At 40.5% G+C, this 104166-nt stretch overlaps 3 protein-coding genes and 1 long non-coding RNA gene across 12 annotated transcripts; 2 read left to right on the top strand and 2 right to left on the bottom strand.

Moving 5' to 3' along the window:
- Positions 1 to 10290: 10290 nt before the first annotated feature.
- On the bottom strand, positions 10291 to 30064 carry parvaa (parvin, alpha a). The gene is made up of 13 exons (XM_046395256.1): positions 29457 to 30064; positions 24005 to 24094; positions 23333 to 23403; positions 22474 to 22576; positions 22239 to 22379; positions 18928 to 19043; positions 18667 to 18725; positions 16441 to 16460; positions 16273 to 16334; positions 15371 to 15439; positions 14820 to 14921; positions 12640 to 12712; positions 10291 to 11295 (listed from the first exon to the last, which is right to left on the bottom strand). Exons 1-13 carry the CDS (start codon positions 29590 to 29592, stop codon positions 11219 to 11221), a joined length of 1119 nt encoding a protein of 372 aa, XP_046251212.1. The 5' UTR covers positions 29593 to 30064; the 3' UTR covers positions 10291 to 11218.
- Positions 30065 to 30210: 146 nt separating this feature from the next.
- On the bottom strand, positions 30211 to 84407 carry mical2b (microtubule associated monooxygenase, calponin and LIM domain containing 2b). Of its 7 annotated transcripts, none has more exons than XM_046395250.1 (37): positions 84163 to 84407; positions 65945 to 66337; positions 63122 to 63329; positions 61560 to 61676; positions 60873 to 60974; positions 60210 to 60365; positions 59911 to 60011; positions 58460 to 58717; positions 58235 to 58350; positions 57568 to 57694; positions 57102 to 57192; positions 54605 to 54752; positions 53250 to 53449; positions 51555 to 51649; positions 51142 to 51210; positions 50906 to 51034; positions 49810 to 49998; positions 49381 to 49647; positions 49143 to 49277; positions 47649 to 48083; positions 46672 to 46773; positions 46438 to 46530; positions 44684 to 44870; positions 44339 to 44412; positions 43838 to 43913; positions 38753 to 38914; positions 37413 to 37463; positions 36225 to 36346; positions 35363 to 35572; positions 34976 to 35151; positions 34406 to 34788; positions 33614 to 33687; positions 33415 to 33504; positions 32704 to 32803; positions 32012 to 32120; positions 31819 to 31892; positions 30211 to 31705 (listed from the first exon to the last, which is right to left on the bottom strand). In XM_046395250.1, the coding sequence occupies exons 2-37, from the start codon at positions 66206 to 66208 to the stop codon at positions 31506 to 31508; spliced, it is 5490 nt and encodes a 1829-aa protein (XP_046251206.1). In that variant the 5' UTR covers positions 66209 to 66337; positions 84163 to 84407; the 3' UTR covers positions 30211 to 31505. The 7 variants fall into 7 exon arrangements, with proteins under 7 accessions (XP_046251206.1, XP_046251205.1, XP_046251207.1 ...); XM_046395249.1 differs by having other exon boundaries at positions 84197 to 84407; XM_046395251.1 differs by lacking the exon at positions 84163 to 84407 and adding an exon at positions 77848 to 78501.
- On the top strand, positions 31809 to 33051 carry LOC124062472. The gene is made up of 3 exons (XR_006843930.1): positions 31809 to 31926; positions 32059 to 32178; positions 32759 to 33051. It is a non-coding gene; the product is annotated as an uncharacterized LOC124062472 (long non-coding RNA).
- A 7036-nt stretch (positions 84408 to 91443) lies between the features above and the next one.
- dkk3b (dickkopf WNT signaling pathway inhibitor 3b) lies at positions 91444 to 100954 on the top strand. 3 transcript variants are annotated; one of them, XM_046394962.1, is made up of 8 exons: positions 91444 to 91597; positions 92112 to 92424; positions 93058 to 93180; positions 93447 to 93527; positions 97695 to 97787; positions 98248 to 98392; positions 100435 to 100585; positions 100709 to 100954. In XM_046394962.1, the coding sequence occupies exons 2-8, from the start codon at positions 92230 to 92232 to the stop codon at positions 100731 to 100733; spliced, it is 813 nt and encodes a 270-aa protein (XP_046250918.1). In that variant the 5' UTR covers positions 91444 to 91597; positions 92112 to 92229; the 3' UTR covers positions 100734 to 100954. The 3 variants fall into 3 exon arrangements, with proteins under 3 accessions (XP_046250918.1, XP_046250917.1, XP_046250920.1); XM_046394961.1 differs by lacking the exon at positions 91444 to 91597 and having other exon boundaries at positions 91751 to 92424; XM_046394964.1 differs by lacking the exon at positions 91444 to 91597 and having other exon boundaries at positions 91775 to 92424; positions 93058 to 93177.
- Positions 100955 to 104166: the final 3212 nt, after the last annotated feature.

The following is a 104166-nucleotide window of genomic DNA, read 5'->3' as shown; positions in this document are numbered from 1 at the left end:
CCCCCCCCCCCACACACACACACACACAGCTGACTCACATGTGGACTGTACAGTTTCTGTTGTGTCTTTGTGGAGGCGTGTGTCTCAATCCCCAACTCAGAGCCAAGTAAACAGAGCAGGCTAGTAAAGCATTCAGCTTGATGACCTTAAGGTCAACAGTCTGACCTAAAATCTGACCTCACCTGGTTTCCTGATGTTTTATTAATGCTCTCTATGCATAGGATCTAGTATCATCCTTGTGGAGGGCAAAATGTGGAATCTAAGCGATCTAAGGGTCAAAATTACAATTGGACATTTATTATTTAGAAACCTATCAAGTCAGCATTAGTTTGCTGACTTTTGTGCACAGATGCTGTTTGTTTGTGTTTCATGAATGATCAAAGTCGCTGTTCGGATCTCGTCAGAATAGAACAGCCATAAAATCCAAATAGACCTGACTGTCACTCCCTAGAAACTCTCTGAGGTGCTAAAAATAATTCTGTGGAGAGACAAATGTGTTCAACAAGCTCTACTTTGGGCCACACTGCCTTAACTTTAAACCTTCTAATCTGTGCATCCATTTTAATCTGTGTATAATTTAATATTTTGGTCTGTTCTGTGCTTGAAATGACAGAGAGGAAAATAAAGATTGAGTAGAGTATGTCAGCATTGACAGATGTAAAATGTGCCCTCTTGTGGTCTGTGGGCAGGAATGTAAACAATAAGGGTGTGGAGTCTCCACATGGGCTTGACCAGATTCATACAACCTTAGTTTAGAATGACATTTATAGGGCACGCAATCTCAACAATATCCATTAAACTTGTCACAGTACTCTTGAGAAAGATACCAACCCCCCTGGCTGACTCACTGCGAACAATTCATCGGAGGCCTACATGTATAGAACCTTACCGGACACGCATGTTACATGCCCTGAAACACATGTTTGAAACAACATGTTATATAACAGAAAATGTACACATTGGTCTCATGTTTTAACAAGCCCTTCAGTCTTTTCCATATAATCTTTTCCATACAGGAGCATGTTCTGATCAGTGCTGCTCCTTGTTTTTCCTCACTATGTATATTTGTGTGCATTACGTATAGTCTTCAGTTGGTTCACACTATGTGCAGTTATTAGAGGTGTGTTTAAATTCGAGCGTAGCACCTGGTCCCTGAGGGAACGCTGTCTCGTTTCACTGTTCATTCTTACTGTAAACAGCTGAAATGACAATTTAGAAAAAGCCTCTTGAACCTCTTAAACCTCTAGTCACTGTGGAAATCTGGCTAGATAAGACCAAGTATTACTGGATCACTTCCAGCATAACACAAGTCTGGATTTAATGTCCTCACATCAACATAAAGTCTACAGCAGCAAAAGATTAAATGTACCACAGAGAGTTTTTAAAAGGTTATGAAACCTCCTCATTCGATGCCAAGGAGACCATCAGCAAGAACACTGGCTCTACAGAGTCATGGTCAGTGCCTGCCAGCAGGATGAATTCCCCGTGACATCAGATGAACTGATTTACGATACATAGTCTGGAGCCTCTGTTTACAATTTGCCAGATGAAGTTTAAGTTTTGAGGTCAGCAGCATGTTAGACAGTTAAAAGGAAGCAGGAAGAGATTTTTATTAAAAGAATCTTATATTTGACATTACATTTTTGGCTATGGCGGATACTGGGGCAGGATCAGCACAGAGAAGAAGAAAAGAACTGACCAGAGAACAAAGAAAAAGCTACAAGAGATAGCGATTGATTGTAAATGCAAACATAAGTCAACCTTGGACAGTCATTTAACAGGCAAAGATTTGAGATTTGACCACAAATTAACCTTTGAGGCACTCGTGGTTTGCGACACGTTATCCCATAACTTTTGTGGTTTCACAGTATTCCACTCAGGGACAGTTGGCAAACGAATGTAGCAATGTGCTAACAGAAGCTCCTTTTCAACAGGGAAATTGTGTCCTCAAATGATGTTATGTCCTCTGCAAAACCTCTTTATCTTGAATCTTATAGTCAGAGGTCACTGGCGTGGTTAGAAAGCTACTAAACAGCTGAAAGGATATTGGTAGACTTGTCATGATTGACACATTTCTTTCCAAGAGTAATGGGTTCAAGACCTGCTCATTTTAAGCTTTATTTTAGCTGTGTTCACTGTACACTCAGATCAAAAGCCACATTCTCATTCTTTGCATTAAATCAAGCTGCCTAAAAGTGGCCTTCCGTGAGGACTGCCCTTGTCTTCTCTGCTGTTTGTGGTTTTTATGTGAGCGTATCAAGGAGAGGACGAGAGCGAACACTTAAGTATGTTGTTCATACAAAGTACAGAAACTGATTAAAAATCAAATTTGAAATGAAATGAAGTAACTGAACTTTGGCCTTGATCCATTGGTAATGCTGCAGCACACACATGAATGGATGTGAAATTGAAAGAGAATGAGTAATTAAAGTAAAACTCGGGGACATAAATTAATCAAACTTTCAGCTGATGGAATTCATTCTATTGCAAGATGAACCTCAGTAAAAAGAAACCTGAAGCACAGCATTCAGTTGTGCCAAAGCGATGTGTTCTGGTACTCCACTGAAACCTTGGGCTTTGTTGCTCATATCCATCCTTCCACATATTCTGGAGAGTTTATTTGTGTGGGTTTCAATTAAACCTTCAGAAATTAGTTAGTATACACATGGGCATATGTCTTGCTGGAGCAAGACCTCCTATACAAAGAACAGGATGACGACCTCAAGGTTTGGATGTGCATGTCTACATAGGCCGTTTCTGTTGAAAACACTAGACTGTCGAAGAGGGCAAAGCACTCGGAAACTCTCCACTGAATGAGAACTGTTTTCACACATTCAGGCCATTTTTCCTTGGAAGCCATGTTTTCCTGTCCCTCTGTGTTCAAACAAACAAAGGTATTATGCACATAAGAATCCCTTTCTCATGCTGCAGATATCATATTTTCTACATTCGAACTAAGACATTTTTTCCCCCCTAAAACATTATTACATTTACGTTTTTGGAGTGATAAATGTAGACAAAATATTGGTAAAAAGTGTGACAATATCAGGCAGTAAGAAAGGCGCGAAACATGTTTTATTATAGTGATACGTCATCTTATCTCAACAAGGAAAATCAGTCTGATCAGGCCAGTAGTGGTGACATAATGAAGACCACTGAAATGATAAGGTGACCCCTCTTCAGTTTGCACACCAGGCACACATCAGATACACAGAGACCCATAAGCCTGCCGCTCAGGCTTATTCTCTTATGCAGCAGACAGGAAACACGGTGAAAGTCATCTTTCTTTTTTTGACTTAATCTAACTCTAACTCACTCTTTCAAACTGGGATAGATCCACATTGGACTAATTCTGACTTTCACAAAAAATATATTCACATATGTTGTATTTTGATAGCAACAGTTATTTAAATGGCTGTGTGTAATGTGACATGGTCACTCAGAGTGACATACTCACAGAGAGTTACCACTCTGCAGTAACCGCAGAGTGTTTCACTGTCTTTCACTTCACTGTTTTGGTTCATTCTCACCACTCTCATCAGCCTTGCTTCCAGCTGTAGCACACAGCTGTTTTCAGTTAATGGCAAACAGGCAAAGCTTCTGGCTAGTAACACAGTAGAGATTTTAGTGGCAAAATGGGTCAGATTATTCCCTCAGGAGTCGCTGAGGGATATTACTGGATATTCATAAGGTGGCCAGAAACACAACTCCAAGTGAATCATAATGGTCGTCCATGTCTGCTGGATGTGTAGATGGCAACTGCTTGCCATTCAGTTAGCCCATAATATGTCAGTGCTGTGTTTAGAGGTTGTTTTGCTGCCTCTGAGTGGCCAAAAAAATCACATCATACTACTGTAATGTTTTTTTTCTGCTTTGCAACAATTAAGACCTATTGAGTAAGAACAAGTCAAATACACTGAACCAGAACACAGACAAAACACTTCTGTTTTTGCTCCATTTTTTCACAAGTTGAGATCTTTTCTATCAACTCAAAGAATTTATTTCTCTCAGTTAGTGAGCACATCTCCTCAGCAGCACATCACCAAGTTAATCCATCCACCTGACAGGTGTGGCATATCAAGATGCTAATTAAACAATGTGATTATTGCACAGGTGTGTCTTTGACTGGTCGTTTTAAAATGTGCCGTTTTATCGCACAACACAATGGCTGCAGGAATGTTCACCAGAGCTGTTACCTGTGAACATTAAATGTTGTTCCAGAGAATGTGTGTCAGTACATCCAACCACAGACCACATGTAACCATGCAAGCACAGGACCTCCACATCTGGCTTCATCACCTGTGCCACCTGGACAACTGAAACAACAGCGGGTTTGAACAACGAAAGATTTCTGTCAGAAATTACCACCAGAAACTATCTCAGGGGAGCTTATCTGCATGCTCATTGTCCTCACAAGGGTCTTCACCAAACTGCAGATCGTCATCATAACCACTACGAATGGGAAAATACTTAACTTTGATGGCGTCTGGTACTTTGGAGAAATGTCCTCTTCATGAATAAATCCCGGTTTACACTGTGCTGGGCAGATGGCAGACAGCATGTAGGCTGTCATGTGGGTGAGTGGTTTCCTAATGTCAGTGTTGTGAACAAAGTGGTGGTAGTGGGGTTATGGTACTGGCAGGCATGAGCTACAGACAAACACTGGTGCATTTTATGCATGGCAACTTGAATGCAAAAAGATGCCATACTGGGATCCTGAGTCTCACTGTCGCACCGTTCATCCGTAGGCCATCACCTCATGTTGCAGCATGGTAATAGTTCTTGAAAGCTGAAAACAACCCAGTTCTTGCACCATGGCCTGCACCTTCCAGACATGTCACCCATTGAGCATGTTTGGGATGCTCTGGAGTTCAGTTTCAGTTCCTGCCAATATCAAGCAACTTCATACAGCCATAGGACCACAGTCAATAACCCGTTTAATTCCACGTGAAGTAGATGTGTTGTACTGCATGAAGCAAAATACGGTCCTCTCACATGAAAATGCATATCTGTAGCATTGTGACATGAAGTCCAAGACAAAATTTGAGAGAAATAACCCTTCTGTGTGCATAGAAAAAGCCTTAGATCTTTTCTTACAACTTGGGAGCAAAGACATGTGTTGCATACATACTTTTGTTCAGTATAACATATTACTTAATGTATAAGTAAACAGATTTTGGGCTTGAGGTTGTCAAAGGTTCCAGAAAAACTCCACCAAACAAGGTGGTGAACGCATTTTTTTTTCTCGTAAAACATTTGTGAATATTATATATATATATATATATATATATATATATTAAATCCTGCATTGTTAACATTTCTATTTGCTGCCTTACAATCTTTCTCTTCACTGTCTTTCTCATGCTTGTTTCTTGAACGCCACAGGGTAGCTTAAATGACAATAACCCATTATAAGGAGAATCATTTTAAACTTCAGAATTATATGCAATTTAAACAGTATATTCTGCAGATACAGGCTGTTAACAAGATTATAATGCTCATCGCTGTGGTAACATTGCATTCACATCAACCTATTCATTTTGTCTCTGCAGGGTTTACTTTTAATCGCAGCTTCTTTGTGAGGGCCATGGCAATTCAGGCTTGTGGGAGTCTTCCTGGCACCCTGCTACACTTTTTTTACTTGAACACAATATGTTCACAATGCAACTTTGGTTGTGTATATAAAAAAGCAGCAGATGGAGTGTGCCAGTGGAACCCAGGGAATCAGGTACACCGAGCCTCATCTCCTTTTGTGTTTTTAAATGCTCCCTTTTTTATAGAAAGGGGGAGCAGATCAGCCTCCTTTAGAATTCTTGACATTTATTTGACATGTGGATGGAAAGTGCCGTGCGGACATGAAAGATAGCAGTTACAGGACTGAGGTTTAGGGGCTCAATTTCCATGATCGGCATTGATCACACTGCTCAGAGGAAGAGAGAATGAATGAACAAGTCAAAAGAGGTCATGAGCACCTTCCCTCTTCTGCTGCCTCTCAGAGTGGGGAGTGGTGGTCTGAATCACTTTTACCCTTTGTGTCATTATGTAGATCACAAGTGATAAGGGATTATGCTTCAAACAGGGAACAGACTGCAATGCAGGAGTGACCTACAGAACTTACACAAGATGTCTAGAATATTATAAATGGCCCATGTATTTACACACACTTAAGTTTTTGTATGTGGGCTGTTGAAAGGTTTGGTTACTGTATGAGTGTAGCTTAAAGAGATTTTAATTTGGTGCAATGTTGGTGCTGACAGATGAATTTTTTCTTAACATCTCATCCATATGAGCACACTGATACAATTTTACTTAAATTATTCAGTGTATACATCTCTGGCACCAAGGACTTCAATTCTTTGTGGATTTATAGTAACTTCAACATTTTAGATGAATTAGTTAAGAAGACTGATAATGAAGTAGAATAACATGTACAGCATTTTATATTCCTGATGAAGTGGAACAGCAGCCAGGGACTGAACAGCAGCTCAGTGTGTTTACTTGTATCCCAGTTATTATCTGGTGTTTGGTTATCCCAGTTATACATTATGTTTACACATGTAAGATTACATCATATCATAGTATCTGGAACCTGGGTAAGCTCTTATCAGAGATTTGAGAAACATAAATATGCCAGCTGGAGCGGACAGAAACCTGGGTACTGTGGTATGTAAACACTATCTAGATGTTTACCTACTCTGGCAATGCTGCTTTAAGAATGCCAGTGTGGGTACCTTGGTTGATCCACCACTTTCAAATATTGGTGGATTCCCATGGAACTTTGTAAAGGTACCCATAAGATAAAGCCCAATGATGTTGGCAATCTCCTAATATTTCCTCTAGTGCCACCATGAGGTCGACCTTTGTGGTTTTCAGTGAAATGTTTCAACGACTTTTGGATGTACTGCCATTAAATTTCTTGCAGTTGACTTTAAAATAAAGAGCTTCCTGAAAGTGCACAGGAATAAACTGAATCCACCCTCCCACCACGTGTGAATTTAGCTCCACCTTAGCCAGCTGCATTTACACATTAATGCATCACTAATTATAATATATAACAATACATAATACATGATAATACATAAATACAATACAGTGAAGCATGCATTTTTATGAAATTAGTCAATTTGCCTAATTTGGCCATTTTTTGATCTAAGTATGCTATTTTTTTATGCTAATTCTTATTTTTACTAATGTAAGATTTTGACTGTTGGACTTGTACTTCCATCCATCCATCCATCCATTTTCTATACCACTCATCCATCAGGGTCGTGGGTGGGAGGCTGGAGCCTCCCAGCTAACTATGGGTGAGAGGCAGGGTTCACCCTGGACTGGTCGCCTGTCAATCACAGGGCTGACACACAAAGACAGACAACCACACACTCACCCCTGGGACTATGGGAGGAAGCCAGAGTATCCAGAGAAAACCCACGCAGGCACAGGGAGAACATGCAAACTCCGCACAGAAGAGCCCAGACCGAGATTGGAACCTGGAACCCTCTTGCTGTGCTGTGAAGCGACAGTGCTAACCACTGCACCACCGTGCTGCCTGGACTTTTATTTGTGACAGAATATTTTTTTACACCGTGGTAATGCTAGGATCTGAATACTTCTTCCACCACTGCTTTTTCACAAGTACTTTGTGTGTCATGGCCCTTTTGATAATATCATTTAGTGTGACCCACTTATGTGAGATCATTCATATAGTTTTTTTATACAGTAACAAGCTTTTGTAGGGGCCCTAACCATCGCAGTGAGCTCTCAATGTGAGAGTCCTTCACACTAGTGGTGAGGGCACGCACATGAACACATTGTGTGACATACTGTATGAGTCTCAACTGATAATATCTCACTCTTTTCTTCTCAGAACGGCAAAGTGATGTAATACAGTTTCTGTAGAGACATATATTCCAAAGACTGGAGATGAGCTTTGAAGAAATAATGGGAAAGGGAGACATGTCAGAGTGTAAACACATAACATCAATACACTTATGACTGATGAAGCAATCTCACTCTACTTTGTAACATTACCTAAATGGAGTGCCAGCAAAACATTATTGGGCTATATGACTGAGCCTTTTATCTAATGCCACATAATATAATAATGTGATACTTTATTGATCCTCACAAGGAAAACAATCTTTTCTCTTGCCCTGATTCATAAAGAAGTCAGAGGTCAGTGCCAGCTGCAGAAGACCTGCTGGAGCTTTGTGATGAAGTGCCTCATGGGAGAATCAACCATCCAAATGCCGGACTTATTATCAGACTTTCACACATCTGTAACTGTTGCAGATACAGCGTTGTATTCCAGAAGCTTTGCGGTCCTGAGCCAGGCTCATACCGGGTTATTTTGCTGTGACTAAATTAATCCTTAAGTAGATAAAAATCGTTGTGTTACTGTATTTGGGGAGCTGGGCTAATCCAATGGCCTACATTAGCAATTACATACTTGCTTAATAGGTAACCCATCATGTAAAGTGTTGTATAAGATATGTATTTAAAACTTTTTATCTTGGCTAAATATAGATAAATCTAGTTGTTGTGTTTCTTTCATTCTTTCCTTAACAAAGGAGTAGGACACAAAGTGGATAAGGTAATACCTATAGCAGCTGTATGAAAAGCCACTTTCACACAGTGACTAGCAAACATGAAGCAACATTAGCATATTACAGTTGTGTTTCTGTTTAATATTCATTCTATTTGGAGCTCTTTTTTTGTCTCTACCAGCACTAGAGAAATATCTTAGGACCTAAATGCTCAAATATTCAGCTTGTCACTGTCTGCTGTTTGGTGTGATTTTGCACCTCCTGCTGCTAGTAATGCGAGCACTCCCTTTAAGTCATTTGAACCAGAGTTCATAAAAATAAATTAATTAGTATGGCTTTAAACAATTACATTTTGGGAATACATGCTTATTGCCACAAAATGGATTAAACAGGTGAGATAGTTTGTCGTGTCAATGAGTGAGCGTTACAGGTGTGGGCAGGTAGACTTTGCAATGTTTGCACCGCACCAGGCCAACTGATTCCTCTTGTTTCAGTCTATACACTGAGCTAAGCTAAGCTAAGCAGCTGCTGTACTACACATTTACTGTATTACTTGGTGAGGAAGTCTGCAGGTGTATTTATCAATTGTGTGAATTGTTGCTAAAGCTACACTAAGTGCAGACAGCTTCAAAGCTAAGCTTGGTGTGTTCAACTACTTCAGCTACAAAAAAAAAAACTGCACGACAGACTGAAATTACATCGACTAACTCTTGTAACCAATCGAAATTTATAAAGCAACAGTCCCATCCGTAACGTGGCTCTCCCATTTCTCCATTACATTACTGTTACTGTGGTGTCCTCAATCAGAGGAATGCGGCCCTGTGTCCACGTGACCCAGTCACAGAACAACATTACGATAATGCAATAACAATAATGTAACAAGGTAATAACTAGAGCAGCTGAATTGTTCCCCGGGCGAGAGAGGAACAGGAGAGGAAATGATCACAACATGGTTTCACATCCGTCAGGATCCGTTGCAACTGACATGAGAGCATCTGAGAGGGCAATCATCATCGGATACTTATGTCAGACGTGACACTTCACCTCAGGCATTAACACACACGCACACACACATACATACTGTGTGCGCTTATAGATCTTCTCTCTCTTCACATACTAAAAGGTGCAGGTTTTAACATTTCTTGGAGGTAACATTTAATCTTCCATAAATTAAACTACGTACATCAGATGAGCCCAGAAACTGTCAGTTGAAGGTTTAATGCAAGTCCAAAATGATTGCAATTTCAGATTCAGATTTAATATGATGGAGACCACACACACAGGATTTTTGAGTTTCCAAAATACAAACACAGACTGGCAACAAAATGAACCGAAAAGCAACATGGAATCAAAATTATCCGAATCCAAGTGCATTCGCAATGTGTGTGGGTATCAGCAGAGAATAGTGCCATACTGCTATATAATTAACATCATATTGACACACATGCTTTCAGCATATACACACCCACCCTCCCCACCCCTTTCTTTTCAACAGCTATTGTGGAATGTGTGCGGAAAAATAAACCTTTTCATCCATTCAGTAACTGTGCTATCTGCTTCAGTCTGTGTTGGGGTCGACTCCAATTCAGAAGCTTTTACACAGCTATCTCTTTTAAAAGAAAATGCTTGTGGAGGTTCACTTGTCTTTCTGTGTGTGTAAAATTGGAACAAATCTGACCCCAATATTTGTTTTGTTGGAAAAACATTCCTCTTTGCTTCCTTTGAGGGACAAAAAAATGGAGCCACATTCATGGACTGAACAATTTATTGAATGTAATGCATTAAAACATAAATAGGTGCATTATAGCAAACGTGTTGGCAGTTTGAACCACAGAGAGTCACTGCATTTCCTGTCTGAAGAAGTGAAACTGCTGTGAAAGTAGAACATGACATATATGTAATATATTTAAACAATATTTCATTTGTCTAGCAGAAAGCAGTGAAAAGTCCTGTGTATTAAAAATACGATATATATAATGTATTAAACTACAAAATGCAGAGTGATTATATAATTTTGATGTACCTTTATTAAAAATGTTACGATATAAAACACAACAAAGCGAATGGCTGCTGCGTAAAGCCTTTATGTGTTCTACAGGGTGAATACAGCAGAGCTTTGGTCAAATATTTCCAATGTTCCTCCACACATGCAAAGGAAATTTGTGGCATTAAGACAATTTGAAAGCATTTGATTCCCAGTAGGAAGTATTGGTCGCTGACCGTGTTCACATGTTTAAATAAAGGCACTAACAGACAAGAGCAGAGACAAAATAATGACAAAAGTGTATCAAAATGTACAATAAATATGGTTGAACGTTTTCTTTTCTGATCTCTAAGATAAAAATGTTGTTCATCTAAAATCTCCCCTTCATGCCATTGATTCAGAGTTACAAAAATCATCACAGAATCACCTCTGTGACTCAACTAACTATTAATAATTCTGTTGGACTGTTGAACAAAAAAACAAAACATTTTGTGGAACACAAGCCAAATGTCTCAAATGTCTGAATTAAAAAGAAATCCAGATTTGTTACATTATCCAACACAGACAAAATGTGATGCATGCATTAAGATAAACACAGATTTCTACAACAAACAGAGGGAAAAAACATATTGTTAAGCTTTTCAACATGTGGTCCATGGTATAAAGTGTTCCCTCTTGCTACATATGGTGCTCAGTCTACGTTCCGGTACCTGGTGAAGAGGTTGTACAGGACGCGCAGTGTCGATTTAAGGTCACAGTTCACTATATCTGGAAAAAAAAAAGACAAGAGTTACCGGTAAATATAGACATACAGTACACGCAGCAACTCCTTAGAGAGAGGGTGGGGTTGAACAGGCTGAGATGCAGCTCTGTTTCTCTACACATCTCAATGTTCAGCCACAGTCTGAGTCAGAGTCAGAGCTATCTGGGGTCACTGTGTTCTGGTTTATAACCCCTGCTATTTGCTGCAGTGACATTACTCTGCCCATGGAAATGAATGCAGCCTCTCCAGTCGATAAAGTAAATCATTAAAAACTCATACATCAATACAACGTACAACGGAGGATTCACCAGGTGAGCTCCACATAGTTCGTATGATAATTTGTTCAGGTTGGTTGCAGGTAGATTTATGTGAAGCGTACAGTCAGATTTAGATCGCTATAAGCCAGTCATAGGACCAACACGGCCAGTAATACTTTCCTCAAACTTGCAGCCATTATTACTAATTTATATACTTTGCTGTTATTTTGATTATGAGTGGAATGAGACAGCTGGACAGGATGGGACACGTGAGCACCTGTTCCCGCCTTGCTCGACTGTATTTGCGCTTGTGAACACTATTCTGTTCTGGGTTTTATGTGCACGAGTTGAGACTTAATTATACTCCATAAAGGCGCTCAGTTTCTTGTCAGTCTTTTTCCTCCTTCTCAGTGCGGCTGACACAACGTCTCCTTCCTCTCATAAAAGAAAAACCAAACAAAAACAGGCATTTGAATACTGATTTGGACATCGATTACCATGGCAACGACTGAAGCTTTGAACCATTCAGGTCATCCCCTTGTCAACACACATGTGAAAAATGGGTCTCAGCTCATTTAGAGAGGTTGCAAAATGTGTTTCATTTTCTCTGCATAATTTTACAACCCGCCTTCATATTTATCAGACGTGGACTCATGTGGTTTCCATTGTTAAATAAATTTCTGATATCTATTTCTTTAAGTTCCATAAATTGATTTTTTTTATGGCCATGTGTGGGAGGTGGAACAAGCTGTAAACACACCAATAACATATTATCATGTTAGAAAGTTGCTTTCAGTGTTTAGGACAACAAACATTGTGGACGTCAGGTTTTATCAGGTGTTGCACAGTCATTTTGTGAGTAACCTGATGACAGACCAGAATAAAACTTGACCGTTGTTGCGTTTGTGTGTCTGTACTCTGCTGAAGATTGTTAGAGAGGAAAAAGAAGCATCACTCTGTACAACCACTGTGAGTGGATAGAGTAATACGTCTTCTCTGGCTAATCGCGTCTGTTATTTCAGTGTAACGGCTGCATATCTAATCAACATTCAGGTAAATATCATGACATCCCTATTTGAATGTGCATCTTACCCTCTGGTCGGGGCTTTGGTCTCTCCAGACCTCCGTCCTGCATCAGTTCAAAGGAAAACGAAACATTGTGGACCTGCAGAGAGAGCAACAAGGCTGTTAGGACACAAGTAAACACTACAGAAAACATGTTCGCTCCGCTATGTACATGCATATATCACAGACACACTTCACACATACAGGCAGAAGTTGGCAAGTCCAAATCATGCAGCTCCACACGCAGCTCCTCACTGATAAGGGAACATTGACAGTGGTTGCTAAATCCCACAAAACACTCTGGGTTGAGTCAATCGCGCTACCACAGCTTCCTGTGTCGGCCAACACAACACAGCTCTATTCTGTAAGACCATAAGCCTTCAGCAGCTGCACAAACACTGCGCTGCCTCGTTTATCAACAGATACATGTCAACAGTGTCACTCAAAAGCCTCCAGCTTGAAGAAAGTGATACTGCCATTGATTTCTCATTACAAATGCAAGTAATGAAAGTACTTATAAGTACAAGTAAAACTTGTACATTGTTGTTTTTTGCGCAGCTGCAATGGGGATAAACACACACGCTAGAGAAGGTGATTGTAAGGTTTTTCCTGGAAACTGACTATTACAATAGACATGATGAATGATGTAAAAATGCAGGGCTGACGTTTATTCTAAACACGGACCTCAAATCTTTCTAAGGTGCTGCGTTTAAAGAATTATTTTGATTTGCAATCTGATTGCATTTAGACAAGCAAACATGCAACTCTGTGGAGGGAACCTGCAAAGACATCTAAGCCAACCTGACTTGTGAACAACATGAAAATAAACCTGCAAGAGATGAGGAAAACCAATCAGAGAGAAGAGACAGAAAGACTTTAGATGTTTTCTATTCTTTGTCCATTGAATCTGCGCGTGTGTGCTTGCCTGCTGTGATGTACTAAAAGCTTTGCCCAACAAGGGCTTATTGTGTGAAAAGCGAGACCTCAGCCATCTAATATAGTCAAACAGAAAGGAAGAGAAAGAGCCTTAAGTAGAGATCTACTGAGCAGAAGCAGGAGTGCTTTCTTGATGCCTCGTGCTACTTTTCACAGCCCACCCTTGGTGTATCATCGATAGGCCTCTAGGCGCACTCGCGCGCACACACATACACATACACACACAGCAATAGAGCTGAGCCCCTAAGCCACTCCAGTGTTTCCCTGTGCAAAAGGAGATTACAGATGCTGTGGGGCCGGTGCCTGTTCCTCCAGGCCAGGAGTGTGTGTGTATGTATGTATGTATGTGTGTGTGTGTGTGTGTGGTGTGTGTGTGTTGTGTACATTGTAGCACCGATGCCCATTCTGCTTCACAGCTTGGCAGGGGCTGCTGGCCAAGACCCAAACAAAAGGCTACTGTGGTGTCTCCACAGATTGCCTGTTCAGAATACCGTAGAACTATAGAGGCCAATGAAGAGGAAAGATGGCACCGCACTGGATGGGCTCTGGGGAAAACGGATGGCATTTATCAAGCTACTGAGAGGAGAGCCATGGCTCCGAGTGCATGAGGCTCCTCAGAAATGAAGTATTGATTTAAGAGTGGGTCTCAAACCATAAGTCAGGACCAAAGATGGGTCACGGCCCAGTTTCTCATGCATCTCAAGGAGAAAAGGTTGGATGCATCAGTATGGTGGACTTTACTAGATGTCTACATGACTGCGTGACCAAAACACAGCCAAATACCCAGTCACTTTATTTATTTGTGAGGAATACCAATAGATGTAACTCAATCAGCTATGATGAGAAAGACTGACAATCCAAATATTAACATGCTGATACTTGTTTATTATGAATCCAGTCAGTTGAATTTTGCCCCAAAATAAAACAGTAGACAGCTAGCTGAGAAAGCTGTAAACTGAAAATAATTTTTAAAAATATTTCGGTGAGAAAATGTTGGGAACATAGTGACCATATTAACGGGCACAATAGTACTCAGTTATTTGGACATTTTGATTGATTTTTGAGTTTTCACCATGAAACAAGGTTGTTGCTGGAATCCACTGTATTAAATCCAAGACTAGATCTGTTCTTCTCAGTGATGGTGAAAAATACAAACCTATTCAAACCTTTCAAGCCAATAGGCAGAGATTATGTAAAATTACAGGGTTTTGATGGTGTTTTCTGCAATAGTTCAGATCACTGATGGATACAGAAAAATGAAACCACTTTACCTTTTGGTCAAAATTCTCTGGTGTGAGGAAGAAGTTGTAGAGTGGCACAAAATATCCCTCCAACAGCCCCATCAGCAATACCAGATAAACACCATCTGCAAACTGAGACAGAAGCACAGTCAGGCAACACTTTGCAGCAAGAGGAGTAGTATTCAGATACTGCATATCTGAATACTGCTGACTTAAGAACAATGTTTTAACTAGTTGAACTGATTACAAAAAGTGGCATAATCTCACATTATTTAACAGTTTCCAGCAGACTAAAATCTCAATGGCAGATAAAAAAAAATGTTAAGAAGGGCATGTTCATTAACAATTACCTATTAATATGAAATGTTAGGGCTCCAGACAAAAGTGAACTAAAACAAAAATGTTCTCAGTGAAAATGCCAAAAGGCACATTCACCACATCTGGTGGAGGAATCTTTAAGTATCTGCAAGATTAGACACCACAAGAGGTAATCTGCGGTAGCAAATCATATGTTAAAGGAAATACATCTCACACTTTTAAACATCTGAAAATTTCTTCCAGCATGTCAGTGTATGAAGTACCTGTGTGTCCAGTTCAGACACCTCTAGGTTGAGCTTGTTCAGGTGTTTGTTCACAAATGTGATCAACGTCTGAGAAAGCACAAATGAAAATGTCCATCATTAAAGCAGCCAACATCTTAAACACATGGAATTTACAATTAAGGATCTGCATACACAAATCTATACACACCTTGCAGACATTCACACAGGTATATTCAAAAACAAACATGTAAACAAAACACAGGGCAGTTACGTGATACAAAGCATGTAGCAGCCATGCTCTAAGCCATCACCACTCAGCTACTCTTGTTTTAGCTCAGTTGCAATAGCTCAGTTTGACACCGAGACTCCACAACAACAAAAGACCATTAAATGGGAAAGAGGATAGATTACCAGTAAAAAAAAAAAAAAAAGCTAGTAAGAGAACGCTGAGTTAAGACCTTTTTTAATTCATGCTCAAGTCAGTGTCTTGTAACTATGTATCAACATACTTGATTAGATGTCTGGCTATTCTTCTCACACTAAAAGTGCTTCCCTCCTAGACGACAATTAAATCAAGTTCAAGACTTGTTCTGGAGTACAGATGAAAGAGCTTCTTGAACACAGGATGGCTAACAAAATCACAGTACTCCAAATCTTATCACATTATTTGCACTTCAAGCTCCAATGGTGAACTGATCTACAGACACACCGCAACATTCTTCTCAGGTATGTATTTTCTTGTCAAGGACCTGCCTCCTTAATCAGGGTCAGTGGTGTTCAACAGATAACTGCAGAGTAAAACCTGGACCATGGGCTAGAGTACTGTTTGGGGACGTACAGCGGCTAGAGCTGCATGTATTTAAATAACACTGCTATTTCTCCATCAGACCTCCATGATGTTAGCTGACAAGTTTGAGACTGCCACTGTTGAGCCTCTGTACCTTTTTGACAACATTCAGCTTATCTGGAGCATGGTCAAACAGAGTGTCGAAAGCGTCACGCTCTGTCAAGAGAGATCAAAAACAAAGTGTCAGTCAAAAAGAGAAAGTGTTACGTGAACATTACTGAAGAAAATATTGTTTAATATGCTCCTCTTCATGAGAACATACCATGTCTGCCAGAGAAAGCCCTGAGAGACAGAGAGAGAGAGAGAGAGAGAGAGAGAGAGAGAGAGAGAGAGAGAGAGAGAGAGAGAGAGAGAGACAGACAGAGAGAGAGAGAGAGAGAGAGTAAGATAGAGAGAGAGAGACAGACAGAGAAAGAGAGAGAGAGAGAGAGATTGGAATAAAGGGAGGAAAAAAAGGAAAGACAACATGTTAGACACAGATATTGGAGACAGTTTTTGCTTATTGACAATTTCACACTTGAACATTCCCAGAAAATGAGGCAAGTACATCCCGTTCAATCACAGAGGAATGTAGAGAATGGAGGGATTGTGTCACAGAAATGACAATACAATGCTGTAGCTGGGTTATCATAATTTGACAAACAATAAACACAGCAACACCTCGGGTATTCAAATAACCTGGGTATCATCGCTGGGACGTTTACAGTGACCACATACTATAGCACAATACAATCACCTCAACAGCACAACAACACTGTTGGGTATTGGTACAATGAATAAAGACATGGCTTTCTGTACATGCAGTTTTTCTATGGGAATGGATGGCCTCTCTTGTCTATTATTACAATGTTGCTGTTGGAAAGGGTCAGGTGGTTTTGGAGGGTAGGGAGCACCGCAGTGCGAGTGTCCCCCGAGGAGGAGATATCACAGTGGGCAGGCCAGCAAGAAATGGCACACAGACGCACACACACACACACACATATATACAGAAGCACTCACACACATGTTCATGGTGTAATCTGTGATGGCAAAGGCAGGCAGGTCTGGGCAATGGTCCTGTCGGTGTGGTAATAACCGTATTTCCACTGTGACCATGTGAGTGAGTCTGAGTGTGTGTGTGTGTGTGTTATTAACAGTGTATCCGTCTACCATGACAAAATGCGTGTGCTTGTGTGTGTGTTGGCCTGCTGTTATCTCCCTCGTTGCTGCTGTCAGGCTGCAGGACAGCCTCACAGGGAAAGAAAAGTGTGTGTGTGTCTCTGTGTGTGTGTGTGTGTTTGTGACAATCGTCTAATTCTTCAGCTAAGGGTGCCATCACATATCTTGTTGAAATACAATAGTTGTCCATTCACCATCGCACCACATTTAGAAAACAGTCAGCTGCAGAGCCACGTTTGCAAAGAAGAAATTCCAGGTTTTGGTTTCAAGTCCCACCAGAGCTGAGAATTCTAATGACATGCTGTGTTTAAGGCCCCTCAATACTTGTGATAAATGTGATTGTGGTATTAAATATCAAAAACTGTCAAGACCCAAAGGAGGCACTGAAGGCTTGCTCAAATTCTTTCTCGTTTTAGGTTGAATTGCATGTTGGTATTACTTCAGTGACTTGCAAAATTGACAACATCAATTTGCCAAGATTCACTGAATTCTGGTTATTTGTTTAGTTTTGGTCTCTCTGAGGATGTGGATGGTAGCTCGCGATGATGTTGGGTCCACTGTGAGGGCTCCATTGGGGAGAACATGCAAGTTCAGCTAGCAAGCATCCAGTCCACTGAACACTATAACTTTGTGGGCAGCCTGAAATTAGACACAGCTTAGTATCTACCGTTAAGATCTTGCTACTGAAGTCATATTTGTGGTAAAGCAAAATATAAACTCTTTGACTGTCGTCTGGTTTTGATCATCAGAGTTCTTCCTTTCACTTAATTCGTGTCTGCACTGCATTCCTATCTCCCTGTTCTCATGGATTCATGGTGGACAGTTAAAAAAAAAAAAAAAGAAAAAAAGATGGAAGTGGAACCAGATGGATCGTCTTTTTTATTCCACACATTCTTCTTCCTCGTCAAACCCTGGTGCCTTCCTTGCCCACAGTGCAGCTTGACCACTGACGGTTTGGTCACAAATTGTGGATGTGTTATGCTAGCAACGGCCAATGTGGCCTCGAGCCTCAAACTTGTTGTCTTCAGCTCTAAGTATAAATTAGATTCTCGAAGTGACTACAACACATTTGAACTTTGTTTACCTCTATGTTTACATGCTTAACACAGAGTGCTTGAGCCTCAACTGCTCAACTGTCAATGTGCCACTTCCTGTCTGACTTCTCTACCTGATAGGTTAATCTACAGCATCACAACTGGGGGGGGAAAGTCCAGTAGGTTAGAAAAAGACTCAAAATTTCATTAAAATAGCATTAAATCCTAAGAGACTTTAATGCAATATAGAATTTATTTCTGTCAATAAAACAACCGCGAAATCAGGATGTACTTACTCTGTGTTGCCAGTGATTTCCTCCTGAATTTGTCTAGACTGAAGGATGCCTTCTCTTTTCTGAAAGACATGAATGGAGGACAGCATGTAAAAATACCACTGAATGTGACTGCGAAAAATGAACTGGCAGTGGAAAACGAAGTGGGAAAAGCCAAAGATAAGAGTGGTGGAAACTGACACTTTCAACAAAGATGGCAACTTGTCAGAACTGAAGAAAACACATGATGTACATCATTCAAATCAGACACAATGTTACACCCACCTGCACGACCACCACTTGAATAGAAACATGGTCAGGCAATCTGATTGGTGCTCTGAAGTGTTGAGACAGCGCCACCAGCAGGTGCAGGATGGCAACTATACTCTTAGCATGAACCGCTAACAAGAAGGGGAAAAGAAGAACAAAAAACCAGCATTATTACCCTTTTCATCTAGCTTTAAAGCCACTAACAAGCTGCACATATATATTTACTTATTTTCTTGAAAAAAAATGCTTGTTTGTTCTGTGTCTGCATGTGTTGAACATACAGTATTTGCATTCAGTATAACTAATTTAGCCAAAAATGTAACCTCCTGATCTTAAATGTCTCAGTTTCTTACATTTTCAGAATCTTTTCTAATTGTCTGTGTGAATACCCTGCTGTAGGTACTGGGCTGCCGAATAACAATCCAAATGTTTTCTGTTATTTTTCATCCTTCCAGGAATTTGGAATTAAAAGTTTTATGAGGCAAGGTCACATACCTTTAATGGTGAATACAAGAACAAGATGCTAACTGTTGCCTTGAAGTGATAAAAATAGAAAAATACAAGCTTTTGTGCAAGAAAAAAGAGAAAAATTTTGTGTCTGCAGCACAAAGTCAAGCATGTAGATGGTGTTCAGTGCGCAACATGTCTTTAGTCATGCAAACAAATTGGATTTACCGTTGGATACACAAAACAATCATGATCAATTAATTGTCTAAGAAAAGCCTTCGATTGTACCCCATTTCAATGGCAAATCACAGAGAGCAAGCTAAAAGCCATCATTAAACCTATTAGTTCCTCAGTGCATAAGAGGATCCACATAAGTTATTGCAAGGCTTCAGAATGGCAGGATGAAAGTAGGGGCAAACAAAAGTGAACTGATTAACAGAGAGCTCCTCAAATAAAAGGTCCGCGAAATCAATTACATTCCACCTTATTCACTGTGCTCTTTAGCATTTATGAGGATATCTTGTAGGAATAGTTTTCAAGGTCAAACTTCTATCAGAGGTGCTGTTAAAAATGTCACATGATTCAGTATGAACTAAATTAATTTAATATAGCCTTTCTCTAGTGCACTACTTTCATTAAATCTATTCTGTTCCTTTTGTTGAAGCTTTGTCTTTATCGTGTCACATATTTTTCCGCCTCACTCGTACAGTAATCCGCTCTTCAGCCACGTTTTCTCCTCCCTATCCCTCTTGTATCTAATACATATATTACAGCTAATGGCATAAGTAAATAGCAGTGTGCTGGGAGCCTGATAGTAATTATCATTACTCCCTGTGTCAGATAAAAGAGTGCCATCAAAGGAGACGTGGAGAGCTCTATTGACATGCATGGCTACATTCACTGTGGATGCAATCTGAAAGCTTACAGCTCAATAAAGAGCATATCAATCCATTGACAAGACAAGTATGTTCAGACATAATCCTTTAAGTTGAGGTCTGAAACAATGTGGCATGTAACTAGCACACTTCATGCATGAGGAAAACACTGCAAGTCATGGCAGCAGTTTGATTCTTTATTTTTGACATATCCAGGATAGATGTCACTAAAACCTATTATTAAATGAGTGTTATTCTGTCTGAAACATATTATTATCTCAACTGAAACTCAAAAAAAGAGGGGCACTGTTTCAACATAAATAAAACAGAAAGGTGATCATTTGTTTACTGGCATATACGCAACTGAAAGCGATCCAGAGCTCATCAGCTTCATTGATTTTTGTAAAGATATGCTTATTCTGAATTTGATGCCGGATACAAGCTTCAAATAAGTGGAGACGAGAACAACAGAAGACTAAGAAAGGTGTGTGCTGCTCAAGAAACACCTGTTTACATTCTTGCTTTATTTACATTTTACACAGCGTCCCAGTATAGCAAATGAACAATTTAATTGAAAAAAAAACAGAAGTGGTGATTTGTGGAACTGTAGAATGCCAAATCTAGGCAGCTTTGGTCAGTATTATTTCCTTATGCCTATCAATGATCTGTGCAGTAAAATTACTCTTTCTATAAATGGAGTCTGGTGTTCGTGAGGAGAGAGACTCTGGTGAAACAAAAGGGATCTTATGCTCTAACAAAAAAGGTCTGTCTTTGTTTCCTTTCCGTTATAGTGTCAGACACTTAAAATAACAATGTGAGCCTCTCAGAAACAGTAGCACTTTAAATGGACGTATTTTGACGGTTGTCCATGAGGACTATGTTGTATTGCAGCCAGTTCCATAACTTGTTTGTTTTTAAAAAACTGTGTCTGTACATGGACGTACAATTTGCAGCTGAAAAGTGAACTTGTTGTTGCTCTCTGGTGGACAAACTATGAAAAGATTTTCTGTATTTAAATTACCTCAAGTAATATATGTGGAATTTCTCCACTACAGTTTTCTTTCACATTTACAGAATGCTGTTCAGACAGGTGAGTACAACAAACTCACTGAGTATTCTAACCCTTCTACAGCAGAAAAACATAGCATTTTGTGTGTGTGTGTAAGTGTATGCGCGCTATGCGGTATACAAAAAACCGTGCAGCTCTTTTTTGTCTTCTGTGTTTGCGGGTTGCAGCTGCTGTCGGGCACATTTGTGTGAACATCTCTGTGCTGGCTGCCTTAGTGATGGTTTATTCTGTCGATTTACATTACAGGGTGAACCTGCTGTGGTTGATTCTGGTGAGGCCACACAGAGGAAGGCAGTTGTGTATTTATAATCAGTTGTATACGCAGCTTGCAAATGACCATCTATAGAAAAGAAATCTATTGCTGGTTTGGACACAAAGGCTTAGTGGTGTGGCTGTTATCCAGGTACAATGTGATGCTGTTCCACTAAGTGTACATGTTGAAATTTTAATGCATTTCATTTTGTAGCCTAAAGGTGTTCTATGAAATGTTATCATCACCATATGGCCTATACCACCACCCACCTCCAAAAATGGAACACATGAGCTACTTGTGTGCTATTTTGCTACCTATCTGCTATTTTGTGGTTGCAGTTAAGTCTAATCTTAGCAAGTGCTCAACAGCATACTGCAATTCACAGCAGTCTTTCAAAGCACTGTGGTCCAAACATGATCCACCTTTCAATTTTGTCGAGTTTAACCAATGGGTAGGTCAGTTGTGTAGCAGCGTATTGTTTCACTGACTACACATAATACCTACTTGAATAAGTACACAACCCAGTGTACTCTGTGCACTGCAGGTATACTTTCCTGCAGGTGTTGACAGTGACTGGTGAGAGTACACTGAAACAATGCCAAGACTCAAGCCAAATGCTCTCTATGGCTCACTGCAGCAGAAAACGAACAGACAAAAGGAAAATGTTAGAAACTGTCCTTACAGTCAACATTCCAGCGAATGTTCCTGGTGGAAAGTTTGAGTGAGTCATTGATGCGTTCCAGAACAGTCTGCAGCTTCTGCTTCTGGGCGATCTCCGACTGGGTCACCTCAGCCACGTTCAGTTTCTCACCTTCCAGCTTTTCTGAAGCACAAGACACAGTCAGAGATACAGAGATGAATACTTCTGAACATCTACGATTTATCAGTCGGTTAGGTTGTGTGGTTCAGCCTCTCACCAAATAGTTTCTGCAAGACCTGTCCGTCATACAGATCTTCAGCCAAATCCTTCACGATGATCCTCTCCCCCACCAGAACATCATTTATCCAGTCGATCAACACCTACATGAGCACAACAAAATTACTCTTCATTAGAACTTGCTAAAATGTGAAATAAGAGAGTTATCTTTGAATTCAAATAGGTTGTAACAGGGTTGTAACATAGGTTGTATCCATTTGATGTCCAGAGTAAATCTAAACTTAAGCTCTAGATTTACTTTATATGATGTGTAGTGTGTACCTGGTAGTTTCGGGGACATCTTTTGTTGTTTCTGGAAAATACACCAAAGCTTGGTCCGGCTGCACGTCTACAGTACGAAGTGCTACTTTCATGTCATTTCACAGCTTTTCGGTGGAGTCTGAGTCTGAGTTTTAGCTGGGTCACTCAATGACTTTTTTTAAAGTCAGACCAGCGTGATTAGGCGATATGCAGCGGAAAACTGTCCTGCCGAGACGTAAATCGTTGCCCCAATCTGAAGCCTTTGGTAGCCTGACAAAAGTTCTCCTTAAGACTTTTCCTGTTTGACTCCAGTGATTGCTTGCTAGTCCTCATGTGCATTCGCTCCTGCATCTGATGCCTGCTTCACGACACCATGATGCCGCCAGATGTTTTAAAGCAGGTATGGTGTTAGACGTGTGATGAGGTGTGTTTGAATACTCACACAACCTAAATTTGAAGAGTGACCCATACCTTTGCTCTTCTGAGACTACTGATTAGCTTTTTATTTGTAATTATTTATGTCTTTTATTACAAGTATTCAAGGAATGCAGCACGTTTAACTCTATGCTGCTGTATAACAAAGATCATTCAAACCCTACCTTCATGAGCTCCTGCAGTTTGCGGTCATTCTTGGAGTTGGGGTCCACCATGGTGCGCACTTCATTCTCCTCTAATGTATCATAGGAAGGAAGAAAATAAGCAACGCGACACTCACAAAAAAAATAATACTAAATTAAATTCAGTTTAAAAATACAGAACTTATCAGCCACAAAGTACACCATGCTGTAGTGTACTGTCCTGTAATGCTATACGCCAACACTGCAGTTAGAGTTGGTGACCAACCCACAGCGAGCACACGTATCTTGTATACATGTATGTATGCAAATTAGCATACAGTCAATGGCCAGTGCATTTTGCTGGATAAGGACAGAACTGCAAAATGACACCAATTACGTGATTATGTGACTCCATGTAATGTGATTAAAACTTTAAAAGTTTACCTCGTCTGTGAACATTTCTGTCTGAGTTACGTCAGATAGAGTTACATCTGCAATGATGGCTGCTTAACATTGAAGACAACAACTCCCATGATCCCGTACTACTTCACTACATCATCAAACTACGTCTTTTTACATTACATAATGCCCTTTTGTCTTTTAATATGCTGAATGTCTCACTTTACACAATGTATGTATGACCTACACAATGGGAATGATTAAGTTAAATGTGTCTTAATGTGTGTAACAGGAACTGTGAGTATAGTGTTTTACCCAGCATGGTGTCCTCAGGGTCCAGCTCATAGTGTGAAGGGCTGAGAGGCAGGTTGATGGCATTTATCCCCTCTTCCTGAAGCTCAGACACTGTTAGAAAGAGACTCAAATGTTAGGTCAGATTATTAGATAGACAATGAGACAACAATTTCTAAAAGGATAAGACCAACATTATTCTAGATTTTTTTTAACGTCAAAAAATTCCCATAATAAGATCAAAACCAAAAATGCATTCGCTTGTCTCGCCATATTTTTCTGGCTTCCTCGCTCCTGTCTGTGGCACTTTTCTACTGAAGTCTTAAAAAATCAATCACTAATGCACATTTCAGTTTTATATTTCAGTTTTCTAAATACTGGCTGACTTACTAAACCAGCTGGCCACTGTAGCTGTGAATGAATAGTGTATTTTCTTCTCAACTGTAGATTAATACACAAATGCCGCTCTAGTGAGATTTAACCGCAGCAGGACAGCGTATCTGGGATCAAGTCAAAATAAAATAAAACTGTGCCTGCGGACCGCAATTAGGGTTGCAACTGCAAATTATTTTCATCACCAATACATGTGCCAGTTATATTTCTAATGAATCAAGCAATCATCATTTATAAAAGCCTTCATAAACTGTACGCCTTCAATTGTTTGTATGACTCAACCAACAATCCAAATTCCAGCGATGTTCAATGTACAGTTACTGAGCGGAGGTGAAGTTGCTCACGTTCCACTATCCAACATAGGTCAGAGAAAACACTGACAGTAGTTAACTACAAGAGACAACTAGTTTTTTTTTAACCCGTTTGAACTGTGCCATGAAATATACAGGTCCTACATGAGCTGAAACCAGTAACTGCTGTTTTTTGCTTGATGAAAGACATAAAAGATTAAAATAGTCCGAAATAAAGGCAAACCCACCAATAAATCAACCAAAGTTGACAGATTTATTTATGCCAACCACATGCTAAACATGAAGCCAAATCAAACGGGAAGCCGCAACCTGAAGAGCAGATAAGCTGAAACAAAGACAGAGAAACTCCTGGAGTAATAATCACTTGCAGTGTTCAGCAGTAGTTTGGACGGCTCCCTAAATGTTCCCTTAATTCCACAAACATCCATTAGCAGACCCTCCGTCGAGAGCCATTTTATGTCAGACAAACACAAACCGGCTTGCTTCCTGCTTCTCAGCAGGCTTTACAGAAGCCCAGCATGCCATTCTTCTCAGTGTGTCAGATACCTGAGGAGGCTTGATCACCACTGATCTGTATGTGTGTGTGTGTGTGTGCACTGAAAGCATGGAGTGAACATCCTGTGCATTTCTCTGCCTTCACTGGAACAATATCCTTCTAATCAACACCATCCACAAGTGCTCGAAAGTGTGCAGTATGTCTGCATGAACACACACACACACACACACACACACAAATATATCACATCACACAGGGGTGTGAGAATATTCTTACAGAGAGACATGTGCCCCAGTCTTTTTGTTCTGTAAATTACCACCCGCTCACCCGGCAGCACCACCACCAATACTTCAGTCTACCAGATATAATGTTAGTTCCACTCAGACTTCACTTCATTTCTTTCTGACACTAAACTGTGCATCCTCAGTTCTTGGACTGCCTGATGCATAAAACTGAACAAACTCATTATCCATTCTTGCTGTTTGTGTGTTGCAGAATATTACCACGGGGTCATTTTCACAAAATCACAAAAAGTATAGAGAAAATCAAAAAATCAAATAAGATCAATAAGAACACTGGATACTGCCAGCAGTAAGTGTCCTTACTTTCCACTTCATTTACTGTGGAAATCAAAAACACATGTAGGCAGAAAAGTCCACGTAACAGTGACCTTTCAGTATGTTAAAATGCCATATGCAAGTGAAATTACAGCCTGTGCTATGGTGTTCTGAGGCAAACCGCCATGAACTCTTAAATCCCATTATAATGTCATGAGAGGACCCTGCACAAAAAGTAAAAAAATAGAGATGCAATATGGAAAAGACTTAATGAACTCACAACAGCTCACTAAAACATTCCATTTAAGTATGAATGATTGCTGTTCTTACACCAGCCTATCAGGATAGACTTTTTCAGAGTGTTTTACATGGACAGCTTGGTTTGAGACCATAAAATGCAAGGATCAAATTTAAAGTGAGCTGCAGGAGAGTTTACAAATAAGAAGTTAGATTCGTAAGCAATAGAAACACACATAACCACCGTGGCTAACGTTAGCTAAGTGTTAGCAAACTTTAGACAGATATTGCTATGTAAGTGATATTTCAGATTCTAATCAGCTGACTCTTCTTTGCTGGTGCTACAGTTACAGGACATGGTAGCATGTTACAGATAAACATTTCACAGTGTAAAACTACTTAAATGTTCAACTGTCACTAGCTATTAGCTGCCACAAGTGGAGTGTGTAATATACAGTCTATGGTCATACCAGACCAGGGATTGTTGTTTATTGGATTTAAATGCAGTACATTTACGTGACAGAGTCCTGAAATTGTTTTTTGGCTGAGGGATTGAAATCTCATTTGAAGTCTTTTAATACCTGCACCTGCTGATACTTTGTCCAATACCTAAATGAAATAATGTTAACTGGACTGACTTCTAAATCTGACACACTTTTTTCACAAGCTGTTCCATCCAAATACTGGAGGTCCTGATTCAAAATTATGAAGCTAATTAGCCTCAATTATCAATATGATATTAAGAAACATTTAACTGGAAGAACACAACTCCAGCCATGAAGATGAACCACTATGTTGTAGCTGATAAGATTTAAGGAAACGCATGGTTGGACAGGCACTCAAATTCTGACTGACTTTTTAGCAGAAATCAATCTGTTAAAATATTCCCTAATCAGCCCCATTTACCGTCAGCTTGGGAGATCTCTATTTGGAAGAGTACACTTATTCTTAAAAGTTAAGTAATCTCACACGTCAAAGAAACAAACAAACAAACAAATAAGAGAAAAAAATACAAAGTGAATACAGATAAAGGAGGTTTCCCTAGTTTTAGAGACTAATTCTGATGAGATTTATTACAAGACAAGATGAAAAGATATTAAAGTAAATAAGGATTAATTTCAAATTCAAGCTGTATTGGGCAACCAAGGAAATATTTTTTTTCCAAAAAAGAAAAACATAACGAACGAAACACCGAGGGCTCCATGGCAACTGATACTCTGAACTGAGCAAATAAACTGACAGATTCAGAAATCAACAGATCCATGAAGACTACACTGCAGTTCCCTATGCATCAAAGTAAAATAGGAATCAGAACTAAGATTGGCATATTGTATTGTATTGTATTGATCTAACACATCTACAAAATCTGGGAAATGGATGAAATTTGGTTAGAAAATTTTAATTTGTTCTTTTTCAAACTCATTAAAAACAAACAAGTTAATTCTCAGAATTCTCATTTTGGCGAGATGTTTAAAAGTCATTTCAGGTGGTGGGTGGATGTTGTTTCATTGAAGGATAAACAAGGAAGAGAAGAAAATGATGAACAACAGATCGTTGTTTCAGTAGTATATTTGCAGAAAGGAGAGCTCAAAAACCTTTAGTGTCACAGGCTGGCAGTTTACAGACTCACGAGGGTACAGCTGCTATACAAAAAGGCCATAGTAATCAGCACTTGTGTTATTTAAGGATGAGCTGGACTGTAGAAGCCTTGGCTATCACTGGAGGAAGTACAATAAGTAGATTATTATGCAATATGAAGGTGAGGTGACCACTGTGCCACGCCACTTGTTTTACTTACCAGCTGCCTGCTATGTGTTAGAGACAGTTAGCTCACCTCTTTTAACACATTGTATGTGCTCAGAGCAGATTTGATTTGTTGACAGTAAAAGCAGCTAGGCGTCCTCAGTGTCCTCACTACACATCACTCCTCCCCATCTGGGCCAGCGTCATAAAACGAGGATACGTTTCCTTCCACTCGGGTCAGTAAGGATACCAATAAAAAGCCACGTCAACGGATATATCACTCAGGCGGACGCCTTCTGCATGATGGCTACATGTAAGAAAAGAATTCAAGCTGATGTCCTACCTGGAGGGCAGAGTGCTCCACAGCCCATGTCTGTCTGTCTGTCTTCGTCCCCCCAGTCTCAAGCATCCTCTCCTGGCTAGCAGCACATCCTCTACAGGCTCTTCTCTCACGTCTCCAATGCAACACCTGACCGTGACATAAATTCTACATTGCTCTATTGGTGCAATATATTACCTCTCTTCTTCTGTGTTGTGTTTTCTGTCAATCCACACTGCACACAGTTGGTGTTCGTCTGTGTGCAATGCGCTCAAACCCTCTGACCTTCTCTTTTCATACCATCTCCTCCACATCCTACAGCTCACTTTCTCATCCTTGACCACCCCCTCCATTTTTTTTGATCCTTTTCATCCTATCGTTACTCTGGTTCAACCCGGTAGCCCCTCTCTCCCCGGCACACGCAGTGACCGCCATAAACGTCACAAGGACTTAAATTTAATCAATGATCAACACGGCCCACGGTTTCCATCAAATCATGGAACATGCTGCACTCAGTCTATATATGTGTGTGTGGGTGTGGTGAACACCCGCCAGCATGAATATAATGTGATTGCATGCATGTCTTTTAGACAAAGGCAACATAAAAATGGGGCTCAGCTGTGCAACAGTATCCTAAATCACAAAAAGTAATCATCCAACTGAGAGGGACCTTTCTCATACCATGATAAAACCTGGCATTTATCATTGAATGTCAACCTCCCTGAAGCCTACTGTGTTTCCAAAGTGACCTTGCGTGGCTATAAGCCCAGCTGGGTATTTTTGTTTTAGTTTTAAAGCGCCTTCTTGGTAGTTAAAGTCCAGCATAGCAAGGGTTATAACTGTAATGAAGGAAGTGCCCATGCGCAAACAGTGAAGCCACAGGCGTGTTGTCCTGTACGTGACCTCTAGGTATCAACCTTGCAACTTCACCCATGAGGAGCAACATTATGTTCCCTCAGAGTGTGTAAGTGTGTGTGTGTGTGTGTGTGTGTGTGTGTGTGAAAGGGGAGGCTGCTGGCGGAGCCTGCTGCCCTGATGTGTGACGGGCCTGTGTTTACTCGTGCCTCATTCCTCACTCATTACAGTAATAGCCGATTCAATACCTTACATGGATACAGACACAGCCCGCGGCCATGAAAACACACACAAGCCGCCACACGCTCGTGCCTCATAAGTATGTTCAAAGCTGAATTAAAAGGATAAATCAGCGTTAAACGTGTTAGCTGCCTGATGTTTGAGTGTGTGTGGTGGTGAGTTTGTGAATATTATTCCCGCACTGCGAGACTGTCTACTGTTGTCGGTTATGATGTAAATATCGTTATAACTCAATAAGTTCATTTTCACTTATTAAAACAATATAATACAACGAGCCGACCGCAGCTCTACTAGTTTCTGGCTCATTGTTTTGCTAGCTGTTTACCTTCTTTAGCCTTTTTCCTTCTTGCCAAAGTTCCACCAAGTTTTCCCAGGAAAGAGTCGTCTTTCTTTCTGGAGGACGGGGATTTGGGCGTCGGAGATTTCGGAGAGGACGGGGACTTCTGAGGCGAAGAAGCCATCGTTGTAACAAGAAGTTAATCCAGGACAGTTACTACAAAACTGTCCGAGGTTGACGTGGAAACGAAAAGTGGTTAGGTAGTCAAGTTTAAAAAAAAAAAAAAAAAAAAATCACCGTCCACTCCCTAAAGCGGAAACGGAATTCCAGACATTTTCTCCCGAAGTTGGCTGGAGAGAGTGGCCCCTCCTCTGCGGAGGAGGGCTGGGAACGCAGGCAGGAGGCTGATGACCGCGGGAAGCGGCAGCTCCACGGTGGCCTGGCTCAGCTCACTGGCCGAAACGTTCCAGGAGCCGACGGTTCCCACGAAGCAGCACTACAAGATATAAAACGACACCACAAGAGGCCGTGCTTCGCAAGCTTTCTGGATAGCTAAACGCTGTCGACACGCCATGATGAAAGGAAGCACAGAAATATGTGTTACAGAGGCTAGCAGACTCCGAAGAGCAATAAATCGTGTCACACGAATAAAAATGGTGCTCCCGTTCATGACATGCAAACCCAGTTTCTATGAATTATGTGAGTGACGGACAGGCAACTGTAACAAGACCTGAAAGACTTAATGAGGTGTTTCAGCATGTAAGTCAAAATTTTAAATTCATTTTTATTAGAGATTTTTCCCCCCCCCCATTTAAATAAACCTGAAGCAGCATAAAACCAAAAGGTACTGAAACATAGTTTACAGTTTTCTTTTCGTGAAAACATAACTTATTCTGGATTTAATGTTTTGTTAATTCACAACATAAACAAACTTAACATTTAAAGCCCAGGGACCAAATGAGAATTGTGGTTTCTTTGCTCTGGGATTAAAAATCATTGTAAACACATGGTTCATCTTCCCATGAAGGAGGTAAGCTTGTCGTTTTGACTCAGCCCACGCACACACCAGTTCACACACAATAGTCACAGCTCCACTGACAGTTCTTTGTCACAGCGTAAATCCACTCTGAATAAGGAAGAAGGCCACCCTATTTGCATCAAACCTTCCAGGCATGTCACATCTCTGGCCCCCATCGGTGATGTCCCAGCAGGTGGTTTTCCTAATGAAAGCCAAGGCCTGTGACATCACTGACTGCGGCGTCCAGATGTGCAACAAACGCAGTTTTCAGCCCACACAGATTCACTTTTCTCCCCTGTGTACGTCGGTGTGTGCGTTAAATACAATTACATTTATTTGACAGTGTTCAGCACAACGTGAAAATTAACAATATTAAAATGTACACAAGCGAGGTTACATTCACACACAGCTACAAAGTGACGGACAGTGAATTACGTAAAGCACATCTCTGGATTTCTGATGCCAATTTCAAACAAATCATGCTGTGCAAAACACTAAAACTTCAGGGAAAGTGGTGAGTCGTTCCATGTGCTATCCAGTGAGGCTATACAGTGTTACCATAACTAAACTGTCACAACACTTCCACTTTTAAGGCAAGCAACTACGTAAAGCAGCTGTTGATAAGGCAGTTTGGTTTATGAGAAGTGCTACAAGGCAGTCAGTCACATTATTAGAAGTGGTTAAACATTTTGTACATCCATTTTCAGGTCAGTGTCGGCCTGAGCCGTGACAGATTACATTTGTGAGCACAGAGGTCAAATAACCTTAATGGCAGAGATGTTAATGTCCGTGACGGAAGTCATTAGCTGAGGCTCCATTTCCATTCTTCTTCAGTCTCTGAGTTCAGCACAAAGTGAGACGAGATGAAGCTTTGCTGTCGTTTTAAGGGTTAATAAACACCTCACAACATTATCTAGATTTGCAGCTTGATGAGAAAAAGGCAGACTCAAAGTATTACAGTAACATTTCACCCTGTTTCTTTAAAATACCGTTAGGTAAAGCCTTTGAGTATTTTTTCTGCCCTTTGCAATCCATCCACACCGCCGAGGCGCTCAACGTTCAACCTTCAACCTTCACTCCTAGCTGTCATCTGTCTGGGCCCAGTGAAACTCATAGCCCTTGGACAGCACAAGGCTCTCAAGGTCCCTGTCCTCAGCCCTCTCCTTCAGCCTCTGCTCCTCCAGTATAGAGACCAGCATGTCCCGTTTCTCCACCGTCCTCATGATCTCTGACAGGATCTCCTGCTCCTCCTGCAGCTCTGAGGCACTCTTCTTTGTATCTGGGATGAGGTGAAAGAGAATAAAAGGAGACAAGAAGAAGTTTATCTACTATTATATCTAATGAGATATAATATATTATTATCATTATCAGATTATGTGCTCGTGCCTTTACCTTCTATTGTCATTCTGTGTCGCAGGTCTTGCTGCAGTCGGCTCTGTGTGTCCTCTAGTTCGAGCTCCTGAGCGCTAAGAGAGAGGAGAAAATTGGGTGACTTCACAGGTGAGAAATGGAACTGCAGTAATATTAATTTATGTTTTCCCAAATAAGTCTTGAATTCCCAGTGTGATAGGAAGCTGTCACTTACAAGATCATGAGTTCGGACTCATAGCGCGCTAATCTGTTCTTCTCCAGAACCAGTTTAAACCAGGACTGATACAGCTGGGCCTCATCACTGTCATCTGTCTGAGAAGATTCTGGAAGGGGCACAGTAAGGAAGGAAGGAAGCGAGGTAGGAAGGAGAGAGGGGGATAGGTAAGGATGAACGTAGTGCGGGGTTAAAGGGGAGAAAGGCAGGATGGAGAGAGAGAAAAATATTTCAGAATTTTATGTAAAGCAATTACAAGAATAAAAAAATCATAGTGGAGTCAAACCTCAACCACAGACACATGCAAACACCCACAGTCCGTGTGATTTACTTTAACCTGACCACATCTCACTATGAAACCTAACACAAACAAAGCTCTGCTGTGTAAAAAGATGAAGCAACAATGAAGTTTCACCATCTATTGTGAGCACAGCCATTAACTGTATGTACAGGCTTTTAACCAGGTCAGAATTACAAGGCAATGCTTTCATATAAAGTACCTACGAGGTATGGGAACAGCAAAAATAAGAAGAATGAGGCTTTCACAGTGGAATTCCTTTGAGCTGTACCGTAGCCTTACATTGAATCAAGGAGCTCGGTTAGCTGTGTAATGTCTTGTTCAGGTGAAAGGACCTTTGAAAGACACCGATGTGTGTGTGTGTGTGTGTGTGTGTGTGAATATTGTTCAGTACCTCTTTTAGTTTCTCCTCTTATGGTCTTTTCTATGGCCACTCCTCTCTCCTCCAGATCTCTCTGTTTCTCCTCAACCTCCTCCAGCTGCCTCTGGATGGCCTGCGTGATGCGGTAATGGGACATCACAGGACACACATGATCAAACGTGATGATATTTTGTCCAGGTTTTGAGATGTCTTTCTTTTCAGATTTCTGCTTCCACCTCTATGCCATGTACGTGAAAGGAATTTAGTGTGTGGTGGCTATAAAATAAATTCCACTGCAATATCTCTTTCCAGAGAGCGCACTGTCAAGAGATTTTATTTTATTTTTTTTTACTAAAAAGTACTTAGAATTAATTCATTGTTATTCAGAGGAACTAAGACATCAGTTCTGTAAAGAGCTGATTTTTATTCCCCAGTCATTTGCATGAAAGCATATTAGTCTATTTCTAAAAATATTTAACTTTTCCTTTAATGTGGAGATCTAGTGATGTTTCCCTTTTGAAGTCCAAAGGTGAAATAAAAACAAAAAACAATCACACAGAATCGAGTAGGAAGCTGAAGAATAATGACACGACTCAGTGAAATCTGAAGAAATGGAACTTCAGTGCAGTCAGACTGAGCATACACTGATTTGTTCTGTGCTCATCACAACACAGTGGAAGAGGAAGCCCTTCAGCCAGACAGGGGTTTTCTCATTTTCTGTAAGGTCAAAGGGAATAACAGTACCTGAGCTCGGTGAAGCCTTTTCAGCTGTTCTCTTTTGGCCTGCTGGGCCACCATCTTCTCCTGCCTCCTCCTCTGTCTCTCTGGACAAAGCTGGGACAGGAAGTACGGAACATTTCAGAAAGTGTGCACACATGCAAATGTACTATATGTAACACTCCCCTGCGTTTGCTGGCTTCCAGTGGATAGTAATGGTACCAACCTTCTGATTGGATGTCAGGTTTTCATTTTCATCGTCACCAGAGGAAGACTCTTCCAGATTCTGTTGACCAGAGGCTGGATTTAAAATAAAAAAAAAAAAAGGAAAGAAATGAAAAAAAATAGTCAAGTAACTTCTTAACATTTTAAGTTTGTGTGAAAGAAAAACTTGAAAACTCATAATATTTCACAGTATGACAATGTCCATGACCGTAGAAGGCGTGAAAGAAGCCACTAATCTGGTTTCCTTATTGCTTTTATGCAACAGTTTCTAAATAAATGTCATATAAGAGAAGGACCTTGAACAAAAAGCATTTCTATGTTTGACCTCTTCCTTTGACTCAAAGAAGTTGTAAAATACGTCCGACAGCAAGTAAGAAATTTCTTTTGCAGGAAGGAAACATCAGTCGTTGGCTAAACTCGTAGCCACTTATAGTTAGCTGCTTTCAGCAAGAAAGGCTCTAGTGAACCAGTTCTACTCTTCAGCACATTGCACTGCCTCCAAGTGGCTGCAGAATAAAGTGATATAAGTATAACAATGAGCTTTTGCTCTCTAACACCTCAAAGGCCAAGGCAAACAACATTCCAGTGGTTCATATAAAGCGTGGGCCTTCGAATGCAGCATCATTTCCAGCAGCAGGCAGCTGTTTCCAGCAAAGAGGCTTATTCATGTTATGTTAAGTCACGTTTGCCGACTTTGTTTTTAGACATTTTAATGCAGATATGCTACATGTCTTTAATAAGTTCGTTACACTGTCCTTAAGTGGCCAAAAAGGTTGGGTATCAGTGCACTGACCTTTGTTTTTGAGGTTGGTGAGAATGGTCCTGATTTCCTTTTGCAGCTCCTGGTCTTGTCCCTCACTCTCTGACTCCTCCCTCTTCCTCAGCCTCAGGGATGAGAACAAGTTGACCCTCCTGCGGGGCAACGAGGCCATATCGTCCGAGAAAACCCCTCCAGAGTCTCTACGGCCCTTTAGGGACACCTGCTGTAACAGAGATGGCAGGTCTCGCCCGCCCCCCCACGGATCGGCCCCCAAAGACGCCCACCGAGTGTCGTGCTTGCTGGCCTTCGTCTCATCTTTGGATGGCTCTGGACCCACAGCGGTGAAGAGGGAGCTAAAGCTGAACGTTCCCTCTGACATGGGCCTCTGTTTGCGGGGGCCGTCACGCTTCGTCCTCCTGGTGAAGACAAACCGTGATATAAAACAGAATATGGATGCATTTAATTTGAGTCCAATCGAGAAATTTATAGCAAAGGAGGCAGTTTAGACTGACAAGATGGGTGGATTCTTACACAAAAATCTTGCCCATTGCAAGTTTAAAGTGGTGCTTAAAATAAAGTACAAACAAAGTAATTTATACAAACATTGTAACTGCAGTGTTGGAGCTGCTGGAGGGATTGGTCACACTAAATGTCCTCCTGAAGGCGTTGGCTATAACCTGGAAGGCTGAGGGGGACGAGGATGAGCTTTGGCTCTGGGATGGTTCCCCGTCCTGGCACAAGTCTGTCTCAGGCTTATCTGCTTCTCTCTCTGCCTGTACCTGATAAAACATCAGAGGACAGGAAAAATGCGGTCAGCATAATGTGGAATTAACTCTTCTTATCTTGCTAACATCACTGTCTTTGGACGACTGCATCATACTGTAGAAGGCAAGAGAAGTGAGAGATAAAGAGCAGAAAAACATTTCATGCGCAGGCTTATTCTTCTCCAGAACAACTGATGTTACTGCCTCAGTAAATGAGTAACTCCACCTGGTCTTTATGTTGACGTGTGTTTTTAGTGTTAGTCAGAGTTTCCTCTGTTGTGACCGGCACGTCCCAGTTCAGAAGCTTCTCTTTCTCCAACAGAGATAACATCAGGCGTTTCTTTGGGGTTGACGAGTTGCAGACTGTCATGGGGTCGTCAGTATTCTCTGAGGGATTCTGGAAATCTGCTGATGTCTTGGTGCTGCCTTCAAAGTTCTGAGAAAACAGGAATCTTGTCAGTGGACAGAACATTTATGCAATATTAATGCATTACACAGAAGACATCAACAAGACCAGGGATAGACCAATTACTGGTCTGGGCGAAATTCAGCATTTTATCCAGTTATTGGTAATAGTGTTTACAATAAAATGAACAGATTTTAAAATATGCTACTTCGGCTCTGAAGCAGATGCCTCTCTCTGCGTGTAGTCGCCACCGTGTGGTCTCACTCAGTATCCTGCTCACCATATTATCTGACTGGATACATGTGACAGATAACAGTCTATCCACAATGAACAATCTGAATCCGCAAAGTAACCAGTAACTAAAGTTATTATATAAATCTAGTGGAGTAAAAAGTACAATGTTTGCCTTCCAAATGTAGTGGACTGGAAGTATAAAATAGCAGCAAATTCAAAAGGTCAAGTAACAGGCCTCAAAATTGCACAGTACTTAAGTGCGGTACATTGCTTGAGTAAAATGTGCAAGTACATTCCATCACTGGTTATTCTACATTTTGACACCAAGATTATCATATTTACTACAAACATTTATCTGTTTATCTGTTCCTGAAAAAACACATTGGCAGGATCCTACTGATCATTACATTTCAACAATAACACTGAGAGTAAATGATATATAACACACAGTTTGTTTTTCTGCTGAAGTGAGCTCCTCAAAGTCAGAGTCCGCTTCAGGGACAGTCTCCGGTCCCTCTCTGTCCGATGGCCAGCTCTTCTGGAAGTGCTTGATGAAGATCAGAGGGAAGGCTGCATGAAGGAAGGCAGAAAGCACACACTTAGCTCTTTGTTTCAGCTCTCATCCCTATGGAAGTCACATGTACTAACGCTAAGTGGCGTTCAACACATGCACCTCCCAAATGTAAGAAATGTAATTTAACGTCATTCAATGTCTCAAACAGTAATGTGATTATCAAAACTTCCCCCAAACCGGGCGGTTTTGGGTGGGTGTTTCTATAAACTTTCATACAAAACATTTTTCACAGAAGGCATTTTGACATGTCACACTGGGAAAGGCACAGGTGTCGATCCATTTAGCTGCTTCAGTTTCGGGGTCCTCATAATGTTCATGCAGGCTCACTGTCACACTGTCACGCTGAATGTAACAGCCATCATTACGGCTGTGCTTTTCCCGCTGTGACGAGTGGAAATGTCTGCTGTGAAAAGTTTATTACGTGGTTACACCAGTGTAGGTTACGTGTGTATGAATACATTATTAAAGAAACACATATAAAATGAAGTGATGCAGTTTATGCGGTTTTCAAATGTGAAATGAGAAGAGCTACTGAGGTACATGCACACTGTGTGCACAAAAGCCCTGTTACTGGAGTCAACAGTTCTGATGAACCTGCAGCATTTGAATAAAATACGCCCACGACTAGAGAACAAAGCTGAGTTTGATTAAATTTAAAAGACAACATTTGGCAGTGACTACTGTGAGCAAGTACACTGTTTTATCAGTGAATCACAGGAACGCAACACCCCTGCAGAAACAAGTGACCTCAGAAAAAAAGCCCCCCCCACACGATTTCCATGTGTTTAAAAGAGAGCAATACTGACCTCTAGTGTTGTATATGCTGCATTACAACAGAGGTGATAGCTGACCTCAGACATGTTTACTGTACACTTCCTGTTCTTGTCTTTCCGGCACCTCCCCACTAACAGTTACCTGATTAATAACACCACACGGCTGTGTTTACACATCTCTCACACACCTGATTAGTACCACGACCCTCAGCTGAGCACTGTGACATTTATATGAACTATAGCTGAGGCCATGTGACAGACAGACAAAATACAAATCTGAAGTACTCACTCGCTCTGATCTTCCGTTTCCATCGATTATTCTGTTTGGTGTTACAGCGATCTACAGAGAGCACAGAGACCAAAAGTGAGACAGGCAGACTGAATTTTGGGGGATTTGACCTGTTACATGATGAAGAGCATGGAGAATCCTGAAACTGTTAGAATGGGGATGTAGGAAACAGCCCAGGCTCCCGTTCTCCCCACCTGCACATAGAGCATGTCACCTGCTGAGTAATATGTGAAGTTTAATAGCAATTAGGGTGACTATACACCAATCAACAACAATAAAGTTCTTATCGTATCTTATCAGCCACAGTGTGAATGCCACAAGTGAATAAGATTAATCATATGTTTACAATTCAGTGGTCTGCGGGGGAAACATTGGGTTCTGGCAACCATGTACACTCCAACCACCAAAACATTGCAGACGTTTACCATGTCCAGCAGCTTAGTTTATGCATTAGTTTTGCAGTTGTGTGCTCATAACCCAAAGTATTGGACAAATCAAAACTTTGACCTCATGATTCAAAATCAGAGGATCAACAGAGTGATTACCATCTATTCAGAGGGGTACATGAATGTCTGCACCAATCGTCATGGCAACCCATCCAGTAGTTGTTATGACTGACCGTTTCATTGATTTGATTGATGCACACAGTACTGAAATTCATCAGGATAATCACAATTAAGTCACATGACTCATTTACACCACGGCTCTGAAGCCAAGGCAAAAAAGGGCGTGTCATACTAGTTTTACACTAACACACCTAACATCTGGGGGTCGCTAAAGACATCATGATTAATCCTCAGGCCACCATAAATGTCTGCAAGGAAATCCATTTCAGTGAAAAATCTCCCAGCTTTCTTGTATATGTATGTAACTAGACATTTTTTTTAAAATAAAAGAGCGCACGAAACTGCCCAAAGTACCAGAGAATATGGTGTCTGGATGAACGACAAAATCAAGCATACTGAAAACTACTCAGATTTTCAGTTGTCTTCTTTGTAAGCTCTGTAGCCAAACAAAAGTTGCTGCTTCAACTACACACATCACGTGGATGTGCTGCTGACCGCAGAAGACTCTGCTGCTGAAATGAAATAACAAACATTCAGAAAAGTGTGGGAGAAAGCCTAGAGTATGTCAGCCGCACCCTGATTACCGGGAGGAGAGACTCCAACACAAACACACACACACATTTCGGCAGCAGGGTCACTAAGTTTAAGTTCAGCCAGTTTCAGATTCTCTCTCAGGGAATATCATGTTTTCAAATAATAACAGGCGCTGAAAACCCATTTCTGCAGCACATATCAGTGTTTGTCTTTATAAGGTACTGTGGGAGCCGCACTGACCTTTGGAACCGTCCTGGCTTTGGCCCTTGGCCCCTGTCGTATCTTGTTTAGTGGGTTTGATTATACAGGAAGCATCCAGAGCTTCAACAGCCATTTCTGTGTCTTCAGGAACTCCTTTCTGACTGTTATGGAGCTGCTCTGGATGCAAGCTGGATGCTGCAACTGCAAAGAAAAACACTATGTGGGCATGAAGTTTAAACTAGAATTAATACTAAGCTAAGTTACAGTCAAGAGCCCATCTCATGCATTATGTCTCACTGGGAGTCGACTTGTGTTTACTATAGTATCTCAAACAATCAGAGTAGCATGTCAAAGAATGGTTGACTGGTACCAAACATACAACTTCCTGTTAGGCAGCAAACGTATCCTAATATACTTTCCATTCAGTTAAAAAAAAAAAAAAAGTTTCTGACACATGCTCTTTAAAAGTGCACTCCACATTTTTTTTTAACTCCACAGTAAAATATTCTATTTCAACACAAGCAGTACTCACAGAGTAATGGAGTCAACATTGTACAGAATCTTTCCAAAGGTGATTCCACTTGGTCACAGCAAAGAAATGAAAATATCTTGTTAAAAACAGTGCACAGTGCGCCTATGAGCCACTAGATGACCTCAAGCTTTACTACTGTGGATCTGTCACTCGCACCCGTTGATGTTCTCACTTTGGTGAAGAAATGAGAGAATATAACTTTACCAAATGGTGCACAGAAACCAAACTCAGAGGAAAGGATAGAGCAGACCCACTGACAGATCCCATGAAGAAGCTGACAGGAGTGATTCACTTCAGTTCTGTTCAGGTTGACTGCAGTGCTGTACAGGCAAATTTCACTTAGCTCGACTGATCTGATCACAGCTAAGCTTCTGCATTTGGCCTTATGCTTTTGTTCACTTTTAAGGTAAATAAAAATGATCTTTTTTCTTTTCGGCAGTGAAGCCATCTGATTAAAGGCAGGCTGCTTGGGCCCATGGCTGTGGACCTCCTTTCCATCAGATGTTACAAAGCACATGTTATTTGTTAACAAAAGCTGTGATTGTGATCATGATTTGTGTGGGTGACGTTATGACACCTTAGCAGAGAGGTGGACAAACGATTTGCTTTGTCAGAGGCCTTTTTATAAAGCTGTTAATGTTGTGGTTAAAAGATAATTGAATTGATCGTGAATTCTTTAGATTGTGGGATTACCCTGAATGCCGACTGATCAATCATGTCTAAGCTTACTTTGAATTATTTCATTAACTGGCAACAAACCACGAAGCAAATTATTTATGTAATCAAAATGATTTATTTTTGAAGATATTTACAGGTTATAAATATCATAAATTAAGCAATTTACAGTAATTATCAATGTGGAAAACAAATAAAGCTTGAAGGCTGCTTTAAGAGTCATTATTATCAAAACTGTAAAACATACAGAATACAGCCAACATAATGTATCTGGCAGTGTGCAAAAAGCTGCTATGGGGCTGCCGTTCTCCTGAGCAAAGTCTAGGAGGTACATGAGAGAGATCTGGAGCGGGGCTCTGAGGGGGAGAGGCCTCCGTCTGAAACAGAGGGAACCACAGACAGACCACAGACACGTGGACACATTCGTTACTGTCAAAACGGATTTGACAAGAAGGGAGGCTGCTGCTGCTGATGATGACGACGCATCAGAAAGAAAAGGCAATTCAGGGGCATTCAAACGGACAGCACAACGGGAGTGTTAGCCAGGTTAGTTCGGATTATATGGCACCAAATTAATGGAATGACTGAGAAACAAGCAAACTCAACTGAAAAGGTGCTATGTGTGCATCAGCTAACCATTACCATAAGCTTCCAACCAGGCCTGATTCATAAATGTGCTCACTATGATCTGTCATGGTACTGAGGCATAAGCATAAGCCTAACAACATTATATAAGTTCCTTAATGTCACCAAATCCCATGAAAAGACCAAAAACAATCACTCCTAACAAGTATGGTTAGCAGCCAGAGCATTTTATAGCCTGTTTCTGTGCCACTGAGCTCCATTGTTGTCCAACAACACTATATTCTACACATGTGTAAGCGCTGCATCACAACCAGGACCATCCAATGATGAAAACAATGCAAACATGTTAACATTCTCACAATAATAATGTCAACATTCTGATGTTTTGGAGGTGTAAGAACTACGAGTTCACCCTCATGGTTTAGCATTGTCAGCATGCTAACATTTGCTATCGAGGACTGAAAACAGTGAGCACAGCTGAAGGCTGATGGGAATGTCATCACTTTTGTAGGTATTTGTCATAAACTGAAGTACTGGACATAGAAAGGCAAAGTCCTTCCCCTTCTGGTATCCCCCATGGGATCTTATTTCATAAAAACATGCTCAGTATTAAAATGAGAAACAAATAATTTTTTAACCTCCTTTTGAATTGTGCCATGAATTTCACTTATGATACCTGCCAATTTTAAAGACAATTTAAAGTCAAGACCATTTAAGATCACCCTCTGAGGATCTTAAATGTTTGTATAAATTTGTCATTAATCCACGTGAAAGTTGCTGAGATATTTCAGTGTAATTGGCCAACTGCCTGACACTGACATCACTAGAGCTGCACTGCTGGCTTAGCCATACGCATGTTAGAGGAGCCGAAAAGTTCTCCAACACCCTGCTGACATTGGTCTTTTCATGGAATTTGTTCACAATAACAAAATGACAGAATAAGGCTAGCTACATCTTTTAAAGAGCGAATGGTCTTATTTTTCAGAGACATAAGAATGAAAAGAAGGGCATTAGATAGAGGTGAACAGTTACGGTTCATATGATGGATTGTTTTTTTGGAATATTTAATAACACCTTTAACACCTTTGCCAACTTCTGCAATGCAATACAGGGTAATCATGCAGGTTTGTGATTGGTTAATTTGGGTTAGCTGGAAAGGGGCGGGGCTACAGAGGCAGCCAATGCAAAAGCAACACGACAAGATTTTTATGACCAAAGCTGGCCAATCGTCACCTTCCCCGCTGGCAGGAATCAGCCAATCAGAGGATGCAGCATTGGAAACTTGAAACAGACTGAACAAAATGAAGTGAACGAAAGAGGGAAAAATGAATTTGAATGACATGTCAAGGAAAATGGAAGATGGAAAGAAAGACTACTGAGGATTACGAGTTAACATGCTGTTGGAGGTAAAGTGATTACAATAAGACATTACACTGAAATGTGAGAACTGTCCAAAAACAGGTCAGTGACCAAACAGTTAAGACTTTAAGACTTGATCCCTACGTCTGCACAATATAGGCAATTAAAGCAAACAATCAGAGATAAATTCATTTTAGGAATCATTTACAACAAAATGCAACAAAAAGAATTGTGAAAAATTACAAAAGAAAAGAATACCAAGACTTTGAATAAAACAAACAAACAAACAAAAAAAACAAAAATAAAAAGTTTCATTGAGTCAAGAATATATAGTCTATTGTGGAGAGCATTATTAAGCTAATATGTCCATAACTGAAGAAAAAGAGAAAAGTGGCCTGAAACAAAGTAAGGCTCACTATATTTGGCGTGTACTGAATTTCTTCATATTATGTAGAGAACTGAACTTCGAACCGATTTCACAATCCAATGCAACCTGAAAATTTAAGAAAAAACTCAAACAAGCTATTGATTTGAGTTCTAAAGTTCTAAACCCTTAGTTTTGTCATTCAATTTTTCGTCACGTGTTTTTCACTTAGATTTTCACATTTTTTAAATATTCAAAAGAAATTAACTGATTTTTTTTTTTGAGACCACAAATAATAACCCATAAATATGTAAAGTGAAATCAGTCAATTACCTTTAACAAAATATATTGTATATCAAGGCGAAATACTAGCCATGAGAAAAAAAAAGTAATTCAAATGACAGAAGTATTTCCTGGATTTATATTAAAAAAAGAATAATACTGTTTTGGCATTTCCATTGCACATCCCTGTGGTACACGGTTAAGGAGCAGCAGGCAATATGCAGAGTCAGTTTAATGTCAAAAAACATATGGCTTTCTCTGACATGATTCTAATTCACTGGAAGGAAACAACACTGCCAAGACGGATTTCAAGGTTAGAGTCAGAGGGCATGTTCCAGGTTACTCTCCTGACATTAAATGTCTTTGGTAGATCAATGGATCAGACAGTCAAATGACTGGAAAACAGAGCTTTTATATTTCCTTCTTATGGCAGCTGTGTGATATAAATGTAACCATTAACATCTTCAGGTGTTGCCTGCAGTCTGAGCAGCCTGGAACAAGCCCATGTGAGTCAGGGATGCATTCAGCAGGGCACAACTCCCTGCCTTCAGACATGTACCAGGGGATCTGACCTAACTACCAACAGGCCCAGGCTTTCAAAAGGGCTGCAGCATTTTATTCATTCAGCACCCCTCAAGTCAGCTCAGCGTCTACCATTCAATACTTAAAGACGCAATACAATCAGAGTACCTGGATGACAATTTGGTTAAGATGCCCTTTTGTCGTGCTGTCTACTCTTAGCGCAGGCAAAATTCACACCAAGCACTGAATACAAGCAGCAGAGGCTAATCAAATGAAACATGTTTATAGTGACCGTTTAAGTCACTTTATAAAACACTTTTGACTTCAAAGACACCAAACTAAAATGTCCATGGACATTTGGAATGTAGGAAGTACAGATATTATTTGGTCTTAGATTTATTTGGTCTCCAATTTATTAGATTTATGAACCCTGAATCATGAAATATGTGCAACACAAGAGCACAAATTCAAATCCATCTGGGCTCCTGTCAGGTCAACCGGCCAAAGCGGGCCCCTTGTAACTCAGCTTCCTATGTGAACTGGTGGCCGATGAGCTGCTGCTGGGCCAGCTGGGGCTCCAGGTAGATCTGTCCCAGCACCTCGTGCATCACGCAGAGCAGAGGACAGCCCAGACTCAGCAGCTCATACAGGAACACATAGTCTTGTGAGTGGCTCCTGATGTGGGACCCCACAGCTGTGAAAGATTCACACACACTTCCAAACAGCCGTCGAGGCAACACACACACAGCCCGGCTAGCACGCCTCGGCCAGTTCAGGCCTCGCCTAAGCAAGGAAACCAGGGTACCTGGGGGCTGGGTCTGGACGCTGTCCGTTGTCGAGTAGCTCCCACTGTCCACCGACGAGGGTGTAACGCGGTCATCCTACACAAATAGAGACACACCAAAGAAGCAAGAGAATGAATTTAGTCCTGGACTAAAAGAAAGTACAACTAGTGATCTAACTTTCTGTTTGCACACCAACAGGAAAAAACCTTGTTTTCCCCACAAAGATTAGAAGAAAACGTGGAACCTTTCACATCTCAAACACTACACACCACACGCCGAAGACTGCACAGTTTCCCTATAATAATATAGACAAATATTATGTTTGAAGATTCTGCTTTCAAGATAATAGCATCAATCTGCTGTTAACAATGGCATATCAACAAATAAACATCAATAAGTGAGTAAAAGAGTGACGGTGTGTTCTTTGGTTGCAATATCATCAGCAGTCTGCAAACACACTTTAAATTTCTTTTGAAATTTGACTTGGGAAATTTGTTTCTTGTGAATGCAATCTTGCTTACCAATTTTCTTCTGAATCTCCCCACATGAGTGCTGGACTGGCGCTGTGCGTAATGCATCTTGCAGTAGAACTTCCCTGTAAAGGAAAAAAAAGAAAAAAAAAATCACAAATCCACTAAGCTTAGAGAATTTAAAAAAATCCTAAAAATGACATATGGACACTGAACAACACTTTCAAAATTGGAATGATTAACCTAAACCTCTGAAAAACTAAAGTGAGATGTTAATCCTAATAATATTTTTCTGACAAAGTGATAAAAGTACATCTGCAGGACAAAAACCCCTCACCTAGATGAGCTAAACACACTGTGGGTTGAAAGCATCCACAGTTAGTTAATCAAACATACCTTCCTGCGAGTCGAAGGTGTACCCTCCCAAACGGAGGGTGCAGTTACAGACGTCACAGCGGAAACACTCGCGGTGAAAGAAGTAGCCCTCAGCGCTCAGTCTCTCCATCACATACACCCGCTTGGTGCAGAAGTGACAAATGTCGCTGCCGCCGAGACTGGGAGGGAAGTCCCTACGTACAGCACACTGAGAGGACGAAGACACAGATGTCACAAGCTGCATTCAAGTTAAACGTTTTTGTTCTTTTTTCTTTTGGAGTTACTTCTGAAACATGCCTGCAATAACGCACATTATACATATTAGTGAGGTGGTCCATCAGTGAGATGATAAACAATCAGAGGCAGCTGCACCCTTCATAGAAAACATTGGACAAATAAAATCAATGAAGAAATTCTAATTTACATGGTTTGCAGTTTGCTCTTTAAAAAGTGGTGGTGCTAGTTGAATTCTGACAAAAACAATAGCCTTCCAGATTCTTTCATGGCAAACAGAAATAAGTCCAGCACATATCTTCCTGTGCAACCACAGCTTGTCATCTTTACACTTACACAAAAAAATGAGATACAGTGTTGTGAACAGCTAAGCTAACCGTCTCCTTGTCCCGGTCTTTGTGCTAAGCCAGGATCGACTGCTGGGTGTCATATTTACTGTACAGACATCATAGTGGTATCAATCTAATCACCTAACTGTTGGTGTATTTCCCAAAAATATCAAACTAGTCATTTAAGACACAAGTGTCAAGTTAGCTCCCAATGTCTGAATGCAGAATTAACAAGCACCAAAGCTGAAGTGAAAATCACCTTATTCATCAAGTCAATGGTGGCAGGTACTATGAGGTGAAGTGCAAGTGAACATTTCAATTATCCTAGAATCAGCAGGTCAGTAGGGTGGTGTTAGAGGATGTGAATGAAATTCCAAATATGTACTGCAGAGTTTGCCACAAGCTTGACAAGAAAGGTGGCTAAGATGATGAAATATGACATGACATTAACAAAAAACATAACAATTTGTATGAGGGCAAGTGAAAACTGCTTTCAGGAAAAAAAACAAAAACAAAACAAAACATAAACATGAAGCCTGACATATATTACTAACTATTATAAACAATTACCCATACCAGTTATCGGAAAAATGCTGAAGCTGCTGCCAGTTTACTTTTACTGAAATGAAATCCGCTTATCAGGTTCTCAGTGTCTCACTAGATCACAGTGCCAACCGAATCTCTTACTTGAATTCAATTGCTGTGATTTAAATCCACAACGTTACCATCAGCACTGTGGTGTGAGCATGAGCATCATCATCATCATCATCATCATCATCATCATCATCGTAGTCTTGGCTAGCTGCACTGTAGGCAAGCTTCTTCAAACCAACAGGGAGTAACAGACCAAACAGCAGTTAAACACGACTTATATTCAGCACTAATTGCATGCAGGTGTATACAAGTGTTATAGGCAAGTACAGCCAGTCCATCTAGTACTGCAATGCAAACATACTAGCTGCTCTGGTAGTTTGCCCTCATGAAGACAAAGCAGAATCCATTTACCCCTTCAGCCTGAGGAGCCCTCCGTGGCCAGGGAACTAGAGCCTGAAAAGGCAGATGACCTGCTGTCAAAGCTGGGAGCAGCATGGGAAACAGGAACATTCTTCTTCTTTACTTGTTTGTTTTGTGCCGATTGTTAAATCCCGCTTTTCAAAACTGACCATAAACTCTGGCTTAGATTTGCTTCTGCAGCACCCACATGCATCTTACCGGTGTGGCATTGGGCCTGTGGTCTGTCTCATAGAGGATGGCCAGTATCTGAGCTTTAGCATCAATGGCAGATGATACCTTTCCAACTGTTCGCTAACGTTAACGCCAGAGGGTTGGAGAGAAAGAAAAGAAGGAATTGGAAACCATAGAGAGGAGTTAGAGAGATGACAGGTGAAAAAGCATGGCTTAATGTGGCTTTATGGACGTGCACGCAGGTGAGGTCTCGGCTAGTACCTCTTTAATGTAACCGGGAGCTCCAATCGGACAGCTCTCAGAGCGAACAATCGTCTTTTGAGTGAATCTTCCAGGGCTCTGAAGAGCGCAGCTCCCATTGCACTAAATGAACACCAGAATGAACATCACTTCTCTACAGTGAGACACATTACATTAAGGTCTTAGAGTAGTTTCCTGTAGCACTATGAATGTACTGTGCTTAATCTGGAAATCAGAAATGTGTGAATATAATACAAACAGAACATGTGACGTTGCTCCATGGATAATTAATGTTGTGATGATATTACTAGGTCAAATGGATCACATACTTCATATTCATATATTGTTCATAGCTTTGGGAGGCAGCAGTTCCAGTGTCTTTTGGCAGAGGAACAATAGAACAAGGCTCATGGTTGGGTCTACTCAAGTATTCTTGACCTGGTCTCACAATGACAGAATGTAGATAGATGTCTTAATTCATCCACTGCACATAGCTGTCTAATACTTAACTGCTTACTAATTTGTCATGAATTGTAGGTAAACCTATTTTCAAACTTCAGTACTGAGGTGCTTATACAGTCATTTTGATGTATTAAAGTTGACTAACTTTGTCTCAGCTTGGAAAAAAAATGGTTTTTTTTTAATTAGTCTTCACTTTGATTTCTCTGTTAGATTACAATTATAATTTCTTTGTAAGTAATTTAAGAATTTTGTCACAGACAAGAAGGGCCAAGTTATTTCAACTAGAACACTTAACTCTGATGTATGATTTGTGTTATAGAGCTGGTGTATACTGTATTAATATGGAGTGTCTTGTAAATGGGCATTTGAATGGAAGACAAAAATGCAACTAAACATATGAAAATTAATAGAAATTCTCTTTAAACATTAATCTGGGAAAGTCAGAGAACAATACTTTAAGTGGATAACTGCAGGTTACTGGACTAGCAGGCTGTCTTCAGACAGGATATTGATGGGATGCATGAGGAAAGTGTTACCTTCATGCTTCCATTTTCGGCTAATTTCTTATCATCAGATGTCTCCTGAGCAGATGTGTGGACGCTGTCCTGCTCATTCTTATGTGTCCTCTCATAATTTTCCGTGTTCAGTAAAGAAACTGTGCTGCCGTGTCCATTTCCACAGTTAACATCAGAGAGGGGAGAAGAAGTTGAAGAAAGGACAGTAGTGCTGTTGAATGCGGAAGAAACAGCATGAAGAGAAGAGATTTGATCTGTTTTTTCAGAGAAAGAGGAGGGAGTAGAGGAGTCCCTGTCTCTCTTGGCCTTGTGTCCATCAGTGTTCAGGGGGACACAGGAGAAACCAGCCTGGGCAGTGGGGTCAGGGACAGGGTGGACTACAGGGTAGACGGTGGAGCTCTTAGATAGTGAAGGAGGAGATGTAGATAAGGAAGGTGAAGAGGTAGGTAGTTCCACCTACAGGAACAGAGGTGACAAACAGAAATTAAAGCGGAAAGATAACACCTGATCGAAAACAACCTGATCAAATCAACAGGTGAGTAAGCTTCAGCTTCTCGTCATGCCCACAGGAATCTTACATGAACACATGTAGTCCAGCTTGGGTGACAGATGCAGAACAAAAAATTGACACAAAAATGTGATGAACGTTGTGGGCTTAACTGTTTATGTTGCTGGGCCACTGTCAATCAAACACAATCAAATCACATGCACACAGTCTTCATGAAGCAGACTAACAAGGTTAATAAAGCAATAAAGTTTAACTCTCACTAAACAAAACCTTAAGATGTTTTGAAGTTTAACTCTCACTAAACAAAACCTTAAGATGTTTTGAAGTTTAACTCTCACTAAACAAAACCTTAAGATGTTTTGGTCCAGCATTTCACTGTGACGTATTCAGTTATGAATATCTACTGTAGTTTTCAGAGACACACACCACCAACATCATCCAAAGTGTCCATTTATGGATGAGTAATTTGACAATCCACACTGTTGGTGAACACACTTCAGCCTCAACAACAACAAAATCACATGCAAATCACAGCAATCATCATAGCAACATGCAAAAATTCTATAATATTGAAGCAACTGCCAGAACGATTTGAATTTTAACAGTAGTTTGAGACCTAATTTTGAATTATTGCAGACATAATGTTAAGATTAAAAATATCAAATACCACTGAATTTGTAGTGCTGTATTTTTAAAACTTTATTTCTGGTACACATATTTTTAAGGTTCACAAATTTGTGTAAAGAAGTGTACCAATATTCAAAAAGCCTATAGAGAAATTGCTCACAAATTCAAGTCAAATTCAAATGCTTAAATTCCTGATGTAAAATTCGGATGTGAACATCCAGCCAACAGTTCTTTTTAATTAGACAGACGATTCACATCTGTTCAGTTTTGGAAGAAAACCACCGACGGTCTCAGACCCATACGTGCACCATGTCATTATGAACACGCAGTAGTCTCAACCATGACATTAGTCAAGCATTCCGGCTGGTGCAGTACACAACCTGAGGTTCAGGAAGACAAGAAGGAGGAGCAGGAGGAGCAGAAGGAGGTGGTTTGCTGGACCCAGGAAACATGGAGGAAAGGAGGACAGCTCTCTCCTTTATGCTCCTCCGTGAAAACTCTCTAGTGGACAGTTTCTGCACGGACAGCAGGTGGTGGGAAAAATAGTAATGTCAACAAGGACTATTTTTTGTGAAAGTTGCAATGAAAAATATTGGCCAGAAATGACGTGAAATTCACCTGCTGCATCGATTTTTCTGAACACTGACAGGAATGATCCAAAGCAGACACAGAGGAAGCAGGGACATGACAGCTTGTCAGGTCAGGACAGGTGTGTTCTGGGTAGTAACGCTCAGTAACATGATAGCTTGGTGAGAAGACAGGACTCTTAGAGCGTGAGGGTGAGGGAGAGCGACTCTGAGGGGGAGGAGATTTGGGGGAATAGAGGAAAGTGGCTTGCTGGGCCACGGAACTGCGATTCTCCAGTAAGCGAAGGTAAATGGAAGGCTGGAAACAGGAAGAGGAGACGAGGAGCAAGAGGAAACAAGAGAGCATGGATTTATAGTAGTCATACAAATGTTACACATACGTGTGACACTTCTGTAATGATTAAATGGAACCCGTCCAGGCACATTCACAAGAGAGAAACATAAGAAGAGGGAGGCATACCTGCCACTTGGGGTGAGATGGAGGAAGATGAGGAGGAGGAGAGACATCCTTGGGCTTTGCAAAACGGGGGTTTTCTCTCTCCTCCTCCTCATCCTCCTCTTCCTCATCCTCCTCCTCTGAGGGAGGAAGTGGGGTGGTGGATGGAGACAGAGGGGGAGAGAAGGATGGACCTGGTGGTTCCTCGTCAGACTGATGCAGGGAGGAAAGGACAGGAAAAAAGGAGCAGAAAGGAGATCAGAGAGGAAAGGAAAGGAAATGAAAGGGAAGGAAAAAGTCTTGAGCTAGAATATTTAAGACCTGTTTCAAGTACATAAAAAAGCTACGAAGTTTGGACGTGGATGTGGATCGTCCTCTAATGCATCAGTACCACAGGGGGCATCGAAGGGACGCCATGTCAACGCGTCACTTTATATTAGCTGGGTGTGCTCTGATAGATTGCGAACGAATATTTTTAACCTTATCAGCAACTTATAGTCAGAAATCCCAGTTCTGAAATGTCTTAATTACTGTCAAAAATAAACTTAAAAATTTAGAAAAAGTCAAAAAAGTAAAAAAAAAACAAAAAAATCACTCAAAATGCACCAGTGACATTTAGACACAAAAACCTCAAACTGCTGAAGATGAGCAGCCAAGTCTGAAAAGAATGGATCAGACCTCAGTCTTATCGGCTTACATTCGGTCAGTCATGTAATGATCTCAGATGTTTTTAATACAAGAGGGAGAACGCTTCTTGGTGGCTCATATGGTGTAAGTACATAAATACTTAGATCCTCTTGGAAATTTCAACTAGTGGAATTCAAACTCCTTTAATGGTTGTTTTAAGTGTCAACACCAGGTATTCAGCAATGATTCATTTCACAAACTGTGTTGCTTTTACGTTTCACATCACTACAACTCTCTGGGCATGTGATCTGAAGCCAGTTAAAGAGCTGCGATGAGAGCAGATTCTTCCCATATTATCTTATAGAGGAGTAAAATCATCAATCATGTAAAAAAGAAAAAGAATCCAAGTTGATTCTCTTGTGGTTCTCAAAGTTAAATGGGTGCCACGGTCCCTTATGACGCGGGGGCCGTCTTCGAACTGTCCGTCTCTCACCTTGCTGTGCATCTTTGCCGTGGACGAGTTCTCCTCAAACTTGGCCAGCAGCTGAGTGGCCATGAAGCGGACCTTGTTCTCCCGCAGTTCGCCATCCTCACCAGCAGGGGTTGCACTGTGACAAGACAACTGACACCATGCCAGGGACACAGAGTAGAAGTAACAGGGACTGGGTGATTAACTTTAACATTAAATGTTAGGAATGTTTTACATTTCAGATCTCCTGCTGAACTTACCTCTGTGAGGTAGTGGTTGCCTTTTCGCCGTCTCTTGTTAACAGAATCCTCTTCCAGCTTCTTGTCATCCTATGACAGTAAACACCACAAAGATTCATTCACACAAATGTTAAATCATGTACATTTCAGTGAAGACTGTAATTGAAAGCTGATGCTGTATACTAATCATGTGATATACTGTTCATATGGGGAGAAATCTTGAATCTACTAACTGCTGTGTTCATGATTAGATAATGAGTGTACTACAAACGATGCCTTGACTTCCATGTTAGCTTTTGCTTATGTAATTAAGATTTCAGTGACTGTGAACAATGTGCTGGTGATGAGAGACAAGTCATTGAGGAGTGTGGGTCGAGATCAACTCTTCAATCCTACGAAAATCCAAAGAAAGTGTCAAAATTATTTCAGTTTACCCTGGGTATCCTCTTCCTGGGCTGAGGCAGGTTCACCAGTTTGAGGTTTGCTTTGGCTGGATATTCTTGGCTGTTCTCATCTGGTTCTCTTAAACCTGGAAAATAAAACACAGCCGTTCATTCATTCACACTAAAACTTGTTCAGTAGGGCCCATTTGAAAAGAAAGCCCATGCAGACAGGACATGCATCAAGGACAGCAGCAGGTAGAAGACACACTGTCACAATATCGTGATAGTTGAATTATGGACATTATGAGGATGTAGAAATGAAGGAAGCTGCCTGCATATTTACCAAACTTCACACACACACACACACACACACACACACACACACACACACACACACACACACACACACACACACGATACTTGTACTTAACGATCAATGATGAACCGCATTTGGCAATATAGGAGGAAGGGAGGGCAAAATGGATGTGCACAATTTTTTGTGTCGTGTGGAGAAGAAAAAAATACAAAATCTAATAAACAGCATAATAAAAAAAATAAAGGTGAGAAATACTGATTAGTATGTGACATCCCTAAGAGCACAGAACATGAGTAACATTGGAATAAGAAAAGTAATGAAGCCTGAAATTCTCACTGCTTACCATCAAGATATCCCTGACAAGTGACACAGACGACCTGTTTATCAGCCTCGCCCTGCACACTTTTCACCCAGATATTACAAATGCAAGCTGCATTTCCCTCCACGGCTCCTAAAATGTCCGCGAGTAACTTCCCACCCAATGGACTGTGAAAATGGTTCACTCAATGATTTTCCCAGCCTTTCAGAGGTTTGGATTGCTCTGTGGCGACAGCAGCGTGGGTGACACAAAGGTCCGCCGGACCTTAACATTAAAGCATGAGAAGTGAAACGTGGCTCGAGCTCACAGAGGCGGTCGGGCCGGAGCTGAGGGCCTCTGAAGTTACACACAGTGATTGGTTTCCTCAGACATAGCACACATACCAGTCATGTCTCTGGCAGGGACTAACCTGACCACTGTTGTGTAATGTGCAACTCTAGCTCACGCAGTGGATAAAATAGTACCAGACCCCCAGTTAATTCAAGTACAACAGAGCCAACACTTTAACAGAATGTACTGTACTGTACTGTAATGTACTGTAACTTTCATGGGAAAACAGCAGTAGGCAGCCAGTCTGACTGTCAGTTTCCATAAACTGTATTACAGTGAAATACATGGAGATTTTGTTTCCTTAAGAGAAAGGGCAAAAGCACTACAGTGTCCTCCTTGTTAAGGCAGAAAACACAGGTTGTTTTAGCAGCTTTGTTTGCTTGGTTGGATATATTGTCAGGGTGAAACTCTGACCTCTGTAGGACTAAATCAATTTTTTGATGCTGGCATTCGTAAATGAATCATTTTCTATAGTTTATAATGATGTTGTGTTAAATTTTTGCTTCCAGTCCTGCACATTTAAGTTTCGATATCTGAACAATGTTCATGTTTTCAAGTACTAAAAAATAATTACCTTGATCCCACAACGAAACCACACGATCATTCTTTGCTCCTCCCTATTAGCATTCACTGTTACTTCAACCAGTAATCATTACTGTCCATTTAGCTTTGGACTTAACACTGGAACATAATTCCTTATATAAACCTTACTGGTCACATTAGGAAACACGACATAGAGCACAAGGGCAAGGAGCATCACAGCAGCAAAGGAGCAGCTAACCGTTGTCGTTTCCTGGAGAGTTCCTGAAGGCTTCGTAGAATTTGGAGAGGTAGAGAACCATCAGCAGCTTGTCTGGTTCAGCCTCCACAGCCATCTCCTCTCCCCTGATCACTGGCTGGATGCCAAACTCTCGCTCAGAAATATCAAACGCCAGCTGGTTGTTACCGGCCACGTCCTCCTCGTTGAGAGAGTCATAGTCACTGAGGAAGAACAAAAGTGAGGGGAGGTTGGTGTATGAGTTCAAATTTTTCTTGAAACATCCTCAGTTTTGGTCATCCATTGCATGTTGTAATATTTTTCCAGAAAGAGTAAGCATTTCACGTGCTCTTGGGGCTATACTACATTCTAACAAACTGTTTTACCCTACAAAAGACTGAAAATTAATTGATTAATTGAAACCTTCATTTAAACTCAAAGAGCCATTGAGGTTGCCTTCATTTAGAGTGGGGCTGAGTTAATGGCTGTGTCAGACGTTTTGGAAATTCATTAGTTGACAAGATATTTACTCTGGACTAAAGTGCTGGGCTAGTGACTGACTGACTACCAATAGTTAGAGCTACACACCACTAGCCCAGCTACAGACTGCTTCATGTAGACATTGGGACCACGGAAAAAACACTCCGACCAGGGTAACATTCACGCCAACATCATCTCTGTGCGAGTACAGGTCATACAGTTTGTGTGGAATCACAGCTACCTGCTCCGACGAGGATTAAGATGACGTGTGCGAGTCTACAATGTGAGCCCTCATCAAAGAAATGATGTCATTCCAGCCGAAACACTCTGACACTTTTATTTGCTTTCTCAATTGTGTGTGAGCAGACTGGCTCAAGTAGGTCAGAGCGGACTTTCTCACAGCCTCTTTTCAAATGAAACTAATCAGGATTTAAGTTTTCTACAACCAACTGGATAGAGATTCAACAAAATCACATGCAGCTTAAAAAACGGAGCATTAAACGAGAAAATCAAGCAGACTTATTCTTTTTCATTTGCCAAATAATGTGACAGAGCACAAGAGTCAAGTGAAAATAAAAAGAGGTCTTTCAACTTGAAAACTGATTTCCATCCCTGTTACTCATCATCATCACCAGCAGGATTCAGTCGTTCATTCATGTTTACTGCACAATGCAAATATCTATTACAGTCAAGATTTTAATGGTAAGAGCTAATTCAGGGCTTTTACTAATTCTACAAGACAAGGCTTTTTCCTGTTGATCACAACCATCCTGCTCAGTTCAAACAGGGCCAGTCTGGACAGGTGACTTTTCACAAGCAAACAGAAAACCACAGAGATCAGAATAACCATAAACATTTCCACTTGAATAGGCTGCGTATGCCTTTGTGTGTGTTCTTACATGAGCTCAGGCCTCTGGCGGTGTATGAGAGCGCAGAGGGCCAGGCCATTCTTCCAGGAGGATGTGAGGTTGATGACATCGACGCCTCTGTAGCCCTGAGTCTGCTTCTGACACCAGGTCAGCAGCCGCCCAGGACGCACCTCAGACTCTGCAGGAGAGAAATAAGAACAGACTCCATGAACCAATAAACCTCCATTTGTCGATGACTTGTGGGTTTGTCCCTTGTGTGTCAAGTCGTCTTTTCATTTTAATCCTATTTAATTTAAAGTTTCTTGACCACACACATTATTTGCTTTTATTCTCTTTACTTTCTCTTACTTTGTTAACTGTTATGCACCAAAATACCAAGGCAAAACCCTATTGAGTAATAAAACCTGATTCTGGTTCACTTGAGCCTTGTGACTTGAAAGACTTGAATCCCCTCCCAAGCCTAAAGCAGAGGAACCTTGGCAGCAAATACAGAGACAGAGAAGACATTCAGGCCACTGCACAAACTGGCCTACTTAAAAGATCTGCAGCTCTTTGTTGTCCTTTAAAATGCATAACTGTAACTTCAAGACAGGATTTAGCGCAAAAAGAGCAGAGAACAAGGGGGGACGAGTTACTGCATTAATACATTTTCGACAGAGGTGCATTTTGCTACACAGAAAGTAAGGTGGGGATTATGATCATTTTAGAGGTTGTAGTTTGCAATTTTGCATCGCGAGGTATTATATTCATATTTAGACTACCCTCATAGAAATAAATGGGGTTAGCAACACCTCTCTCTTACCATAAAGTTGAATCAGCACCTCCCTACAGAGATTTTTAACAAAAACTGAACCTTCATGATGGTAACATTTAGCAGAGGACTTAAAGCTTAGACATTCCTATGTCAACAATGGGTCAAATTTCCATGTGCAGCGTGAGAAGAAGTCACTCATAGTGACAAACCCGTAGAAAATTAGTACCTCTTGGAGCTATATACTATTTTCAGTGTCTTTTAGCTCCATCTTTTGGTTTAACGCTACATTCTGTTTCATTGTTCTCCTGAATCTCATTTCAAAGCTTTAATACGCTCTCTGTATGTGACCTGCCCAGCGCCCAACAGGACACAACAATGTCTACAACCAGCTGGAGTAGTTACAATGACAGCTGAAGATAATTCTTAGGATATATTTCTCAAGTCAAAACAAAGCAAGTGATTGGACTTTCATTCATCAGGTGGTTTGTTCTAATATCATAACATAAGTAAACATACTGTGTCAAGGTCATGTTTACCGTCTATTCTGGTAGACCTGAGTAACTGGAAAAAACTATTTCAACCAAACAATGACTCATTTCCTCTCAGTGAGAAGCCTTCATCATCGGGGAGACAACTGTATCGGACCCATACTCTGTATCGGCCTGAGCAGAGCAGGTCAGCACACGTCTGTGAGCAGCATCGTGTTTGACCCTCATGTGGGAGTAATGTTATCCAGCTGCATTGTCTGTGACGAGGTGTGTCAGCAGGTGACTCAGATAAAGCTAAAGTTTCCCCTCAGCAGGGGCTGGGAAGCATTCATGACGATGTCAACCTTCTCTTTCCAGTAAATCATGTTCAGGACTTCACCCTGATTTGTGAAACTGCTGAGTGAGTGCTGGGACAATTTCATGAACAGAAGCTGAGCGTCTTATTTGAACTTATAAAGATATACAGGTAAGCTTTCATGCTGTGGAGGCATCTAATCTCAGCGGTGACTCACAGGATGATCAGATTACTAGCACATCATGACAGAGAGCTTTGAAAGTAACGTACAGTCCCATCTGAGTAGGTGGCAGTAATCCTCACTGTCACTGTATTGTCCAAAGATATTTGATGTGTCTCTCGTCTTTTTTTATTTTAGCAGCATGAGCACTCTGGTAGTCAACCCAAAGATACATCACAGTATCCCCAAATAACCAGTTTGTGCATGATTTAAGACATGCATGTCATTATGCTGTGTGTGTGCGCGAGACTCTTAGGCTACATTCAGGGACAGACTTTAGGCTCAAGACCAGTTAATTGAGGACAACTGCTGCTATTGGGGACAAAAGCTGGGTTCTCAGAATAATTCAACGATAATTCTGATCCTTTATTATGACATACTTTCTTAAATGATTTAAGATGAAAACCTACTGTTGAAACAAAACTTAACATAACATCATGAGGTGAGAGAAATACAATGTGAAAAGTAAATCGACCTTAAAGGTGTGCAGAGTTTAGCTGCAGATTCCAAACAAGTGGGGAACCTCTGGTGCCCTTCAGGTAACATAAAAACACTAAAAGCTGTTCTTTTAGATTGTTGCAGTCAGTACGTAAAACTGGAAAACTGATTAAATATGTCTAAGTATCACAGAAACTCTGACAGCAGATGAGAACTGCATTACTGCTTTTCCGCACACATTATGTTATCTCTGCCTCTGTGTGTGTGTGTGTGTGTGTGTGTGTGTGTGTGTGTGTGTGTTAGGGGAAACAGACAGTCATTGTGCAGCTCACCGTTTCTGGACAAGTTCACTGATTTTCGTGTGGGTTCTCCTCTTTCCAGGTGACACGAGCCCTGTTGCCCATCAATGAACAGGTGACGAACCTAACAGGAGAAGATTTATTAGTATTTAATTTAGACAGTAAAATCTTTTGAAACTGAATAAGCTAGCTTTTAACACAAACACAAGACACTAAGTCAGTCCAAAAGTAATCAGTAATATTCAGGAGACACTTGAAACAGATCTCCCAAGAGCCCCAGCAGAGAAATGAAGCTTGACAAATAATGACTAGAATTCAAAATGCACAATGGTGGTTAAATCGTTTTTCATCCCTGAAATGAGACTGAAATATCTCAATCCAACATCTTAGTCACTGAGCAGAAGACCAGTCATTGAGTATTTTCCCGAGAAATCATTTTAATTAAAAATTTAAAACTGCTATACAAGTAAAGTTTATTCCTTTTCTACGTTGGACTGACCTGGAGGGGGCGTACACAGCTGGTGTTGAGGTTGGGGTAGCGGGTGGCAGGGTCAATGGCGTACTGCTCAAAGTTTTTACTGATGTTCTCTGTGGTGGTCTGAGGCAGCAGCCGGTAGATACTCTCCCTGAAGAACAACAGATTCAAGTTACTGTGGCTCTAAGAATCAAGGACTGCACTGCAAACACTTGACCTGTGCCAAGACGGCTTTAGAAACTCTAAATACACACGTGCAACATTAAATCTACATCACTTAATGTGCATTTAATCATCACGACTGGTTTATCTGAAGTCACGACTACTTCTACGTTGTTTTGTTTTGCCTGGTGATGACAAAAATATTCATATTCATGTGACATGAAACGCCTGCAGAGAAATCACAGTCTCCCTCAAAAGCAGTGCAGTTCATTAGAGGAGAGATCATAAACAGGACACCAACCCATAAGCAAAGTATAAAAGCTGAAGAATTCCATCCCAGGCTGAAATTTTCATTTCCTTAGGATTCTTAAAACTGTACCAGTGAGATCAAAGTGTTGTACAGACAAACAGACGACCCTTCACTAACTGCATTGATGCTTGTATGAAATCCAGGGAAAATAAATGAAAGAGCACAGACAAGTCAGCCTTGCTTATCTAGGGTTAAAGGAAGTGGAACACAAAGCCACACCTCTCAGCCAGGATCTCCAGAGGGCTCCTGCCCTGTGCCCAGCCCCTCACCATCCAAGCAGTGTCAAAGGCTGCCAGAAAACCCCGAGCACAACCTGTGCCCATCGGCCAGAAGGGCTGCAAACACAAAACATGACGTCAGCGTAATAAGCCGACGAGCTGAGCCTCGGTCAGGGCGCAGACCAGAGCGTCAAACAACTCTCAAATAACACCTGCTGTCACTTACTTCAAGTAGACTATCTCCCACTAGTGCGACCAGTAGCTGATGACCGTGCTTCTCCCTGATCAAGGCGGCGTTCTCTGAGGCATACATGCAGGTGAAGTCAAACATGGCTACATCCGGCTGCCCGTAGTGGTTGATGGCGTAGTCCAGGGACGGCAGCTGGTAGTTGGTGCCAAAGTCGGCTGCCTCGCGGGCGTAGGAAAGCAACGCTTCCTGGTTGACATTGTCAGAGCTCAGCAGTCGCTCTGTTTCTATGAAGTCCTGTATTGAGACGACAGGAGGAACGTTTACAGCAGAGATCACTGATGTAATTAAATTTAAGTCTAAAGCAGCACTTCAAATCAATATTTTTATATAAACAACGGCTCAAAAGCTTTAGTGTAACATTAGATGGGTCACTTGTAGTGACAAACTGCAGAGGATTTTCGCCTTTTGATTTCAACAAACTTAAAATGAATTCCCTCAGTGCTAAGGCATTTTGACATTCAGCCTAACAACGATATTCAATGGCACAGTTGTGGCTACCTGTAGGCCTGAGTGTGAACAGTTTTATGACAGTTTTATGCAATCAGTCTCATCTGTCTCAACATGTTGCCCCCCCACCATTTAGCCGTATGCCTTTGAGTCACGCAAGAAGCAATTATGCCGTGATGTTTTGACTCGCTACCCAAGTTATCCCAGGTTTTTATCAAAATAACATTTCCTGAGAAAAAGCATGACGAGTCAGATAAAGCAGCACAACTGGGACTGATTCAGAGACAAGATTCACATAACAACACATAACAACAAAACCAACTCAGCTTGTTCAATCAGTGAGGTATTATGAGTGATGAGGCTGTCACACAGTTGACGCAGTGAGATGTCACTCTGTAATGACGGTCAGTGTAATCTCTGATTTAGACCACTGAGGGCACAGTCTCCACACCTGTGTGAGTGTGTGTGCATTTTCAGAGTGTCCTGGCAGACACTAGGTGGGAGGGTTAACAGCAGTTCTCCTACTATTATCCAGCAATATCCTCATCTATACCGTCTAATCTCCATAGATGACCCTAGCTGAGAGGAAAGCCTCATAATGTCTCATGTCTGTGTGTGTGGGTGTTTGTGAGTATGTGTGCTGGAGAAACAGAAGAAAGGTGAGAGAGGGCAAGAGGCATCTAATTAAAGCCCTATTTCATTATCATCCCCTATGGAGGCCCATCACTCACTGCTGAAATATTCCAACCAGTGTGTGTGTGTGTGTGTGTGAGAGAGAGGGACAGATTCTGGCCTATGAATCTGTGTGTTAATTTTGTCATCTTGTTCAGATTTTGGTTTAGCTGCATGACCTTTTCAGTTAGTAGGCTGCTGCTCTCCGGACTGACTGCATTAAAAGGCAAACTCTGTCAATGTAACACATTAAAGTTTGGTCTCAAGTGACTCACATGCTAACTGCGTGCGTGTATGAAGAAACTCACCCTTATGATGACCCCCTTGTCCAGCAGACTCTGCTTCTTCGCTGTCATGACAAAGTAGTGCGTGTTGTCTTTATAGTAAACTATGTTCTCCAAGTCAATCCCTGAAAAAGTGAGCAAACTTAATTAACAAAGGGTACTTAAAGGGATGCAAGACGGAGCAATTAGAGTAACAGAAGCAAACAAACAGCACCGCATGGCATACAACTCAAACAGAGAAGGTTTTTTTTTTTGTTTGTTTGTTTTTTGAATTAAAAGAGACTCTATAGTACTGGTTGCAGGCGCCACATATTGAGATTAACCTGTCTCCTCCTTGAGTTCCAGAAAGAACTTCTGGTTAAAGATGAAGGCCACGCCACTGATCTCCTCCACTTTGGCCTCCGCTGTGGTGTTCCTGTTGACAAAGTTAGCTGTGATGGCAATGGCCAACTTCCCTCGAAATTCTTTGCGACCAAAACCTGCCAAGAGAGGGGGAAGAAAAGCAAACATGGCAATGAAACCTATGGTGAAAACTAGTTTTCCTTCCACCCTCCTGCCATCATGGAGATGTACATGCTTCTGGAGTCGATCATTTGTGGAGGAGAATGTTAACATTTCTGTAGTTTGTTATTTATGCATCAGGGAACATAAGCACACACTCACAGATGCACACGAAACATGTAAATGCTAACAACACTCCCAAACACTTCATGTGCCAGCACACACACACACACACACTGCTGACCCTCCACACATGATTAAGCTTCCAGTGAAAATTATGTCAACAGGAAATGCTTTACCCAGTGACTGAAAGCAGCTTTACAATACCTCACCTCTTTTCCAGTGAAAACAACAAACTGTGCTTTGACTGCAGTGTATATTTATCCCACAAATGTGGGTCAGGATCAGACCTTTTCCAACCACCGTAGTTTACCCCACAGCTCCTCTCCCATTTGCCAACTCTTTTACTTTTCCTTCCTTCTTACCATCTAACGTGTTTTTTCGTCCGTCAGCTCCAATCACCACATCGAAATCAAACTCTGCGACAGGATGGCTTGAGGGCCGGACCTCGGCTCTCCACCCAGGACCTGAGGAAGATTACAGCAAACCAGCTGATTACTTCTGCATCATAGCATACATGTAATGTAAAGAGAGAGCGAGTGAATATCTAAAGGAAAAGCAGGACTGGAGCTGGGGGTGGAGGTCTTTTAGAACTGAAGGACAGTAAAAATACCTGCTAGGAACTTTGTAGTGATTCTTGTGACCCCTGACCCCTCACATTTAAGATCTCATTTGACCATTTATTATGGGGCTAATTCTCCACGGTAGCTGCAGTACGCTCAGTCCTCTAAGTCAACAAGTGGTTGTGTTAGAGTGGCAAAGTCCCCACATGCCATATTTAGAACACCTGGTATATTTTGGGACCCTTAGAAAAGCAAACTCAAAGTAGAACTAAAATGTAACCATCAGCAGACTATCAATAGACTTGTGTTATTTTCCACACAGGCTGCTTTAAATATTGCTGCTGCAAAAGTCTCCTCTCTAGGAAACTTTCTGATGACTTCAACATAATGTTTTTGGGAGGCAGAAAGCTTCCCATATATAGCTTAGATATGTACAGCACTCGTGACCCTTTGCTACACAGATAACAGCACACACACACACACACTCACTGCCGTCAGTCTGCTCCGCTGGTGGCTCCAAGAGTTTGGTGAACTCCACATTGACATGAATCTCCACTCCCAGAATCAAACACACCTTCAGCAGCATCAGCTGGAGCTGGCGGATGCCTGGAGTGACCACACACAAACACGCACATGCAGATGTTGTATATACAAAAAGATTGCAACACAGATATTAAAGCAATTATACATATTAAGCCATGACTGCCCTGACATGAGTTTACTAGGCTAATGTCAATGTTCTGCATTCTGAATGGGCAGCTGATGTTGGTCCAAAAGCCATTTGTGTATATTGTTATGTGACTTCCCTGCTGGTGAACAGGTACATAACTGAGACACCAGTTAAATCGGCTCCAACTTAGTTCTCCTATGTGGCGATATACTTATATATATATAATTGATGAAGTTGTCACAATGTAACACAACATGAAAATGGCTGTAAAACTTCTTCCATGATTCTAATTTTGTTAAGAGTGTACTTCAGCATAAGTCAATATCTAGTACACCGTTATCTGTATCTGTTCAACCAACTAAGCACTAAGCATCCATAGCCAGAATGGGAAGTGCATAAACCAGAAGTGCATGTAGCTAATCATAAATTGTTAATTTAAGCCTGAAATTGATATGGGTTAATAAGAAGTTGCTATATTTATCATTTAATAGAAAAGTATTCACAGAACAGTCTCACAATTGAGCTATTGAGCTAATTATTTACTTTTACCTTCACCACCAGTACAGATATAGACATGTTTTATTTGGATGATACAGCACATAACCTGTACCGGATACTCAGTCCACCTGAGTATCAGGACACGACCGCATTCATAGAAGGGAACAAGGTTTGAGAAGTACACTCAGAAGAGCTCATCTTTGAGAGCAGATATTATTACATGACACCGTTACTAAAGCTGGAGAGCTTGTGCCAGTGGAAACCTCTCACTAGAGAGACTGAGACCACAAAGTAGGCTGCTGGGAAATCTCTCACAGGTTACAGATAGTATGTAGCACCTGCGTCATATCACACTGTTAAATACAGTGAGCACGGCACTCCTGTGAATCTGATTTTGGTTCTTCTGGCCACATAATTCATCTGCATCGTAGTGATTTGACACACATACACACACGCACACTAGTAGGCCTTATTTACATGTATGGCTCCAGGGTATTTTGCATGCTATCTCTTTTAAAACAGGAAGTAATGTAGGACAGAGAGAGAAGTGCAATCTAAGATAGGGTTTCTAAAATTGTGTTTTAGGTCCAAAACTTTTAGTTTTAAGAAAATTAGGGAGTCACAGGAAGATTTTAAGATTTTATAAAAACATACATGTATTTTATGATGACCTTTATTTCCTGTTGTAATAAATAAAGAACTATGAAAGCATGATGAAAAGGGTACTGATCCCAAAGTTGAGGAAGCTGTTACTCTGAAACTATTTGACATAACCAAATAAGTATCTCTCTTCCTTCCCTGAGCACTTTAAGGAAGAAGAAAGAGGTTTAAAGCATCAATCATCTTCTCCACCAAAATGAGAACGGCACAGATTTACACTCACTAATATGGTCGATGGAGCCGGCGCAGAACTTGCCGTAGAACTTCTTGGCTCCGAGGCCCCTGAGATCATGTATGGTGAAGGGCCAGAGGTGGAGCACATTATTCCTGGAAAAGGTGTCCCGCTTCTCGATCACCACCACCTTACAGCCCAGCAGGGCCAGCTCGATGGCTGTCCGCAGACCACAAGGTCCACCACCGATGATCAGACACTGAATTTAAGAGGCAGAAGAAGACACATTGGAGGTGGAGGGGAAGACGTTTTGAGAAACATTATTCTAGCCCTGTAAGGCAGCCTTCTGAGTAGAGGATGTGCATAGAAGTATACTACACAATGTTTGTTTGTTCTAATATTTTTGAGCAGGTGTTATGTTTTCATACAGAGCTCTGACTAATATGTGTGGGTCTTTAGTTCCTTAAATTAGTAGGAACAAACCAGACTTCAACAATCAATTAGAATACACACTGTTGCACTTCCCTCTGGTGATCTGCGGTTCTCCTCAGCTCTCACTTGCGTGTTTCAGCTCAAGCTCATTGTTTTGGTTTTACATTGTTAAACAGCAGACGGCCACAGTAAGCAACTAGCTGCTAGCTGCTGAACACTGTAACAGCACTAAAAGCAAAGAAAATGTTGGACTTTGCTTTGCTGTCCAGATTCCAGATTTTGTTTTGTCTCTCCTGAATGCATAAATAAGAAAACACTCACAGTAATACGTAAATGTTGCGTGTTCGGATTGTTCAGCCGAATGTATTATCGCAGCCCAAGCTTGGACTTTCATATTACATTCAACAAAAGAACAGGCAGCAAAGACTGCTAGTTTCAAGTAGCAATTAGATCATGCTCTACAAAAAGTTGACTGTTCTTCTTTGTTTCCAAACAGCTTGATTGACATTTGTGTGTCTTACAGTATTCCCTGTTAATAACAACAGTAAAGCACATGATTTCATCATGTATATACTTTATAGTATTGTCATATGCTGTGGAATTGGGTCACAGTTTACAGTAGGTGTGACAGGAAATCCTAGCTATACTGATACTGATGTTTTATCTGTTTTTGGACTGAGAAGAAAGAGAGAAAAGCAGCAGACAGCATCAACATTGGGCAAAGGGGAGCTTCATCTGGAGAGTCTCAAAGGTCCTTAGTGATTACAATCAACGACTCATTTTCAGGTCAGTATGCAGTTTAACATGCTACAGTTAACTGTAACTGGCAAAACAATTAGCACAGCCATCTGGGAAAGGTTAGCTTAATCACTTTTGGGAGTATGACTGGTAGCATCTTCCATGTGACACAATAAAATACACAGACAACTGAATTATACTAGACACAGAGTTCCAGAAAACAAAGCGCCCACCCAGCTACAGGGCCAACGTCTCTCTCCAAATAGCAGTTTCTCCAGAAAAATGTCTGGGATAACAATTTAACTGTTATTCTTGGCCAACCCTCAGCCCAGCCCATCTCTGTTAATCTCCCTTCTGTGAGTCTCTGGCCTCTTTCCTCTGCGGACGTCTTATCATTTCCTTCAGATATGAAGTCATTCCAACACTATGCCGAACGTGCTGCTTTATATACTTACATATACAGAAAGACAATAAGACAGAGCAGCACAATGCATAAAATAATTAACGAATAATTATCGCATACCTGTCACATGAAATATGAACTCACATACTGGCTTTAGGCCTCAGTTTGAGGCCAACATACAGTGCCTAAAGTTTCCTCTGTGATTAGCTTCTATTACTTGATTAAGAAATTGAGAAAATTCAGCTCCTTAAAGTTGGGATTACTTTAGTCTAATTAAATATTTGCATATAATTACAGAAATAATCCACTTACATAATCTATTTGCCTAATAAATCCACACTGGAAAAGGTCTTAATTGGGTATTTGAACAAATAAACGATAATTCCTTATAATTCCTTTAACAAAAAGGCAAATATATTCCACTCAATAGAGCACAGAAAACATAGAGAAACAAGGAAAGAAAGAAAAAGCCGATGAGAGATTTTAATTTTCAGAAGCTAAACGTCACAGGGAAGAATAGTGCAAAAGGAAAAAGAAACAGTGAGCTGATAAACGAGGAGTTGAGGATGACAGTCTTAAAGCATGGTAGCACCAACTTTTAAAACAGCACTACTTTGCAGGAAAATAATTTCACTCAAAAAGGAATCGCAACAATCAGAGGATTCACACTTCAGTGTGTAAAGTAAATCAATGCAAATTTTTTCAGCCAAGTTTGACTTGTAAATTTGCACTACTGACTAATAGAAAACTGCCTTGTGACAGTGTTGACTTATGAACTGGAGAACTGGAGCATACAAAATAGAGGAAGGGATTATAGCTTGATTCACCATACATACTGAGCTATGAGGCAGAAGTCGATGGTGCAAATATGCATCATGAATAAAATGTGTGAATTTACTGTCTTGTTAGTAACCAAGTTCGAAGGAAGCTCGGACAGCTCGGAAAAGAGAAGGAAGCTCGGACAGCTGATGTGACGGATTAGCACGTTAGAAGTTAGCTCCCTACATAGCTCCCTTCCGCAACCAAATTTCCACTTGAATTTCACTTTTTACATGCGATCATGACTTTACTGCCATTTGTACATACCAGCAAAGCTGCAACACCATGAAAGCAAACCACACCTTTTATCTTACCGTCACCATTCATTCTGTGCCAGGATAACTTATTATTATTATTGGTTGTTTATTGCTCAAACAGGCATGAAGGCTCTCCCATTATCAAACAACAGCACTAATGGTAGTGTAGTGAACCAAACAATTAGTAGCCTCAGCCTTAGCTCCTCTCCAGCTGGTCTCTCTTACCCTGGTGCCCTGGCAGGCTTTGTTCTGGTTGTAAACTTTGTGTTGTGCCCTTTTGTCCAGTTTGGTCCACAGGGCCTTGACCTTCCAGGTGCTGACTGCAGCCTTCAGGGAGCTGTAGAAGTTGCTGTAGTCCAGTGGATCCAGCTCCAGCTGCCTGCAGAGGATGCTGAAAGCCTGCAGAGTCCCCTTACAGGTGGACGCCTGGACAAAGTTTTCAAAGAGGACACTGGCCTGCGCCATACGTTCATCCTCTGTCTCACCCATCTGCACCGATGGTAAACAGTGTCCACTCTTGCTCTCTCTCTTCTTCCTCTCCTGCTTCCTGTTCACTCCTTCCAAACTGTCAGTACTGGACCTCTATGAGGTGGTGTATGCCATCATGCTTAGCTTGTTCTGAAAGAAATAGCAAAAGAAGATTTTCAGACAGAGACATAAAAGGCTGGAAATAAAAACAGTCAAAATAAGATAAGATAAGATACTCTTTTATCAGTCCCATAACTGGGAAATTACAGAAAATTCAAATAAGATAAGAAAAGATAATTACTCATAAGTGAGACCTGCTTCCTGTTAGTTTTCACTTATTTTTATTAGCACAGCACCTTCCCAGCACTTGAAAATATTGCTTTACACCCCATCATAAAGATATGTAGTTTTTGTTGAATTGGAATCGAGCTTCAGATATTTCCTTGGTTTCTCTGCTGTTTGGTGTAAGATGGCAATATTTAGGCTGTGATAGAACATCATCAAACAAATTTTACTTTTACATTTGACTGAATCCTTAGCAAAGCATGAGGTACACTACATGTTGAAACAAAACTTTGAAATCATATAAAAGGTCACATTCCAAATGTAAGGAATGCCTGCAGCTCGCACTGAAAATAAACTGCAGAGGTCAATGCCTTGCCTCATATAGCCAGAGTGTAATGTGGTGCATTCTGTATGAGGCACACGGGGCCGCAAACTCTGCTTTGACCATACGTCCCTGTACAGGACTCCACGTCAAGCCAACGACAACAACAAGGCTGCAGAGTTCAGTCATTTATTAAGCTGCACACATTTTTTCCCCCTCTACAACAAAGATATTTTCCTCCTCCAGCTCCACTGAATGCCTGATAGGATTATGACCCAGACTGCGCTTGGAGGAGTTCAGCTGAGCAGTCATGGGAGAAGCTCAAAAACTGAAGTTGCAGGAATACGGAAAACACAGCCACATCGCACGCAACCAACCACTTGGTGAAGCACAAGATGTAGAAGAAACACACACACACACACACACACACACACACACACCACCCCCCCCAACTCCCAACCCACAACAAACGAGGAAGCTTACCAACTATCAGGAGAACATCAGTTCCCCGTTCCATCACCCAGACTTCTGGGGTATGAGAAATTTCCTGATTCCTGGTTCCTTTGGTGATCTTATCTAACTTGAAAGGTCAAGGACGTCTAATGAGGGTTTTGAAGTTTAGAACTAAAACACATCCACTTGCAGTGTACACCCCACTAACTTTTCAAAGCCCCATATTCTGTTCAAGCCACAGTTAACTTACCTCCCAAACCACTGAACTCTGGTCTTAAAGCAAAAGTAATTTGTATCCCTAAACCTGCAACAGCTCGTTCTAATTTCCATTCAAGGGCAGCAGAGCCAAGCTGTCAACATAACACTGACAAGGTGAACTGTTACTTTCAATTCACCTTACAGTTACTTATTATAACTACACATCCAGAAGCTACGGAGTAACACTGGCATTCATATTTACTCTTCTTTACCTGTTGTTGGTCACCACAAACTACACTCCCAAATGGCCAACCGTGCTGTCTTTGCTAACTGTGTGTGTCTGCTGTTTAGTGGTACGTAGGTAGGTTGCAGTGGAATGAGGACATCAATTTTGAAAGGCTAAACACTGACAAATACGAGACAAAGTAAATTATTTTGTTAGATAAATACATACCAGCTCCCATACTACATGCCAGCTGACACTTGAACTATTTACCGTGCCCATACTTCAGCTATGTGTGGCACTTGAACTGAAACTGTAGCTGCTATCATTGCTGACAGTTCAACTGACTCACCAACTTCATGGTGACTTAAGAAATCAACTGAAAGCCCACTTGCTTTAAGCTCTTACTCTTCCACAGTTCAACTGCTTTCAGTGTTTACATAGAAACTGAGAATTCAACTTCCCTCGGGATTTAAACTTGAAACAAACATTTCAATCCCATTTTGCTTCAGATACTGAAGAAACTGACATTTTATCTGCTGTAAGTGCTTCAACTTAATACTTAACTGCAGACAATCTTCAGAACAAGTCATGAAACATTTTCTGAAGAAGATGTATTTATGTGAACTCTACCCAACAACAGACTCAGGTTATTGGAAGCTGTTGCCAAGCGTTTGGTGAATAACATCTCTGTCAAAGTTCGATATCAGATCTTGATCGCTGGCAGCCTCTCAGCATTATTCTCACTATTACAGCCATGAAATCTGCTGTCGTGGAGGAGCTGAGAGAAAGATACTGTTTCTCACACACGCACACACATACCCAAAATTAAACACATGCATCACACACCCTGCGTCCAACAGCCTGAAACAAAATCAGCTGAAAACCTGTGGAGGTACTCTGTATGCAAACAGTATGTGCGTCATGGCAAGGGAAAGTGCATGCTGCACATGGACAACCCCTGGCTGGCCCTTTAGTTTGTGCCAGTCACATATCTCAGCGCAAGCGCGCGCGCGCACACACACACACACACACACACACACACACACACACAGAGCCCACTCCCAAAGAAACACACGCTTTCCCTCTAAGTTCTTGAGTGGCCCAGAGGGGGTCTCAGATCTCTGCTATCTAACCATTTGGCAGCAGACAGTAGTCTATCAATTACTATTATCCCCTCCAGACACACACACACAACCTCCCTTAGACCTTTAATGCTATTTCATGTCTTGATACAAAGTTTCCAAAGCTGTTGTTTCCTGGACAACCAATTCAAAATTGATTTTCACCTTGACTGTGAAGGTGCAACATTTAAAATGATCATATCTGCTCCAGTGAAAATATCAATAAATCAATTTATTTGGCTAGTGGAGTGTAACCAAATACTGAGTACTGCTTTAGCAAAATAAGTCCAGGATACCTGTCCCGGATTATTTATCATTTTGGATCTCATCCATATTCCTAAGGCGCAGAGAACCTGGATGGTGTCCAGCTCATTGTGAAATTCAAGAAATTTGTTTGGAAATAACATCCTGATAACAGCTCAGAGACCGACTGCCCTACTTGTGTCTGGCTCTGATGACCAGACATGAGAAACTCCCTGACCCACTGGGTCAAGAGAAAAATACAATAAAGTGTGCATTGATATACACAGAAGCAGAAAGCTATGGGAAAGAGCTCGGCCTTGGGACACTGTACTGTATACAACCACATCTGGCAGGCTGCGTTCTGGAAGGCAGTACAGGAAGTGGTTAACTTTGTATTTCTTTCCAAATTTGTGTGTTTGTATGTGCGTATGTGTATGTATTACTACTGTGTGGTCTTATCTTTCTTATAGGGACAAAATCAAGTTCATGCTTGTGACAGAGTGGGATGTAAATGTTGACTAGCTGTCATGTTAGTTTAGTTAGCGAGCCTTTCATCCGTGTGTATATGTATGCTTCCTTCTATAGCTAATATCTGCAAAACTTGACAAATCACATCAAGACAATGCAGATGGATAAATAGCACTATAGGTAAGAGGAAACATATTTATTTTTGATGAACGGTTTGTGGAAGTGCTTACTCAACAACCAACATCTTAACTGTTGTTATCGCTTCACTTCATCTTCAATCATTTCAAATTACTTTACTGCTTTGTATAATACACGAAAACACAGTGACAAATGTTTCCATCTAAGCAAAATGTGTTTCCTACAACTCTGCTTCACTGTCAACACTCAACCAGTGTATGTACAGTCTGATAATTAATACTCACCATTACAGTAATTACCCTATAAGTGATTACACAACATCTCATTTTCCGAGTTACAGCTTCCTAATGATGACTCAACAGGACCTTAGGGTGCACTATACATAGATGCCCATTTGTGTCACTCATGCACGCCTATTAACACTGACCATTCATATTATGGATATCTATTTATGAACAATCACTGGGTGGCTTGTTAATCAAGTTAACTATTTCAAAAGATTCACATGTCCATAGTAGAGGTGTAACATGCAATACAAGAACCTTTCAAAAGTAACAAGATGCTTACAGCATTTAAGGAATATATTTATATGCTTTCAAAGGATATTGTCCTGTTAGATGTGAAGATCAGATGTCCCTGTTAAGATCAGTGCGCCTGCCCACAACAACTATAAGTGTTCAACATCCGTGTCACCATCATTATTCCCTCCTTATCAAAACATGACTGATAGCAGAGTTCTACATACATTTACAAAAGAACACAGGTTAAATCAGAATGCACCTTACATTTATCAATGTTGGGATTGATCTTGAAATGAGAATTCAGGCTTCAGATTGATAACACGGCTGTAACTTTGCATGAAAGTTCTTCCTAGTGGAATTCATGGAAACCATAAAGAAACAAGGTAAGAAGAAAGTCACTATTCACAACAGATGGCTCCTGTTGAACATCCAAGCTTCTAACTCATCGTTCAAAAAAATCTGGTAAAAAATGATCAGTCTTAACAGTGAGCCACATCAGCTGTAGTCAAAAGCAAGAGAGCAGAGTCCGTATTCCAAAGCCAAATGATCTCTACAGCCAGGAGCGATCCAAACCCTGCACTGAACAGAGGAAACACTGCAACATATCTGATGCCAAGTCTCAGAGGACTCAAGGGGAAATCGTATTATAAGCTCCAAGTTTCTCGGGACATCAGAAGTCGTACTGGTCATGAAGGGAAGTTCAGTGTAATAAGTAGGGCAGGAGAAATGAGTCACCGGGCTTCAGATAAAGAGACACTTCATTCACACTGAGGACCCAAAATTATGTCATTTCACTAAGCGTGTCAGGGTTTTCTTTGCATAGAACTGGAAGTTATCTCTAACACCTCATTTGCAGGGGTCAGCATGATAATCATGTACATCTCACATTCACCTTGACTGATTCAGTGAGACACAGTCATGACAATCTAAACTTGTACACATTTTGTTAATAATGTGCAATTTAAAAAGCAACTAAATTTAATATTATTTCAATTCAGTTTATTTATATAGCGCCAATTCACAACAAAAGTTATCTCATGACACTTTCCAATTAGAGCAGGTCTAGACCAAACTCTTTAATTAAATTGTAAAATAGAGAGAGCCCAACATTCCCCCTTGAGCAAGCACTTGGCGACAGTGGCGAGGAAAAACTGCCTTTTAGAAGGCAGAAACCTCGGAGCAGACCCCGGCTCAAGATGGGCGGCCATCTGCCTTGACCGGTTGGGTTGAGAGAGAGAGAGAGAGAGAGAGAGAGAGAGAGCAGGAGAGCGACAGAGAGAGCAAGGGAGAGAGGCAGAGGGGGTGGGGCGTGAGAGAAGGAGCACACAAGCAGAGATGCATAGCAGCAGTAATAATACCAGAAGTATCGAAATGTAGATAATGATAATGACAATGAAGTATACAGAAGGTATTATGGTGATTTTGATAACAATGGTAGTGACAATAATGGTAGTAGCTGTACTGAGTCTTAACAGATTTAAATCAGATTATGACTAAACAGTAGTAATTGCAGTAGGTTTTGAATTAGGTTTGAATTATTTGCAACCACAATGTGAAGTTGAAGAGTAAATTCCATCACTGGTTATTCTTTAACACTGAGCAAATGCATCCAAATATTGGTCATCAGTCACCTAGATTACTGATCATCAGTATCAGTTACTGAAAAAAAAAGAACATATAAGTCAATCCCCAGTCCGGACAGTTTCTTGGCTTATGAGAAGAAAAAATTCAAACAATAAAACAATCTTTAGGCATGATGTGGATCTTTGCCAAAGAGCTGCAACACAAGCAGATTATATCTCAAGCTATTTTGTTCATCACATTCCTACACTTTGACAAATGTGTCTGTTTCAGTGCTGAGAGGCTGATTCCAAAATAAACATGAACTGATGCAGTCTGCCTGTGTGTGCACTTTCCCTGTTAAAGAATGGGCTTCCACCATGTTACAGCCATGTACATGTGGCAGGAAACAGCAATACTATTTTGCTGGAGTGCAATCTTTTACTTTTTCCAGAAACCACGGTCATAAAACTGGCATTCAGTTTGAGGAGGCTCAAAATGTGTGTTTCGGTGTCCCAACCATCAGTGATTAACGATCTGTTTGTTGGTCAATCTGCTGGATTTCTGGCATATCAGAAGTTTTGGTCAGCACTTTTGCAGCTTGAGCAGTTCCATAATGCAATTTCAGACACGGCTGCTGATCTGTTTGAAACTGTAGTGTTAGGGGAATAGTATTTTTAATTCTATCTTTCGAAAAATAAACAATTTCAGTATTGCTCAGTGTTGGAGGGGTGTATTTCATTTGCAAGTTTTCGGTTTTCTAACAATGTGACAACCAAATGTACAAACACCACTTAACACAACAAGAGGCCAGGTGTGTGGAGCTGTGAAGCAACTGTGTATAAAGGAGCGGAGTTTGGTGGGGAGGAACTTGACTGGCCCACAAGGAGTCACAGAATTCCCACAGAAACACTTGTGGAAAATTTTGCGGAAATCTGGAGGAAAGTCTTCCTCTCATAGCTGCAAAAGGGGTCATTGAAAAACTCAACAGCAATGTCCCTTTCCACAAATCATGACTCAGTGACTTAAGATAATCTACAGACAGTGTCGTGAACTGTTTTCTTTCTTTCCAAACGACACCATATCACTACACAGAAACAAGAGTGCATCTTGGACAGGAGGCCAAGAGGCAGAGGTTGGCTAGCACGAGTTTCTCATCACTGAGTAAAGGCACATTATTACTGCATTTTGATTTTGGGGTGAACTGTCTGTCTAAATAAAACTTTGTTGCATGGACTAAACTGGTTGGTAGGTTAGCACCAATATCAGGACCAGTCATTCAGGCCACACAGTGCATTCAATCACTGACAGCGAGCTGCTGGCTGTATTTTTCAATCAAAGCCAAAAAAGACTATAATACAAAAAAACATTTAGATTGTTCTATGGTTTTTTTTATTTCTGACATAAACAAAGGTGTGTACAGAGATCACAATCAAGGCCCTCTGATGGTTACAAGATTTTGTTTGATGGGTTAATCGCTTACAACATAACAGGACTTCATTTGTGTAAAGTCAGTGGCCTGTGAATGTGTGTATGTGTGTGTGTGTGTGTATGTCTGAGAGAGGGATCAAAGCTGAGTCAACAAGTTCCAGCCCATACAGACGTCACGAAAGAGAGGAGAATCGAAAAACAGACAGCAGAATGAGGGACAGTGTATATAGAGGCCTGCACAGCATGTAGAGTGTTACGTACAGAGAACACTGTGGCAGAATCTTTTGTTTTAAAATGTATGGAATTCAAATGTGACCACAGACAGTGCAGGCACCTGAATGTGATGCTGATTAGCTCCAACAGCAGTGGCTTCTTTTGAAAACAGGAAATGTGAACAGCTGGAATGTCAGAGAGCTCAAGTGTGGAGCTACTGCTTCCTTCTCAGAATAACAACACACTGAAGTCGGCTGCATCAGTTTCGAAATGAATGAGGAACGATCTCTTCTCATGAACAAGCTACAGGACTGCACTTTTCAATACATAACCATATGTCCAAATGTTTAAACAATGAATTTGTGGTTTTATACAGTTTCTATCAGAAGATATTTTAGTAGCATTTCATCTGAACAGAGTGAACCCTCTGCTTCCACAATGACTCCACCAACATCGACTTGTCAGTCTGGATAAAGACTCAAAGAATGTTCCTGGATGACAGGGATGTTCATTTCACTTTCAATAGCCTGCCTTCCATTAATCAGTTACTAACTGTTTAACTTTTAATAAAAAAAGGAATATAACGTGAAATAAAAGAGGGGCTTTTAGTCCAGCCTGCCATTGACCCAATGAGCTTTGGTGCACAGCACTACTCAGCTTCTTGGTGAGATTGTCTGGTTTGTGCCGGATGAAGAGGATCTCCAGCTTGCCTGACTGACTTTCAGCTCATCCTTCTTCTCTTAAAGTTAAGAGCAGTTTGGTAACAGTAGCTCTTGATGGCATAACGTACCAAACTAGCATAAGCTCTTTGAATCGCTTGCCCTCTGCCACACTTACTGGCAGCTCTGGTTCAACTGCACATCACACTTTCTCTTCCCAACTAGCAGTCATGCAAGTCATCCTCAAACATGGCAGCCAGGTTCTAATACTGTAGCTAAACTGAAAAGTAGCATCACACAAATTCACACGAGCTTTGTAACTGTCACTGTGGATGTGTGGATGTGTGGCTGTACAGTATGGCTGCTTTGGTTTCAGACTTCAGAGGAGACAGCGAAGTGAGAGGTTCTTCAAATAAATTGGCATTTATGCATAAGGAAATTGAGAAAAATAAAACTTTTAAGCAAACATCTCCTGATTAAATGAATCTGAACTCAACTGTCTCCAAGCACAAGGTTTTCAGGTAATCTCAGCAGAAAAACCAATTTTGCCATGACTCAGCTCAACTATTTGCTGTACTTACATTTGATTACTGAAATAAGCTTCACAACACAGACCTACGACTCATATTGGTTACTAAACCAGAAAAGGAAAGATGATATTTTTAAATAATCATTCAACTTAATTTTTTATTGTCTTTACATTTTTTGCCTTTCAAAGCAAAAGCACAGAGGGCCTCTAACCCTCACCTTGCTAACAGCCTTTCCGGAAGGGTAATTTCTGTGAGTATCTGTTAGCCACATCAGACCGGTCAGCTGAGAGCGACACACCCATGCTTAAGCCACAGATAAGGGGTTCTGAGGGGGAGCAAACTACACACCAGCCACGTATTTGTTATTCCCTGGGTGGGAGACCACAGCTGAGTGAAGTGGGTCATTAACGTAAACGTGCTGAACAGAGGCAAAAATGCCTTGTGTGTGGTCACAAAAAAGCTTGTAAGTTTGGTTTGACATACAAATGCCAAAAAATAAGGTTTAAAGACAGAAAGTTCCTCAGATATGTTAAAGATGTGTTCTGATTGCCCAAAGCTGCCCAATGGCGTTATGTTTGTATTCAGCGTTACTCTCACTCTCTCTCCACATGCACCTGCACAGTACAAACAAGTAACGTACTATTGTAGTACTCAGCTGTAACAAGGATCCATTAAAAAAAGAGTAAATAGCTGTCTCACTCTTGTGATCAAAATCACTGATCTAAAACTGTCCTGTTAATAGTTTTCTGATTAATAATAAATATAGCAACATTTGATCGACTCATATGAATTTCAGACATTAATACAAAACTTCTGATAAGCTTTGTCCAATTTAGGTTTGAGCCCAGCCCATTCCGAGTCCGGATACTGTTCATTTAGCTGGTTGAGCAGATACAGACACAGATAATTGTATACTCGCTCATCTCTACCATCTAAGTGACGATTAAAAATTCTGTTTATTCCTTTGATGTCCATATTTTACAGTCAGTCAGAGAGAGAGCAGCAGGTTTTCAAATCCTGGCTGTCGTTCTGTGAACAGCTCACAGGTTACGCTGTGGTTCAGAGTATATTTGATCTTTCAGGGCAACAACTGATGCCTGAGTCAAGGCTGTCATGTCTTAATTCTACAGCCAGTCTATCACACAAGTAGTCTTATCACTCCTGCTGCCTTAAGGGCACAGCTGAGTTTTATGACTTTAGTCACTGACTCACACAAAACAACACACATGGGCTCTCACAGTACAAATATTTCACTTAAAGACATGTCTAGTAACAATTTCCATGACATTCAATGTTACCTATTTATAAAACTTGCTGATATTACAGGTTTTTTTCCAAAACGTTAATCAAATTTCATGACTTTTGTGACATGAATTCACCACCAAATGCCATGAAAAATAAAGAAATAAATAGGTTCTGCACCAGTGCTCAGTGCAGCTAAGGAATCAAAACCCTGCAGACATTCACAATGAAAACAATGCAGCACACGAAGTCCGCCTGAAACAAAGCCACAGGGGAACAGCAGAATTTTATGATATAACGTCCCTGGGGGTAAAGTACAGCCATATCCTATTTCCAGTTTCACACAGTCCATGCTTGAACTCCACTTAGCAGCAGGGTGATGACTAGAAAAGAGGCTGGCATTAAAGTAAAAATAATAATCTTTATTTACAAAGCATTTTAATAAAACCACATCAAGAAGTGCTTCATACAATAAGCAGATCAGTAGGAGGTAGGCTAACTGCTGAACCTGTGGGCATGACTATGTGACTAAAGAAGAACCTTTCCTCCCTGATCTCACTGCATTTGGGTGACACTCAGTACAGCTACACTGTCAGATAACTGATAATATCTGACATATATACAATTTTTCAGTCCTTTTTCTTTTTCTCTTTCTTTCTTTTTTTTTACAGTGTGCTTAAAAAGCACATCTGATTTTTGTCATCCTTTCAGTCTGACTGGGTGACCGGTGATTGGTCTCTTTTTGAGAGTCAAAAGGCAGTTCATAGAGGAAGGAAGGTGGAAAAAGAAAGAATGATTTGCATCTCTTGTCTGGTTCATCAGATGTAAATATCAGAGTAATTGAAACAGCCAAAATTCAAATGCATGGAAATCACTCTGTATTTACAAGGAGAAGAAAAGCAAAGTCACGGCGGGTCTAAAAACCTATGAAAAAAAAAACGCTCTCTCGTTCACTTTGGTACTGAAACACCAATGCTAACTAAGCTACTGGAAACACTAGCGTGCAAAGACAAGTTCTTATGAAATGGTAGCTATTTCGAGAAGTACACATTTGCATTTTTGCCAAGAGCTAAATAAAATATCACTTGCACGCCACATGTGCATTACTGAACAAAGCTGGAGCCAGGAGGCATTTAACTAGCTTAGTTAATTAGCTAATTAGTAAGCTTTAGCAATGCAGGTAGGCCAGCAGTCCAGTCTTTGTGCTAAACTAAGGCAGTAGCTTTCTCGCTTCACATTTACCCTATCGACATGATCACAGACTTTGTCGACTTTTGGCAAGAAAGCAAATATATTGCCCAAAAGGAAAAACTATTCTTTTAGTAGTACAAGAAAAAAAGAATTAGCCTAATAAAACATATCCCAAGGTCTTTAAAGAATAAACATATGATTCAGGACATGTGAACATCTCTGTTTAGTTATCATGACCAGAGGCAATCTTACAAAGACAGACCCGTTCCTGTGTGAACAGGAAACACTGCACTCTCATGACAGTCACCATAACACCGTAAACCAGCAGGGACAACTGATGCAAAACTGTAGACTTAGTGGGGACGAATTCTACAGCTTTATCAAACAGTCAAAGATCAGCCCCAAACCTGATTACATTTTCTATTGCATCAAAACTCCACATTCCATTAAAGTAAAAAAACAAACTTTATACCTTCATCAACTTATATAATTCAGTTTATGGTGAATTTCTGAAGGTGTTCTAGATTGTGAGGCTTTAAGAAATTGTGTAAAACTTATATTTCCACAACTACTTTGAAGCAATTTTATACTAACAAAGTGAAACTTGTAAACAAAAACAACATACCATGGAAAACATAAAATTATGTCTGGAAGAAAGAATCAGGAAAGACATGAAATAAAGCTCAACTACTACATACAGATCATTCTTTAAGAGCTTGAGCAAATATTCAAATGTTCTTTGGTCTCTGAAGTTGACATTAAAATAGAGAAACACTACTGCTGCATGAGTACCCTGAAGATACAAGCCCAACTTTTCTTGAAACATATTCAGTGTAAAGACATTACTCTTTGTACATACCATGAAGTCAACAATGCTACTGTCTCCAAGAACTCCTGATGCGTTTAACAGCAGTTTGTAATCTAGCTTCAGAGATATATAGAGAGGGAGATAGTATCTGTGTTCATCAGCGAATCAAATGTCTGAGCTGAGGTTAAAGACTCCTTTTAAGGATTTACGCTATCACACTTGGTCTGCTTCTCTGCATACAGTTTTACTAATAAGGGTGTTGATTCTTACCTTTGGTACAAAGGTTGTAACAAAGATAGAAGGAGTGTCCAAACATCTGGTAAGCAGCAATAAAACCAATATGACCGTATAAGGGAGGGAGGTTTAACAAGGCCTAAATTGGTATGGCTGACATCAGTAGCGTTGCTACATGTTTTAGAATGATAACACTTGTTTGTGTTGATAAGGAATTACAGAAATGTTGCTAAAAAGTAGTTGAAAACTCAATAGTTGCCTTTGTTTGCTGGCCAGTGTATGTTAAAGATTTGACTTACGTTTATACAGTATGTGGTCCACGATGTGACGGATGAAAGCTGTCATATTGTACCATATTAATTCCTCTCCTGTGCCCATGTAGCTCAACAAAGAGGGGCCAACAATGGCTACCAATAAAACTTCACCCATGTATTTGCACTTCTTGCTGTGGTCCTCCAAAAGTCCAAAACACCTGCTTACATTGGACCGTAAAAATATCAATGCCACAAAAAAGATAATATATGAGTGACCACTGCCTTAAATGTATATGTTAACTGGACTGATACTGAAGAGTGAGAATCTGCTCATTAGTTATAAAGTTAAACATATAGTTAACTGAACTATAAATAAAGTACCTAAAAATTAAGTTTTATTGACAAGAGGTGCGGTAAACTTGATTTCCATAATGCTTTTCACTGTTAAAAGTGACTCAAGTCTGATCCCTGTCTAATCATTGTAGGTTATGGTAAAACATTTGTCACATCGGAATAAGGCCTGGCCCTGGTTGTAATGTCACTAGTCAGATACGTGTTAAGATCAAACTGAGGAGCAATGGAAATACCACAATGTTTCAAGAAGAGAGAAAGTCATCATGGCAATTTGCACAAATGCACCTTTGATTTGAATGTTCTTACTGAACTATTTGGTACATAAAGATATGATTAGCACTTGTAAATAGACAGTAAATGCCCTGTTTCTATTAAAAAGAAGTATTTGGCTATTGTACTGTTTAATTTTTTATATTATCACTGACAGTGTGGGAGAATTTTTCTGACGTACAAGTCATGTCTCTGTGAATTGAGATTTGTTTGGACTTTGTTCAAAAGACTTAAAAACAGTCATGTGGGATTGTGTTTTTGCAGTAGTACCTGAGTATCTAACTGTATCCTAAGTGCCTATGGTTCAACAACATGGGTTGATTAACAAAGCTGTGCTGACACTGAAATAAAGTAGAAGCTAAAAATATATCTAATAATAATACACCTTAGGGCTGTGATGATGACTGCATGACTGCAATACCATGGGATTCATCACTATAAATGATATATGGTACAATAAGTCAAAGTCCTCGATTTTAGAGACTAAAAATGAGTTGAGAACATGAGTCAGGCCTCACTCTGCACCTCTTATGCTACATACTACAATACATTGGCTTGAATGCTACCACATGTCAGCTCAGCTTGTGCTGAGACAGGTTTTAACTGGTGTATGTGAGCCCTGAAATCAAACCCTTAAGCCTCACGGCATTAACACCACACTGGAGAGGTTTGGGGCTGGATTAGGCCTACAGCTTGCTGGCTGTTGTGACATTACATGTCCCTACAGTTTGTCTGCATTGCTCAGCAATTGGATATAGTGTGTATAGTATGTTTAAGACTGTGTTGAAATTATCAGCCAACAATGTATTTGTATGAACAAAATGTCAGCATGATTTAACATTATTTAGATTTTGGTGATACTGTAATGAAGAACTAAAAAAACTTGACTGGATGTTTGTCTTAGTCCAGCAGCACTCACAGGTGGTTGTGCTACAGCTTTGCAAGTACTGTCTAGACTCCCTATAATGCGGGATTTGGACCCATGTGCCCTCAAGAAGTACAGGATTTTATAGACTATTAAGCATTAGACCCTTGAACTACCACTAATATAAAATAAAATCTACCCTTAAAAACACAGCAGAAAGCTGGCCTGTTAATGTAAAAGCCAGTTTCAGAACTACCAATAAACGTGTTTCTCATTGCAACAATCAGTCATACTTCAGTAGTTAGTAGTAGATGAAATAAAGCAGTACAAAAAGTAAGGAGCATGTGTTGTTTATGCTTAATCCACTAAAATCCAAGACCATATCGCAGTGGTTTCAAACTTGAAATCAACCCACAACTTCATGGTCCACCAAATTTAAAGTTGATGTGCTGAAACTCCAGAAACATTACTTTCAAAACATCAAGGCTGAGCAAAAATGTGGGGATTTGGATACATTCTTACTTACTCTAACAAATACAGGCACCAAGATACCACCAGGTGATTATTTTTTGTGGTTATTACGACCAGTTGTTTGTTTACACATATAGGACCATAAGCATTCATTTAGTGTCAGTTGTTTCTGGTCACCTGATGAAAGCAAGTTCCATAATCACTCACACTTTTAGTTCTGTTTGGGTCTCCACCAACCCATGAGAAAAATACCTGCTAAATGTCTGGGAGTCACTAACCATGAGGCCCTTTGGAGCAAGATGCAAAACTAGCACTGAAACATGAGAGAGAATTGGTGATATTCTTTGTGATGATACAAAAAGTAATTTCATGGAATGTTAATGTCAAAAAATAATAATACCTGTAATAATTGGCAAACCATATTCCTTTACTTATCTCAAATATGGCATTACCATACGACTATATATATTTTAAAATTTGTACATTCCCAAACTATACGTTGAAGACTATACCTAAAGTTTCCTTCCAGGATGCATTTAAGTGAAATGATCCTACAACTCCCTACAACAATTTTGGTTTTCAACCCAAGCTTTGGAAAATCCTCAGCCATGGAGGAGCTGAACTTAGCCTTTCTCAGCTTACAGCAGCCCACTGGTCTGCCAGTGGCACTCAGCTCCCTGGTGTATTTTTGTCTCGCTGCTTCTCCCCCTGGTCTGATATGTGCAGCGACACCCCCTTATAAGTCAACCACTCATTCCAGGAAGTGACAGCTTGTGCAATGGCTTCACAGGCATCATGGTACAGATGATCAGGAAAAAGCAACATAAAATGGTCTGAGATTAACACCCTCAGGGTTGACAGTAGGAAGTGAAGATCAAGGCGCAAACAAAAAAATCCATCTACAAATATTATAAAATTCAGTTCAGTTAACTTGCAAACACAAAGGAGTCTCAAATGAGGCCACAAACATAAAAGTCAAGAGGATGAGAGACAAACTGTGGCACTAATCAAACACCAAATAGGGATCAAAGTTGTTAAGCACACAGACAGTTATTACTGTACTGTGAATTAAAAATTATTCATGTGTGAAGAAGAGCCAAATAAGTACTCTAATTACCTTACTGTCCAATGCTAATGGTAATGGCTAATGGCAACCCAGGTTTAGGGTTGCCATTAGCCAATCACACAGCAAACCCTATGTAAACTTTAGGAGAAACATCATCAGTCATTTTTACCTGTGTTCCAGCAGCAGGTTGCTTTCTCAAAACTCAACCTCACAGATGTCCACCATGATCAGAGGTGAGACCAGCGCTTAAATCCGTTTCCATATGATACATACATAAAAGAGCCCTGTGGAGTTTTGCATGACTTTTAGCACTATGAAGCAATGCTTAGGTTTTGTTTGAGCTGTGATACAGCACCTACCACTGGTTTAATCGCTATTTCACTGACCAACAGTTGGCGGCTGTTACTCGCCAAGTAAGAAAGCAATGCACTGATAAAATCAGTGACACAGACGACTGCCAGCTAGCAAACACAGGTTGTCTCCAAAATTGCTCAGTATTTATTATCATGGTGCATTACATTTACAGTCCACCATTTATATTCATTTTATTTCTCAGTGTGCAAAGCTACACAGTGCATTTAGTGCTATCGCATGTGCACTACTCTGTTGACAATCTCATTATGCAATGGTCTGCATTACAGATGTGAAAATTATTGTGGTGAGTCTTCACAACTGTCATAGATGTCACAAAATGATTAATAAGTGTCCAAAATCTTAATTTGCTGCTCTACTGCTATTAAAGGACCAATGTGGAGAATTTAGAAGCAGAAATAAAATCTAATATTCATAAATATGTTTTCCTTAGCGTATAACCAGCTAAGCCATTGAACCCTCATTAACTCGGAATGAGGGAGCGAGTCCTTCACAGGTTCTGCCAAGTTGCACCACCATGTTTCATGTTCTAGCAGCAGCCCAGAACAGACAAACCAAACACTGGCTCCACAGAGGGCCTTTCACGTTCCTAGTGGCAACCCTAGGGGAGGGTGAGACGAAGGGTATTCAGTTGGTTGTAATCTGCAACCTCGTGTCCTGTATACACTATAAGGTTGTAGTGAACAAGTGAACAAGGGAGTGGTTGTGGACATGGAATATTTTTAAATATTGGCTTTGAAAATGTCTTCTGAAAAAGAATTCAGCACATTTGTTAGACCTCAGGGGTACAGACAAGGTGTGAGAAAGATTACATGGAAACATAATCTTTGTTTGCTCACAAGAAAACCACAAGGGGTAGCTTTTGTCAGCTTATGTGGCCACTACCGCCAGTGGAAACACGGCATTTCTAAACTCTGTTTTGCTCCAGGAAAAAAAAAATTATCTTAAATTTTATCTTCTGTCCAAGCAGACAGTAGACATCTGTGGAATTTTCCCTCCTAAAGTTGGCTTTTGAATGCTTTGTGACAGGATCATGGCATAAGGTACACAGTGTTGAGATTAGAAATGAGGCTAAGGTTCCTGTAAATGACACTGATGTGGTCTGTTTTTGAAGTGGTTTGTAGTGCTGTTTCATTCCACCTCACACTATCTTTATTTCTGATGTTATGCAGTTTCTGGATTAAGTCACGTGCACTAAGCACAATGAGAAATATCAAAATCTTTCATTAAGACTTACTTTTGTAGTTCTCAGAAGTACGAATGTTTTCAAAGCACACAGTGGTTTATTCAGCAGTAATGATGTAAAAACAGCAGCGTAACACAAGCCTTTTTTCTGCATTTGAAACCATTCTACCAGGATTTGTCCAAGTCCTGAACCTCTGACCTGTTAGCCCTTAGTGCTGACCAAGCCGCTTCTGTCCAACACTCAAATTCAGCAACTATAAGCTACTTGCAACAACAATGACAATCTGTAAACCCTGTATATGAAAGGAACCAGAAAAACACAGCCACTGAGTGTATGCCCAGTATGTCCAGTCTGATAATCAGACCTCTGCACTGCTTGGCAGGGTTATGTCAAAAACAGGGAGAGTACCCATCAAGTTCGGATGCAAATCGAGTTCTGATGAAGAGTAATCCATTATACAGCATTACCTTTGTGCAAACTGAGTGAAAGTTTATCCCATTACTGAAACATCAGCCAACGACTACAGCCGGTTCTAGGACAAGATGCGGCTGTTTTGCCTGACTGGATTTCAGGTCTCTGAGGACGTGAAGCCACCTGCTGCACACAACAATCAACTGGAAGAAAAGATGCACACTCATATGAAACTACAAGTTCACTTGCACCACCCTGTAACTCCTGTGGGAAAATCCACTGTGACACAAAACTGCACTGTCCAGTGGGCAAACCTGCTTGTCCATGGTGAAACTGAGGGTTTTCTACAACTTCAGCTCCTTTCAGGTGTCCTTCTTCATTCCTCTGCAGCTTGTTTAAAGTGGAACTTTAACACTGGTTAAACTAGTGGGCTGAAATCATTAGCAAAGTCTCTTTCCATAGCTATATATAAAACATCAAGCTAACTTTATTTTATGCCTACTTGTGGATAGCGTTCGGATCTTATCTGACAATCAAGTATTTGGTCACGGTACACTTAGTAAGTATTCACTACAGTAATGACAGTAAATTGCAACAAGTTCATACGGGTTTGCCAAATTTCCATCACAGATTACAACTAATTTTGTACTCCAGCTAACCTTCGGTTAGGGGCCTGCCCACGTCACCTGCTGCACCTCTACCATCTATTAAGTTACAGCCAAGGATGAATAATTCAGTAACCAGAACAGTTAGTGTCAAGCAAGCATAACTCATAGAGAAAATTATTTAAAAAAAAAATCATTTCGCTGGCAATGTGAGCCGAACGTCAGAAATGAACCATTTCAAAATAACATTCCTGATAATCGCTCAGTCGTGCACTCACGCTCAGAGGAAAAGTGCGCCTGTCAGCTACTCACGCTGGAGCGTCCATGAAAAATGAATGGCAGCCCCGCTGGACTCCTCGGGTTTTATCCACAGTATGTCCCAAACTGCGGTCACAGGTCGGTTAACACGTTACAGTCGGCTCTCTCCAGCGACCTGTTCCTCACATGATAGCAGCGCTGTGTCTGCCGACCCCCGTGTTGTAGACTGTCGTCAAGTCTTACCGCAGGATAGAAAGTGGACTTCCGGTTCTGTTTTCAAAAATAAACCTTTTATTAACGACTAGCTAGGTGGTGAAGTACAAGAAATAGTTGATATTTTTAACTGTAATTACACTCTCTGGAATATTTCTTTTACTATATTTGGACTGCCAAGAATTTACTAATAAGTATTGTTTGAGAAGGTGTGGGAACAACACCAGAGTTTTTCTATTTGCAGGGAAGCCAAGCTAACTAGCGTATCAACAAACTAGCTTTCCGTCCTCAATAGCTTGTGACGTATATTAAACATCCAATTATGATATTCACACACACACACACACACACACATAATGAGTGTAAACTTGTGACAAATAGCCTACTACAACCATAATTTAATAAATTATTTTTCAGCAGTCTACCTCTCGTTTTAAAGAGTTTATTTTGAAAGTAACCTTCCCTCTTGTCCGGTGCTGTTTTATCTGCGTGTGACTAGCTTCACACCTGTTGCAGAATTTGAAAAAGTTGCGCTTCTCAGCGCCTCTGACACAACCTGCAGCGTTAAACTTAGGTTGGTGCAAGTCTCGACTGTCCAGTGGATTTTTCTGTCAGCATTCAAGTCACAGAGGATGCTATCAGCAAAGTAAGACGATTCATCAATCATTCTGAGTGCTAGCAGGTTACATGTCTGCTAAAATCCCTTTTGATGAAGTTCACAGCTTCAAAATTATTTAAAAAAAAAAGTCATTGAAGCTGAATCTTTCATGCAACATTTCCTCACCTCAGTCAGCTCTGTACTTACTGTCTCAGACTGAAGCATACTCTCTCCACACTGATGGTAGCTCTTGACAGACGTGAGTAAGGTGAGTCCACAGGCCATCTTTCACCTGAAGGGCTGCATTTAAAATTAGACTAAGACATTCAGTTCAAGACTTTTACTCAGGATCTATTTGTATTGGCAACTTTAATATTTACCAAAGATATGATAAAATGTTATGCATCCTTGCACTTTAAACTGATCCCCTTCCTGCTGCCCCTCCACTCCATACACACACACACACACACACACACACACACCTCCTATACACACACTTTTTACAACCACACCAGCTGCTCTGTGACAGCTGTTTTCTAAAGGCAAGAGAGAGAGGACAGTGACAGTTCAGGACTCACTATATACCTGACGCTGTATCTGCAGCATGTGACAAATCTCTTTCTTTTGGCTAATTTAGAGAGAGTGGGTGTTGCTACAGAGCCACATCACTGCTGCAAAAATTATTAGTATTTTAATTTGAAACAGCAGCTGGGTGTTGCCATTGTGCTGTTGGAAAGACGGGGTGAATTATTTTGTTAGCAGATATCGCAAAACCTGCCAAATGAAACCAAAACTAACCACTAGCCAGTAACCACTAGATGAGTGAGGAAATAAGGGATTTGTAATTTTAGCGAACTGACTCTTTAACATTTACAGTTGCATGAACTTTTATAAATGATTTAGTAAGTCTACTAACTACAGTTTATTTCATTGAATAATGAATGTTTTTGATACAGAATGGTACAAGGCAACACAGACAACGTGTGTGTGTTGTGTGTGCACTTACAAAGTATTTCTCTTATGTTTTTCCCCTGCTTTTCCTTATTCCGTTCTCATTTTCAAGCCCACCTGTGATCTTGTCCCTGGGATGATTTGTCCTGGTCTGCCCCCAGGTGGTGAAAGGCTGCTATGACTTCATAAAGCAGCAGAGCATCTTCTTTATCCAAAGGGAGGTGTGGATTACCCAAGTTACACACAACACATCTGATTCAACCAATTGAACTGCTGACGATTCAAAATGCATTGACTTTGCATTGAAAACGTTTCATTAAAAAAAAAAAAGAATATTTGTGGAAAGTTAATTCTGAAGTAATAGAAATGACTGAAGGTTAGTGGCACCTAATGGTAAAATTTGCCTTTGGATAATCCAGATGTACCTGACTCTAAACTAAACTCACTAGCTATGAAACAAGATTCCTTTAAAATATGATACTCATAACTTAAACCCATACCAAACAGGTACCCAACATTTATTATTGACTTTTAATGAACTTAGAAATTAATCTGTACATTAGAGGAACTAGCATTTTGAAAAATGGTGGTCAAATTCATTCCTCATCAGTGAGATAATTGAAATTCTTTCTTATTTTGATACATTTGACTTTTACTGGTGTGGTTACTGACAGGACAAATTATGGATCTTTTAGTTAGCCAGATTCTAGTCTTCATATTTATGAAGCAGTGGTCATGCCATCCAGCTGGTAGGAGTAGTAGTAGTAGTCAGTAGTAGTAGTCTTTTTCTAAACTTTCGAGCACACTTTATAGTCTTAATCAAGATTAAATCTCTGAACTGACATTCAAAGTTGATGGAATCAATATTTTGCAAAGTGCAATGTTGACATTCATACTAACATCAGCTAGCAGTTATTTTATTTTTCCATCCGTATCCGCATTTAGCATCCGTGGCTAATCTTCCCTCCAACTCCATGTTACACAGTGAATGGGAGAAACATCACTGAATCATCAAATCCTTCTGAAAAAAAACTCCACTTTGAAATTTTACTGCCTCTGCATAGTTTTTGGGCAGCTCAGCTTCATTGGGCAACCTGAAGAGAGCCCAGTTTTCTTGACCTGTTCATATTTTGTTAATTTCATCATTTTTACTCAATTTTTATGTTATGTCGGCTATGTAGTTAAATGTTTTTTTCTGTCTGTTTTCATATCATATCATATAATTGTATGTCATATGTCATATAATTGGGAGTGTTAACAGGGTGTTTTTTTTGTTTTTTTTTTTTTTTTAACACTAACTGAACTCCCCTGCCTGCTTCAAGCTTTTCTGTGCAGGTTGATGTGTTGTGGACCAGGCCATGCAGAGCTGCCTCTGGTGCACTTCTGAAACCTTGTGCAGCTAATGGCATCACACACATTGACAAGAATGACCACAGTCAGGTTTGGCTGTGCACAGTGGAATCTAGCAGTAGAGAGCTTGATGAGCAAGAGCAGCATTTCTGTTCTTTAACAGAACAAATATATATATATATATATATTACTGTTATTTGAAACAAATGCACTTTTTTTTGGAGTAAAATCATCAAATGTAAAAAGTGACTTGTTATAAGCTTCTAGATTTTTTAGCAAAATATCTCATCTTGGCTTCTTTAGTTACTGCAGTGCTGCAGGGGTTCCCCAGCAGAACAAGGATTCATTTATTTTCGTTCTTATTCCACCCATATACAACACAATTGTGACTGGATTTTGTAGTCTTTCAGCATACCCTTACACACAAAGATTGCCAGTTTCTAGTTATCTGCATGCTCTGCATCAGGCAGCTGATGTGGAAGTGGAAATAAGGAGTAGATAGTAGCTGGTGAAGGAGAGTGGGTGTCCCTGTACAGAGAGGCTTGGTGCAGCAGAGAGGATGCCGCCTGAGGAACTTGAGATATGAAAGTAATGTTTAGGCTCAAAATCCAATCATTTTCGAACATTTTGCCCACAGGTGGAGAAATGTCCTAACATATAAACGGCTTTGTGAAGGAAGACAGGCACAATCGAAGGACATTTCACTTGTTGCCTTGTGTTGTTCTGATTCCTTTGGTATAAGTGTTGTTCAATAAACAACTTCTGCAGACATCATCTAATCTCCTGAAGTCATTCTTGTTCCGACTCATTTAAAATGGTAGGTATTTGTAGACTATTGGCGTCATGAGCTTCATACAGTTTCAGTAGTAGAACATTTATAAACAAAATTTGGCTCAGTTGGGGGATCCTGGGACAATGTCTTATCAAACAGGGTCTGTGGTCTAATTTGTGTCAGTTTAGGTGTGTGTGAGAACATTTGGGAGCCACTGGTTTAGGCTGCTGCAGTTCAATGTGCGGTTTGTCCAAGTGATGTTGGAGCTGTTGCATGACTGCTATGTGTAGGCAGGTGTCAAACACTGTGTACTGTTACCGTATTACTGTCAAATGTATTAAAAAGTATGAGTGTTACGTAGGCTGTTCATTGTTTGTACAGCGCAAATGCGGAAATTTAGGTAAGCTTGTAAAAACAATTAAAAAGACATTATTGTAAAAATAAAACATTTAAAAAATATATAGAAATAAAAGTATTCCAAAGTGAATTTAAAATTTTAGTTTAAGTCCAACCAGTTTTTCATTCAAAATCCAGGATGTCTGAAGCTAATTCTCTACCAGGATGCCTTTGAAATTGTGAATCCCCTTGGCACAGCTAAGAAAAAGCACAAAGTTGTTGCTGTCTATCTTTCTTTGGCAAATTTGCCTGCACATGTGCGGTCCAATACAGATCACATGTCCCTTGTCCTGTTGCGTGGAGAGAATGACCTAAAACAGTTTGGAAGTGCTAAAGTTTTCTCAGAGATGCTCGAAGATTTAAAAAATCTGGAGGAAAATGGAATAACTGTCGATGGTGAAACAGTCAAAGGGGCTCTGCATTGTATTGCAGGAGATAATTTGGGGTCACATAGCATTGGTGGGTTCATTGAAAACTTTAATCATTCTGTGTACTTTTGCAGATATTGTGAAATCACAAGAACTGAGTTTGAGAATGATCCAAATTTTTGTGGTCCACAGCGCACCCCTGAAAGTTATGATTCTGCAGTACTACAAGCTGAAGACATACACAGCAGCAAAGGTGTAAAGGTAAATTCTGTTTTCAATGCACTTCAGTCTTTTCATGTTTGCCAGCCTGGTCTGCCACCTTGTTTAGGTCACGACTTATTTGAGGGTGTGTTATCATATGACATGGCGCTGTACTTGAAGTATTTCATTAAGAAACAGAAATGGCTTACATATTCTGTGTTGAACCGATGCATCAAGCAGTTCAAATACAAGGGAACTGATGCTCTCACAAAGCCATCTGCTGTCAGTTCTGAGGGGTCCAAGCTTTCAGGTCAAGCTATCCAGAACTGGAATTTATTAAGGTTGCTACCTGTGTTGATTGGCGACAAAGTCCAAAATCCAGAAGATGATGTGTGGCAGTTAACTCTGCAGCTCATTGATATTGTTGATTTGATTTGTGCACAAAAGATTTCGTTGTCCCAAGTAGCCTATCTTGATATAATACAAGAATATTTGGAATCAAGAAAGTGTTTATTTCCTGAGACTACTAAGGAAATAAACATTATTATTGTTTATTATTATTATTATTAGGTTTATCTAACATTTTCACTTTATTGAACTTGGAAGTAGCTGCTATAGTGACTTTGGGCTTATAGGATTTGTGATTTTACCTATTATAAGTGCCATTATAGTGATAATTTCAATTAGAGCATTATCATTGTGAAGACTTTTGTTAATGTGAAAATATTTTGTATTTAATACAGTCATCTGTGTTATATCCACAGGTGTTTTTTCTCCATCAACCCAGAGAAGGGAACTAAAGTGGAGAAGACAAAAACATTGATTCAAGACCTTGCAGATCACAAGTGGTGTGGTGACCAGTAGGTCAAAAAACTTTATTGATGTTTCTGTGATGTTGACAGGCGGTAAGGACTGGGGTAAGATGTGTTCATTTTTTTCCTCCCCAGTAGCTGTAGCATTGCCTGAGGGCCTCAATCTTGCAACTTCCCATCAGAGCAAAGTTGGTGTCACTAAAAGGCGTTTTCTATTCCAATGTTTGTAAAGTACATGTTATGAATATGCATGTAAAAAAAAAAAACCCTGGAACTACACTTCAAGAAATGAACCATAAATATTTGTTCTGTATGAACACTCCTGAAAAACACAAACAACTGTTTCACTGTTTTGCAGATGCTGTGCTATGTTGAAAATAGTCCTTCAAATTTGAATGCTGATTGCTATTGCATACAAAACATTTCAATGTGGCCACTTCCATTTGTGAGGATGGCTGATCTTGATAAGTGGGTCAAAGGTGCCTCTCAAGTCTTGCAGGCACAAGAACAATTGAAGTTTTTGCACAATTCCACATTCATCAAAGGACTAGGAAAGAAAGAAAAAGAACAACTTACCCATTTACCACTTAATTCAATTGACAAAATGCTGCATGGACATTTGCATTTATTTTATAGAAACAGTTGTTTGCTGTCAGTTACATTGGGTGAGTATTTATTCCTCTGAACAAACACAAAATACCTGCTGTACATTAGCTGTTGCAGAAAGACTGCTAAGCGAAGGTAGGTATAAAGTCAAGTATTAATCTCAGGAGTAACTTTCAACCTTCAAACCTTCAAACTTTATTTTGTCAGTATATTTTTTACATACACTGAAATTTTATTTTAACCCATCACTGATTTAAACACACACATGCAACATGCACCATGCTGTGAAACACACAGGAGCAGTGTTTGGAGCAGTTGGGGGGATTAAGTGCCTTGCTCAAGGGCACATCGGCAGACTAATGGGGGGCTGCTGTGTTAATTCTTGAGCAGCAGTTCAGGCTCTCCTCCATCCAGCGCTCAACACCAAATGCCCTGCAAAGCACCTCACACAGTTTTTTTCATCATCTCATTGTTCACCTGTAGCAAGTGATAAGATTATGATTGGGTATGAAAGGGGCGTCCTCAAAAGGCGTTCACAAGCACTTTGTCGAACACTTGATTGCATTAAGGATATCACGACATGGACTCATTTCAGAAACACAGTTCATTTGAAAATGATTGCAGTCTTAGTTTGTGGCCTGTCTAAAAACTAAGACCAAATGTAAAATCCTCTCAGTTATTTATTTGTAGTATGCAGTTTGTAACAGACTGTCTGAAGACTGTCCTGTCCTGTGATAACTGTCGTATTGTGTAAATCAAAGGAGCACATTCAGAAAACTAGTAAATAATATTTAATTTATTCTGAAATAAAACAAGTTAGGATGAACAGTTCACTAATTATTGTACAATTGCTTGCAAATGAGAATGATAATATATAGCCTATAGCCTATAAATAATCCCTTTAGATGAGTGATAACATTTTGAGCTGGACTGGATTGTTTGAATTTGTCTTTGAGAGCAGTTCAAGTGAGAGGCCTCAGTCCTGATAAAACCGGGGGGTAGAACCGGGGGAAAGAAGGCCATCTATTGGTATCCAGATGCAAATGCAACTCATATCAGTTAAAAACCTGCCAAGAAGTTATTTGTACTTAATAATTACAGAATTCTCTTAAAAAACTTCAGAGTCTACCCTACTTTGCCCTACGTGCAGGACTCACAGGACGCCAGGAGTCCACGTTCCGGTCTGTGGTGAGGTTTAGCCAATAGCACATTTTTGTGACTTGCAACACATTAATTAATTCATTACATCTTCTCATTATGTTGGAAAACATAATTGTTACGTTCCAAATCATTTGCTGTCGGCAACTAGTTGCATGTAAAGGTGATTTCTAGGAGACAGCTGGGCTTAATGAGAAGAAACGGAATTATAACCTGCTGCAGGCCTACAGGCCTGTATACTATTACAGGCACGGCCTCCTATAAAGTAAGAATTATGATTATCCAAACTTCACTTAGAATTTCAGTATGGGAAAACTGTACAAGTTAAAGGGCTGCTTGCCTAGTCATGTCACCTTCACTGCCACGTTTGATAGATGGAATTTTGTGTTTATGGTGAACTTCTCCTTTATTAATATTTACATAACCAGCAACCAGTTTGATTTTGACATGCACTTCACAAAATGCAGTTTGAACCTTTTCCACGCCATTAAACCTGATTTGTTCCATTTTATGCCCCCCCTCCCAAACCACTACCGCTCCTCAGACTTTCCAAATTAAGCGGATCCAGCTGTGTGAGGCTGTGCGCCCTCGGTGCGTCACAGAGCTCTGCTGCTGTGTAGACGGGCAGACAGCAGCGGCTAACGGGAGGAAGAGAAGGGAAGATGTCCGGTATCATGCTGCTGTCGGTGTCCTTGAGTTTGTGCTTGTTGTGGGCGACCGGCGACACGGCGCGGAGCGGGCCAGTGATCCTGCGGGACGCTCTGGAGCGGGGCTCGGTCAGTCTGAACGACATGTTCCGAGAGGTGGAGGAGTTGATGGAGGACACACAGCACATACTGGAGGAGGCTGTGGACCAGGTCTGCGTCATATTTTATTCATTCATGCAAACTGTTACATAGGCGTATTTCAGTGAGAGAACTCCAATAACCTGCCACGTATCTGATATCTTATTATACATCAAATGTATCATAGTTGTGGCTAGAATTAGTGTCAGTGTGGGACACAGCATGTTTAATTGTTTTGATACCGTAATTTTGACCAGGCTATGGTATGTGTTGCAACACTACACATAGTTTCCATGTCTGCTTTGTGTCTGACCCACAGCAGGTCTGACTATAACTGCTATTAATAGTCTTCATCGTGATAGTTGCCTATAATACTGTCCACTGGGTTAAATAAAAGAAAATGTCAGCTATTACTTAGAAACTTGCGAGCTTTACGCATCCAACTTATTCTTAGTATCTGCTGTGCCTTGGAAGTGGATTTCAACATGTCTAATACGTTTGCTGATGGATTTTGTGAGCTACTATTCAGTTTTCCCTTCATGCCATCCAAGAAGTTGGTATCAATCAGTGGATGCTGTATATGAACACCTGTCCACTATGTGCATACCCACAGCGAGGATTCTCTATGAGTGGTGTGTGGACAAAATGCAAATGACATGCACTCATGAATGGATCCCATGTGTATCCTGTCATTCAATCCAACAGATCACTACTGAGAGAGCTAAATCGTCATTACTGGATCTGCGTCCTAACTACCACAATGAGACTACGAAGATGGTAAAGGATGGAGACAGAGCCGTTCAGGTCCTAGATAGATCTGACAAGGTAGTGGTTAGCTCTCCAAACTATGGCAACTCTCAAACCGAACCCTATCTTCTTTTAAAGGTCATTTTTTTCATTAATGGAGAAAACCATCTGTGTTTACGAGTCAGGCCCCATACATTTCTGAGTGGGTTTTAGCATTGTGAAATACATATAAGGACCACAATACTGTGATTGTTGTTTCACTAAAGCCCCCCTCAATTTTCCTTTCTCATGAATAAAACACAGATGTACCAGTATATTTACTTTGTCACCCTTTGTGTCATTTATAGGAAACTAATAACAAAACCGGAGAGGTTCATCTTTCACACATCCACATGGAGATCTCTGGCCAGTGGAACAGCGTGGATCATGTGAGTCTTTCACCTTCAGTGTTATATGGCCTATGTGAATAATTAGAGGACTATGGGTTCAAAGTATTCCAGTCCTTCTTATGTTTTCTGGTAATTTGGCTTCGCTCCTGATGATGACTTGATTGCAAAAAAACGATATCTGATCGAGAAGTAGTTTTCGTAGAAGTTGGCTTTTTGAACAAGTTTAAGCAGTTTAATGTGTTGGGTCTGTTCACCCAGCTCACAGTTTGTTGACTCAGGATGCCGGAAATGTGTGTTTAATCTTCAGGCAGAAAGACAAAATCCAACTGTCCCACTTTCAGACCAAATGTTTCTCTTTTAGAAGTCATGATGCAATCTGTAAAGGCAGCCCTTTGGAAAGGTTTTATCACATTCCAGTGAGCATCAGTCATGTGTTTATTGAGAGCACTTTAATTGTAATACCTCTACAACACTTTGCCTCAGTTTGTAAGAATCATAGTGTCTGTAAGAAAGACAGAGAGGTGGAGTTCGGTCTGAAACTGTGGCTGTATTGTCTCAGCTTGTTTTATAAAGAATGAGATCATCCAGCAAGTGAACCTACCATATACTTTTCATAGTTTTTAGCCACCATGAGGCCAGCTTGGATTGAGGTCATTATTGCCACTTGCTGCCTGTTTTGCCATTTTACTTTACAATGGGTGTTTTGATCTTTTGCTTTCCTGGCAGCCGTACAGAATGTGGTTAAGCTAATGGAGCTTTCTGCTGGAAAATAAAAAAAATGCAAAGGAAGCAAGTAAGCCTGCAAACCAGGCAGGATAAGGAGGGTCTGCTCTTCTAAAGTGACTAACTGTAAAGAAATGTCACCCTCTGCATGGAGTCGCACTCGAATTACACTTCAGGAAGTCACAGTAAAGTTGGTTGACTCAGCACCTGATAATGGAAATATTAAGTAAGTTTTTTTCTGTTTTTCTTTCATTTCTAAGTTGAAAAAACATTAAGGGTAAATTCGAGAAAGTAAATGCAATAGGATTTTATTGGCTGGAGAGTTCAGGTGAATATATTTAAACAAAGTTACCTACTTTTTAACTGTCTATTACATCTCTGTCTAAAAATTTGAACTCTTAAAACTAAACTGAATATTTTTGCTTAGAAGGTGTCTCATCATCAGACCACCAAATGGGGCACTTTTTTTATTTTGGTGAGTCAAAGGTAAACGCACATACTTTGTAAAAGGACAAATGTTTTAATTATCTCTGGTAACTTTGTTTAGTTGTTTTTAAAAAGTGATTTCAGTTATTATCACTACTATCTATTACATATCTCACAAGACAGGACACAATTATGACTTTTCTCCTAATAAGGGCTGGGCATTATTCAATACCAGTACCCTTAAAGTGATACTGATACCAATGTAGTACTTCATTTGACCTGTAGTTTCAGCTGAGAGATGTGTACAAGCTGCAAGTTTGCCTTGTTCAAAAAGCAGTTATTGCTTTTTTAGTCTAGTAAATACATAAAGTGCCATCTCGGAGGCCTCTGTATTAGATACAACAGGGTAAAGTGCCCTCTGGAGTGTCCTTTCAGTGGACAATACATAATATGGGGCACTAATGGACGCCCTTCCAGGGGAGAAAATGTGATGCAGTGTCATGCAGTGTCTTTCCTGTGCTAAAAATGTTAGGGACTGAATCTTAGTTCAAAAAGCTGAAGAAGTCACACCAGGTTGGGAAAAAGTTTAACAATTTAATAAAGAATTTCAAAACTGGTTTCAGGAAAAAAGACTAAATGTACTTATACTTAGAATAGAAAAAAATAAGTATTCAAAACATTCTTAAAAGGCTACTAATTAATCTAATTAAAACCCCCTAGTGAGGTTTTGAGATCTACCAAAGAAATTTAACTAGAACTAAGAGCAACTCCGAAGAGTGAAGAACCCCCCCACAAAAACCAATGACTAGACCAATGAGGAAACAGAGCTGGGGAGAGGATGGTGGAGGGAGACAGCTGGAAATGGGGGCAAAAAAGAGGCAGACAAACAATTTGGTGAAGATGGAGTTGAGGGGCTGGTCTTTTAAACAGCAGTCAGGAGGAAAATTGATAGCAGGTAAGTGATTACAGGTGTGCAGGTGGAACAGGGAAACCGGGATAACACACTAGCTCTGGAACAAACCAAAATAACAGATAACCAGGGTTTTTAACTTCATCACCATGAAAACATCACAGTTTTCTGCACGCTGGTGTCCCAATACATGATGCTGATGTCCCTTTTTCATTTTTTTTGACCCTGTCCCTCAGACAACCTGCGTCCACCACTGCGCTGAACAACAGTCCCTCTCTGCCACAGTAACTGCTCTTCGGCTCAGGGATGTATGAGCGCTGTGGGGAAGTTTAAGTAAACCTAAACCAAGTAGTTTGTGGAAAATATTTTTATAGAGGTATAAATTGCCACTGGGCCTATGAGACTAATAACAGCTGTAGACATATGGTATTTATTAAGATAATTACAGGTTACTGAGGGCAATGTGGCCCATAGTTGTAGTTTCCAGTTTGTCTCTGTCTCAGCAAAGTAACTTATATCGGCTTATAGCAGATGCTACAGAAAGACAGAAAGTCTGTGTTTATGCAAGTATTTGCATATTGAGAACAGTGCAGAGCCTTATAAAACTGAGTATCTGGGTTAACAGGGGAGGGTGGTAGACAGTAAGCATGCATATAGTTTGAAGACAGATTCAACAGAGAATAAGTCATTTGGAGAGATGTGTCAGATTTGCGTCATTATGATTAACCCTGTTTGATAACAAACAGATTCTGCCGTCAGCCTCTTGATCCAGTCTGTGACTTTAACACAGTCCAGTTAGCTTCGATGATACATGCTGCTTCAGATACCTGGCTCTGTTTCTATCCTGATTTCTCACAGGCAGAAAACACAAGATAAGTACAACCCCCCGCCCCAAAAAAAAACACAACAGTGAGTGTGCAGCAGGCCAGTGCTGTTTTTGGCAGAAGCCTTTTCCTCTGACCACTGGAAAAGAGTCAAACTAACTCGCAAATATCTGATCAGCACTTTAGAATTTGACAAGAAAAGCCCAACTACTTGGATTTATACGATGGGAAAAGTCCGCCCTGAAACCCTTAAGTAAATTTTAAAAAGCACTGTGCAATGTATTTGGCATGTTGTGGGCCTTCTGTTGCATGAGGCATTTGGTGTTTCTGCATATAACTGACCAAACAAACATGATTTAAAATCACTTTTATGTACTCTCAGCTTAACTATTGCAGAATTTGATTCAGTGCTGCAGTCATACTGGGGGAGGTCACATCATAGAGGTGGTCAACATACACTTTTCTTTGCCAATAGTAGCTGTAATTAGATGCCTTCACAAAACCAGTCTTACTTCACAGTAGTCCTTCTTTGCCATTTACTTTTGACCGAGTAATGTTTTATCAGCAACTCAAGGAGGAAATCAAGTCCAGAGCGAGTACACAAGAGGCCCTTGTGTATAATTTAAAGTTCACTGATGTTGTCCATCAGACAGTTTCCATGGAGATGGACTGTGTCTGGCAAAAACACAATTTCAGAAACCACCAACTGCTAGGACATCATTAAGTGGGGGTGCCATGGATGGTAGGGACTGTGATAATCTTTATTATTGAATTCAGATGTAGTATGGAGTTGTCAGGGTTTGGGCTTGGCCCCTTACCTCCAGTGAAGGGAAATCTTAATGCTTCAGCAGACCAAGACATTTTGGACATTGCTATTTTTTCCAACTTTGGGGCAGCAGTTTGGGGAAGGACCTTTTCTATTCCAGCATGACTGTGCCCCAGTGCTGTGTCCCACAGAAACACTCCCAAATCTTGTGGAAAGCCTTCCCAGACGAGTGGGAGCTCTTATGGCTGCAAAGGGGGGCCAACTTCATATTAATGTCTGTCATTGATGTCATTAAAGTCCCTGTTGATGTCGTGATACTTCTGTTCATGTAGAGTAAGTACTATTTCTAGATAAAGGTAATTATTTTGTCTGAAACTATGATAAACAGAACACTATCTGAATCAAAATGACAGAGGAGGCTGATTACTTATAATGACAGCTTTTAAATGAACACAGATCCTGGTGTACATTCTACTTCAACCCACTTTTCCAATGTGCATTTTCATATAGAGCTCTTTCGCTGACTACATATGTATCTCTTGTTATCTCTAACCCAGGAGTGCATGGTGGATGAGGACTGTGATGACCTGAAATACTGCCTGTATGAGATTGAGAACTCCAAGTGCCTCCCCTGCATACCAACTGATATGGTGGGGATTCAGTCAGCGCTGGCTTTTGTGATTACTTGTTTGGTTAAAGCTGCACTGATCAGTATTTTTATTTCAACAATGTATCACATGGCTATGGTTAATGTGAAAGGTGTTCACCTGTAGGAACAGCTCAGACTGTCTGTTCTCCTCTTGTTCTGTAAAGCAGCCCAGCAATAGAGTTGTCACATAATACAACCCACTGCTACATGCATACAGTCATACAAATATACATCACCATGATCAAGTGTTTCAGCACGCAGAAGATAAGTAAAACAATGTTAGCTGAAGTGTTACACCTGTACAGTATAGCAATATTAATAAATGTCACAAATATCTCATACTAAAGATAATCTATGAAAGAACGGATGATGGCACAAAAATACATTGACCACAAATACAGCAACACACCATGTGTGCTTTACATATTTGTTTGCATATCTGAATGTGTCTCCTCACTTAGCCCTGCACTAAAGACGAAGAGTGTTGCTCAGACCAGATGTGTGTGTGGGGCCAGTGTACAGTTAACGCCACCAAAGGAACAGAGGGAACCATCTGTCAGGGTCAGAGTGACTGCAGGCCAGACCTCTGCTGTGCCTTTCAACGAGGTGAGCTTTTAACAGTGACACCCTCAGAGGGGAAAACTGTTGGTGCCGCAGTGCACAACCATGGACTGAAACGCTGACAAATGCCTGCAAAAAAAGTACAAAATGTATCATAGCAATTGTGTAGGCTACTGTCTCTCTCGCTCTCTCTCTCTTGTGTTGTGTGACGTACAACTTGTTGGCTTCAAACAAGGGTTTATCCTAACAGCAACATATTCATATTAGTTCTTTGACTGTCAGCTCCATAGTAATAAGCTCCAGAAATTGCTAATACACAAAAAGAAAAAGATTTAGCTTACTGTTAGCAAGTTAGCTACAAGTGAGTCGATGTCATAGTTCAACCAATTCCACAACAAACTATCACAAAAACATTTCAAATTGAATTGGAAGCCCTGTTGAATAGACTACCTGCAGAAATAATACTTATACCAACAAAAACATACTCAGGGTTCTTTTACACTGTTAGTGCATCCCAACCCAGCTGTAAGGCATTTTCCTATTGTTTCCCAGCAGACAATATAACAGGCAGCTCCAACTCATACAAAGCCAATGGAGAATGATTAATTGTTTAATTGAGTTCTATCTCTGTGTACTTCAAATATATATTATGAGCTTAGACATGTGCTGTAGAGCATGTTATTTTAAAGGAATAGTTCCACCCCAAAATCCAAATTACACATTTTTCTTCTTACCTGTAGTACTATTTATTTATTTTCAACCATATCACTCGCTCACAGTGAGGTCTGTGGATTATGTTGGGTAGCCAGATCGTGATTTATGGAAAGACACATTGCTGATCAGTTTTTCAAATGTATTTTTTGGTCCTTTGACCACCACAAGGAAAGTGCCATCTAGTTCCATTATATTGGAGATAAAGCAGACATCTCTACAGTGGATATCCGCAAAACACCAAAACAACATAGTTGGATGAATATCACTGCAGTTAAGAGGAAAAACATGTATTAAGCTGAGCTCAAACCTGGTTTGGTCATACACTACAGAGACAAAAATGCTGGGGTACCTGATCATCACACCAACAGGAACTTTAATGACATCGTATTATAAGCTTTGCAGCTATGACAGCAGGTGTCTCCTTCTGAGATTTCTGCTTCCACTGCAGTGCACTTAAGGTGACTGAAATGTTATTTATGGCACATTGATAAAATGCCCTGAAAAAATATAACAGTAGTGTTTCTCTTCAAAGCCACTGCCCTGCAAGCCAAACCAAATGTCATTCACCTCCATTATACTGAGCTGGAGGCAGAAGTCTCAGAAGTCTCAAAACCCCGGTAGATACCAGGTTCCAAAACTGTATAAATGCCGAAATGTCACTGGAGGTACCTGAGTGTTTTTGTCTGTGTCATTTATTATTATTTATTTTTTAGCATTGTTTCATTCGTGCTGTGATGTTACAAACTGTTTGAGTCGAAATAACCCTGGTCCGTTTTTAATGACATTCTGATTTTCCTACAGGGGTCAATAAAGAATAACTTATCATTGACAAGTCCTGGAGTACCCCTGTACATCACAAAAACACACACATTATACAGCCTCCCTCCATATACAGCACATGGTCAAATATACTGTATGAATGGCGTCCAGCATCAAATTGAAATGGTAAGGAAAATTATTGGCCACTATAACCGGTCAGAACTGAAATACTGACAGGGACGTGGTGAGAGGAGAGAGAGAGAATATCATATGCACTCTCTCATGGCTATTGAGATTTTTTCTTTTTTATCACAGTCAAATAGTATATAAACAATAGGACTTGTTTGATCTGTGGTGTTTCATATAATTAAAATCCAAAGTTGCTACTGTCCCACTGATTGCTTGTAGCCGATTCTAAACTCTTTTTTTTTTCTTTTTATTCAAGAAGATTAAAATAAAACTGACTAGAGACATCCATGAAAACATGTTCATGTCCAAGACTGTGACTAATCTCTGTGAAACTGGACCTGACTAGAAGAACTGGACAGTTAATATTAGCAGGAAAAGTAGCTGAAAAGCAAAGAGAGTTTCAGACTTCTATTTTCTTTCTCCAGAGCTGTTGTTTCCAGTGTGTAATCCCAAACCAGAGAAGGGGGAATTGTGTTGGAGCCACCCCAACCTGCTGATGGATATGCTGGCCTGGGACCAGGAGGGTCCCCGTGACCACTGCCCCTGTGCCGATGACCTCCAGTGCCAACCCCATGGGTGAGAGCAAACACAGCATGCAGTTACATTTAAAATGTATGGGGCCGGGGGCGATGGAAGTAAGCAAAAACATTAGTGCAAATGTTTTGTTTTTCTATATTAATTTTTTTTCTCCTCACACAGACGTGGATCTGTTTGTGGAGAGTAGTGGGGATGGAGAGAGCACAAACCCTGTCCAGGAGCTGCTATACTAACATCCTTACTGAGCATTCACCAAAGAACAGCCCATCTGCTGATCGACAGGTTGTAAAGAATAGGATGCTGCTTCAGGAAAGGACTTGCACTGTATTATTTATGCCTTACTATCAATGTGTATTATATATCATGAAGCAAATAAAAGACCTGTTTTCAGCTTTGACTGAGAACCAAGAAAGGCTATATTGTGGTATATTCAGATTTACTGCTGGGTCTAAGTTCCTTGTTTTTTTCGTTTTTTTGTGGAGTGGGTGTGTGACAACTATTGTAAAACACAACTTTGACCACTAGGAGGCATACTTTGCCTCTTTTCTGTGTGTCTGAAAGTGTACCTTGAGAAATAATACGCACATACACATATAAATTCAAGACATGAAGACAATATTTGGGATGATACTGATGGCCACATAATCATCGTACAGACTGATATGGAGTTCAGTCTCTCTCTCTCTCTCTCTCACATACACACACATACAGTTTGTACAGCTGTAGGAAGTGGAAGTGGTACTCGCATCTTATATTTAAAAAGTAAAAGTGCACAGTGTAGAAATACTAGTCATGCATTGAAATTGTTTCTTAAGTAAAAGAATAAAAGTATTTGCACCAACATATACCTTAAGTAGCAAAAGTAAAAGTACACATAATGCAGAAAGTCACATTTCAGAATGAAGTATATTATTGGATTAAAATTATTGATGAACTGATGTGTATCTGCTAGGCAGTATGTAAATGTACCCTCAGGTACCCTTCATATATACATCCATTTTCTATACCGCTTATCTGTCAGGGTCACAGGGGGGCTGGAGCCTATCCCAGCTCACTACAGGCGAGAGGCGGGGTACACCCTGGACTGGTCACCAGTCAATCACAGCGCTGACACACAAAGACAGACAATCAGACATGCACACACACTTATCTAGGAGCAATGTAGAGTAGCCAATTAATGTATAGCTGTGACTGTGGGAGGAAGCCGGAGTACCTGGAGAAAATCCACACAGGCACAGGGAGAACATGCAAACTCCACGCAGAAGGGGCCAGATCGGGATTCGACCCTGGAACTTCTAACTTCTCTAGTAAAGTACAAGTACCGTACCTCAAAACTGTGCTCAGGTAACTTGGTGGTGAACTTGTAAAGTAGGTTTAGAAGTATGTTTCCTGCTGTAAACAAAAAAAGTCTATTGAATTACTTAAACCTAATCTGTAGATGTAGTTATTAAATGTTAAACCTGTTTACCCTTTGTTACCAACACATCGTGCTACAGTGGTATGAAAAAGTTTGGGCACCCCTGATCATTTTCAGGATTTTCCTTTATAAATCATTGGTTGTTCGGATCAGCAATTTCAGTTAAATATATCATATAGCAGACAAACACAGTGATATTTCAGAAGTGAAATGAAGTTTATAGGATTAACAGAAAGTGTGCAACAATTACTTAAACAACATTAGGCAGGTGCATAAATTTGGGCACCCTTGTTGTTTTATTGATTTGAGTACCTTTAGCACTAATTATTGGAACACAAAGTTTGTTTGGTAAGCTCATTGACCCTTGACCTACATACACAGGTGAATCCGATCATGAGAAAGGGTATTTCAGGTGGCCAGTAGCAAGTTGTTCTCCCTTTTGCATCTTCTCTGAGGAGTGGCAACATGGGAGCCTCAAAACAACTCTCAGATGACCTGAAAACAAAGATTGTCCAACATCATGGTTTAGGGGAAGGATACAAAAAGCTGGCTCAGAGATTTAAGCTGTCAGTTTCCACTGTGAGGAACATAGTGAGGAAATGGAAGACCACAGGCACAGTCCTAGTTAAGGCCCGGAGTGGCAGGCCAAGAAAAATCTCTGATAAGCAGAGGCGAGGAATGGTGAGAACGGTCAAACTCAACCCACAGACCAGCTCCAAAGACCTACAACATGATCTTGCTGCAGATGGTGTCACTGTGCATCGTTCAACTATTCAGCGCACTTTGCACAAGGAGATGCTGTATGGGAGAGTAATGCGGCGGAAGCCTTTTCTACGCACATGCCACAAACAGAGTCGCTTGAGGTATGCTAAAGCACATTTGGACAAGCCAGCTTCCTTTTGGAATAAGGTGCTGTGGACTGATGAATGTAAAATTGAGTTATTTGGACATAACAAGGGGCGGTATGCATGGCGGAAGAAGAACACAGCATTCCAAGACAAACACTTGCTACCCACAGTAAAATTTGGTGGTGGTTCCATCATGCTGTGGGGCTGTGTGGCCAGTGCAGGTACTGGCAATCTTGTAAAAGTTGAAGGTCAAAAATACCTTCAACCAGACTCCAGACCCTCATTGGAAGCTATAGGAAGCGTTTAGAGGCTGTTATTTCTGCAAAAGGAGGATCTACGAAATATTGATGTCATTTTTCTGTTGTGGTGCCCAAATTTATGCACCTGCCTAATGTTGTTTAAGTAATTATTGCACACTTTCTGTTAATCCTATAAACTTCATTTCACTTCTGAAATATCACTGTGTTTGTCTGCTATATGATATATTTAACTGAAATTGCTGATCCGAACAACCAATGATTTATAAAGGAAAATCCTGAAAATGATCAGGGGTGCCCAAACTTTTTCATACCACTGTATTTCTGTAGTACCCATTAGCCTTATTCACCTTCTCTATCAGCTGATGTTTTGAAATCGGAGTTCTGGTTTCACAGTCAGGAACTATATTTTTCAGCATTCATCCAAAATTCATCTGAAATTCAAACGTGATCTTGCACAATTTAACCAACATGTTACACAAAGTTCAGCCTCTTGCCTACGTTGGCCGTGTGTGCAAGACAGCGCCTCAGTCGATCTGGATGTGCTGGTTTCCTCTCAATGAAAACACTTACTGTATATTAGGTTTACGACTGGTGTACTTGCCCTCAGAGCAGGATTACTAACCATGCATGGCAGGCAATGCCCAGACGTCTAGGGGCCTCAAATGTCCCAGCTTCAGTGCATGTCCAAAAATAGAGAATTTGCATCAATTAACTTTAGGTGGGTCTATCATTATTAGCCAGTTTTTTTTTTTTGTTTGTTTTAGAGAGACCCTGTGTCAAAAAAATTTGCTTTAAGAAGTTAGTTTAACGTGCATGCAGAAAGTCTGTATACATAGTACATAGTACATATACATACATCTGTATATACAAACGGTGAAGGTAAACATTTGCAGATGGCCTGCATTTTCATAAAGTGCAGAGTGATGAGTTAATCTGGTTATGATTATGGCATAGTACAAAATTCTGAACCCAAAATTCTGAACACAGGCGTTGTCTGTGGACCCTTCCACAAGTCCAAAGCTAATTATTAGCTTGTACATGAATCCCGCACAGGCGGGCCATGTATACTTCACATACACCCCCCCCCCCCACCCC

Source organism: Scatophagus argus, chromosome 7, assembly GCF_020382885.2.
Source record: "Scatophagus argus isolate fScaArg1 chromosome 7, fScaArg1.pri, whole genome shotgun sequence".
Classification (NCBI taxonomy): Eukaryota; Metazoa; Chordata; class Actinopteri; family Scatophagidae; genus Scatophagus; species Scatophagus argus.
Note: the sequence above shows the minus strand (reverse complement) of the source record. Positions and strands in the feature narration are given on the sequence as shown.

Coding starts and splice junctions, on each gene's coding strand:
- parvaa (XM_046395256.1), bottom strand. CDS start 29,592: ATGGCTTCTTCGCCTCAGAAGTCCCCGTCCTCTCCGAAATCTCCGACG. Junction 16,461..18,666: donor GAAATCACTGGCAACACAGA/GTAAGTACATCC, acceptor TCTGTCTCTCAG/GGCTTTCTCTGGCAGACATG. Junction 14,922..15,370: donor TGTCTGAACTGGACACACAG/GTACTTCATACA, acceptor CTTCTGTCTCAG/TTTGCAGATGGTGTTTATCT.
- mical2b (XM_046395250.1), bottom strand. CDS start 66,208: ATGGGTGAGACAGAGGATGAACGTATGGCGCAGGCCAGTGTCCTCTTT. Junction 57,193..57,567: donor GCTGTGTACGCCCCCTCCAG/GTCAGTCCAACG, acceptor TTCTCCTGTTAG/GTTCGTCACCTGTTCATTGA. Junction 31,893..32,011: donor GAGTCCGAACTCATGATCTT/GTAAGTGACAGC, acceptor CCTCTCTCTTAG/CGCTCAGGAGCTCGAACTAG.
- dkk3b (XM_046394962.1), top strand. CDS start 92,230: ATGTCCGGTATCATGCTGCTGTCGGTGTCCTTGAGTTTGTGCTTGTTG. Junction 93,528..97,694: donor AGTGGAACAGCGTGGATCAT/GTGAGTCTTTCA, acceptor TCTCTAACCCAG/GAGTGCATGGTGGATGAGGA. Junction 97,788..98,247: donor CCTGCATACCAACTGATATG/GTGGGGATTCAG, acceptor CTCCTCACTTAG/CCCTGCACTAAAGACGAAGA.